The sequence below is a fragment of the Nyctereutes procyonoides genome, unplaced genomic scaffold, assembly GCF_905146905.1.
Source record: "Nyctereutes procyonoides isolate TBG_1078 unplaced genomic scaffold, NYPRO_anot_genome, whole genome shotgun sequence".
In the NCBI taxonomy this organism is placed as follows: domain Eukaryota; kingdom Metazoa; phylum Chordata; class Mammalia; order Carnivora; family Canidae; genus Nyctereutes; species Nyctereutes procyonoides.
Window position 1 is genome coordinate 13,097,386 of NW_026575120.1, and position 144,179 is coordinate 13,241,564.

A 144,179-nucleotide genomic window follows, 5' to 3' on the forward strand; every position below is an offset into this window, starting at 1 on the left:
GGTAGCCTCTGGTCTTCTTGGTTTGATTCTCTCACTGTAGAAACTCTGCCTTAGATGTGAGTTGGGATGAGGGTAACCTGAAATATCTATTGTGCATAAGATTGCCACTGAATGCTTAAGTCTGAAGATTGTTAATTAAATGGGCTTTAAGACCTTATTTGGAATTCAGAAGCTAAACATTGACTCTTTTTGTGTTCTTTAATCTATAAATCTTCCCTGAGGCAAGGGATGAGACTGAATATATAGGAGAAATATTTCATTTAAAAAAAAGAAGAAAGAAAAATCAATACTTTAAAGAAGTGTCATCTCACTACATGTATCTTTATAATAAATGAAAATTTAACATGGTTTCACACAGTAGATGTGTTCCTGTAAACACAATGTAAATCAAACTTTTGCAAGTTCAGTATACACTCTTATATGCATATAATTCTGTTAGAATTATATACTCTTATATGCATATAATTCTGTTATAATTCATTTTGCAAAACAAAAATGTTTTATAAAAATTAATAATCCCCCTCTAGCAAGCTTTTAAGTGTATTTTTACTATTTTATTTTACTTATTTTATCTTATTTATTTTTATTTTTATTTTTCGAGAGTGAGAGAGAGCACACAAGTGGGGAGGGCGGATGGGAGAAGGGGCAGAGGGAGAGGGCTCCCTCCTGGACAGAGCTTGATTTCACAACCCTGAGCTGAAATCAAGTCAGACATTTAATCAACTGAGCCACCCAGGCACCCTTACTATATATATTTTAAAGTAGAAAGTGGCTCTAGCATAAAGAGGGAAAGATTCTTTGCATTAATAGAAAGGCTCTGCCATCATATGTATAGATATGCCAAATTTACCCACCTCTGTAATATGAATTTAATAGTATCTAGAGAATAAATTAGTAAAACTTTCAACTTATAATGTTTGAGCTTCTCTGTATTTATCACAATTCTCAGAATCTTTGATTCTTCTCATAATAGAATCATTTCTTCTTCTTGCTGGGCCCTGATCCTCAGTCACCACTCCTGCCATGCCTATCCCTTAAGTCAGGGAGAACTCTTATCAAATAATTTGGTATGCAGACGCTGAAATAGTGGGCAATGTCAGCTGTTCTTGACTTCATTTCGCCAGACGATGGCAGCAGAGTACCATGAAATGCTTATGGGTCTGGCATGCTTGTGCGGGAATTTGAATCTGGAGAGAGCTCTAGTCAAAATGTGCTGGAGAGCACATCACTCTAGAAGGGGGCTGTTTGGCCTTATAGATTTAAAAGTCGTGATAATATCTGGAAGTTCTCCCAATGAATTAACCTTCAAAGAGAACTTAAGAACCTAGCAATAGGTAGCAAAATAGAAAATTTTTCTGACTTTGGATTAGTACAAATTTCAGGCTGAAGATTTCATGTTTCAGAGCCTGATGTGGGGTATCCCTAGTCCACTCTTCTTTAATAGCCTTTTCTTTCTTGAGCTAATTGAGTTTGCTCATTCCCACCAATTTTTTCCTCCTACTATGCTAATTGAGAGTTCAGAAGACTTGAATGCTATGGATAACTGTGCCACTGATTCACTATGGTTAAGTGAAGACATGCTACTCTTTGGGGTCTCAATGTTGTTATTTCCAAACTGGGCAGTTCTTATCATCTTGATGGCCATTTTCAATTCTGATGTTCGAAGATTTATAACCCCTCTTGCCTTTTATTACTTCTACTTTTCTTAACTGAAACCATACCAGAGGTTCTCTACTTATATTCATAATCTTAGCATCTGAAGAGGCAGCATAGTGCAGTGGTGGAGTATGTGAATTCTGCATTGGTCACCTCTTAGCTGTGTGACTTTAAGCAAATTATTCAAACTCTCACTGTGCTTCAGATTACTATAAAATGCTCATAATAATATCACATATATCAAAAGATTAAATGAAAATATTAGTACATAAGGAGTATACAAATTGAGTATATTAATATAAAAAGCATTAGGATCAGTAGCTGGAAAATAGTAAGTATATGTGTGTTAATTATCATATTACCCGTGGGACCATAAGTTCAAAATGTATGTCATTATTTCTTTTCTCATCAATGAAATGCAGATGAAATAAGAATTGCCAGAGAAGTCCGAGTGGATTATACTCATTTTAACCCATTTCCTGATGTTTTGGGGGCTCAGAGCAGGAAGACTAGTTGGGCTAACCTTGAGATGAGGAGGAGTAGTTGTCTGTTTTTTTGTTTACTATAGTTAGATAAATTATTGGACAGAAAGTTCCTCAGCCCTAACTATACAGTTCACTGCCTGCTATTTCACTCTGAAACCTCTGACGCCTCAGGTGGCAGAGTAGTAGTCCTTAACCAGGGCGTGGAGGAGCTTACACAAATCTTGTGAGCAGTGGGATGGAGCAAGCAGGCAATAAGAATGACTAAAGACTATGTGGTGTAGATATACAATGGAATATTACTCAGCCATCAGAAAGGATGAATATCCACCATTTGCTTCGACGTGGATGGAACTGGAGGATATTATGCTGAGTGTAGTAAGTCAATTGGAGAAGGACAATCATTATATGGTTTCACTCATATGGGGAATATAAGAAATAGTGAAAAGGACTGTAAGGAAAAGAAGGGGAACTGAGTGGGAAAAATTAGAGAGGGAGGCAAACCACAAGAGACTCTTAACTCTGGGAAACAAAGGGTTGCAAAAGGGGAGGTGGACAGGGTTGGGGTAACTGGGTGAAGGGCACTGAGGAGGGCACTTGATGGGGAACACCAGATGTTATACTATATGTTGGCAAATCAAACTTCAATAAAAACAAAGCAAAACAAAACAAAACAAAAAAAGAAAAAGCCCCCAAGGAAAGTTGTGTCTAGATTTCCCTAATCTCCACCCCCCTGAGCACTGTTTTAGAGTCGTCATTAAAATGTTAGTTTTTGCAGTGGAGTCACACATAAAGGAGGATAATTTTGAAAAGGAAGATGGAGAGAGGATGTGAAATGAATCAAGTCCAGGGGGCAAGATATGAAATGGTTTGGATCGATGATTCAAACTTAAATTTACCCCATTTCATGGTTCTCTTTAAGTTTGAACCCTGGGTCACTTTTTTCATAAATACCCAAGAATAATTGACCCCTTTAAGATAAGAGTCACCCCAGCCACTACTTTTCAGGGAGGAGAATTCCAAACCCAGAAAGCTGAGATAGAATTTCCCTGATCAATCTACCAGCTGGTCTCTCTGGGTTGGCTTACCCAAGCTGCTCTGAAGCCCAGTCAGAGCTCTCCTCCTGTACTGGCCTTCAGTAAGAGAGAGAATAGAAAGGGTTCTTATGTGACTCTTCTTATCTAGAGCAGAGTCAGGGACTACATGTCCACAAAATTTCAGTAAAAAGGAAAGCAACTTGATAACTACAAAGACCATACACAACTATCTTGTATTCCTATATTCATGAAAGTTGTTATTCTAATCCTATAGTTGACAGTGGGCCCCATTTTCTCCTGTCCTTGGTGTCCATCTCCACCTCAGCTGTGGTCCTCTGTATATCTCATCCCAGTGATTACAATAGCTTCTAAGCTGGTTTCTTTGGATCTAGCTGCCACTTGTGCCAATCCATGCCATCCTTCATGGCTATAATAACTTCTTGAAAAAAATTTCTGACCATTAATGGATATATAAATGAAAATAAGAAGATAGATGAATGCTATCCTTCATTTTTGTAAGACTAAGGCATTGACTTGATCTGTTGTCCTGCTTCTTCTTCATCTCCTAGAGTAGTGGTAATGGTTCTTATACAGAATACATACTGTCACCTTTTAGATGTGTCACAATGGTTGCCAAATATTAAATTTTGTAAATAATTGTAATGATTTGCATTTTTAGTAAATTGGAGCAAATTCAGAATTACCCAAACAATATAGGAATCATGTTGGCTTATTTGGAAAATGATAAGAGTTCTTGATGAAGCAAGAAAGGGTTAGAATTACTGCTATCTGTATGGAAATCATATATGAGGCATGTCTTCACATGCAGTCCTATCACATATGCCAAAGAAGAAAATGCTTACCTGTACCTTTCAAGGATATCACTTCTTGAAGAAGAGAGAAACATAATCAAATGTTGGCCTTTTATAGGAGCTTTTTTCTTTCAGTCATTCACAAATCTTAGATGTCCTTTTTGGTGTCTAATGGTTTATCCAGAAACCTTCAGAATATCTATAGGGAGGTCATAGAAAGCCATGACAAGATGTTAACAGTGTTGCTAGAGTGTAAGGCAAAATTCCATTTCATTCTTTTCTTGCCTAAAGCATGAAGAAGTACATGGATGCTGTTGGCTGCAGATAGATAAAAATATAACTAAATAAAATGATCAAAGTGTCTTAGAACATAATCAGAGAAATTTAGTTGCTTTTCGACTGCTTTGAGGACTTCTGATTTTTATGGTATTCTTTACATTTTCTTCAATTGCTTGAAGTAGCATAGAAGCTGGGGGCAAAAGCAATGAGATTGTTGGATGCTCTTAACTGCCCTGTCTGCAACCTGCTGGAAGGAACACTTTTAGACCCTTTGCGAAGGTCATTCAGATAATAGAATTAGTTAGAAGGGATCAAGAGTGGTCCAGGACCAGTTAACCTTTCACCTTTAGGCAGTCAGCCCATGGCCAGAGGAGTCCCCAGCCCCTACAGGCTCCTCTTTCTGATCCCCACATGTACATACTTCCATAACTATGAAAGCTTCCAAAATTATACAGATCTTTAATGTGTTTTCAGAAGAGATTTTCTTAAGAATAGTACAAGGGAAGATTCAAAGCTTTAGCAAAAATTTTGAGAGATTCATACATAGCATTCACCTACCCACTTATCCCCTCCCACCCATTTTTTAATACCGTGCAAATGTTGGCTGCTGGGTTAGGCTTTGAGAAAGCAAAGACTTCCCGAAAGTTCCATTGTTCCTAAGCCAGTTTGGGCATGTTGCCTTTTGCATTCCATAGCTCAGCTTCTATCAAATGTATTCAGAGGCTAGCCTTTAAAGACTGACAGTTGATACACCAGTTCTCACTCAGAATTTTCTTCAGATGTTCTGTCCCTGAGCCATTTTCCCCAGGGCCAAAGGTAACCAGGAAATAAGGAAACACCAGTCAACCTGAAAACCCTCATCAAGCCTCCAAATGTAAGTGAAGGCTTCTGAGGATTACAGGTAGGGAGCAGTCTTATTCCAAACCTGGCTCTTAGAACACCTGTGTGATGCAGTTACTGCTGATTTAAGTTGACAAATCACATATCCAAAGGAGGTCTCTCTTCTTCCAGAAGTGTGTTTTTACTCAATTGATATTTTCCACAGATTAGAATAGGTCAGAAAGCATTAAATCAAAAGAAGAGGGAAACCAAGATGTTTGTGTGGCTCTTCTTGCTGGCCATTGTCTAAAACCTTTAAACCCACATATCACTTACATATCTGGGTTTAAAGATTTATTCCACATGAACAAAGAGTAGTCCACAGATGATCCTTAAATTGAGACAGGAGGAAAAGGCCATGTTTCTTTTCTCCATTTGGATGGGCAAGGAAGAAGAATAATAGTAATGACTTCTCTTTGACTTTGTCCATCTCCTTGATAACTTCTCTGACAGTTCCACATCTCTGATCACCCAGGAATCTGGTTCAGGGAAATCCATAGTGCAGGGTCCTTGAAGAGTGAAAGAGAAGTATTTACCTTCCCAGCATCTTTTAGAATGATAATTTCTTAACACAGTACTAAGTGCCAATCCTTATCATCCAATAATGACATCCTAGCCCAGTGGGTTGAAAGGATTCCTAGGTTGAATCTGGGTTCTGGAATAACAATGGCATGATTTAATACCAACATATGGGTGCAGGATGAAGTAATGGCTCCTATGTCATTTTTTTCATCTCAGCTTTATTTTGCTCATTTAATTATTAAATTTCAAACAGTCTTCCATTTATCTTGACAGTTACCCTTTGAAGTCCCAATATTATCCCTATTTTGTAGATGAGAAGATTATTTGCCTTTGTGTTATTTCCAGGCTTGGAAATTCACAAATGTTTTGAGACCCAGCCCGTGTAAGATCAAGATTCTTCAAGAGTTAAAATTAATAATAAAGAAATATTTTGAAAGAAAAAATAAAGTAAAAGGCAGTATCCACAGAGAATAAGTTGCAGCCTGAGTAGTATCTGCAGAAGGGAGAAGAAGACTTGTATAGTGATCTTTTCTTAGAGTCCAAAAGTGGCTATGGACTCTTCCCATGGCAGGAAGGCTCTGTGGATGCTACACTTGGGTAAGAGAGAGGAGTAATGACTTAGAAAGGTACAGTAGTAACTCAGTAGGTGTTTATTTTAAGCATCCATACGGTATTGAAATCCTCACAATCACTTTCCACCCACTCTCTAACTCTGCAGATGGAAATGTAAGAGATTTCTATAATCCATCCTCTTATTTTAGTCTGTGGCTAAGGATCTCTACCCTCTCCCTAGCTAAGGGCCTAGAAATGTCTCAGTCAGTAGGAATGGTTCAAAAATACCTTCTAAAAAGATATGCTGACTCATTAAGATTGCTGTGTTCTTGCAGGAGCAACAGTGATGGTAAAGAAAAGTAGCACGAGGGTGTTCTCTGATTCTACTGTGCCTGATCGTATGCTCTGGGGACACCTGCGACCGATAAGCAATTTGAGCTTCAGCACCAGGTAAAAGCGTCAGAGAACCCTGGTTCCCTGAGGGTTTCTAAGGATCATTGGGCAATAAAAATGTGATGTAAACAAGAATATTGGCTTTATCAGCCCTTATAGTGACCAGTGGAATTGTTCCTTACCAATGTGAATTCATCTTTGCTTTTCCCAATGTCATTAAACTAAACTAATATACCTCCCTGCAACATGGCTCAAAATAACTTTATACCTGTGATAACCAATAGTCATGTACCCAGTTTTTCTCTCAGATCACCTTTCAGGCACTCTAGATATGTGGATTGGAGTAAAATTTCAATTATTCCCAATTTCTATTATTAATCCATCCCTTTATTTCCAAATAACTGATGATGAGATTGCTTTTGTTTTTGAATATGCAGAACAAGGTCAACCATTGCTTCCTCCCTCATTCTCTTTCCCTACAGTACATTAAAATCTGGATTAACCCGAATGCAGAGTTGGAGGTAGAGGGTGATCTGTTCAGTTGATTTTAAATAGAGGGTCGATCTAAGAGTTCTATCACTTCAAAGTTCATTGTAAATAGCTTTATAATATGTTGGTAACATTTCAGCTTAGTACATATACACTACCAGGAAAATTTTTAATGATTGTGATTATCTACAGGTAAATATTGTATTACCAGCAAAGCATGGTCACTGTGTGTTGACATTATATAATGTGGTGTGGTTTAGGGTTAGGGTTAAGTTCAAATGCTGTCTTTGAGCTGTATGACCTTGGGCAAGTTGCTTTACTTCTAGTGTCTCTGTTTTGCTATATTAAGAGTCATGAATACTTTGTAGGTTTTTTGTAATGATTGAATGAGATTAGGTATTTAAAATACTTTGCTTAATTGTTACCCAGCAATAAGTCCTCACAGGTGTTCCTTATTAAAATTATCGATTGTTATATCTGGGAAGGTGTGCAAAATTGATCTGAATATATAGCAAGTACAGAGACTTGCAAGGAGGTAAATTTTGAAATAAGTCATTGATCCTGTTTGGTTGTTTGGTTGTTTTAATAACTGATCTCTTTCTTTTAATATATAAGGATCATGCTTCTGTTTAACTGGAGATTCTGGATAGATGGGTCTGGTTAACAGAAGTTTTATTGTACCACTCCCACAGCTGAGGCTGACCACCTCTTCATGTGTATACTTTCTAAGAGGAATATAAAAGTTCTAGGAATTATAGCTTCTGCCCTTCTGTGCCTTCTTTTCAACATTTTATCAAACAGATAATCTGTGGGAAAGGGTTAAGAACTGTGTAGGGGAAGTGCTTTGGTATTTCAGGAATTCACATTTTTTCTCACTCTTAGTGATAAAAAAAAACAGCTACTCGCTATAATTGGGATTTTGCATTTTTTTCCTCTTCAAATGATTGATAAAAGGTATTTATTGTGTATCTCCATGTGTTCCATGTGTGTAGGCACTCTGCTTGATGTGTTTATAGATATAGAAATGATGTTTCCACCCCCATGCAGTCTAGTTTGGTAAACAAGATGAATTCATATAAAATAAATCAGAGGTCAAATAAAACAACAAACCTTCAGTACTACATCAGTGATTCTGGCAGGAGGTCAAAGGAAGAAGAGGTCAATGAGGGATGGATGGGTTGTTCCTGAAAGTTTCCTGTGGTAGATAGGATTTGGAAAGGTAAGATAGAGTGTGCATCTCAACTTCTGTCAAGGCTGTGGCATGACCAAGGCATAGCCTTCCATGTACTGGCTGGTCTGACTGGAGGTGAGAATATGTGTTCAAGTGTTGTGAGAAATAACATCTCAAATTTCTTAAGAATACATTCTTGGCTATTGATATTGTGCCTGTGTGTATTTGTGAATATGCTAGGTTTATTTTAGTGTGAAATTGTTACAAAAGCATAGTTCACATTTAAAAATTGTTTTTGAAAATATAAAGACAGCATATGGGGTAGCACATGAAGTGCTCCAACCATGCTTGTGTTTTCATTTATTCTTTCCCATGTCTTCTCTGTGATAATAGAGGATTGACAAGTAATGGATACCAAAAGCCATGGAAAATCCTTAAATGTACATGTAGCTGTTCAGTATAAACTTAATCTCACTATTCTTTAGCACAGCTATAAAAATGCAATAACTTACTGGTATGCTTCCCATTGTCTTCAATCCCCCCCATGTCTATGATAAATAAGGAAATGGTCCAACACAGGCATCTAAAAGGAGGATTGATTTAGATGGCATGGTCCATCCATAAACTAGGCCTGTCAGCTCTGTATATGGCTGTGGAATTCCTGAATATGTTTTAAAAGCCCCTAAAGAAGGTCACAGGTCATGAAAGTTAGCCATCCAGAACATCTCTAAACATGATGCTGAAGTCATCTGTAGTTCTTAATTGAAAAGCAAGGTGTGTTTACATGAGCTACAGGTTTTTAAAAAATGAATTAGTCATACTAGTGATTAGTGATCATGTTATACACTTCTGTATGTATGAATGCCACTTGTGGGCTCATTTCTGTGGTATTTCATCAACGGAGTTGGTTAGCTTAGTTGATTTAAGTACAGTGTTAATAGGATCAATGACAGATCCTGCTCCCACTTAGTATTAGAATAGGGTGTGTTTTTGTTTTTGCTTTTCATTTTTTTTTTCATAAAAAAAAGTTTTCTTAGCAATAGGCCTAAGATAACTCCAGGTAGCAAATAGACAAACATATATCCTGAGTAATAACAATGAGTGGTAAAATAAACTTGATGGCTTAATAGAGTTAATAAGTAAGCACTATCAAGGGAAAAATGTAGAATGTGTGGTATGCGCTATTTGTGATCCATTTTTGGTGTGTTAAGAGTATTACATTCACATACCCAACACAGCATATTATTTATAGTTTTGCTGACAAGGGTTTGGTGCTTTTAAAGATGTAATCTTCAGGCCACCAGTGGGTTTTCCAGTAAGTTCAGAAATGACTATCTTCTATTCTTAGTACTTGAAGCAATACAGACAGCCCTAACTTATACAAAAGTTATAGTCCAATATTTCATTGCATCCCTGGGTTCTTTCTCCTCACATAGAATAAGCAATGTTATAAATAGCAGTGAAATTCTCAGACCAGCACATGAAAGTCTATTTAATAGATGGTAGTTAAACGCGTATTTATTAAATAAATAAACAAACACTAGCTCTATTCACTTGAGTTCTGTGTCCTTAAATCAAGATATCATGTAACATAAGAGAAAGAAGATGAATATTTTCTTTCCACGATGATCCAGTTAGACATATGCAAAATTTTATGATAAATAAAAAATTCATTTCAACTGCTCCTGGAGCCCCTCTGCCCTCACTTCCAATTTCTTTATTATGGCCACTTGACTTTGGGTGAGCTTGAGAGAATTCTGCCCACTGTTATTTATTTCTTCAGTAAAACTGAGTTTTAATTAGATATTACAAAGAAAAGATTTAGACACAACTAGTTCATTTTATGTTGCGACTGGCCAGTAACACAATAATCACACTAAGCCATTCAGTGTTTTTTAAAAGTAGGTGTTTATAAACTCGAGTACATATTGACAGATGTTTAATCAAGTGAACCAGAGGAGGCAGAAATTTCCAAGAAGTTTATGATAGATCTGGGCCAGCAGAGGAAACCATTTCCAACAGAAAGATTTGTCTTCTTGGGGCATATGAGCCCTTCCCTGGAATACCTCCCTCTGGGTCTGCTTAATTCAACTGTTACAGACTATATTGAAATCTAAATACTGTACTTTCCTGCATAATTGCCCTTCCCACTATATATCTTTGTAAAACCTATGTAAATATATCAACTTCATCTTCATACTCGCCATGTTCTTTTAGAGACACCAGACACCATAAATGTCATTACTTCTCTCATTCTTAAAGTCCAACCCAAGCATAGCTCTTTGAAGGTCAAGCATCCCACAGATATCTGTCTGAGCATTGTTCCTATAGCAGGTATGAACCCTGGATCACCATCCTCTTTAGCCCTTATGCTTCAGTTTCCTTTTCTGCAAAATATAGATAATATTAGAACCTAAATAATTGAAATGTTGTAAGTTGTGACATAATATGAGAACCCAAATGGTTGAGATAAAGCAGATTAAGTTCTTATGTATAGCCTATCTCACAGTCAAAATTGAGCAAGTGCGAAATGGTTCCTTGCTATTGTTCTGCTCCCCCATCCTCCTCTGCCACTATTTTCCTGGCTCTTAGACTTTCATGCTTTTGCAACCAATTTCTTTCAGATTAAGAGGGAGAGGGTGTGAAATTTCAGACCTTCCAAAATTTCTTTTGCTGTCTGCCACCCACACCATCCATCCATAGACCACTGGCTCAACAGAGCATACCATCAGGGTTTTCAGTGAAAATCTGTAAATCAGAACCTCCCACTGGTGCAGTCGCTTCTCCATGCCCACATCTGCCTATAGTTTGCTATTTCCCCTCAGGAACACTCTTTTCCATGGTAATTGCAGCTCCTCTTTGGATATTTCCCAGGGTCTTCCAGCACAGCTCATTTCATGGCAGTCTTCAGTTTCTGAGCAAATTATAGTTCATCCAGAAGGACTACTCTTATATCTTCTTCCAGATCAGAAGCTTGTTAGTATCAGAGGTATGCCATCCATAAGGACATGGGGAAATCCATCTAACTGGGAGGAATTGGTTCTTTTCTGACTCACCCACTCCCAGCCCTATATAATTTATTCTCAAGGAGGACTCCTGAGACAACTGCCCCAAGGACCACCCATTTTCAGAGGTTATGCACCCTCACACCTCCCCCTACTCACACAGCTGAGAAAGAAAGCCAGACCACCCTTTCTTTTTATTCTCAGTTGTACATACATTACTGAACTCTGTGCCCCCAGATGATCCAAGCAAGAGAAACACCATCTTTTAGCCTCAGTAATGTCTGAACTCCTACTGAGGACCAGTTTTCAGTACCATCCCAGGTTCAGAATATCGGGTATAAATCACCACACGTGATTCTTCTCTTTCCACATCGTATCTGAGCTTCCTACAGAAGCTGAGCATACAATATTTTCTGAGTGGGTACTTTTCCTTTTTTTTCATATTAAGTTTTTAAAATGACTTTCCCTCTGGACATGCATAGACTTTTTTATTTGAATAAAATATAGTCCATAACTATTAAATCAAACTTTGATTCTTTCATTCATACATGCATACTGAGTTTGCCCTTACTGCAGGATTTCAAATCATGTTCTAGAAACCCATATGTACTTAATACAGTATAGACAGCATTTGATCTTCCAGAGTTACCTTTTTCTAAGAGTCCAGACAGCACTTATGTTTGTAGTCTTGGAGATTCCAGACCTCTAAAGATGTCCTCCTTGTTGAAATTAATGGTATTTGGATAAGTAGGAATCCCTACCGAGGGTGTAGGTTGGCCATGAAGTGTGATAAGCATCCTTATCAAGTCTCAATAGGAAGTCCAAAGAAAACAGTAATACAAATGTATCATGTATAGTTACAGGTACAGATAGGTATGGGGGTAGGGATCAAGATAGACATGCATGTACACAGGTAGAAATGATATTTTTAAGCAAAATGAGCCTGAGTTCCAAAAACAGGTGAAAGGGTTAGGGTTCTAGCAGCAGAAGAATACAAATTTGGAAAGAACTAGTTCCTGTCTTGTACCTAGTGGCAGAAATTGGATTTCTGAAAAGCAAAGTACCACAATGCTAGCAAAGTACTACATAGAGAAAAATAATTTATCATATATTTATTAAATAAATGGATTACTCAGATTAATTAATAATATTTTATTATTACTAATTTAAAAATAAGACAAAATAGCTTCAGGCTTCAGAAAAATGTCAGAGGAATTCCATGGAACATTCAACATATTCCTTCCATCCTTCCTTCTTTGCCCTGTTTGGCTAGCTTGAAAGGCTATATTAAAGAGGAACAAAGACCTTTTTTAAACCTCTTTGTTAATCTGTGGACAGTTCTTAAGAAAAATGAAGTCAAATTCTAGGACTTGCGGGTATGGAAATTTCCATTGATTTAGCTGGATGGGAAGATGAGGAAGCAGCTCTCCTAATATGGAAATAAAAATTATACTGGGACAACTGATCATTTACTGAGTGCATATATTTATTTGCATTAAGTAGTTCATTTTTGCGTGTTTTCATTCTTGTCATTTATAGTGTCTTAAAAGGCAGGGATAAGGCCTTGTTTGTTTAAGGTCATATATAAAAGACTAACTCAACAAGACAAGGTGAAGATTATGGGAAGCTTAGTCACTGTTTCTGTGTAAAATTCTATTCAAGGACTAGGATGTGGCTCATAATGTTTCTAGGGAAAATTGTCAGAGACTTCATTCTGTGTCCTCTGCTCTGTTTGAGACCCATCATCACCCTCCTCCAGGACTCATACTTCCCAGCTACTTACTATCCCCATTGACATCTACTATTTGAACCATTATTTACCAAAACAGAGGTTTAAAATATTATCCTTTCCAGGGGTAGCCTTTCTCTTATTGGGGATCAAGGGTTTCAGCTGATGGAATCCCCCTAACTACAGGATTTCAGGCATCAAATAGAAGGGGAGATATTTTTAGGAGATATTTGATGAGGGCCTTTTGGGTACATCTAAAATCACAAATCAAAGCCTATTGTGTGCTATGGCATTCTGGTTTTTAAGTTGCAGCAAGAGTGATAAGGCAGGAAGCTGTCCAGTCCCATGGGCAAGATGGACATGCCAGAAGTGGACTGTTGAGAAGACCTCAGCTCTGTGACTTCATTTTATGTGATCATGAGCAAGGCACTTCCTGAACGGTGGTTCAGATCCCTCTTCTGTAAAACAAGTGGCACCGATCTCAGGAGGCTGCTGAGAAGACCAAGTGTGGGACTCTTGGCCAGCTTCCTAGTGAAGAGTAAGCTCGCAATAAATGTTAGCAAATTATCATGACACAGGAAGTATGACATAATTGAGTCTCTGGTCTGGAGATTCACTCAATGCAACTTTCTGCTAAAATTGTATTAGCACTCAACATCTGCGTTGCCACCAATAGTTTGAGTAGGAAAGACAGAGGAAATATCATCTCAGTTTAAATCTGAGGGACAGCAAAGCTGCCACAGTACTCACCTTTAGTAATAGGAGAGGGAGACCCAGTTTCTGAATCCCCATGAGGCTATATGATTTCTGCCTGGTAGGAATGATTGCTTTTTTAGCTCTTTCCCCAAAGACGTAAAAATATTAGAATTTAGCCAATATTAGTCAGCCCCATGCTGGGCTCCTAAAGACCATGATGGCTTTGACAGTGAAAGCCAAGGACAGGACCATAATTGTCCTCAACTTAGCATCAAATATCAAGGATGTTCACCCAATGCCTTGTTGGCTTTTATGCAATTATTTATGATTTTTCATCCAAACTTACCAAGAACAACTTCATTCTGAGTCTATAACAGTCCCCAAATAATTGAGATAATCTTTCTTGTCAGGAGAGGATTGAGAAAAAGCATTTTTAACAAACTCCTCTCCTCTCCACTCTAGGACCTTCTTCCCTTTCCCTCCCTGCATCCTGTTCTGTTCAGCTGGTGGACCGAGGCAAACACAGGTCAAGCAAAACTCAGGGTCTCCACACCTCTGCAGCTGTCTTCAGCACATGCGCAACTATGAGGACAATAAAATATTGTTCATTGCTTCTACCCCACAACCAATTAGGTCAGCTGTAAATATTGGAATTGCTTGGTAAACATGCTGGAAGATTGTGCTGACTTGTTAATATAAGTGAAAATGTAATTAGATTTATAACACATTTTTCCAAACTATAATTTACAACAACAACAGAAGAAAAAAATTCCCTTGCAACCTGCTGAAATACCATTATTAAAATGCATATGAAAAGTCAATTATGCCAGAGGGAGGTATTTAAGAGAAGTGAGTTTCCATACCCTGGGATTACACCATGGGGATTACATATTTCTTATTTATTTTTTTTTCCCTGAGATCTTTGCTGCTGCCAAATGAACAGATATTTTACTTATTTCACTCTGAAATATTGCTGTAGATAGTGCTAAAAAGTAAACTAAATAACCTGGCTCCTTGAAAACCTGCTCTAATCTCCCCAAAGCCCCAAGACAAGCTGATTCGTCACTGTTTTATTTATTTATTTATTTATTTATTTATTTATTTATTTATTTATTTATTTATTTATTTATTTATTTAAAGTCTGACTGTCTTTAAGCAATAGTCATGTTCCTTAAAATATGTAGAAATCAGATTTCGTTTTCTAAATGCTATTCTATTTTATGCTCTAAGTGAGTGGGTCATTATATGTGCTTCTATGGAGAACCCTTATGTAAAGGCAAGAAGCAACCCTTTATTTTTGTTTTAAAAGTCAGAGTTTCCTGTACTCCCAGGGTCATATTGGGAAGATAGGTCTTCCCCCAGACAAGATGGCATCAGCCCACTACTTTCCTTTGCTAGGATGGGCTTTCTCTGCTGCAGGAGCCTCTCTGTCCATCAGGCAAGGCTGACCCCTCTTCAGGAGGCTGCAATTCTAATCCCAGTTCCAGTTTTAACCCAGACAGGTTACTGCCTCTCTGCTTTCTGGTTTCCTTATAATGAAATGTAGGTATTATTATATCTCATCTGTGTTTAAAGTGCCAGTGGGGAAAAGCTAGTTAAAAAAATCATAAAACAATTTATAATTGTGAAAGAAGCTGCCATTTTCAGACTTAAACTTCCAGTAAAATGTTCAGTTTAGATAATGGAAGAAAATTTTAATACATATTTTTTAGAATCACTAGTGCATATATTGTGGATAAATTACTCTTTGGGGAAAAATTCTGGTGTTGCTATATAAGAATCAATCAATAAAGTAAATCACATATATCTAGGCATATATATATATATACATATATTTGATTTATTTATCCATTTATTTTTGCACAGACCTATATATACATACATGTATATACATACATTACATATATACATATTTACAGAAAGATGTAGAGGAGCTTGAAATGGGGAGTAGCAAACTTTATAGGCTTTGATTCCAAGTAGTATCTTCATCCATTGGTATGACTTAGTAACTGAGAACAATGTGAATAATCTTCCGACATGAAAATGTTCACAATCTTTATTTCCTGACTCGTGATTATTAGGATTAAGAACCTTATATTTGCATTTTAGCACAAGTAATCACTAATATTTCTAGCTCTTAAAATAACATTTTATGGAAAGCATTTTCATACTGATTAGCTAGATTTTCTTCCCCTGAAATATTGTTAGATTTTGCAGTCAGTCAAACCTTGTGTCTGGCTTGGCACTCTTTGGAGATTGATCTGAATATTCTTGAGCCTTTCTAAATGTCCCTGGTTTCAATTTTTGCTCACCACACAGGTATTCAACTATCAGGACCATGGTAATGTTTCCTTTTTTCTTGCTTTATTTCTGTTTTAATCCTTGAGAAACCCTTTTTGTGGATCAACACCAGAAACCAGTTTTAAGAGACTTAGAGATGGCTTAGGGGAGAAGATAACTGGGAAGGATTTGTTTGGCCAGGTCAAGTATCTGCTTGGCCTGAGCTCAGTATTCCAGGAATAGTTCTCAGCACCCACACCCCACCCCAAATAATTGATTTCCATCTGCATCCCTTAAGCTCACCCAGGAACAAGGTGAAAAAAAAAATCAATGAACCCATTGGCATAAGGCTCTGACCTCTTTATATGGATTCTATGTGTCTTTTTTTTTTTTAACAGCTTAGTTGTAGGAGGGGAAAGGTGAACATATTAAAGAATAAAATAGCCAGAAACCATCCTGGGTGAGTTTACATTCATCTGTTTTTCAAAGTCACTGGCCTATGTCAAGTGACTGACTCTAAATCTTAAGGGTTATTTGGGACCAGGAAGAAGAGCACAGGAGAGACATGGTTTTGCAATCTGCATAAGCAGATTATCTCTGCCAACTCTGATTATATTCCTCCATCCAGAGAGACTTTTCCTGGTCTCCCTGCCCACTTGGAACCTTTTTCCTTCTTTAGGGCAGTGGGAGTAATGGGAAGTCATTCCTAACCCATCACTCTCTCACTCTTTAGGCAGATACTCTCAGCTCCACCTCCAAAGCTGTGCAGCTGCCTCCCATTCTCTCTTCTTCCCATACTCCTTATTTATTCTCCCTCATTTTACTGTTTCAGCCACCAGATCTCATCATATTATTTTTCTAAGCCAGGAACTAACAGAAAAATAGAGAAGGAATAAAACAGTAATTCCTAGGAGTATGGGTATGTGTGTGTGGGCCTAGAATAAAATTTTCAGGGAATGAGAGGCCTCTTCAAACTATATCCTAATATCACCCTTGGCTAGCTTGTTTTCACACCGAGAATCACAGGGTATAAGGTGAGACATCATTGATGGGAGCACTGAAGTTGAAGTGAGAAGAAATGGAGAAGTAGGAAAAATAACCATTCTAGAACCAATTTCACTATACCAAATGGGCAAAAAAATCCCCAAATTAATACTTTCCCCAAGTGCCTGATTTTTAATCTGCCTGTTTATTGTATTTAGAAACAAACTCTAAGGTAGGCAGAAACAAAGGCAGCATGAACAATAAAGCCAATGGTGAACCTAGCCAGGTCTATCAGCAGCCAATGCCTGGGCTAGTAGTCCTGGTGAGAGGTAAGAGTAGCAAGTGAGGAAGTTGTGAGATAGGTTTCTCTCAGATTCAATCAGTTGTCCTATTCTCTCTATTTTACTCCTAAAAAATAGTATGAATCTCTCTACCCTTTCCTTCTCCCAAGTCTATTTCCAGTCCAGGCCACCATCTTCTTTCTTCCTGGACCACTGGTGAAATGGTGGTTTACCTGGTCTCCTCACATCTCCTCTTGTCCCTTATTACCTATTTGTCTATTACACTTAGGATAAGTATCAAAAATGAAGATCTGACAGTATTGTTTCCCTTCAGTTGTTTTCAGTACATGTAGGAATGAGATCAGAATCCTTAACGATGCCCTTCATCATGTGGCCCCTGCCTTTCAGAAAAGTCCTCTGGGTGTATTTTCTTACTTGTCCAAATATGTACCATATTCCTTTTCCTGGTGTGGGTCTGTGCATATTCCAAGAATGTGCTTCCTTTCTCATACTTGCCTAATATAATCTCACTCTCTTCCAAGGGTACTCCAAAACCCAACTCAAAATATCCTGGATTACCAAGACGCAAAGGGCTTTGTATTTGATTCACATCCGATAAAAATCTGGCTTCTCATTATAAGTAATGAACTCCTTTCAAACAAAATTGTGTCTCATGTGGTCTTGTATAAAGCTGATTTATCAATGAAATATAAACATTGTAATTAGTGTCCAATCACTTGTGAGTAACAGAAACTCTTTTAAACTAAAGAAAAATAACAGAACTCCTGATAAGGAATCACAGAACAGTACAACCACAAGGGAGAAGGTGTTATATGTTTTCTGGTGAGACAGGAGCCAAGAAGTGGAAATCTGTGAGCCTTGAAGCAGTGCTCACCAGTTGCACCCCCACTGGGTCATGGGCTTCATCCTTTTTCACAGAAGTTTCTGTAACTCTGCTTTGCAGAATCTGGCTACTCCTGTCCTCAAGCCACATCCCAGCTTTGGCACCATAAACCAGGGGACAAGATTCCCAATATCCCAGTTTCTCATTATAGAAAAAGAGTGTCTGATTGTCTCAGCTCTAATTAGGTTCCCTGACTTGTCCTATCATATCCAGGAAGTGGAGTCATCAGGAACAGACTTGGCCAATAGTGGGGGATGAGGCAGTTCCCAAAGAAGTAAAGAAGTGCAGATAATGGGCTTGGTAGACACTCCAAAGGATCTACTCCAAATAAACACAGGAACTATAATCATAATAAATAAACACATTTAAATAATATCTCGATCAGAGGACATATATTTAATGTGTGTAATAATATACAATATATGTAATTAATATATAAATATATATATATATATATATATATATATATATATATATAAATACATATAATTTCATGCCCCTGCAGGGTACACATTGGCATAGTGAGCATTTGTGGTGCCCATCAAACAGTAAATCTATCTTCAAGGAACATATGAGTGATATGCAAGAAAAAAGCAGGCATCCATTCATTGTAGAATGGATCAAATAAATCTTTGTGTTTCCATCTAATATTTGGTGAGTGCCTTTGAGGTGCATTTTTTATGGATTCATTAATTAGAAGTTACTGTGCTAGAGATCAGAAAATTAGTGAAATTAATAAGGAAGGCTTCCTGCAGGAGGCAGATCTTGAGCTGCATGTGAAATGCCAAATGCTTTAACAGCTGGGATTGTGTGAGCTACATGAATAAAAAATAATTGATGCAAAGCAAAGCAAACCTGATTGAAGGAAAATGCAGTTGGTTTTCCCTCCTGTGAAATTTACCTGGCAACTAGTGAACCATCAGGACTTTGCTCAAGTTGCTTTCTCAGATATTCTGGAAGGCCTGCCTAGAATGGGTACTGCAAAGATTGGTTTATGGCTCAGATATTTGTTACATTTTAATAAGGCTTGGAAACTTAGATGTTATTCACTGCAGCTGCCAATCAAGTACCTGGGTAAAAAGCAAGACAAACATAACAATAAATGCTAAGCACTCCAGTGTTCAGCAACTCTGGCAGGATGCACTGCAGGCTTTATGAATGTGTGAGAGTGAATATACAGAAGCTTGGGGAAAAGGTCATTGGTATTTTTGGAGCAATAAATCAAGTATAGAAAGATTTGCATTTTGGCTGTATAACATACAGGACTGGATTACAGGGAGAGAATACTTTGAAGTAATATTTCTCTGCTGACTTGTTTTATTAGCTTCCTTTAAACATGTTACATTATTGCTTATAGAATTTCATTTACTCGGATTGGCAGCTTGATAAATACGTCTATTGGCGATGATTTGGATTGCTCTGGGCATTAATATTATTAAAACCTGTCACAAGGAAATGTCTGAAAGATGACTTACTGTAAAGATTACAGCATGAAATAAATCATCCACTGGTATTTGTTACCATTTATGGCCTCTTGGAGCTGAGTCAATCCCTTTTTATGTTGCATTATTTTTCAAGTTTTTATAGCCTTACATTATATATTGCCGTCAGAAATGAACAGATGGGGTGTCGAACATGAGCTTTCTGAATAATTCCCACCCTCCAGTTATTTGTATGAAGGACAAGTGCAAAACTGTGCATTCTCAAGCAAAAAAGGAGAGAGAAAGAGGTGTAGAAGCTGCTGTTAAGGAAAAGGGATCCCTTTTGTGAAATTCTGTAGGCCAATTCCACCAGCTGGTTGGAATCTCTGACTGGCAGCCACCCTGTTTGGGTTTCAAGCAAGAGATGAGGTGGCTCTATTTGGCTCCAGGGAGCCAACAAATGCCATTTTCAAATGCATTTTCTCCTAGTGCCTCTTGCTGAGACACTTCCACGTTCGGAGGTGAATGTGTCATACTCTTATCCTAAAAAAGCTGAGAAATTTGAAACACACACACACACAAACACACAGAATAAGAAGAAAGACACATTGGAAGGATTTACTACTCTTTGAGTGAGTGACAAATATAAGAGCATCCTGTAGGGGTGCACAAAGGAGTCTGTGCAATCTGAATTGTTCAGCAGAGCCCTTAAAATCAATATAAAAGAAATGAAAGTCACCCCAGGGAGGTTTTCTGCCCTTTTTGGAAGATCCAGGGATAGGGGTCTGCAAGGCCTTGTACACTGAGGGCAAGGTGTGACTTTGGTGGTCTTTAGCTGTCCTTCTCTGATGGGACTGGACAGCTGCCTCATTGTCACATGAACCCCTCTTAGGCCCTGCCACCATTGGAGAGGAGAGAAAACAAACCCACTACAGAGAGAGAGAGAGAGAGAGAGAGAGAGAGAGAGAGAGAGGCAGAGACACAGGCAGAGGGAGAAGCAGGCTCCATGCAGGGAGCCCGGCGTGGGACTCGATCCCGGGTCTCCAGGATCATGCCCTGGGCCAAAGTCAGGAGCTAAACTGCTGAGCCACCCAGGGATCCCCAAGTCAACCAACTTTTTAAAAGGTAGGGGGAAGCACACATGAATTTTTCTCACTTACCTTCACTATTTACTACTACATCCATTCAGAGCAGTTCTATAAAGTGCCAGCATATTGTACAGGAATACATAGTAGACATAGAGTCTAAGTGATGGGAATCCAAAGTCGTTGCTTAGGACTTAGAGTGAGTCACCCAATTTCTCATCATCATAAAAAGCGTAGTAGTATTTTTCCTGTTTACCTCATGGTGTTGCTATGAAAAGTCAAATCATACAATGTGCATGTACAGACACAGACACACACACAGACACACACACAAACACCACCATTAAAAGTGACTGGGTCCTGCAGCTGTTAACGGATCCTTGCCTTCTCTCCAATAAAGCTCTGCATTATCTAGAATTTATCAGTGTCTCTCACTCATCTCCTTATCCCAAGACACCTTAATGTCAGACCCTCCTTCCACTATCTCCTAAAACTGTTACCTTACTAGGAGTGACTTGTAGACCCATAATGTGAGCTTTAGCAGCCCCCCCCCAAGACCAGACCCATTCTCTCATTCAATACCTCTGACTCTCTTGTCCCTCATCTCTCCCTCCATGTCATCTTCCCAAGGCCCTTTCACGTTTGCTTATTTGTCACATTTGCATGAGGATGCCAACTGGATACATCTGTGTAATTGGGTACATCTGTGTAATTGTTGACATTCACCTTGCATACCTGAAACCCATAGGGCTGAGGGAAGAACCTCTTCATTCTGGGCAAAGTTCACAGCTTTCCTGCCTTTTATCTGAGATCTCAGAAAGTTTTCTGCCCCTAACCCAAGGAGAGAGCTCCAAAGGATAAATTTCAAATATCTATTGAGTTTATAAAGGCAGTTAGTTAGTTATGCAGAGTTAAATATCTGTACCCCTGTTAGAAATGTACCCCTCTCCCTCCCTCCCACTACCCCTCTTTCTTCCTCACCCACACTCTGTCTTCCTCCTTGTCCCCCACAAAGGAATATTCACACAAACCCCACCCCAGCCTCGCTGAATTGGCAATGCTGAAGCCAGTTACAATCTAACTGATAAATATGTAACTCTTATATCTTCCACCTGTGTATAAGGTGTGCTCTTCTTTTTTCTCTTCTTCCTCCTCCTCTTCTTTCCTTTTCTTATTCCTCCCTCCTTTTCTTTTTCTGTTGCCTCTTAAACTTTATTTACTTTTGCTTCCCTGTTGATTCAGTCATCAAAGTACTCAGGCTCTTCTGAGTAAGCATCTTGATGGCTCTGTTCCCATATAGTAACTTTCTTGTTTCAGATGAGAATATTATTCACAAAACTAAAGCACCAATGGATTACCTTTTCCATACTCTGATGTGGACCTGCTCTCAGTATACTCTTACTCAGTCCCATTATGAGAAAACTTTGATATTCACCAATTTCCCCATCAGTCCACATCCTCCCGCATGTTAGGGAAGAGAAGCATGGCACCAAGCTCGAAGCCTGACTCTCTTATTCACTGGCAGCCACATATTTTCTCTAGGCTAAATCGCCCATCTGTAAGTTAGACATGGTCATCTAAAGTTCCTTTAAGCTTTAATTTATCATTTGCTCCTGGTTCAGCTTCCATATCTTGAAACATCCTCATAGTAATTGATCTCTCCTTGTGATAGTTTGACTTTTGTAGAAAGGATTTCTCTGATAATAATTACCAAATCTCTTTCTCTGACCAGTTCCAAGATAATACCTCATGCAGAGTAAAACAATCCTTCTTTTGTTTTAGCTCTCGTTTAAAAAGTTTTTATAAATCCACTAAAACCATTAAGCCCTTTAATAATTTTATAAATCCACTAAAACCATTAAACTATCTTAAAAGTGTGTGTGTGTGTGTCTGTGTCTGTGTTGTGTTGGATGTTAGATCAGGAAGAGAAGCAGTATGACCTAGAATGACCTGACAATAAAGTTTCATAGTAATGTCTAATTATGGCTACTCACCTCTTTATTATTAATTCCACAATTCCAGCACATAAAATAACTTAATCATTTTCAGAATTTGCATGACTAATGGAGTGAGTTCTGATAGAATAAGGATAAGTTTCATAATTAGGTTTTGCCGGGAACTTGTACAAACCAGTCTATTTATAATTTGGTCAGCTCCTGATTTTTAATGAGGGCACTGAGAGTGACTGAAGCCTCTGGCAGCATTCACTTCATATTTTAATTACCGACAGTAATTCTGACAATTACACACATGTCATAAATCACATCATAATGACCCATAAAGAAAGTATATTTAATTACTGATAGGGGAGTTCTCAGATTAAACAGGTAGCTGGGATGAACCATATTTGAGAACTGAGCTGCCTGATTCTGTGACATGGAAGAACTAGCCTCTGAAACTTCCATTATAGAGAATAAGGAAATCCATTGCCAAATTTCCAATTTTAGCTCCAATATGTAAAGAACTTTAAAGTCATCACTCCTATTCTCACAAAAGGAAAAACAAACAAACGAACCTGAAAAAAAAACTGAAAATTAAAGATTTGTCTTCAACCATAAGAGAACTGAGGTTTGCAGAGCAAACCATCATCCTGAAATCTGGAAAGTCACAGCAGAGATCACCCATTTGGGGAGAGTGCCAATGGAACTGTAAACTGGTATGAACACTTAAATGCTAAATTTAATTAATTCCTGGAGATCAAATGTGGATTGAGTGAAGAGTGAGAAACTCCTTGAGGCTGCAGCCTTTCAGGGACCTCCATACTTTTGGAGGTTTTACCTCTAGAAACTCTACCAAATTCTCACAGTAAAGAGCCAGAAAAATACTCTCAGTAACTCTGGAAGCAAAATGGGAACAATGGTGAAATACAACTGTGGATTCACCATAACACAGGCCTATTCCATAGGGAAAAAGATTTTACCAGTGCTTATCTCAAGTGAGGGAATGGCATTTCTCCCACTTTAGCCCCTTGAGCCTTCTTTCTCACCTGAGGGGAGCAGGATGGAGCTAAGATACACTTGTGAAGATCACAGTTCCAATGTACAGGGCCACTGAAAACAGATTTAATCACAAAATTAAGTAATCTTCCCCTTTTCCATATATTACTATCACATCAACAGTGTTCTAATATAATGACAGTGAAATTATATTTGAAATTGCTACAAGGTGAAGAGAATGCAAGAAGCAGTTTTTAAAAAAAATCCAGACAGATGAGACAAAAGCAAGCACATTAGAGGAATCTGAAGCCTCTGGGAACTTCAGCAACACTGAACATTAAACACAGTGCAACCGCAAGCCAGATTAACTTAAAACTTCAGCCTTGCATCTATTTTAGTTCCTATTATTTAGTACTTCATATCTCATTGTAAAACAAAACAAAGCAAAATGGCATGATAAAAAGGCAAGAAAGAAGACTATTTGAAAAGACAAAGTATTAGAACAAGACTCAGATATCTCACCAAATTAGAATTATCAGACAGTGGATTTAAAATGAGTATTAGCAATATGTTAAGGGCTCTGAAATAAGAGCTATGAAATAAGTAGGCAGCATGGAAGAACAAATGAGTAATGTAAACAGAGGAATGGAAACTCTAAGAATTAAAAGGATTTGCTAGAAATAAAAAAATAACATAATGGAATTAAAAAAATGCCTTGATAGGCTCTCCAGTAGATAGGTTGAAGCAGAAGAGAAAATGAGAGAGCTTGAAGATATATCATCAGAAATTTCCCAAACTGATATGAAATTTAAAAAAATGAAAAATTAGAAAAGTACTGAAGAAATGTGGGACAATTTCAAATTGTGTAGCACATGCATTATTGGAATATGAAGACAAGAGAGAATGGATCAGAAGAAATATTTGAAGTAACACTGGCTGAGAACTTTCCAAAACTAATGACACCAAATCACAGATCCAGAAAGTTCAGAGAATACAAAGTATGATGTATATGAAAATATTTACAACTATATGTACCATATCAAACTGCTAAAAACAAAAACAGAGAAATTTGTGAAGGAGACCAGAGGAGAAAAGCTAGCTTACCTATGGAGGAACAAGAATAATAATCACAGTGTTCCTATTTTCAGAGACTGTATTATAGAAGAGAATGAAGTGCTTTGTGTATGATGTAAGAAAATGGTCCAGTTTCATTCTTCTATATGTGGCTGTCCAATTTTCCCAACTCCATTTATTGAAGAGATTGTCATTTTTTTTTGGTTAGTTGACCATAAAGATGAGGGTATCAGCCATCAAAAAGAAGAAGAACCAGAAGAAGAACAAGAAGAAGAACAAGAAGAAGAACAAGAAGAAGAAGAAGAAGAAAGAAAGAAAGAGAAAGAAAGAAAGAAAGAAAGAAAGAAAGAAAGAAAGAAGAAAGAAAGAAAGAAAGAAAGAAAGAAAGAAAGAAAGAAAGAAAGAAAGAAAGAAAAAAGAAATCTTACCATTTGCAATGATGTGGCCAGAACTAGATGTGGCTGAGCAAAATAAGTCAATCAGAGAAAGATAATTATATGATTTCATTCATATGGGGAATTTAAGAAATAAAACAGAGGATCATAGGGGAAGAAGAAAAAATAAAACAAGATGAAATCAGAGAAGGAGACAAACCATAAAAGATTCTTAAATATAGGAATCAAAGTGTCGCTGGAGGGGTGGGTATTGGGATAATTGGGTGATAGACATTAAAGAAGGTGTGTGATGTAATGAACACTGGTATTATATGAAACTGATGAATAACAACTCTACCTCTGAAATTAATGATACATTATATGTTAATTAATTGAATTTAAATAAATTTTTAAAAATAAGAGAGTGAAATGAAAAATTTAAACTATTGATAGAAAAAGAACCCATCAACCTAAAATTTTATATGCAGTGAAATTTTCCTTCAGAAGTGAAGGAAAGAGGCACCTCAGTGGCATCAGGCTTTATACCCAATGGGGAATTTTCCTCTTGCACTGTTGGTGGGAATGTGAACTGTTACAGCCACTCTGGAAAACTGTGGAGGTTCCTCAAAGAGTTAAAAATAGAGCTACCATATGACCCAGAAATTGCACTACTGGGGATTTACCCCAAAGATACAGATGCAGTGAAAAGCTGAGACACCTGCACCTCAATGTTTATAGCAGCAATGCCCACAATAGCCAAACTGTGGAAGGAGCCTCGGTGTCCATCGACAGATGAATGGATAAAGATGTGTTCTTCTTTATACAATGGAATATTACTCAGCCATTAGAAATGACGAATACCTACCATTTGCTTCAACGTGGATGGAACTGGAGGGTATTATGCTTGGTGAAGTAAGTTAATCAGAGAAGGACAATCATCATATGGTTTCACTCATACGAAGAATATAAAAAATAATGAAGTGGATTAAATGGGAAAGGAGAGAAAATGAGTGGGAAATATCAGAGAGGATGACAGAACCTGAGAGACTCCTAACTCTGGAAACGAATAAGGGGTAGTGGAAGGGGAGGTGGGCAGAGGATTGGGGTGACTGGGTGACAGGCACTGAGGGGGGCACTTGACGGGATGAGCACAGGGTGTTACACTATATGTTGGCAAATCAAACTCCAATAAAAATACATATATATGTTAAAAAAAGAATTACAGAAGTAATAAGTGAAGGTAAAATATTTTTCCTACTCTTCGTTGATCTAAAATATACTCATTTAAAGCAATGATAGTAAAATTGTGTTGGTGATGATAACATATATATACATGAAGTGAATAATAGCAGTGTCATGAGAGAGGAGATGGAGATATTGGGAATACTCTGTCATAAACTACCAGCACTACACATGAAGCATTAGAGTATTTTTGAAAATGCACTTAGATTAGTCAAAAATGTATGTTGCAAATTAAAAGACAACTCCTAATTAAAAAACAAAAAAGAAGAACAAGCAATATGCTAAGAGAGGAGATAAAATGGAATACTATAAAATACTGAATTAAAACCAGAAAAGCCATGAAGAAAAGTGTGGAAGAAGGACAAATGCAACAAATAGCAATTATAAATATGATAGATAATCCAACTCTACCAATAATAGCAAATTATAAACATAATAGATAATCCAACTCTACCAATAATTGCTTTTAATAAAAATGGTATACATAAAAGAAGCCAAAAGACATTGTCAGAGTGAATAAGGAAACAGAACCTAATATGAAACCCATTTTAAATATAAATATTTATATAAAGTATAAAAATAATTATCTTAAGAAACCCAGTTTAAATAAATATAAGTATTCAGATAGATTAAAAATAAGGGATGCCTGGGTGGCTCAGTGGTTGAGCATCTGCCCTTGGCTCAGATGTGATACTGCAGTCCCAGGATCGAGTCCCACATTGGGCTTCCTGCATGAAGCCTGCTTCTCCCTCTGCCTCGCGCCCCCCCCCCCCCGTTTCTCTCATGAATAAATAAATAAAATATTTTTAAAAATAAAAAAACAAAAAGAACAGATATATTAAAAATGAAAAGGTGGAGAAAAATAAACTGTGCTAATACTAATGAAAAAGAAAGCTTGAATTTTAGTCAAAGAATATTCAGAACAAGAACAATGGATAAAGAGGGACATAACATAAAGAGGTTAAGCCTTCAAGAAGATATAATGATCCTAAATGTATATGTACTTAAAAACAGAGCATCAAAATACATGGAATAAAAAATTGATAGAACTGAAAGAGGAAATAAACAAATCCACTCTTAAAGTTGGAGATTTAATGACCCTTTTTCGGTAATTGATCAAGTTAGCAGAAAATCAGTAAGGATATATAGTTGCTCTAAACAGGATTATCAATCAACTTGATCTAATTGACATTTGTAGAATACTTCAACAATAGCAAAATGCACATTCTTAAATACACAAAATAGACTGTATTCTGGGCCGATACAGTAACAAATTTAAAAGAATCAAAATCATACAAAATCTGTTCTTGGGAACTTAATGGGAATTAAGATAGAAATCAACTACAGAAAGAGCTGGAAAATCTCCTAAATACGTGGAAATAAACAAATTCTAAATATCACATAGGTGAAAGATGAAGTCTAAAGGAAATTTAAAATGTTTTGAGCTAAAAAAAAGTGAAAATACAAATTATCAAAATTAGTGGGATAAAAAAGCAGTGCCTATGCTAAATGAATATAATTAGAAAGGAAAGAAGAACTTAACAATCCAACCTTCTATCTTAAAAAAAATTTAAGCCTAATTAGACTAATCAGAAGAAAAGTAATAAGGAAATTAGAGAATAAATCAATTACAGTGAAAACAAACAAAAGAGAAAATCAAAACCCAAAAGTAGTTCTTTGGAAATATCAATACGATTTTTAAACTTCTAGCCAGACCAAATGAAAGAGGAGTCATGACCACTGATTCCATGGACATTGAAATGATAATTCAGGAATGCTATTAACTCTATGCAAAGAATTTGATAATAAATGATATGGAACAATTCCTTGAAAGCCACAAAGTACCAAAACTTACACAAAACTCTTTGAATAGGCCTATATGTATTAAATAAATATATCCAATGATTAATACCCACCCTCTGCACCCCCCCCCCACCCCGAAAGTTTTTTTACTGGTTGAATTCTACCAAGCCTGTAAAAAATGACACCAATTCTCCACAATCTCTTTCACAGAATAGGAGTGTTTACTACCTAACTCAAGGCTAGCATCATCCTAATACCAAAACCAAACAGATATTTTGATAAAACTATAGGCCAGTATCTCACATAAACATAAAGCAAAAATTCTCAGCAAAATAAAGGCAATTCAAATGCAATAATATATAAAAATAATTTTTATTATGACCATGCAAGATTTATTACAACTATATGAGGCTGGTTGAACATTGAAAAATCAATCAATGACCTACTGATTAGAGAAGACTAAAGAAGAAAAATCATATGACCGTTTCAATCAATGCATTAAAAGCATTTGACAAAATACAGCATTCATTCATGATTTAAAAAGAAAACAAAACAAAACACTTCAGCCAACTAGGTAAAGAGAGGCTAACTTCAACTTGGTAAAGAATACCTATGAAAAACATACAGGTAATATCATACTTAATCATCAGAAACTGGATGCTTTCCCCTTAACATCAGATACAAGGCAAGGATATGCCCTCTCATCACTCCTACTTAACAATATATTGGATGCTCTAGTAGGTGAAATAAGGTAAGAAAGGGAAAATAAAACACAAATTGGAAAGGAAGAAGTAAATGTATCTTTCTTTACAGATGACATGACTGTGTCTGTAAACATCCCAGAGATTCCACAAAAATATACTTGCAACTATTATGTGAGAATAGCAATCTTATAAGGTTAATATACAAAAATCAACTGTTTTCTGGTATCCCAGCCACAAACAATTAGAATTTGAAATTTTAAAAATGCTATTTACAATGGTAAATTACATATACCTCACAAAATATGTATAGGATTTATATACAAAAAAACAAAATCGATAAAGAAATTAAAGATCTAAAAATGCAAAATGATTCCATATTCATAAATTGGAAGACTTAGTATTCTTAAGATATCAGTTCTTCCCAACTTGATCTATAGCTGCAACACAATCCCAATCAAAATTCCTGTGAGTTATTTTGTAGATATTTATAAACTGATTGCAGAGTTTATTTGGAAAGGAAAAGGTCTGGAATAGACAATACAATATTGAAGAAGAACAAAGTTCTTCTTCCCATGCTTCCTCATGCTTCCCAATTGCAAGGCTTACTAGGAAGCTACATTAATTGGGACATCATAATGTTGATAAAAGAATATACACATAATCAATATAAAACATAATAAACTAAAACCCAGGACCATGTAAATGTGATAAATTGATGTTTGACAAAGGAGCAAAGGCAATTCAATGGAAAAAGGATAGTATTCTCAACAATGGTAATGGAACCACTCAATGTCCATATGCAAAAACCAAAACCAAACAAAACCTAGATGCATACTATTATACCTATAACAAAAATTGGATCAAAATGGATTGTATATCTAAATGTAAAATGCAAAACTATAAAACATAGGAGAATTTCCAGGTGGAATTGGATTTGTGGATGAGTTTTTAGATAAAGCACCAAAAGTACAATCTAGGAAGGTAAATATTGTAGGATCAATAAATTAGAATTGATTAAACTCAAAAGCTTCTGTTCTTTGAAAGACACTGTTAAAAAAATGAAAAAATAAGCCAAAGCAAATATTTGCAAAGCACATATCCCATAAAGGACTTATATCCAAAATAAAGAAAGAACACCTAAAATTCAATAAGAAAAACAATCTAATTGAAAATGGGCAAATAGCTAAAAGGACACCTCAACAACAACAACAGATACAAAGATGGAAAATAAACATATGAAAAGATCCTCAACTCATTTGTCATTACAGAATAAAGCATCAATGAAGTACCATTACCTAACTTTTCATTTGGCTAAAATTCAACAAAACTGAAAATTCCAGTTGCTCCCAACAGGGCATAGCAACAGAAATTCTCATTCATTTATTGTGGGAATGAAAGATGGCAGTCACTTTGGAAGGCAGTTTGGCGGTTTCTTACAGAACTAAACACAGTCTTACTATTCATTCCAGCAATTGTGCTTTTAGGTATTTACCCAACTTCCTTGAAAACTTACATCCACACAAAAACCTATGCATATGTGAATGTTATAGCCTCTTATTCATAAACACCAAAAAGGGCAAGCAATGAAGATGTCTTTCACTAGGCGAGTAGATAACAAACTGTGCTGTTCAAAGAATGGAATTTTATTCTGTAATTTAAAAAAAATAAAATATCAAGTCACAAAAAGATGTGGATGAATCTTAAATGCTTATTGCTAAGAAAAAAGGAGTCAGTCTGAAAAGACTACATGTTATGATTCAAATTACATGAAATTCGGGAAGAAAAGGCAAAACTATAATGATAATAAAAACAAAAGCCATTACCTACCTGGTTAAACTCAGGCTAATGTTGCCTATAAACAAGATAAAATTTGTGTATGTTTTGAAACATAGCATATTGTACTATTTGTTCTCCCAAGAATTCATTACACTGCAGAAATGCATTTTTCTCCCAAAGAATTTCCAGTACTTTTTGCCTTTGTAAATGCTGTTGAAGTGGGAGAGGCTAGCAATACTTGCTTGCTTTCAAGCCCTCTCATAGGTTGATATTTTATCATATTGGTTATTTGCCACTCATTGGAGTCTGCTTTTCAGTTTGATCAGCTTTGATGTGGCCTTCCAGGAAAGGATATACCAAGCAAATGGTCATATGTTACTTTATGATAAAACTATGTAAATACTCAAGCTGGTTTGGCTGGTAGATCTCTCTTTATTCACTGAACAACAGTGGGATCTCAATCAAGTTATCTAACTTTCTAAAATTCCTCCTTTGGAAATAGGCCATTGCAGGATTAGCAATAATAAACGTGAAGTGCCTCACACAGTGCCTTCCAAATGTGTGTGCTCACTCAATACATGGTACCTATTATAAAACAGATTATAATCTGAAATTTGTTTGAAGAAAATGAAATTAGAGCAGAATTAATTAATTGAACTATTCTTATGCTAATCACAGCCTGTTGCACCTACATGTCAGAAGTAGAGCTTCCTCTCCAACATGTTGCCAAATGAGTTTGAGTCCATGAGTGATGGAAATTTCCTATGGGAAGAGTTTAGATCAGTGATGTTGGTTCCAGCAGCTCTTCATTTCCTTGGTTGAAGGGAGTTTATTCAGAGAATATTTCTTTTAAAATGGTGTTTATTAGATCCATTTCCTAAATCACTATCATATTCAACCTGCTATCCTGAACATTTTCCTTTTGAATCTGGGGGTATTAGATAATCTCTTGGTTTGTTCTCTAATACATCCAATACTATTCATCATGTAGATTTTATTACTTAAAGTTTCCCTGTCATTTTACAGTTTTTGGGGGGCACATCTCACTGTAATCACCATGAATCTACAAATAGATATGAATTTCTCTAACATCATGGAACGCGATGGAAAGGAAAACTATAAGGAAGTTGAGTTTTATTTTTGAGTTTGACTTTCTTAGTAGTAGGAGGGATGCTGGACTTATAACTCTTAAACCAATAAAATATGGCAACACAACTGGTGAAGTTTGGAGATATAGTCAATGGCTTTCATTAGTTATTCAGTCTCCAGACACTAAGCCAACCAATACTTATTGGAAATTTAATAAATGCCCCCAATAATTTAATTGTAGAAGACACTGCTAGATCCCAGGTCACACATGTGAACTCTGTTCTCATGGAACTTAATAGCACATTAAAAGGTTCTCTGTAAGACTTAGAGAGGAAATTTGAATAGTACCTCATCTTCTATAAATCTCAATGTTATGAAATATTCATTACAAGATTTTTCAACCTCAATGAATCAGAACTCTTGGAATGAATCATTCTGGATAGCTTTGCCTAGAACTTACTTATCTAAGTATTATCATTTAACAACTTTAGTTGGAAATAGAAACATAGGCATTTTCCTGATTCTTTATGAAAGAACGCATTTACTATAATTGAACTTCTAGACTATTCAATTATCATTATGGCTGTCACTGATCATATGTATTATGGTACACAGCACAGTTACAGTTCATTGAATTGGAGGAGAATTTGACTCTACTAGAAAATAAATAGAATACTATAGTAGTGCTGGAATATATTTAAAAAATAATGAATAGGGACACCTGGGTGACTCAGTGGTTGAGCATCTGCCTGTGGCTCAGGTCGTGATCCCAGGATCCTGGGATCAAGTCCCATATCAGGCTCCTCAGAGGGAGAACCTCTGCCTATGTCTCTGCCTCTCTGTGTGTCTCTCATGAATAAATAAATAAAATCTTAAAAAAACAATGAATAGTACAAAATAAATTGTAGAATGTTATACTTTGTCTCTTCTTGTGGCTACTTTGTGTTTTTATTGAAAACTTAATTGATATATAATTCACATTCTTAATCTTCACCCTTTAAAGTGGTTTTTTAGTATAGTCACAGAGTTGTCAACTATCATTAGTATCTAAGTTCAGAATGGAGGCATCACTCCCAAAGGAAACTTCACAGCCATTAGCAATCACTTCCCATTCACCCCTCCTCATACCCTCTGGTAATCACTAATGTATTTTCTACATTTATAGATTTTCCTATTATAAACATTTCATGAAAATTGAATGATACAATATATAGCCTTTTGTATCTGGCTTCTTTTACTGCATAATGGTTTCAAGGTTTATAGCACATCAACCCTTCATTCTTTTTTAGCACTGAACAATATTCCAGTATATCAACACATTATATTGCATTTATCCATTTGTCAGTTGATAATTATTTGGTTGTTTCTTTCCTTGGCTATTATGAGTAGTGCTGCAATGAACCTTTGTGTCTGGGTTTTGTATAAACATGTTTTCAGTTCTATTGGGTATTATACACTTAAAAGTATAGGTTATAGCAGCGTATGAAAGTTCCAATTTCTCCCCATCCTAACACTTGTTATTATGTGTCTTTTTAATTATAGCCATTCTGGTACATGTGAAGCATCTCATTGTGATTTTGAATATCCTTGATGGCTAATAATTTTGAGAATCTTTTCATCTGCTTGATGGTCATTTGTAGGTTTTCTTTGGAGACATGGCTGTTCAAGCCCTTTAATCCATTTTTTAACTGGGTTGGTTTTTTGTTGTTGAATTGTAAAAGTTATTTATATGTTCCTGATAAAGTCCTTTGTCAGATCTATTATTTGCATATATTATCTCACAGTTCATGGGTTGTCTTTTCACTTTCTCCATGGAGTCCTTTGAACGAACAAATATTTCTAATTTAATTCATCCAAATTGTCTATATATTTTTTTATTACCTGTGCGCTTTGGTGTTATGTCTAAGAAACTATTGCCTAATCCAAGGCTTTGAAGATTTACACCTTTGTTCTTCTAAGAGTTTATGGTTTTAGCTCTTATATTTAAGTCTTTGATCCAGTTTGAGTTAATTTTTGTCTAAAGTATAAGGGAAGGGCCCACCTTCATTCTTCTGCCTGTGGATATCCAGTAGTCCCAGCAGTATTTCTTGAAAATGCTATTCTTTCCCCCATTGAATTATGCTGGTTTCCTTATTGGAAGTAAATTGGCCACTAGTGAAAAGGTCCATATCTGGATTGCTAATTCTATTCTTATGGCAGTAACATAATATCTTTTTTAATGTAATTTTTAATTCAGGAACTGCAGTTCTTCAACTTTCTTCTTTGTCTAGATTTGGTTATTCGAGGTTCCTTCAATTTCCATATAAATTTTAGGACCAATTTGTCAGGTTATCCTAAAAAAATACAGCTAGAATTTTGATAAAGAGCAAGTTAAAACTTCAGATGAATTTGGAAAGTATTGTTATTTTAACAGTACTTAGTTTTTCAATCCATGAACATGGCATGTCTTTCCATTTGTTTGGATCTTCTTTAATTTCTTTTACAAAATTCTGCAGTGATCACTGTAAAACTCCTGCTGGTCTTTTGTTAAATTTATTCCTGAGTATTTTAATTTTTTTATGCTGTTGTAAATGGAATTGTTTTTTTCCCAATTTACTATCAGATTGTTCATTGCTAGTATATAAACATACAATATATTTTGTTCATCAATCTGTATCCTGCAAACTTGCTAACATTGTTTATTAGTTTTAATAGATTTTATGTATTCATTCATTAGGATTTTGCATGTATATATAAGATTGTGTCATATGCAGACAGTGTTGTTACTTTTTACTTCTGTTTGTCTTAACTGGATGCCTTTTTATTTCTTCCTTCCTTTCTTCCCTTCTCTCTTTCTTTCTTTACTTCTTTCCCTGATTGCCCTGACTAGAACCTCCAGTACAATGCTGAATAAAAACAGTGAGAGTTGACATCTTTTGTCTTGTGTCTAATCATAGTATTTTTTTTTCTGGCATTCAAGATTGTTTCTTTGTCTTTGACCTTCAGAGTTGATTATAATGTACCTAGGTTTGAATCTCCTTGCGATTATCCTCCTTGGAGTATGTGAGCATTTTAGACACATAGATTAAGGTTTTCACCAAATTTGGCAAGTTATTTGGTCATTATTCCACCAAATATTCTTCCTGCTCTATTCTCTTTCTGAGATTCTCATTACAGGTAAGATGATACACTTGATATCTTAATTTTCTGAAGCTCTGTTCATATTTATTCATTTCCCCCTATTCTTTATATTAGATAAACTCCATTGACCTACAGTCAAGTTTATTGATTTTTTTCTTCCAATTCAAATCCCTAGTAAAAATATTTTCCACTCCAAGAAAACAAATAATTCAATTAAAAATGGGCAAAAGACATGAATAGACATTTCTCCAATGAAGACATGCAGATGGCCAACAGACACGTTAAAAGATGCTCTATATTACTCATCATCATGGAAATGCAAATCAAAACCATAATGAGATATCACCTAACACCTGTCAGAACCATGAAAATTAAAAACACAAGGAACAACAAGTGTTGGTGAAGATGTGGAGAAAAAAGAATCCTCATACATTGTTGGTAGGAATGCAAACTGGTGCAGCCACTGTGGAAAACAGTATGGAAGCTCCTCAAAAAATTAAAACTAGAACTATCCTATGATCTGGTGATCACACTATGGGGTACTTACCCAAATAATATGAAAACGTTGATTTAAAAGGAAATATGCACCCCTGTTTATTGCAGTATTATTTACAGTAGCCAAACTATGGAAGAAGCCCAAGCATCCATCAATAGATGAATGGAGGAAGAAGATGTGGGGTGTTTGGCTACTGTAAATATTACTGCAATATATATATGAAGGAATATTATTCAGCCATAAAAATGATAAAAATCTTGCCATTTGCAACAGCATGGTTGGACCTAGAAAGTATAATGTTAAGAGAAACCAGTCAGAGAAAGACAAATACCATAGAATTTCATTCATGTGTGGAATTTAAGAAACAAAACAAATGAACAAGGGAAAAACAGAGATAGAGACAAAACCGAGAAACAGACTCTTAACTATAGAACAAACTATAGAACAAACTACCAGAGGGGAGATTTTTGAAAGGATGGGTGAAATATGTGATGGGGATTAAGGAGTGTGCTTGTCGTGATGAGCACCAGGTGATATATAGAAGTGTTAGATTACTATATTGTATGCTTGAAACTAATATAACACTATTAACTAACTGGAATTTAAAAACTTAAAAAATGTATTTTCAATCATTATACTTTTCAACTCCAGAATGTCCATTTGGTTCTTATTTTCTCTCTTCATTGATATACTGTATGTGATGATACATTGTTCTCATAATTTTCTTTAGTTCTTTAGACATGATTTCCTTGTTTTTGACTGTATTTGTAATAGCTGCTTTAAAAATCTTTGCCTAGTAAGTCCAGGGCCTGGGCTTCCTCAGGGAGTTTCTCTTGACTACTTTTGTGCTATGTATGAGCCATACTTCCTTGATATTTGTGTCTCATATTTTCTTGTTTAAACCACCTGTTTTTAACAATACGAAATGGCAACTAGAAATCATTTCCCTCGCTAACCCCGGAGTTTACTGTTGATGGTGTTCCTGTTGTTTCTTTCATAACTGTCCTGAAATCAATCTTTAAAGTCCATTTTCTTCATAGTGTTTTGATACAAGTCTCTACACACTCAGTTTTGTGGTTAGCTAATGATTACACTGAGATTTCCTTAAATGCCTTGAATCAGTACATCTCTTCGCCTTTGCCAGCAGCTCTGTGTGCATGTTGGAGAATGCCTTCAACACCCTAGCAGCTTACATCTCTGTGTTAACCTTCACTTCTTGCTAGTGCAGATTCTCAAGGGCAGCCAGAAGTAAGAAATTAGGGATGTCTCTGGTCTCTTGGATATTGTGTGCACAGCCCTGTACCCACATGTGGTTCCCTTTAGATTTCTAGAATGAATAAAAAAGCTTTCAAAGCTCCCATGGACTTCCCATTCTCAAGGACTTTTGGCTCCCCAATTTTACCATTAACAAATGCCATAGGGACTTTGTGATATCTTTGGTCTGTGAAGATGTTATTTTTAAAATTATGTCAGGGTGTTTTTTAGATCCAGGGTCAGAAAATTATGACCTAAAGGCCAAATCCAACCCACCACTTTTTTTTGTATGCCATTTCAATGGTAAAACATTGTACTTAATTCTCAGTGGCAGTATAGCTGTGCTAAAAGAATGCGATATAGGTTGATATTATCAAATTAGGCACTTATAGCAGTAGTCCTTCTTATGCTAAAGCACTGATTTAAAAAAACTAGAAAATTTTAAAAAGACAATTTAATCCCAGCAGAATTTGCAACCAAAGTTTATGAATAACCAAGCAAGGAAAGTCATTTACTGATGGTAAGTCAATTAAATTGTTTTCACAGCAGCCCACAAGGGTGTCCAGAGAAAATAAAATTATTTAATACTACTAGTCTTTCAGCAAAAACAGTTGCTTGAAGAGTTGACATTGGGGGAAATATCAATAGTTAGTTAAAAATGAAGGCAAATGATTTTGAGTCATTTTCCTGGGTTTCTTGTGAGCCAACAAATTTTACTGATAGTGTCTAGTTGTTGTTCATTAAGGGAGCCAACGCTGAATTTGAAGTAACTGAAAAAATTAGCCTCTGTGAATAGTCTGTGTGGCACAACTACCTGAATATATCTTCAAATAAGTTGAGAAAACACTAATCCAGTACAATCTGAAGTGGAACCTGCTAAGATGTATTACAACTGATAGAGATAAAAAAATACATGTAGCAGACAAAAAAAAAAAATCTTACTTAGACACATTTACAAAGTTTGTGAAATTCAAGGTGTGTAAATACTATAGCTATTCATTGTATTATTCATCAGCAGGTTTGTGGTGGAAAATATTTGAATTTATCATATTTATTTGGCCAATATTGTCAATGGTAAATTTCATTTTTTCTCAAGGATTTTAATCTTGTTAGTTCTGTGAATTTTTTTTCAGAAATATAAACTGAGTTTTTTACTTACCCTACCACAAGAGCCTAGCAGTGGTTTGGGTTTTTTTTGTTTTGTTTTGTTTTGTTTTATCTTGTTTTGTTTTGATTTATTTGTTTGTTTGTTTATTTATTTATTTATTTATTTATTGAGCTCTAGGTCAAGACTGAAAACTTTCTGGAAAACTGCAATTGATCACTATTATAGAACATTAAGTAGCTTCAAAACTTAGCATTTACTGTAGGTTTTAAAATGCTTCTTAATGAAATCAGCATAAAATTAAAAAACAAAACAGAGCTTGTATGTGAAACTTATTCTATGATAAAGTCATTACAATGTCAACTATCATTCTTTGGATCACAAATAATGCCATACTTTATATACTTCCTATAATGTCAGAAGTTAAAACAAGAAGTAAGATCACTAACTCCACACAAATTTGCAGTTGACAGATTTTCTGATCTCAGTTCCAGAAATGTTGTTTATTTGTTTATTTTTTGGACCTCGATACAAGTGCAAAGGTAATTTATATTTTTAAGTTCATTTAACTGCAATTGAGGAATTCCCACCTAATCTTCCATTGCAAGTGGTTAATCTGCTGTATGATGACCTACTAAAAGACAAATATTGAGAGAAAAGTTTAACATAATTCTATAAATGCCTTCTAAGTGATATGCTCAATTAGAATCATATGCCCTTGGAGTACTATCAGTATTTGGTAGTACCTATATGTGTAAACAGACATTTTCAAAGATTATATATGTTAAAACTGATTAGGGTCAGCATTAATATATGAACATTTGCAATTAATTTTGAATACAGAGAACACTTACTCTGCATGCCAATTAAGGAAAATCCTTTAAAAAATATCTTTCTTTTGGGGATCCCTGGGTGGCGCAGCAGTTTAGCGCCTGCCTTTGGCCCAGGGCGCGATCCTGGAGACCCGGGATCAAATCCCATGTCAGGCTCCCGGTGCATGGAGCCTGCTTCTCCCTCTGCCTGTGTCTCTGCCTCTCTCTCTCTCTCTCTCTCTCTCTCTCTGTGTGACTATCATAAATAAAAAAAAATAAAAAAAAATAAAAAAATATCTTTCTTTTTATTAGTATATCCTATAATAAAAGAAAATCTCCCCCTTCCTTCTCTCTTCCTCCTTCTTCTCCTTCTCCTCTTCCTCCTTCTTCTTTTCCTCCCCCTTCCTTCTTCCTTTTCCCTTCTGCCTTCACCCTCCCCCCTCCTCCTCTTCTCTCCTCCCCTTCTCCTCCTTCTTCTATTTCTTCTTCTTCTTCCTCACTATTATTATTGTATTTTGAATATCATCAATGAGAGATTGTGAAAATTCAATTTCTCTTTTTATACAACTACTGCATAAAATCACTTTTGCCTCTTGGCCTGCAAAATTTAACATACTTACTATCTGTTCAGTCCCTTCACAGAAAATAACTTGTTGATCCTGTTCTAGAGAGAGAAGTTTTCTAGTATCTCATCAGATGTCTGGAATAGATAAAGATTAATTTTAGGATAATTTCACAAAGGGGTTAATTTTCATCCCAAACTATTACCAAAAGTTTTGAGTTTAAATTAAGAGTGTTGAAGAACTTAGAAAAGTAGAGGTGAATAAAGAGTGCCCACAAAAAAAGTGACTCTTCAATTATATAATCTAAACTTTCCACTGAGACAAACAAAAAATAATGTAGATGATGAAAGAATCAAAAGGTGGAATCAAATAACCATTAAGATATCTGAAATCTAGTGTGGCTATTGTACTTTTGCCCTAACATCCTGAAACAAGATGGATTTCTTTCAAATGCTCTAATGGAAGAGGTTGGAAGATTTTGCAGAGCATGTAATTTGTTTATTCTTTCATAGAGTGATGAGAGCTTAAACATAACTTGGAATCTATTCCCATGGAGATCTTGATATGGAGAAGAAAGAGATGATAGGAAAGCATTTGCATTCCTGCAAAATAGTCAAGAAACTATTCATCAGGAAGATAGATACCATTTTTATTTGTATTAAGTGTCTGTATAATTATATACAAATGCCAATTTATTCTAATGTACAAACGGCAGAGTGTTTAGCTGAAACCTTTGACAATGCACTATCTTTGGTCTTCCATTTAGTCTACATGGGCAGCTAAGAGGGATATGCATGCACTTCTCTGCCTGCTGGGTGACTCATGATGGACCATGAGATTATCTTGTCCTTGCTGTGAAATAGGGCAAGAAAGATTCAAGTCAAAACTCACTTATCAGCCTGCACAGTGGTTCCATGGCACAGTAGACATTTAAGGGAGATATACAAAGGAATTTTATTTGGTGGTGATTTTTATACTATAACAAAGTTCTTAGAAAATTTGTAGAACCATTCTCTTTTTTCCCACCCGCCCTCTTCCCCTCCTTCCCTCCTGCCTCTATGTGGCTGCAACTAAGTAAACAGCACTGGAAAGTTCCTTCAGGAGCTTAAGTAGTAGTTACCACTTAAGGTAACTGGAGGTAGAGCATCCAGATGGTTTCTTGATACAACAGGCTCAGCTTCAGGAAATCCCGATGTGAATGTCATCTTCATAATCACACTAAGAGTGAAAGACTTGATGTGCTGCAGAAACTTAATTTCAAGTTAGAGGTGAATAGAACAAGATGAACATTCTACTTCTTTCCTCCTTCGTTCTTATTCATCCTTCACTTAAAAAGCTAAAACACAGGGAACCTCTAAGTTAGAGTGCCTATGAACTTCCTGCCTGTGACCTTAACCTCATCCTGCAGATCCTCTTCTATGTCCTCCACACATGAAAAAAATCCTGACTCTTACCTTTCATCCCTAATAACAGCCTGGCTTTAATCTCTTCTTCTTCTCATTAAAGAACACTAGCCACAACCTTTTCCTTCCCACCAGAGGCTCCTACTTCTAATTTTTCACCTTTAATCAAGGCATTCTTCTTTTAAAAAAGAGCCATTATGTGGCCATTGAGCAGAAGGAGGGCCCCATGTCATGAATGATCCCAAGTGGCCTCCCCCTCCATTATGCCCATTGCTTCTTGACGGGTCACTGGTGCTAAGTAAAATGTTATAACACTCAGGGTGCCTTTATTCAACAGCCTACCCCCTGGTGATGGTTTCCAGATGGGAGGAAATTTTTAAAAGTCTGTGGTCCTCAACACACCATTACGTCCTTTCAGTGCTTCCAAAAATCTGTAATCCCCAGCACACTGATAATCTCTCTCCATGTTGACATCTAGCAACAGGAATGTCAGAGAAACTAAGGAATACAGATAAGGAAGCTTCACGAAGAACCTCCTATTTAAAAAGAAAACCTAGTAGTATTCATGTACCCTGGAATTATTTGTTTCCTCTGCACAACGTGTACTCTTCAATCTAATACCCATTCCCTCTCTCTCTCACACAAACACACACACACACACGTACACAAGCACATACAACACTCAAACCAGTAACAGTGTGGCAGATGCTACTTTTTTCTTGTCCTAATTTCTTCTGAGGGGTTATGATTATTGATAATTTCCCAGATCAGGCTTCTCACCCAGTGCCTAAGGATATCGTTTCTGTCATACTAATCTCTGACTCAGGCTCAATCCCATAATACTTTAGAAAGGGTATCAGTACAATGAAAAATTAGCTAGTTTTCAGATATTTCAAATTCCTATTTCTCAACTCCATATCCCACCAAAAAAATAAGTCTTTGGCCTGAAATTCACATTTGTTTTAGTAATATGTGTTAGGATCAGAAGTATCAGTAACTTCTTAGTTACTTAGTTACTTAGTCCAGTAACTGGACTTGATTGTTCAGTTCCTAGTCCACTGAACAAAGAAAACTATATCCCAAACTCCGTGGAAAATATTTTTCATTTAGGTCAACCTCTCTGTCTAGTATGTCACTTGATATGTAGAAAGTGTTAGGTGGTATGGGAAAGAACACCTAAAAAATATAGCCTCATGCTGAAAAGATTGCCTATGAGGTTTATTCTGAGATGCGTACCTTGCCCCAAGCCCCAGGCCCTTCTACCCAGGCACAAACTCTAGCCCTTATTAGAGGTACCTGCTGCTTCAGGTAATGCCTCATTTGTCCTCACATTGTAGGAAATCCCAAATGCAATATCCATAAAATATAAAGGAATTTAAATGAGGATCTGTCTGGGGAATGGTCGAGGAAGAGGGAAACTATCTTTTTTATCTTTCTCCTTGATCTCCTGTCTGGTAACCATTTAAATTCTTAGATGCCTACATGTATGTTTTGATAGAAAATGCTGTTCAGAAAGCTGTCAGTTTATAGTCATCAGAAATAAAGCAAAGCTTAACAGAGAGATGCTTAAATGTGCCTTCAGATGTGGGTTTATCTGAAAGGAACACCATCCTATTCTTGCTTTCACCTGGTCTGGGACCACTCTGACCTTGTTTCTCACTTCTAAGCAAAAGGTTGGAAAAAATGTCTCTTTTGAGATTTTAAATTGTAAACATTGAAAACAGAGGCCATGGATTTGATGGACTCCATCTGTAAAGCAGCATTTAAAGGCAAACAGAACACTCTATTCACAGCTGATTTGGTTTACATTAGCACACAGTTTATATATTTTCCTATGTAGATTGAAATAAGATTATACTGAATACAGTGATATCCTGAATTTTAATATGTCTCCTTTTTAAAATACCATTTACAGATTTTTTTAAAAATCAAGCCCACAAACTACACTATTAAAGTTTGTAATATTACAATCATTTCTTATTCAAAGAATCAAGAGACAGGAACCAGAGGGGTGTTGGAAGATCTAATTCCCTATATGTCTTAAAACATACAGGCTTTTGAGCACCCATCTGTCTTTTCTTCCACTGAACATCAACCAAACCCACCTACAGACATAAAGGTGTGGAAGGTTGTCTGGGCATAGGGTTTCAAGTGTTTTATTCTTTCTTCCTGTTTCTTTCCTCCCAAGGAGCTTTTCCCCATTCTGGTAGTGCAGTGCCCAGTTTTAGGGCTGAAAGTCTTTGATCTTAGGAAACCCTCAGTCTGAGCACAGAGTGGCAGCCATTCCCCTCCCTTCAAAAGGCTTCCCACATGTAACCAAGAGGGCATGATGCTTTAGAGATAACCAGCCTGCTGTTAACATGTGGAATATCCCATAAGATTTCATGGCAAGTTTTCTTGCATTTTACCTGGTGGTAAAGGAGTCTCAGCAATGATATCTGGTCAGGGCACAAAGCCTGGTGCACACTTTCCCTTTCTCATGGAGAAGGAAGTGATCACAGAGATCCTTCTAATGGGTAAGGTGGACTGTGCTTTTCTCCTTCCAGAGATTCTTACATGGTTTCTTAATCCTGAAAACCTCTCAGACCTCACAGGAATCCTTTCCCATTTGTTCATACTCAAGTTCCCAGGGGAATGGACTATAAAAAATTATCCATATTTTTAAAACTTAAGTTTTTCTCCCAGCAAAAATAATGCCTTGTTATGAATATGTGGCAACTAGGTAAAATTCCCAAAAATGGAATCATAATGTGGCCATAAAGACTCATATTCTGAAATTTGACTATAGCACACATTTAGTATGTAAGGGTGTGTGTGAATGTATGCAAGACAGAAAGAGAAAGAGACAAGCACAGGATAAAGTGGGAAGCTCTGATTATGCAATTTGCTCTCACATTCACAGATTTTAGGTGATTGCCTTTTTCCCAGAACACAAAAAGTGGTAGACAGAATTGACAATCAATTAGTATTTTCAGATTAAGTATAAACTGAATAATCCCATCATTATATATGAAGTCATTAGAGAGAGGGCAGTTGTAGCCTGCAAGATACAAAATCTTTATTTAGCAGCACCAAAGGCATCATGGAACAGAGGATTTTCCCCTCCATTTTCGGTGGGAATTTGATCACTACCTTCAAGATACAGTTTCACTGGATTTTTCCAAAAACTGAACAAAGAAGGGCAATGAAACTCCTGGACACACTGACACATGCCTCCCCCTCCTTTTCAACACTTGGTCAAGGGACTTGTCTTTTCTATGCTAAGACTTTGAAACTTGTTATTTTTAGTTAACTCAGGTCTTTTCTATGCTAAGACTTTGAAACTTGTTATTTTTAGTTAACTCAGGTGTAGAGCAAATATATTGTTCTACATCCAGGCCAGAAACCTCTGTCCTAAGAATTTATAAGCCACCTATGGAGTTTTAAAAAGGCTTCAAATAGAATAGTTACATGCCAGAGTTTCCAAAAATGAGGCCTGCAAAAGAGAGGGGGGAAAAGGAACTGTCAATTGCTTTTAAGCTTTATAATAGATATTGTGAATAGTGGAGAATCTCATCCATTGGTAGATCATCTTCGAGAATAATCTGAGTCAAGTTCGTAAACTGAAGGAAGTAGTGTCAGCAAACTTATACTCTTGGATACTGTGCTTCCTGACCTGACACTAAAACCCACCCCACCTTAACAGAGGGTTTCCTACATGGTCTGAGCCTCTCTTTCATCAGACACCACCATTGGAAACTAAAGGCACATAGTCCTTCGCTTACATTTTCCTTTAAGGTACTAGGATTCATACAGGATAAGTTGCTATGGACAAGGAAGAGTCATTGCTAAAGTACTCTTTAGCAGAGTTCCAGAAATCAGTGAGAAAAGAGTCTGCCTTCCTTAGTGGGGACACATTTGAGCTTGTGCTCACAAGATCACAAGACAGTTGGCTTCATGTGTATGAAAGTGGCACAGAGAAAGGCAGTCATCAACAAAGAAAGCTGGAACCTTCATTCGCATGCTGCTCTGCACATCTGCAAGTGGACTGGCTACAAAAGCTATTCTCACCCAGCACACTAGGCCTGTCAGCCTCTAAATATGGCAATCAGAGACCTGACTCTGAGGACATTTCAGGGTTTGATGCCTCTTGGATGCTCCCAGATGGAAGTATCCTGTTTTGCTTGGGCAAGGAGAAGCCAATCTTGTGACTAGTGAACTCCCCCACCCTCATCCCAAGCATGTCCTTCTGAGGGCCTTCTCAGCTAACTCCCACCATATTTCTTGTCAGCCTCTCTTACACAGAAAGACCCCTCACTCAAGAAAGAGGCTTCTGCCTGTGGCTGGGATGTAGCTTTTCTTTTTTTGCCTTGAATGACACGGATGGTGTTCTATGACTCCTTTTTCCTCCAATAGCATCAGCCTTTATGTTTGAATCCTCATTTCCTAGTTAATAAGACTGCTAGTGCTGCACATTCCCATAGATGATTTATTATTCTCTTTAGGAAGGTATATTTCTGCAAGAATCATGTCATTTGCAAGGCATATGGCAGAAAGGAGCTATAGTTAAGGGATGGTGAAATAAGTTGCATCAGGTTTTGCTTGGCAAGGACACCAGATGGATGCCTTTATGATGAAGTGGGGCTCCTCCAGCCTTTTCTTTTATGCAGGTCTCCAACAGGTGTTTCCTCTAAGGCATATCTGTTTTCCATAACATCAGAATGAAGACAGACATTGTCTGTGACAGCTTGTGTACATAGATCATGCTTTTATTATGATAGAAAAGTGTAGTGATGGATTTGGTATTCCAAGTCAAGCTAAAATGTGCTTGGGAGAAGATTGTTTTCCATTTGCCAAAAGGGCATTTAATTTCCAGACCAAGAGTCTTCATACATTATGAGGATGAGGAAGGGGCAAAAGAGGGAGAAGGAGAGGAAAAGTGAAAAGTCTGAAGAAAGTGACCAGAAGAAAAGTAGTAGCAGTTGTCGTGTAGACTTGGGTGCTGAGGGCAGAGAGCAGGAAGCTTCCTCTCTGAAGGTAACTTGGGTGTATTAAATCAACATCTAAGCGATGGTGTCTAGGGAGCTACACATGGAGGAAAAAATAGGTTCTATGAATGAGTAACATAGCCAGTTCTCCAGATCCTGATAAAAATAAAAAACAGACTTGGGTCTCAGGTGTGTTCCCTGGTGAGTTTCTTTAACCAGGTTGGCAAAAAGCCATCCCCACGGTCCTATGTAGTACCATTAAGAGAGCCTCTGTGGCTCTTAGAATTTGGGGTGGGAGCTCATGAGTTAAGGATATTTAAACCACCAAAAGGCATGTTAATTTGAAAGAATAACGTAACCCATTTTGGTCAAACTGACCTTAAGGCTTACATTACAACATCTTCTGGCCAGGTAAATGACTAGAATCCACTACTGTTATACAGAGGTCTTCAATGGGGAGGAAGATGAAGGACTATACTTCAGCATTAGCCAATCTCATTAGCAATAAGCTCTTAACTTTCCAAACCCTTCTCCCATGTCAGCTTCTCTGGGTCCTCTCTCTATCCCATTACTTTGAGTCTGATACTTCTAAGCTAACAATCTGAAATTCCTTTGTCTGAAAAATTATGACTTAAGATAGCAATTTAGAAACTGACTTGGTTTAAAGAGATCAAAATTGCTTGATACTATATTAGAGTCCAAGTCTTTGGGCCAGGTGTTGAATAACAAGCGGTATTAATTTAAAAAAATATAAAATTAAAAAAAAAAACTCACCCTGCAGCACAGAGCACAATATGTTGTATTTTTCCCAGAATATATAGCAAAATTTCACAAGAGAGTGCTGTCAGAATGTACTGATCAGCAGGGCTGAACCTACAGTGTGATACTGTATAGAATGTTTCAAGAGATAGTAACAGATATTTTTAAGTGAGTAAATGAATAAGTAAATTGGTAAACTTGTGTGGTGAAGTAAATGTGTGAAATACTGCATTATACAAACTTTAAAGGATTTCTTTTTTGTAAGACTTTCCTGAACCTTTCAAACACTGAAGTGCAGTGTGAATCTCAAAGAGGGGACATTTTTCTCAAACTTCATTTGACTGCAGAAAGCATCTCCTCACGACTTCTACAGTTACTAATATTCCATGTGTTCCATTTCTTTCAGAACAGGATGGATTTATGCTATAGTAACAACCATGAAATCTCAGTGGCTTAGCACAACAAAGGTGTATTTCTTTTTCATATTACATGTCTGACACAGGTCAATGAGATCAGGGCACTCTGTGACACAAAGGTACTCATGTTCTTAGGCTGGTCATCACTACAGAAGGTCAGGAGAGTGTTTGAAGAATCACACAGGAGCTTGTCCCTTCATCAGCTATCCCTTCTCACATTTCATTGGTCAGAACTAGTCTTGGGCCCCATCTGACCTGCCCATTTGCCAAAGAAGGAAAGGAAAATTGGATCCTCTGAGCATCAATATTCTCAAACTTAGCATTCTATTCAAATGCCAGCTTTACCATTTGTTAGCTCTTTGACTTTTACCCACAAAATAAGGAGTGGTCTTTAAAGTCTGGCAGAGACTGAAATGGTCATTAAGTATTTCAATTGCTTCCCATGTTCCTCAAACCCATAGATTAAGAGGACCCATGTGACTAGATCTGGCCAATGAAATATGAGCAAAAATGATGTGTGTCACTTTTGGCCATGGCAGCTAAAAGCCCAGGCTTTGCTCTTCCCTTGCTTTAATGACTAAGGAGGATGTGTGTTCTAGGTGTGTGACTCTAAGATGGTACAGACTCTGCACCCCTAAGGCTCTGTTTATCTGATGAAAATATGTAGTGTGAGTGAGAGAACCTGTGTTCTGTTCAGCCCCTGGAATTTTGAGGTTGTTTCTATAGAGTAAGCTTTAATTCTCCCGACCCAAATAGGTTCAGACTATAAACTTTCTGCACTTCTAGAAGGGTTTCTTCTCTTCTCTATCTTGCAAATTTGCATTCCTTCAGGTGTGATGGGATTTTTTCCAAAGATCATCTAATCCTTTGGGTGATTGAATATACTTTGAATATAGTATGTGACAAGCATTGTGCCCAACCGCAGTGTTCACATCAAGGGCTTTACCAAGACCTAAACTAAGATTATAGTAAAGTCAAATGCAGGCCAGTGATAGAAATTGCAAAGAATACAAAATGCGTGTAATAAGTAAGATTGTTACAACAGGGACTCATACAAAAAGATATGGAAATGAGAGGGGTGGAAAACAACCCAAGGAGAGAGATACATTCACGACTCAATCTCATAGACTTTTAAATTCTATGTTCAGGGGCCCAAAACACCTTTGTGATTTCTCCCAAGCAATAGTAGCATCGCCAAAGTAGCAAAATTAAGAACAAAAATAAATACATTGAAGGCACATATAATGTAAGGTAAAAGGAGAGATTGATAGGTCTGTTAAATGCTCACACACAAGCACATGTACATGTGCAGGTGCACACACACACACGCACACACACAAAGTGTTCAGTATATCTTCAATTGTGATACATTCTGGACATTCAGCTCTTGGTGTCCCTCAGACATGAATCTTTATTCTGTAGGCCCAAGGTTATTCTCCTTTGTTATTCTGAGCTTTGAGCTCAAGGTTCTAAGTTTGACATCTTGGTTTTGTTACACCAGTGCCACAAATGTTCTCAGCTAACTCTCCGTTCTCCCTACTTAGGGTTTTTCTGTATGAAACAGAACAAGATTCTGACCAGCTTGATAGCAGTGGCATGTTTCACTGGTGCAGAGCAACCCCTTTGGACAATGTGATTCTGGTAGGTGATGTTGCACCAAATCTCAAATAAAATAAAGCTATAGCTATGGTAAATAACATCCTTACACTAGTTATAAGCATCTGCCATTTCTCTTTGTAAACTGTGAGTTTCAAAGGAAAAACACATTTCCTCACCAGCCATATGAATGGTATGCAGGGTAACAGATGTGGCATTTGACAAAGATTATGTAGATAATATGCTGAGATTTGAAACAAGTAGATCAGATTGTTCAACTACTTCTCGCCCCCCCACCTTAACAGTTTAGCTGAGTCAGTTATTTAGAATAATGTTCTCTTGACACTTTGCCGTTTTTCTAGTAAACCTAATTAATTTAAATGCACTAGGGAAGCCACTTACAAGAACTCTGAAACCTTTCCTCTCTCTCTTTTTTTTCTTGAGTAAATAAATATTTTCCTAATTATTGGTTTTGTTTGGATTTTCTATAGTGGTTTCTCTTAAAGTTGGCTATATTTATACTTAAAACATTAGTCAAGAATGTGTCTCCTAGATGCACCACATGGATGAATCCTAATAAATATTAGGAGAATCCTGCCTCTGTCTCTGTTATCTCAAGGAAATGAACTAACTCAGTTTCCTGAAATGTCAGCAACTAAGATGTAAAAATTCTGTATCCTCATCCAGACTCTGATACCTGTTTCTGGGCCCCCATCTATTCTCATTTTCCAGAGTTAGCAACTCAAGCATAATCTCAGGATTTACCTTGCAAACAGTAGTTGGTAATATAATAAAAGTGATAATTTGTTGTATGAACCCTACATAATTTTTTCAACTATAACTAATTGATAATTATGTCTTTTCTTGCTTTCCAAAAGTAATTCAGCTCACTTTTTCTGCTAAACACGCACATACACACACACACTCACTCACTCTTTGTGGCTTGGTACCTGTGTCCTGACAATATATAAGTTTGTATAAAAGCATGATCAATCATTTGATCAGAAGCATAAAATTGTCAGAGCTGTCATAATAACTAGAAAACTACTAGGGTTGCTGCTGAAATTCACCATTTTAGCAATTATGTCTTCTTCTAAGCAAAATAAACTCCATTGAGCAGGAAGCTAAACATTTCAGTGGGAGGGAAGTCGTTAGAAAGGTTGAGAAGTTGGTTGCAGATGGAGGCATCCAAAAGACCAAGAAATAGACATAGCAGATGTTTTATTATACCCTATTTCTTAAGCACACAGACAGGTTACTATGATAGATATCTCCTTTATGATACTTGATATGGAATATAGTTCAGAACACCAAGTGAGTCTTTTGATAAGTTTAGAAGGGCTTTTAGTTTGAAATTCTAAGGCTTTTGAAAGTTGTGACCCTAGAGGAGAAATGTCCATATTGTGGAATTCAGGGAGGCTTTGAATTTGGTTTAGTTTGCAGAAGGGTCAAGTGAAAGTGGTCGATTTAAGTTACTTTGAACAAATAGTGCATCCTCCCCTTCCTCCAAAAGCCTCCATCTTTCTCAATTGGGAGACAGTTTTGTGCCACAGTTTCTTGGAGAAATTGCCTCTCTAGCTGTGCCCATTAATGCACTTTGCCATGTATCTTGTTTCTAATTGTTTAGTTCTACTCAGAAGAGCAATCGTTGGACTTCAGGCATGTTACATTAAATACCGTTAGAGGCTTCATTATTCAAGTTAAAACTAATCGGATTAGCTAGAGACAATTATTTAATAGATTTGGTTACGATTCACATCACTCTTAGGAAGCCTCTTCAGACAAGTAGCTTTATCTCCCCTCACAGGGCAATTCCCTTTGAAAAGAGAGTATTTCCTAGTATATGCTAATTTGACAAACTAATTTTGGAGAAGTCAGATGTTACTTATTTATCTTATTAGATTTTATCACCCCCTGTTTCACAGAAGCTTGTCATTTAACCCAGCTAAAGATGGGCATAAGAGAGGATGATACATCCATTTGAAGTATTCTGACTCTTCATATGCCTAGGAATGTAGAACACACTTATACATGAGGTGCTTTTAAATGCATTTAACTTGTTCTCTACCAGCTTCCAAGAGTTCCTCCTCTGAAACTCTAGGAATTCAATAAGATTCAGAGTTGGTTAATAGGTATTGAACAACAGCTAATGAGTTGAACACTGTACTTTCAATATATTATTTCATTTCCACCACAGAATTAACTTTTATTTTTTAAACCATTTAAACTTAAAGAAACTGAGTGTCACAGAGTAAGCTAGCTTGTTCACAGTCATACAAAACAATCCAGAATCAGGTCTTCCTCCAGATCCAGTGCTTTTTCTAGCCCATCCCAGAGCCATCCCAGAAGACACTGACTCATTCCCTGGAAAAAAATCAGACCAAGGCTTGAAATGAGTTTCCTATAGGATTATCACCTCTTTTTTTTAAAAAAGATTTTATTTATTAATTCATGAGAGACACCAGAGAGAAGCAGAGACATAGGCAGAGAGAGAAGCAGGCTCCATGCAGGGAACCTGATGTGGGACTCGATCCTGGGACTCCAGGATCACACTCTGGGCCAAAGGAAGACGCTAAACCACTGAGCCACCCAGGAATCCCATCACCTCTTTTTTTAAGTTACATTCATCATTCTTAAGAGTCTCTGTGAATGTGGGGGAAAGCTAAACTAAATATTTTTCATGTATATGATTATTTTCAACTTGGAGATATAAAGGAAATGTTAATAGTCGGTGATGCTGATAGTAGTACGCAACATGTTTGAATGTTTGGGTTCAAATGGAATTTTTGTGACCCTTTCATTTCTTTTCTGTACTTTGTATAACAAATTTCCTTAACTCTGGAAAGCATCTATTGAATGAGTTTCGTATGTCAGCTTGAACCATATGAAATTGCCAATATTCAACCATTTGGGGCCAATAAAAAGAAAACTTCATATGTTCCAAACTAATAGATATCTTCATATGTTTGAAAATCCACCAAAAACTACAACATATTGTACAACTTGATGTGATTTTCAGGGCTCACTAGAATACATAAATTTAGCAATGGAATTTGTAATGTTTAATTTTTCATTGAATCTTAACTATAGCACATATAAGGTCAAAACAACATGATAAAATAAAAGATGTGCTCCCCATTTGGTTGTATGGTTTCACACCTTGAGAAATGACATTGATCTGAGTTTCAATTGATGCACTCCAGGCTGATAAAAGACTTTAAAAAGTGGAATAAGGAGGAACTCCACTGAAGGATAAAAAGTATAATTGCCCTGTGGTAGATAAATTCCACTTTATGAGCAGTGTGCAGAATTTCCTTATCCTTATGAAAGTCCTCCTATCGATGTACCTGGAAGAGAGTTGGGATGAGGGGAAGGATGAATCCTGTTTGAGACACTCTCAGCTTGTTTCTAAAACTGACCAGATTCTGCATGTTTATGCTTAGAAACGAATGGACAAGTCAAAACATGAGTTTCGGAACCACGTCATAGCATGCATCTTTGGAGATGCCCATTCAACACTGATAGGGCTTCGGAATTTTGTAATGCCCTTGAGAGCTAGCAGCTATATGCGGCAGGAGCTGAAGGATATTGTGTTCATTGGGTCCCTCGAATACCTGAAGAGAGAATGGCTATTTCTCCGAAATTTTCCCCAAATATACATTCTATCTGTAAGTATCACATACAAGATAGTGATTATTTATTATGATGATAAAACTAATGGCACTAGCATTAATAATAATAAAACAATGGCTTGTAGCTATATAGTGCTTACTAGTATCAAAAACGTTTCTATGCATTTTATATATATTAACTTTAACTCATTTAATCCTCACAAGAATCTGATGGGGTAGATTTTAAAGGTGTTGACCTTTGGACATGGAGAGAGTAGGTAACCTGTCCAAATGAACATGAAGATAAATAGCAGAACGAATATCTAACCCTAGCCATTGCGGGTCCTGAGTTCATGCCCAGGAGCTTATACATTTTATGTTTATAATCATATTTTATGGTCTTTATATAAATAAATATATAAATAAGAGTTTCTCCACCTTTCTGAGTCTTATTCTAACTTAATGTCTGTAGTTAAACTAGCAAGTCTTTGTGCTCTATCTTGTCTTTTCTGAAAATACATCATTTATGGAAAACATAATGTCATATGGTCCTCGATAGATGTATAAGAAGGAGGAATTAGGTTTCCACTTCTGAGAAATGGATCCATTATGAATATGTGGCATTTTGGTTGTAATTGTATTTGCTCTGAACCTTTATAAGCCCGTGTGCCATTGTGTGCCACTCTTTCCCTGTATTAAAAAAAGAAGTATGTGCAGTATGAAATGCCCCCAAAGCATGTAATTTCTTTCATGAAATAATGGCTAGCAATATGTAACATAGCTCAAATTTCAAAAATGGTTCTCTGAAGGAACAAATTTCATTTGCTTTTTAAAAAGCCATCATAAAGTACTCTGCACTAGACCCTTACTTTAGACCATAGAAAGGAAGCTGGGAAAAGGACCAGAAATCTCTAGATCAAGCTAGTGTTAGGAATTACCAGTATTCAAGTCTAAACTACCTGAAGGCAGGACCAGATCTAATCCTATTTCTCCACCAAATTGGAAAAGAAGAAACCACCACTATGTTAGCTAATTCAGAGAGTATAGGGAAGACCAGCTGCAAGCGAAATTATGAGGATGCGAAATTTGCCTTTAGATCCATAACTTCCTCATTCTCTGAATGTTTTTTATTACCCCTACTATTATCCCTATTTTGCTTCCTCCACTTAAATCATCTGAATGGATGTACGCTTCTCCCTCTTTACACTCATTTGGCTCATCCAGACTTGCTGTTAGGAAAGAGTCTATGAAATTTATCCACAGTAAGATATTAATGATTAATGATCAATGATCAATGAAGCTAAGTATGTTCAGATATCAGGTACTTAGTCTTAAAACCAAGTCAGTGGGGGCTGGAGAGGCTTTGACTCAAAAATCCCTCCATCTGAGAAGTCCCTCCTCTACTGGGTTTTCTCTCATTAGGGATCTGCACTCTTTCCTGAAGACCTCCATGCAGCCAACATAGAGGAATGTTCCATGTGTGCTGTTTTATCCTCCTCATCCAAGGCATCAAGCAACCCAGCTTTGGTAGACACAGAGACCATCATGGCTACCCTCAACATTGGATCACTGAGGATTAGCTGCTCTTCCCAGATACCTGAAGAATCACGTAAGAACAATTCCCTGATAGGAGGAGGCTAGAGAGAAAGGAATAAGGAAAGAGAATTAACTCCTCTCTGAAGTAGTCTGATCATGAGGAGAAGGAAAATTGGGTCAGATATCCTTGAAGGCCCCTCCCAACTCTGAGAATTCTGTAATAGAAGTAACAGACAGTTAAGTCCTTGGGAATCCTAAGTCAAATGAAAGCTATTTCTACCTTCTAAGTGGAATGCATGTAACACTGTTTACCCATCTTAAGAAAAATCACTGAATTTTAAGGATGTTTTTGTTATTGATTATTAGTTAAGAGAGAAATTGGCATATTATTATAATTAATAATATTTAGTAGTAGTACTATCAGTCTTCATTAGATCTTAGAGATGTCCCATTACTATTCATAGTTTTATGTTTGAGAGAATGAGGTATAATTCTCTTTTATTCTGTTACAATGTTTTCAAATTATGAATTTTAGAAGATTATCTCTAAGCTCTCTTCCAACTTCTATATTCTAAAAATGTCATATTGAAGCTTCAGATTGGAAAGAGATTATGAGAAGCAGGAGCTACTCAGGATGGAAATCAAGTCTTTTCCTCCTTTGTAGTCCTCTTAGTGCCTAGGGCAGTTATGGTAACTTAGATGTTTACCACATACTTAATAATTGAAGCAAATGAGCCAGTACCTGGGCTTCCCATACATTTCACCATATCCAAGTTCATTTCATTATACCAAGTGTTTGAGGTAAATTCCCATACATTTGAAGAGTTCCCATATATTTCACCATATCCAAGTATTTGAGGTAAATGATCAATAAAAACTGTAGTTTCCTTTCTCCCCCAAATAGGGAAAGGCTTATCTATTAATCTGTTTCTAAAATTGACTACTAGACACCCAACCTAACATGAAAGTACTATTACTGAAGAATTTTCTGTATCTAAAACAGATTTTCAAGTCAAAAAATAAAAGTAGATCATGGTTGGGGTCCCCTTGACCCAGCCATTTCCCTCAAGGATGTTAATTCTTGCATCAGTATCAAGAACTCCGTCTTCTGGCCATGCATCTGCTGAGCACAGCTATTCTACTGTGCATGGAACTTGGAGCAGTCAGACATTACAGGCATGGCAAGGCTTTTGTGATTATGGTTGTGGATAAAAATGTTCAGAATCAAATTAGGAAACTAAAAGAATGCTCTCTGACTCCTAGAGCACTATTGCTAGGTGGAAAAATAGAAGATTCTTATGCCAAAGGACTAAATGAATAATCTAACCTAATCTTTGGTAGGTGAACTGAACCGCCTATTTGAGACACCATCACTAAGCATCAAAAGCTGACTCGGCATTCAGAGTTTCAGGATGTTTTGCAAAGCAGACTAGTAACCAAGCACTTTATGAATATCAAAGTATTCCAGACTAAGAAGGTGTAAGCCATATCACTGCTAAGCAAATCTAAAAATGCTGTTGTATTGTGCACATAAATCTTCAGCTTTGCAATTAGAATCACTCAAATTTACACAAGATCTGTGTGTGGTACATGTGAGAGTAATTGTGTGTGTGTGTGTGTGTGTGTGTGTGTGTGTGTGTACACCATGCTTACAACTCTCTGTGACTAGACAGAGAGGAAGTATTCACTTCATAGGCAATATCATCAATATACAAGTGAAATAAGTCAATCGGAAAAGGACAATCACCATATGGTTTCACTCATATGTGGAATATAAGAAATAGTGAAGGGTCAGACACCTAGGTGGCTCAGTGGTTGAGCATCTGCCTTCAGTTCAGGGCATGATCCCGGGGTCCAGGATCAAATCCCACACCGAGCTCCCTGCAAGGAACCTGCTTCTCCCTCTGCCTATGCCTCTGCCTCTTCTCTCTGTGTCTCTCATGAATAGATAAATAAAATCTTAAAAAAAAAAAGAAATAGTGAAAGGGATAATAAGGGAAAGGAGGGGAACTGAGTAAGAAAAAATTAGAGAGGGAGACAAACCATGAGAGATTCCTAACTCTGGGAAACAAAGTGTTGCAGAAGGGGAGGTGGGTGGGAGGATGGGGTAACTGGGTGACAGGCAATGAGGAGGGCACTTGATGGGATAAGCACTGGATATTATACTATATGTTGGCAAATTGAATTTAAATAAAAAATGTAATAAAAATTCTATATGATACATAGCACCAGGCATTGTACTAGCAACAAGTAGGTGTTCAATAATTATATGTTAGTATTAAAAAATGAAAATGCCCATGTAACCTAAGTCTGGGATGAACTGACACTGACTGACCATCTAGTTAATCATCTGGGTGACTTGTCCTTCCTATTATTAGCTTTATTTAAGTCTCACATATTATATAGGCTAGAAAGATAGAAACCTGTGAATATAATTCTGATTTTCTTTATATCTAGTGATATTCATCCTTTCACTTATTCATTAATTCAACAAAATGATATTGATTTTGTATGATGCACCATGTACTCTGTTACAGGCTGGAAGGTTGCCCTCAAAGGAGAAAGACGAATTGGTAGAAGGAGGTAAAGGAGAGGGGGAGAAAGGTTTTGAAAGGAGGCAGAAGAAAATGAAGGACTATCAAAGTATTTCAATCATTATGAAGTATGAGTAGGTGCTTTCCCCAAAGATAAAAGGGAAAGTTTAAAGAAAAATGTAATGTGCAGGTTTGGTACCATTTCTTTTATGGATGTCATCATACCCATTTGTGTAACTAGGAAATGTAGATCCAGTCAAGCTCTACTGTGCCACCTAATGAAGGTCATTGAGTCTACTTATGTGGTGCCATAGCCTCAGTAAAGTTACAAGATGAGCACTTATGAAGAGCAAAGTATCATTACTCAGAAATTTTATCAATCACTCTGGCATTATAGGAATCTACCTGGAGTTTTATACAGAAATTCCAAATCCTCAGAGAGGCCTGTTTGGTTCTCTTAACCATTCTTCCCATTTCATGTTAATACTCCTCTTGCACCATCCTTAAAATGTGGAAATGGGAATACACATATCCGAGAATTGTCAGTATAAGGGACTGGGAAATTCTGCTAGGAGCCAGAGAACATCTTGCATGCTGGGCACCGACATCAGACTAGCCAATGGACAGTTCACTTTCCCTTCCCCTAGGACACTGGTTATCAACCAGGGGCAGTTTTGCCCCCAGAGGCCATCTGACAAAGTCTGGAGACAGTTTTGGTTGTCACAACTTGAGGACATACAATTGGCAGCTAATGAGTAGAGGCCAGAGATGCTGGTAGGCATCCTACAATGCACAGGACAGTCCCACAGGTTTAAAACAAACAAACAAACAAACAACAAACAAACAAACAAATCTTTTGGCCAAAAATGTCAATAGTATCAAGATCAGAGACATTGCCCTAGAATATCTGGTGAGACTTTTGTGGGATCAGTGGGCTTTCCCACATTTCGCAGTCATGATAAACTTACATACAAAGGCCATCATGGACCACCAAGGCATCAAGGGATGTTAGGGGTTGGGGACAGCAGAGTGAGGACTCTCTGAAAGATCAGTAAGAATGCCATCCCTCTGGACATTTCCATGGGAAACTTTAGGGTTTCCAGTGACACTCTAATTGCTGCCCTGTCGCATCACAAGGAGAACAGGTTGGCAAACCTAGGTACTGAACTAAATAATCTGTGGCATAATCTAAACATATAACGGTAATTAAGTCTGACAACTTAATATGCTACTGAAATTTAAATGTACAGTAGTAATCTACAATTAAGCAATCTTTTGTAATAGCACCCTGCCAGACTGGAATATTTCAGGTATAATACTGTGTACTATTAGGCAGCAAAAATATTGACACTAGTAAAATATACCCAGGCTATGATCTGACATATATTCAAATTAACTATTGCTCTACAATACAAGATAGAATTAAGGCAGAAATTCCATTGTTGTCCTTCAGCTGGCGTCCAAAGCATTTATTTCAACTGATATGCATATTTTTGCACCCAAGAAGAACATGTGATATCAAAGTATCTGCCTCTATATACTGAATTCACAGATTTGATATGACTGTGGTAAAATTATGATATCTCTATAGTTTCTACTGTCACAGCAGCCAGAGGGATCTTTTAAAAATGTTTTTTAATGTCATTTCCCTACTTTAAATTCTATGTGACCTGTGATAGTTATAGGAACATCACATAGCATCTTTCAGGCCAGTAGGGTGTTTGAATTTTCTCCTACTTAGCCCTGTTTATACTGGCTTTTTCCTTCTTTGGATTTCTTATCCCATCCCCTCTGCCTGGGTGGCTTTTCAACCCTCAGGACTCCATTCCAACATCAGAGAGGCCTCTTTTCAGACTCTATCTAAAGTCACCTTTCCTCACCAATCACTGGTCCCTAAAAGTTAGTTTTCCACACTACTCATCACTATCTGGAAATATTTTATATTTGTAGCACATATAATGTCACTGGAGCAGGGACTCTTCACAGTCCTAGCATGGAATAGACTCTCTTTAAAATATTGGCAGAGGAAGAAGGAAGGAAAGGTACAGAGAGCAGAGAAAGCATCTTACACAGTTCTGAGAATAAAGGGAATCTTAGTTCCGCCAATCTTTCTGCATTATGGAAATCCCAGAGACTTTTTTTAAGGGAAAAAGTTTGAATGTATTCAGATCTCATTACAAATAAGATTTACCAATGAGTTAGAATATCTGATCTCTAACCATGATGTAAGCCTTCCTCTTAAATAGCTGTGTGAGCAAAGTTATCCCTCTGATCTTCCACTTTCCCACCTGAAGCTGGAGGGTTTGCTAAATTCCTAAGGCCCTTGCCAGTTCTAGCTATAAACCAGATAGGTTGGGAACTTCCTGTGGAGTTTCACCCTCAATCTACCTTGGAGCATGACTCAGAATTTTAGCAGTTCTCAGAAATATATTCAGCTCTACTCTGCATTAACAAGAAGTGCCTCTTTTACTGAAAGTCTCAGGGAGATGGAGGAGCTGGTAAATATTGTAGTATGCAGTATTCCCTCTGAAAAAAATTTCCCTCTGGGTTGTTTCTCTTCTCCTGTCCCTGTCTCAGTGGCCTTCCTATTGCCTATCAGCCTGTCTTACCACCATGCTCATCTCCATTCACTCCCCATCTCATTCCCATCCCTCCTGTGTGCCTGGCGCCGTAAACAGCAGACCCTCTTCAAAGGCAGCAGGGAATTTTAATTATAAATAGAATTTTTACCTTTCACAGTAGTGTGTCCCTGTTATATAGCCTTCTCAGGAAGGTTCAAGAAAGGCAACCAACAGTTCTAAAGCATCACATCTGATGAGAACATTGTATGTGTGTTTCTTTTTTAAGTAGATGCCAGTTCCCCATTTCTCTCTTCCCTTTTCATTCTTTACATTTTTTGGCTTAGAGACCAAAACTCTGGTGTTTCGCCCAGTTTTGAATTTGTCCATAATTCCCTACATGGTAAAACTGTGTGTCAGGCTGGAGCTGTGCATCATTGTCTGGTGGAGTCGAGACTCACAGAGGAAAGTGAAGGGCCTCACATTCTTAAGCAGGAGGGAAATCTGTCTGTAGACTGAAAGCAAAGCTCAGAGGTTCCAAGTGACACCCTGCCCATCTTTAAGGAACTCCCAAAGCATTGGGGATTGAGGCAAGCCAACTAGGGATGGGAGGCAGCCAGGTCTAATGAAGAAGAAAGAAGACGTGAACAGTACCCAGAGAGCATCTCAAAGAACCCTAAAACACTAGGGGCCAGAAACCAGCTGCGGTGTCTCCAAAAGCACTGGTTGAGGAGCACCACCTATTTATTCATGATTTCCTGAAAGTTCTACAAGCAAATGGATGTGGATTTAGGCACAGCTTGCCTGAGCCATCACCCAACACTACCACTCCACAGAGAAGAATCATATTTTACTTATGTGGTCAATAAGCAACCACTGGGTGAGCTTTGCCTTTTTTAATTCACTTGAAGTGCCATTTAAAACACACAAATCACTTCGCAAAAGGAGATGCTAAGGAGGCCCCAATTGTTTCCCCTAAATATAGGGAAAGAAACGGGTTTGGACATAAGAGTAAGTTTGTTAAGATAAAGCTCCAGGTTACACGATGTGCTTCTTTTTTTTTTTTTTTTTAATTTTTTTATTTATTTATGATAGTCACAGAGAGAGAGAGAGAGGCAGAGACACAGGCAGAGGGAGAAGCAGGCTCCATGCACCGGGAGCCCGATGTGGGATTCGATCCCGGGTCTCCAGGATCGCGCCCTGGGCCAAAGGCAGGCGCCAAACCGCTGCGCCACCCAGGGATCCCACACGATGTGCTTCTATGTCATTGCCAAGTTTTTTAAGATACTTTGTTTGCATTTATCAATCTCTTTTCATCTCTGTTGTCTGTGTCCACAGAAGGGACTTCAGAGACCTTCAGATTTCCTGGGAAATCCAAATACCGAAGAATCCCCATCCTCACTGAACTGAGTAAGTTGTGTTTCAAGGACAAAATGCAAAGGAGAAATTGTTGTTATCCATAATCTATGTCCCAGATTTCCTTTTAGAATCTACAGTCAAAGAACTGAGGAACTAGAGAGGGAACCAGAGAAGCATTAAGTATTTGACTGGACATCACATTGGGCTTTTATCTAACTGGTGACATCATCAAGCAGAGCCTGTTATATCTGGGTGTCAGGGTGCAGGAATAGTATCTGCCTTCTCCTCCTGTTCAGTTATCAGGAGAGGGAGACCAGCAACTGGCTCAGCCTTGTCTGGAGGAAATCTTCTATGGGATGGGCCCTGGGTTTGAGGACTGCTAGGAAGGATCTCCCTATACTCATTTACCTACCAGTCATGGGTCTCTAAACCAAGCAGGTCCTTTCCTGTACTGATACCAAGACTGGGATTAGGGAGACACAAATGAGGCACTCAGGATGCAGATGTTAAGGAGGCACCCACCTTAAACTTTATGCCCAGATATCTCCCTTGTGTCATCTTAATCCTGGCTCTGAGTGGTGCTCTTCTAAAATGGAAATACTCCATGCAGAAATACCAGAATAAGCTGTTATCTCTCACCAACACCGTATGGAAAATGCACATGTATGAGACTTTCTTAGATGTGAGGAGCTCTGGGAGTAGAAGAAAGGCTGCGGAAGGCAGAGAAGGTGTCTGTGTGCATTTGGAGATATGTTTGGGAGGCAATAGGGGACACCAGGATTTAATACTAACAATAATTGTTAAGAAAAGGGGAAGATAGGAAAAAGGGGAATCTTTAACACAGATTAGAACCCGAGACAGCCATTTTTACTTGTATCTTTTTTTTTTCTGTCCTTTTAATCATCTTTAAGCCAAGGTGTATATACACTAAGGACATTGATTAGAAGACTATGATGTAAGTTGGAGTGCTTAGGAGGGGAACGGCCAGCTTCTCACTAGCTCCAAAGTACATCTGGTCACTCTCCAGGGACTTAGAGCTTTGTTCAAGTAATGACTTGCTGGCACCAGGCAACCCTTGTCAAATTAGTCTAACAAATCACCTGCCAGCTCATGCAGCTTTTGTTCTTTGGCTGACTGGAAAGGGTCACAATGACATGAGAGCTGCAAGTCTGAACTCTAGCACTTTAGTACAGAATGTACAATGGCCTGCAGGAAAATGTCTAGGAAAGTGGAGGCCAATATTTTAAGATGACACAGTAAGATTTGGACAAGGGCTCTTGGGGTATGTGTGCGTGCTGAGGGTTGGCAGTGCAAGGAGAAAAAATATATATGTGCATAAAAAATGTGGGTTGATATGGTCATGTATTATTGCTCATCTTTTATAAAAACATGGAGTGACTTAAAGAATTAGGAAAAATCCAGTCTTAGTTAGGAATGTATTCTGCATCACACTCAGTAGATTTGTTTGATCTGTAATAGGACTGTCAAGAACTGTGAAGGATGTAAGTAAGATCTTATGCTACTTGTAAGCCAGTAAGTTAACCTGCCACAGTTTCGTGGATGTTGGCAGAAGACACAAGACCACTCCATCAGAGATTAAAAAAGCAGTTTATTACTCAAAGCAATGGCCATAGCCAGAGTATCATCAATTTTGTGCTGCTTGCTCAAGGCCAGTTCCCACAGGATGACATGAAAAAGGCCAAATGATACCTGTACCCACCATGGATTGCTTTATAGGAAAGGAACCCCAGGCTTCAGGAACCAGAAGCTTTTATAATGGGCAGTAAGCATGATTCCCTTTGCTCTGGTGAGAGATATTATCTCTATCTTCCAATACTATTTTCAATTTAAACATTTTTGAAACAATAATCTTGGAACAAAGGCAATCAGTGCTTCTATTTGTATTTGCAACAATGACCAATTCCATTCCCTTCAGAGGCTTCTTCCAGGGTTCTGAGTTGCAATCTGGGATAAGTAAAGATGTGCTAATGGTTAATTTGACTACTGCTACATGGGCCCCAGTTCAGAAGATTCTCTAAGCCCTGCTACTTAAAGTGTAGTCGAAGAGTCAGCAGCATCAATAGCATCTGGAAGCTTCTTGGGTACCTAGAATCCCATTCTTACCCCTAGACCCAGTTAATCAAAATCTGTGTTATAACAAGATCCCTGGGCGATTCGTATACACATTAAGCTTTTGAGAGGTACTGCTTTAACTCATTCTGGACCCAGACAACTCTAAAAACCCAAGTAAATACCGAGGTATCTATGGCATGGTATTATGAAAAATGTCTGTAACCGGGGTGATCATACGTTCCTATTTATGCCTGTTTCCCCAGTGTAGTTTTTTTTTAAGATTTTATCTATTTTTTCATAGGAGACACAGAGAGAGGCAGAGACATAGGCAGAGGGAGAAGCAGGCTCCCTGCAGGGAGCCCGATGCAGGACTCGATCCCCGGACCGGGATCACACCCTGAGCCGAAGGCAGACGCTCAACTACTGAGCCACCCAGGCCTCCCTGTCAGTGCAGTTATTGAGAGTACACCCTTTTACTTCCAAAAGTGCCCTGGTCTGGGAGATAAATTATACAAAGGTGACATTGGGGACACTTATTTGGAGGAGCTGGGCTTGAAGTACCAAGGTATACCCTTGATTATGAAGGTACCCAAGAAGGATACATGTCTTTAGGGGAGGAAGATACTTGGAAATAAAAAAGATAGATGATAGATAGATAGATAGATAGATAGATAGATAGATAGATAGACAGACTAAAGTAAGGGCAGTTCCCACATTGACCCCAGAATAGACATCAAATTCTTTGATCAGTGATCACCCCTTGGCCTGCCTTGTATGGCACTCCTGTATTAAGCTTGTCTGCCTGCCTTTCTTTTTTTTTCCCATTTTTGCCTTACAGAAAATCCTTCAAATATCCACTATATTGAACAGCTGAGTGGACTGGATGAATCCTTCGCAGGAACAAGCCTGCATCTTAGCACGTCCTTTTCCACAGGCACTGTCTTTTCTGGCAGCTTCTTGGATTCCCTCCTGGCCACAGTAAGTGCAGCTAAGTGCAGCTTGCAGAAGGGAGAAAGGATGGTTCAGTCTTAGGAAAATGATGAGAATGCCTCACAATTTGGAGTTCTCTTTGATTTTTCTGAAAAAGCTTATTCACATACATTATTCCATCTCTCTCTCTCTCTCTCTTCTTTTTTTTATACAACTACTTGGCAAGGGAAGCCAAATTTTTACATTTTCAAGATTAAAAACATGTCTGGCCCTTAGGACCAGAACACTTGGTACCAGGAGGAATGAGTGCATAAAAAGCAGGTTGCCTACCTTTCAGCTTCAAGTGCATCTTGGCAGATCAAGCTCTGGTTCAGAGCTTAGGAGACACTGCTTTCTCTTCTCTCTAAAATATCCCCATCAGCTTATGCAGAAATCAGACATAAGGGGACACAGGGACCAAGGAGAAGCCTTGGTAGTATGAGCTTTATTCAGATCTAGGTCAGCTCTCCCTCCAAGTTGCCCCGCTCCTGGGATGTGTTTTCGACTTCGTGGTTGCATTTCAGCTCTCAGCTCCTCTTTAGCCTCTCAGTGGATCCCTTGCTTCGACTACAGTATTTCTGTAAGTGGAATTAATTCACCGTGTGATCACATACTCCGTGCAGGGCACACTGTTCTAACTGCTGGGAGCACAGCAGTGATGAAACAGACCAAAGTCTGTGCCCATGTGGAGCTCGGGCTCATGGAGGAGATAAACAGAAACACGATAAATAAGGAACACATGTGGTGTGTCAGATAGCTATAAGGCTAAGGCAATATGAGATGAGAAATATAGGAGTTAGGAAAGGAGCTGGAAGTTTCAATAGCGTGGCTGGAGAAGGAAGGCAGCACTGATGTGGTGACATGTGAGTCCAGCTTTGGAGGAAAAGAAAGCACACACCATTTTGATCTCTTTCTTTCTTTTTTTTTTTATAAAGATTTTATTTATGAGAGAGAGAGGAGAGAGAGAGAGAGAGGCAGAGACATAGGCAGAGGGAGAAGCAGGCTCCATCCAGGGAGCCAGACATGGGACTCGATCCCGGGTCTCCAGGATCACACCCCGGCTGAAGGTGGTGCTAAATCACTGGGCCACCGGGGCTGCCCACCATTTTGATCTTTGAGGAGGAAACACTCCAGGCACAGGGAAGAAGGGAAAAGGCAGTGAGGTGCAAGAGCCCTTGGTATGTTCAAGGAGTTGAATCAAAACACAAAATCTGTATGTAGCCATTTGTACGTGGGTGCAAGAACTCCTCCAAAGGAAATCCTTGTTACCTACCACCTCCCAGACTCCTTTTCCCCAGATTTTCCAAGGGAAGGGCTGCAGAGGGGCTGAATATCAGCCTACAGATGCACAGGGCTCTGAACACAGTTTGATTACCTTGCAGTCTTCTGTAATTCTATGGGGAAGGGGCATCATTCCTGAACTGTGTGGTCACCTCAAAGGCACAGTTTGCACTTTTAGGGGAGCATGGCTGGGGCACATGCACTGCCCTCATGGCATCAGTGCCACTGATCCTGAGGGGATTATGTCACCTTGGGTTCTGTTTTCCTAAGCTTTGGGGGGCAGGGGGAGATCTCATAAATCCTATCAAGCTCTCAGAGAGATAAAACTGTCAGTGATAGTTCAACATTAAACAAGTTGGTAGATGATGAATTTCCTAAAGGGTGAGGCAGCATTTGGCCTTGACTGAGCTGGGAGTCAAGTCAGGTGGCTTTTCTGGTAAGGTGGCTCTAACAAGGAAAGGGTTTTATCACTGTCTGTCATTGATATGTCAGTTACTTTCCGATAATTAATGACTAAAGCATCAGGCAGGAGGTGATTTTGGATGAACTGGACCTGTCTGCAGGATACATTTTAAATGGGGTTAAGGTCCCAGTTCTCTTCAGAGATCCCTAGATGGCAGGCAGCTTTGTGCCTTAAATTGAACTGGAGCCTTAATTAAACTCCACTGGTCCACAGAGGTAGAACAAAGCCATGAACTCCATTTATAACTAGTGGGAAGAGCTAGATGGGCAGAGAACGGCAAAGAGAGTAGAAATAAAAACAGATGAACACATAACATCAGCCCGCATAGGAAGCTCAAACTTGAGATCCAGCAGCCTCCCTCCACTTGCCGTCAGTCCTGTGACCACACTGAGGAGTACCTCTGCCTTCCAGGCTGCCTTCAGATATTGTGATGGTGGGCTTCTCAGTGGGAGAGGACAGTCTAGTCCTCCTGGAGAAGGAAATAAGCTGGGTAAAAAACTCAGGAGTCTTTTCTGAGGCCCCACAGTGAAGACTGTGTGAGAGAGAAAATCCACACACTTTGTCTGACACAAGGGAGAGTCACATGAGGTCACAAGCCACACTGGACCACCAGTTTGCCTATAAGGGCTCCTGGTAAATGCCAAGTTTAGGACTAGCACTTGGTGAACAGAACACAGGGAGAGAAGAGCAATGGAGCTTCAGGGCAAGCCTTTCTGTCAAGGGGGCTGGCTTGGGTCTTACCCCTCTGCATATCTACCTAGTGGCCTTCTGCCTAAGCTCTTGAATCCTTAATGATGCATGGCACAGCAAAATGAACACACTTTTCTACTATTTAGAGCTCCAGCCCCAAATCTCTAGCCATGATGAGCTGAACTAGACCTTTGCAAATAATCAGGTCATACTACTCACTGTTGTTTCCCTTGCATCTATGTCTGCTGCTACTGGGTCCACTTGGCTTTCTAAGGGTGGGGGTGACTTCCCATTGTCCAGCCACATAGAAAGAAGGAGCCCACGGGTCAAGTCTGGGCTTCCAATTCTATCCTCTACAGTCTTCTAGTACCATTTGATCTTGGCTGGCCTCATGATCTTGTGCGTGGTCTCATGGAAATGATAGCAGTAGCCTCAGAGAAGAAGAGACCATTTATCCTCTGGCACTAAAAACATCTGGGAGCCAACACTGTGGTGGTGGCTGCAAATATGTTCATTAACACTCCAGGTTATTCTCCATACATGTGGGAGCATCTTCTTGCTGAGAAGTGGGGGAGAAAGGCAAAGAACTCAGTCTCCCCTTAAAGTTAGGATGGCCGTTCTGGCCTCCATGGTTATCACTCCCTCTAACACATTCCCAAGACAGAGGCCACTAATGATCACAGTTTTCTGCCTCCAGATCACACCTATGGATCTTTCCCAACACAGACCTCAAGGTAACTTCTTCCAATAAGTTTTGCTGTTGGAATAATAATAATCAGAACAATAGCTGGGCAGGAATAGTAATAAGATCTCTGAAGCACTTACTCTGGGCCAAGATCTTTGCTACAAAACCTTGTTTAATTCTTCTTCCAGCCCAATTAGGAGAATACAATTATAAGCCTCATTTTACAGATCAAGAATCTGAAGCTAAGGGGGACAAATCAAGTGTCAATGTCACAGCACTTACAGATGATGAGCTAGTTTTTGAACCCCACTTTCTATGATTACAGAGTCAGACCTCGTTGTTATAGTCCTTTGTCCTTCCAGACATCTCTTTCTGTGATTATGTGTGTCCTTCCAGTGCACTGATTTTCAAGTTTTGCTTAAAGGAATCTGCCTCCCAGGGTGTTCAGGAGCTGCTGAGCAGACAAGCAGGGAGGAGGGACTCACCCACCCCATCATGCCCCCACCACCACCTGCACTCTTCCCCCCAGTCAGAACTATGTGTGGCTTCTGCCTAGGATTCGATGTAAAGGAAGATTCCTGTTAAGGAGATTTGGAAAACCACTCCCTGTAAGTTAGAATATGTGGCCAACAGAGAGGGAGGCATAAAATAAGAAGACCAGAATCCTGTCCTCTCTTTTGAGACAGATTTCCAGTTCCCAGTCAAGAGTCCTATATGACAGGAGTCCACCATCCCTCCCCATTTTGCATGTGCCTTTTGTCCTATAATTATCCTCTCCAAAGAACACCTTCTAGATGGTTCTTCCAATCTGCTGCCAAGCTCAATGCACCAAGAGATCTGTTCCCCATTGCTGCATGGTCAGAGGTTAGAATTCTAGTTATTTTTCCCTGATGACCATACTACACAGAAGTGCAAGGAGGAATATAGATGCATTCGGAACAGACCCCCTTCAGAAAAAAAGGAGGCTAACACCTCAGCTGAGTCAGAAACAAGATTAGATCACCAGTCTTGACTCCGACTTCTCCACCTTTTTCTCCATTCCCCCTTAATAAATATCAGAAAGGGAGACAGAACATGAGAGACTCCTAACTCTGGGAAACAAACTAGGGATGGTGGAAGGGGGGATGGGTGGGGGTGGGGGTGACTGGGTGACAGGCACTGAGGGGGGCACTTGATGGAATGAGCACTGGGTGTTACTCTATATGTTGGCAAATTGAACAACAATAAAAAATAAATTTATATTAAAAAATATAAAGGATTGAATGTGCAAGTCCCAAGGAGAGAACAAAGCCTGAATATTACGCTATTAACCCATCACTGCTTTTACTGAAATTTTGCTTTGGATTTCATGTAGTTTTTCATTCTATGCCCTGATACACCTGTAATTTTTTTTCAAGATAAAATAATACTGTTTCCCTCCAAATCTGATACAGCTGACACCAGGGCTCCAAATAGCCTCTGGTACACTGCTGTGAACTCCTGCCCCAGATGGGAAAACATACCTATAAAGTATAATTCAGATTCACTTTTAATCCTCTATCAGCTTAATGTCATAAAAAAATAGGGAGAGACACTCAGGTCCATAAGCAGGATTCCTGTACCGCTTTATAACAATAGAACTTCAGAACCAGACATGAACTTAGGGACGTTTCCTTACTTGTAGGGAAATTGAGGCTCGCAGAAGTTACATGACTCCCTTAAGGTCACTCAGCTGGTTAGTTGCAGTTTTCCTATCATGTAGCCTCATTCTCAGAAGCATTTCTCAATGAATGTTTGATCTTAGGGTCTTTTGAGATTAGATTTCAGAATAAAGAGTAGCAAGTAGCTAGGATGTTAGTATCTACATTATTAAGTAATATTTTAAGTTGTAAGAGAGACCTCGGTCTTCATTGTAGCTAAAAGTTATAACACCATGGGCTGCAACATTTTCTAACACTGGAAGTCCAAATTCCAGTAAATATGATTATATTAGAAACACTATCCAAGGGGATCCTGGGTGGCTCAGCGGTTTAGTGCCTGCCTTTGGCCCAGGGCATGATCTTGGATTCCTGGGATCGAGTCCCACATTCGGCTCCCTGCATGGAGCCTGCTTCTCCCTCTGCCTGTGTCTCTGCCTCTCTCTCTCACTCTGTCTCTCATGAATAAATAAATAAAATATTAAAAAAAGAAACACTATCCAAGTTTAAAGGTCTTAAACTATTTGAAGCACATTTCAACTTTTGTATTTTCATGAGAAAGAGAAAAGAAAGAAGGAAAGGAGGAAAGATAGGAGGAGGAAGGGAAGGAAAGAGAGAAGGAGGTATGAAAAAAAGAAAGATACCAATACCATAGAACCATGAATTATAAGAATACTAGATGAGATCATGGAATAAGGGTAACATAAATCCCTTTATTTTTCCCAATATAGAATTGCAATCCTTTTGATGTCAAAACTGAAAAAATAATATATTCGAAGATTAAGCTTCTCTCAGTTAAATATGTAAAGTACATGTTTCCCTAGAGCCCTTGACACCAGGATAACCTGAAAATTTGTACCTTTCCTTTAATCAGTGGAAAATTATTCTAACAGCATTATGTTTGATCACTCTACACGATGGCCACTTGTTCTTAAACGGATTGTGGCTCAACCTGGATTTATATCCCCTGTTCATGCCTGGATTTCAGGGAGCTGATTCTGTAAGCACCCTTCTGGGTGGTAGCAAAATGGAACAAAGAAGAAATGTGAGAAGGAGACCATCAGTAAGGGGAACCCTTCAGTCAGGACATTAGGGAGGAGAAGGCATTTGAAATCATTCTTTTAATCTAAAAACTATTTTAAAACATTTTACTTTTATTCTCTCTTAATTCATATAGTTTATATTTAATTTCCTACACCCTCTTATCCCAGTGGCTTTTACATTTTACTAACATTATTTATTTCTTAAAAATCAACTGTCAGGGCAGTCCCGGTGGCGCAGCGGTTTAGCGCCGCCTGCAGCCCAGGGTGTGATCCTGTAGACCCTGGATGGAGTCCCACGTTGGGCTCTCTGCATGGAGCCTGCTTCTGTCTCTGCCTGTGTCTCTACTTCTCTCTCTGTCTCTATGAATAAATAAATAAAATCTTTAAAAAAAAATCCACTGTCAGTTGCTGTCAATATTCTTACAGCTTTTGAATACCTGTCTTGTTTCATGCACTTTGAGGACATGAATGCTAAGTAGATAAAGTGTGTCCTCCAAAAGACCATATCATTTACAGAAGTGTTGTTTCCCAGATGGTGATCTGAGCACCAACCAGTGACAGAACCACCAGAGATGGCCTTTAAATTTCTGATTCCCACTCCTGTCCATACATTCTGATCCCGTAGATCTTGGATCCCAGAAATCTACACTCACAAATATCCTTTCAGGTGATCCTGATACATAAGAACCACTGTTGAAGGGAACAGAGTTCAGTAATGTATGTGGTATATCTCATCTCCTCCTACAAACAAGGCTCAAAGATGGTATTATCACATCAATGTTAAAAGTTAGACAACTGTTTCTGAGAAAGAACACATGAATTGTCCAAAGGCGTTCAGCTAAGACATGCCAGTCCAAGATTCAAAGTCAGGTGTGTTTCAGACAAACTACTAACTATAAAATATAGAAGGATGAAATGGAACAAAAGCCAGTGGCTTTTGTGGGATCACAAAGACAGGGAAACTTCTTTCTGATGAGGAGACCAGCTTAAAGTTTGCCACCCAGAGAGTTTGATGAATGATCAGTCAGATGTTCCAAAGCAAGGCATAAAGGAATAAATATGTAGCTTGAGCAATAGATAGACTATAGTGTGCACTGGAGGGCACCATTCATGGAGGAGATGAGCCTGGGGTACATCAGGGTATGACATTGCAGGTTTGAGGAGCTGGATGGCATGATTTGATTTGTGTCCTAGAGAATCTCTATGGAAACATTTTGAACAAGGATTGTTAGTAAGAAGAAAAATAAGACAGGAAGACTAGTAAACAGGACCCTATCATAATTCGGTCTGCATAAGACAAGTCCCAGAATTTTAGAGAAAGTAAATAGCAAAATTTCTATGACAGTAACAATTAAGGTCCTTCCTATTATTTTTAATAAAAACAAAAGTATTGATTTTTGTATAGGTAATATATAAACATATAAATTTTCATGTCAACTAGAGTAAAAATCTAATTTAGATTAAAAAAGGTAGAACATTTAAAACACTGTGTATTCAATAGTTTTGGGAAAATCTAATGGGTAACATATTACAGTGCTATTTACATGTATGCCAATATCTATTTTACTCTATATGTGGTAGGAATCCTTTAGGAAAGTAGTTCAAGAACATAGCTAGGGTTATTCAGACTCCAAGTAGTTTCAAAATAAGAAATTGTTTCACATGTCTTCCTTTGGTTTCACTTTGATGCCAGAGATTCCAAAATTCCATTAATTTATTCAACATCTACCATTTGTGTAGTATACAAGAGCTATGGGAGATCTAAATAATAATAAGACCCAAGTAAATTCCTGTCCCCAAGTAAGTCACAATTAAAAAGAATATAAGTAGATTTGCATTCAGAAGATTCAGTTATTGATGACAGTAATAATGTCAAAGCGCCCTAAGGAGACGTCAATAGAAGTCTCATTAAATACACAGTTTTAAATATATGGTGATGATTATTAAGGTATCTGTGGCCAAACATACTCCTTTGGTTATTTTTGGAAGAGAAGACATCCTTGGTGTTAGCATCATTACCCATTTTCTTCTTCTGCCACAGTGTAAGCTCTGAGGGAGCAAGAAACGAGTAAGTGTTATTTTCTCTGTACTTTGCCTAACCCAGTGCCCTACCTGAATGGAGACATTTTAGTTGATTTTAATAATAATGAGAGACCCTGTTATGCCTCACTGGATCCATTTCAAAGAGCAATGCTCCCCAAGTGTCTAAGACAATATACCTCCACAGTTTCTGTGCTGGCTCCTCTGACTTTTCACATGTTTGCCCTTGCTTTCCAGGCCTTCTACAATTATCATGTCCTGGAATTACTTCAGATGCTGGTGACAGGAGGGATAAGTTCTCAGCTGGAACAACATTTGGATAAGAGTATCTGTGGGATGGTCCAGAGCTACAGTTCAGTTTTGTCTGGAAGAATGCGGTGTAAGCTGGGACTTCTGTCCTTGGACCAAACAATTTTGTCAGACATTAAAGTGAGTCTACTCCTGTCGTAATAGGGGTTCCCACTTCCTTACCACTTTGGGTTTCTGAAAATGATTCAGGCTGTTTGGTTTCCAAATGGTCCATAGCATGGAAATAATAGCAAAAACTAATACAATCTTGTATTCACAGAGTATTTTATAATTTAAAGTGCATTTTCACATGTTCTATTTATTTTTTACAATAATTCCAGGAGGTAGATAAGGCAGCTATTATTATCCTTACCTTCTAAATAAAAAAAAATCGAAGTCTGCAGGAAGCATCTGAGAGGTCTAACAACTTTGCACCTTAGCGAGGATATTAATAATAATTGTAATAGCTAATATTTACTGGAGCACTTTCCCTGTGCCTGTCTGCTTAGTTGTTGTTTAGTTAATCTGTCTAAAGATTTACTTGGTAGGGCATTGTTTATTAATTGCACTGAACAGATCAAGAAACCAAGACTCAGAGAAACAAGGATTTACCTGAAACCACATTGTGTCCCACTGGAAAAGCAGAGGACCCTACAAGGCAGTCTGACCCAAGCTCGGCTCACTCTTCCTATACACCTGAGCTGATAAAGAAATCTGATTATGTCAGCTGAAATCAGGCAGAAGAGTTCTGTGTTTGGGTCTAAGATTCTGATTGGGCTGGCCAGTGGAAAATGCGTGAATTTTCTTAGCCCACTGAGCTGGTGAGCAGTAGATTATGGCAAGGGGAAAAGATGTGCTATAATTATGGCATAACCAATGGGGCATCTGAGTGTTTGGGAATCACAGTGAAGTCCAGCCTGGGAATGAGTAATGTACTGATTGGTGTCTTTTAGTTTAGCTTTGATTAAAATTACATTTAGCGCTCCACCAGTTGTCAGGGACAGGGCATTGTAAGGAAATATTTTTTGTTTGTTGAGAGGACATCAGCAGAGCTCCCTTCACATGGAGCAGCCCCTTCCAGGTCTTGCACCTGGTATGTCTTAATAGATACTGCCAAAAAGGGAGAACCCCTGTACATCTGAATTCCAGGCGCAAAGTTCCCGTAGCATAGTCTGGTCCTTTGCATATCTGTGGTCCTGGGCTCTTCACCCACGATTACCTTATGAGTGATTATAAGTCCAGGACAACTGTCACTGGCAGCTTCTTGTCAGTATCAGAAGTGACAGTGGACTGGTCAATACTCTTCTCTTTCCTTTCTCCACTTATTTTCTGTCCCCACGTTATTCTTTACCCTAAGGAATCATAATGAAACAAACTGTTCTCATGTGACTTCATTTGCTGCTGCTTTGACCCTGTTGTCTGCTACTCATGCTGCTTTTGTTGACTATAGCCAGAGAGCAGCGTCAAGAGGAATGTTTGGGATTGTAAGCTGTTGTAGAGTAGGATAAAAAGATTACTCTCTGGAGGTCATTTAACATCTCAACCCACTGTATAGCTGGAAAACTGAATTTCCCAACCTGTTACTCATCATTACTTCTTTAATGGTTACCAAATAGCAGTAGTAATAAAAACTAGCACAACAACATCCTATACCATGCCCACAAGATACTCTTGAAAGACCACAGTGATAAAAACAATCACTGGGATTAGATGCTCAAAACGTATCGTAAACCTAATTTCCTACTTGACACTGCCACTATAAAAGATAACAGGAAACGGCTTTTGGGTCTTCCAAATTTTTGCTGCAAGGAACGACAATAACTTTCCAGTAAATACTTGTTATTGCTTAAATTGAAGTACCAACAGACACATGTTTTTCTCTTTCCTCCCCAGCCAAGAAAGACATTTGGGCAAGTGTTCTGTGGCTCATTAGATAATTTTGGAATCCTGTGCCTTGGCTTATACCGCATGATAGATGAAGAGGAGAACAAGCCAGAACAAAAAAGGGGAGTATGCTAGCTTGGAAAGTGCTACCCATCTATCCAAGCATAAAAGCCAAAGCTGCTTTATTCAGTGTGAAAGAGAAGTACAGAGCTCAAGGTCCGTAGTTACAAAAAAGGGTCCGGGGGAAGTAGACAGTTATGTAGGAAGAAGGAAGCATGTGTGTAACTTAACATAAATGAACTGGTGATCCAATTAATATTGACCATATAAGGAGAATGACGTCCATGTACCCAGTGAAAAATGAAATTTTCAGATTACCCCTCATCCATGTCTATGTAACTTTTTAAAGTTGAAAGCCACTGTCCACATTGGAAAGATTTACTTATTTCTGCTAGAGTCATTGGGTAAATGTTTATTGACTGCCTCATCTCTAGTCCACTGTGATCTCTATATATAAGTTATGGGTGCGACATGTTCAGATTTCAGTTGAAAGAGCAATCTGACCACAATGTAGGAGAACATAAAGAAAATGTATGGGGGGGTACGAGGGGGAAGAAAAGGGTGCAGTCTACAGACAACACAATAATGTAGTTCCAAAGTAAGATCCTCACAATGGGAATGGACAGGATTCAGTATAAGAAGGAGAAATTAAAAACAATAGAGAAGAAGAAGATTGAAGGAAACGTGTTCTCCTTTCTAAGGGGAAAGAAACCAAGTTACTCAAAGTGGGGTAGTCTTAAATGGAAAAACTTTTCTACTCATCAGAAGGAAAAGAATGGGTGCCAAGGCAAACATAGCCATAGGTGAGGGCTGTGCTAATAGGAATTTGTATGTACCACCAGGATTTCTCTGTGAAGTATAGGCATAGCCATTGCTGGGAGAAAAGATGGAGGAAGTATCACAGGGAATTGAAAAAGAAATCAAAGTGTATTAGCTCCTGAGAGGAAATGGAAGAAGGATTTATTGTGGGTTTATGGAAGCAACACCAGACTTTAAAGGAAAAAGTGTTGAAAATCCTGATGCAGTTAAAGAGGAGATGTACTCAGAGTTCAGGAATCAAAGGGGAAAGAATGATGGGAAGTTGCAGCCAGAGAATGATTTATGGAAGCATAGAATTTTAGTGGCAGGGCATATCAAGAAATGATAACACCTAGTATATGACTAGGAAAGTGGTTTGGAGGTAAGATCAATGGGAAGTGGAAAATGTGCTAGCTGTTGGAATTGTAACCCACATAAACACTGCATGCACATAAGCTGATAGTGGCACTGGAATTTGAAAGAAAAAGTGTCCCAAATGCCAGAAGCAAATAAGCTTGGAGATCTGTAGATGACACCGGTGAATCGAGAGGGAGGGTGATGCAGCTATAGAGCATTAAACACAAAGACGTTGGGGGAGCAGTGATATTCTGGAAGCAGTACTAGGAAGCATAAATGATGCTCGTTTCTCTGTCTCTCTCTCTTCCTGAACTCCATGCCTTTGCTCCAACACCTCTGGAAAACCCATTGAGCTCAGTATTTGGGACAACGTGCATCCCATATTTGAGAGGACCTCCAGGAAGGAAATGATATTTCTCTTTCAAAGAGAATGTGTGACTATAGTAGGTTTTGCTTAAACAATTATAGACATTGTAGGGGACTCAGTAGGAAAGATAAAAGGGGGAAAATTCAGTAAAAGGAGGTCTGAGGTGCCCTGAGACGGATGTTCAGGAAAGAAGAGGTGACCACTTGGGGTAGCGATGAAGAAATACAGGTTGAAAGACATGAAAGGTTATTCTGCCTCAGTGTGCTGACATGAATGCTGGTGGTTAATTAATTAACTCACATTTACTGAGGATTTGCTATATGCCTGATGCAGTACTAAGGTATCCTGCTTCCCTGCAAAGACTTTTTATGCAAGTCCAGGCTCTGGGAGTTCTTTAAGACTCATTGACATTTGCTATTTGCTTACTAGTCAAAATTTCAAATAAAATTTTGGTTTAATATTTTTCCCCCACTGGCCACACTACATTTTTTTGTGATAGTTGGTGGCATAAGTATTAGAGTAGGCCTAAGCTAGAATAGAAATAGCTGAATATATGTGATCTTCTGATTTTGATAACGCTTGGCCAAGTGTTCAATATTGTGCTGACTAAATGCATTAGTGTAGTGGATATTAAAAAGACTGTTAGAGATCAATCAGTCAATACCTCCACCCTAACCCTCTCCCATTAAAATGATGACTAAAGGAAGGCCCAGGGAAGGGAGATGCCTTGCCTAACTAGGGTTGAGGCAGAAGCGCATGTTAGTCTTCTGATTCCTAGCCAAGGACTTCCGTTGCTAGAGATATTTACTCTTAATCAGAAACCAATGAAGCAAAGTACAACAAAAAAACATTTCCCCCTCTGGCCCAGCAGAAAGACTTCCTTGTTTGGGCCATTGTTTGTAGCCACACTGTCCTGCCTGCAAAAGCTTGGGAGTCATCTTTGGCTTTTCTTACAGGTTTGTGATTACCCGGCCAGCCAATGACTTTAAGCTACTGCCCTCGGATCTTGTGTTTTGTGCCATCCCTTTCAGCACTTCTTGTTACAAAATGGATACTTCATCTAAAGGTTTATATGAAATGACAAATACAGTGCCAACATCAGAGAAACTTACAAAAATACATAATTCTCCTACAACTGACCCAGTCGAGCAGACTACAACACAACCTTTGACTACAACCGTTCATTGTTTGCAGCCAGCAACTATCTCTGTTAGTGATTCTAAGCAAGCTGTATTGACTCAGAGGAGTAAAATATCATCCCAGACACACTTAGGTAAAACTGAAACTGTGAAAGAAAATGGGAGAGGAAAAAAGAAGGAAAGCCCAGAGGAGAATGCCCCTGCTTCTTCAAAACCAAACTAGACCCGTGGATGTTCTCCACAAGCCCCTCGCTTGCTACTTGTAAAGCAAATCCAGAGATGGTGACTTTGAACAGGAAAATAAAAACAGAAGCATGCCACTTTTGTGCTCAATGCCTAGTGGTGGATCAGCAAGCCCATACTGGGGAGAGACCAAAGTCTGATCCAATCCCACTGGATCTGGAGTGATAAATAAAGAAATGGATGATGAATGTTCTTTAAGGAAAGTTCATTGCTCTGTGTCCCTTGAGCAGAAAACATGTTAGATTGAGTTATGTAAAAGAGATTCTTCAGTACTTCTTGGGTTCATCCAGTCAGGGCATATAAGCCATCAAGATAAAATGAGAAGGACTTAGACAAAGGAGACGAGACGTAAAGAGCCCTCAAATGAAGAATCTTACATTCTTTATCCTTAAGCAGGCAAATAGTAAACTAGTATATTATCTCCTTCTCATTATTCCTCATGCTCTTTCTTTCTTCATCTTCTTCTATAGGAGGTAAGAAAGATCAGATGAGGAGATGTTGATTTGCATTGGAAACCAGTTTGTGTGTAAGTAAGACTTAGCTATATGGCTCGCACAAGAATGAATTATTACAGTATCCTGGGATGGGGTGCCTAGGTGAAGTCAGGTAGACAGAAATATATGACAGATCCCAAATTCTCTAATCTGAGGATAAAGACCTCATTGCATAAAAGATCTAAAACTTTTCCCTAAAAAAAAATAAATAAAAAAAATAAAACTTTTCCCTATGTTCCAAAATAAACCATTTACTCCCAATGAGTTATCTTATAATGATGAGGTTTGTAAGCAACATCTTGTGTTTTAGATACAACACAGGTAAAGGGAAGAGGAAAGAAAATAATAAACCATATTTCTAATACATTATTTTAAATAATGCTTATGATATCCTTGACATTTTTAACATCTTTGCTGATTTAGCATTATTAGCTCTATTATACAAAGGAAAAAACTATGTCACAAATAGGGTTGCTAGATAAAAGAAAGGATACCCAGTTAAATTTGAATTTCAGATAACAAGTAAATTTTTAGTATGAGTGCACCCAAATTATTTTTTTAAAGATTTTATTTATTCATGAGAGACACAGAGAGATAGGCAGAGACGCAGGCAGAGGGAGAAGCAGGCTCCCTGCAGGGAGCCCGATGTGGGACTCAATTCCAGGACCCCAGGATCATGCCCTGGGCTGAAGGCAAAGGCTCAACTGCTGAGCCACCCTCGTGTCCCTGCATTCAAATTATTATACTTTATTAGCAAGTGATCAAATCAACATTTAAACATGGTTGTGTTGACTCTAGCACTTACAAACATTCTGTATCTAAGCACACAAAAGAAAAACAAAACACTAATCCACAGGAAATAAAATTTTATATTAGTTAAACTTTGTTGGTAATAAAATCCACTCAGCCTATATGGGAAAAAAAGGAGTAATTGTAAGGAAAGCTGTCAGAGATCAAGGAATTTTTTTTTCTTTTTTAAGCTTACCTGAGTCTTCTTCATCCTTCACTTTCTACAGACTGACTTTTTTTGTTTGTTTTTCATTACATATGCAACATTTATTTTCTTGCAGTTCCACATTTATAGGTAGTTATAGATGCATCAAAGATTTCACTAGCTTGTCTCTGAATCTCAAATCCTAATTTCTGAAAGAAAGTATGTAGTAGGTTCAGCTTTAGCCACTCCACTCCAGCTATCAATGGCTGAGGTGGAGAGTGCCCCCAGTGAAGGAAGGGAAATTGATTCATGGTCTGGGAAGACATTTTACCAAACATCTACTGCAAAGGCAGTATCATTCCACCAGGTCATTTTATATACATAGCAAATTTGGTGGAAACAAAATATTCCTGAGAAAGAAAAGTAAAGATTATTCCTATGCTTATTTAAAATCCACATCTCTGCTGTACACATATCAATCAAGCTGTTTAGCATCTCAAACTCAGTTCTCCAGAGTGAAAGCTTATCCCACAAATGATCTCATTTTCAACACAGCAGAGAAATCAGAATGAGTAATTTTTTATTTTTCAGTATTTTAGGGGATTGGGACCAGAAATATGGCTAAAGAAATATTGAGGTATATGCACTATAGCCAACTTTTGAGTATTTATATTGCCAGTCTTCATAAATAAAATTGTCAAAATACCCTTAGACTCATGTGCAAAGTGATTCCATAACTCCAGAAGCAAATCCTTTGCTCATAAAAGGCAACATTTTAATACAAATCATAACACTAAATCCTTTGGCAGTATAGTGGATATTGTCATAATTCATAAAGGAATCCATAATGATTATTCAGTCCTTTATTTTAGTGAAGTATGGTTGACACACAGTATTACATTAATTGTAGGTGTACCTACCACACAGTAATCCAGCAACTCTATATGGTATTCTATGTTCACCCACAAATGCAGCTACTGTCTGTTCCCATACAGTGCTATTACAATACCATTGTCTATATTCCCTATGCTTACCTCTTATCCTCATGACTTACTCGTTTCATAACTGGAAGCCTGTACTTCCCACTCCCTTCACTCCTTTTCTCCATCTCTCTATGTTCTGGCAAACACCAGTTTATTCTCTGTATTTATGGGTGTGTTTCTATTTTCTTCATTTGTTTTGTTCTTCAGGTTCCAATATAAGTGAAATCCTATGGTATTTGTCTTTGCCTGACTTATTTCACATAGCATGATATCCTCTAGGTCTGTCCATCTTCTCACAAATGACAAGATCTCATATTTTTTTGTGACTGAGTATAATCCAGTGTGTGTGTGTGTGTGTGTGTGTGTGTGTGTGTGTGTACACATACACCACATCTTTATTTATTCAACTATTGACGGACACCTACTTTTAAAAAATATTTTGGCTATTTAAATAAAGCTGCAATAAGCATAGAGATACATGTATCTTTTTGAATTAGTGTCTTTGTTTTCGTTGGGTAGATATCCAGTAGTGGAATTACTGGATTATGGGATTTAAAACAAATTTATTTATTTATTTGACAGAAAGAGAGGGCGAGCACAAGCAGGGGGGAGGGGCAGAGGAAGAGGGAGAAGGAGGCTCCACAGTGAGCAGGGAGCCCCATGTGGGCTCAAGCCCAGGACCTTGGGATCATGACTTGAGCCAAAGGCAGATGCTTAACTGACTGAGCCACCCAGGCATCCCTGGATTATATACTATTTCTATTTTTAATTTTTTGAGGAAACTCCACACTGTTTTCCACTGTAGCTACACTGATTTACTAAATTTACTAAATCTTACCAAAAGTGCAAGAGGGCTCCTTTTTCTCCATATCTTCACTAACACTTGTTATTTCTTGTCTTTTTGATAATGAGAATTCTGACAGGTGTGAGGATATATCATTGTGGTTTTGATTTGCATTTCCCCGATGATTAGTGATGTTGAGCATCTTTTCTTGTGTGTTGGCCATCTGTATGTCTTCTTTGGAAAAAAATGTCTATTCGGGTCCTCTGCCCATTTTTTAGTTGGATTATTTGGGATTTTTGATATCGAATTATATACTTTATGTAATTCGAATATTAACTCCTTATCAGATATGTCATTTGCAAAGATCTTCTATTCAGTAGGTTGCCTTTTCATTTTGTTGATGATTTCCTTCACTGTGCCCAAGATTTTTATTTTGATCTAGTCCCAATAGTTTATTTTTGTTTTTGTTTCCCTTACCTGAAGAGACATATCTAGAAAGTTATTGCTATGACCAATGTCAGAGACATTACTACCTATGTTTTCTTCTAGGGGTTTTATGGCCCCAGACCTCACATTTAGGTCTTTAATTCATTTTGAGTTTATTTTTGTGTATGTCATAATAAGGTGTTTCAGTTTCATTGTTTTGCATGTAAGTGTCCAGTTTTACCAGCACCATTTATGGAAGAGACTCCACTGTATATTCTTGCCTCTTTTATCATAGATTGACCATATAAGTGTAGGCTCATTTCTGGGCTCTTTTGTTCCTTTGATCTAACTTTATTTTTCTGCCAGTACCATGTTGTTTTGATTATTATAGCTTTCAAATCTGGAATTGTGTACCTTGAAATCCTGGATTGTGATACCACCAGCTTTGTTCTTCTTTCTCAAGATTGCTTTGGCTATTCAGGGTCTATTGTGGTTCCAAACAAATGTTAGTGTTATTTGTTCTAATTCTGAGAAAAATGCTATTGGTATTTTGATAGGGATTGCATTAAAATTGTAGATTGTTTTGGGTAGTATGGACATTTTAACAATATTAATTCTTTGAATCCATGAGCATGGAATATCTTTCCATTTGTTTGTATTATCTTCAGTTTCCTTCATCAAGGTTTTATAGTTTTGGGGATATAGGTCTTTCACCTCTGTAATGATTGTTCAGTTCCTATTTATAGGAAAACTGATATGAAGACAAGAGAAAATATGCAAGGAACATAATAGTTTATAAACAATGTGTAGACCAGTAGTTTCTAAGAATTTTTTGAGGCTTTGATCCTTTTTCTTCTATATTTTTTTTATTGGAGTTCGAGTTGCCAACATATAGCATAACACCCATGCTCATCCCATCAAGTGCCCCCCTCAGTGTCCATCACCCAGTCACCTCACCCCTCTCCCCACCTCCCTTTCCACTACCCCTTGTTCGTTTCCCAGAGTTAGGAGTCTCTCATGTTCCGTCACCCTCTCTGATATTTCCCACTCATTTTCTCTCCTTTCCCCCTTATTCCCTTTCACTATTTTTTATATTCCCCAAATGAATGAGACCATATGATGATTGTCCTTCTCCGATTTACTTACTTCACTCAGCATAATACCCTCCAGTTCTATCCACATTGAAGTAAACGGTGGGTATTCACCGTTTCTAATGGCTGAGTAATATTACATTGTATATATAGAGCACATCTTTTTTATCCATTCATCTTTCGATGGACACTGAGCCTCCTTCCACAGTTTGGCTATTGTGGACATTGCTGCTATAAACATTGGAGTGCAGGTGTCCTGCTCTTTCACTGCATGCATATCTTTGGGGTAAATCCCAGCAGTGCATTGCTGAGTCTTAGGGCAGATCTATTTTTAACTCTTTGAGGAACCTCCACATAGTTTTCCAGAGTGGCTGCACCAGTTCACATTCCCACCAACAGTGCAAGAGGGTCCCCTTTCTCCACATCCTCTCCAACATTTGTTGTTTCCTGTCTTGTTAATTTTCCCCATTCTCACTGGTGTGAGGTGGTATCTCATTGTGGTTTTTATTTGTATTTCCCTGATGGCAAGTAATGCGGAGCATTTTCTTATGTGTTTGTTGGCCATGTCTATGCCCTCAACTCTATGGTCAACTAATATTTGACAAAGTAGGAAAGACTATCCACTGGAAAAAGGACAGTCTCTTTAATAAATGGTGCTGGGAACATTGGACAGCCACATGCAGAAGAATGAAACTAGACCATTCTCTTACACCAGACACAAAGAGAAACTCAAAATGGATGAAAGATCTAAATGTGAGACAAGAATCCATCAAAATCCTAGAAAAGAACACAGGCAATGCCCTTCTTGAACTTGGCCACAGCAACTTCTTGCAAGACACATATGAAGGCAAGGGAAACAAAAGCAAAAATGAATTATTGGGACTTAATCAAGATAAAAAGCTTCTGCACAGCAAAAGAAACAGTCAACAAAACTAAAAGATAACCTACAGAATGGGAGAAGATATTTGCAAATGACATATCAGATAAAGGGCTAGTATCTAAGATCTATAAAGAACTTATTAAACTCAACAGCAAAGAAACAAGCAATCCAATCATGAAATGGGCGAAAGACATGAGGTTTTGACCCTTTTGAAAATTGGATAAAAGGTACAATCTTCCTCCCCAGAAAATTAACGTGTCTATATATTCCACAAAATTCATCATGTAAGTGGATGGAGGTCATGGATCACCTTGCAGTCTATCTGCTATCTTCCCAAATCCTTGATTTGGGCCTTCTATAATCATTGGAGTAGTCAGCAGAAAGACATAGGGCGGGGGAATCAGAAGACATAAGTACTTGTTTAAGATGTCTCATTAAACACAGGATTTGGGGCAAGTTCTTAAAACTTTCTCAGCTCCTTTCCCAACTCATTTTACTATTCTATAAAAGCAAAAAGTTGAACTAAAAGATTTTGAACATTAATTATGTGCTCATTCATAATAGAAAAGAATTAAACATATTGATGTGGTAGAGAATGTGTTACTCAGGAACCACTGAAGGATTGGAAGGATCCTGTGAAACACTGTCTTAGGAAAGGGAAGTTGGCATGTTAAAGAAAAGAAAACAAACCAGTATGGTTAGAGAATAGTGAATACACCACAGGAAGAGTTGCATGAGATGATATTAAACGATAGGCAGGACCTGATTAAGAAAGAGTTTTAGACCAGGAGAAAGAGATTATATTTTATTCTAAGTACAGTGAGAAGCTGTTTAACAATTTTAAATAATGGAATGATGCTTTCTTATTTATATTTTGAAAGATCACTCTGACTCTTATGTTTTCAACAGTATAACTAATTGAATTCAAATAGATTTTCTTCCTGCTCCAAATACTCAGAAATGTTCAGTAAGTTATAACAACAGAATTTTTAAATATATAGCCGTTTTTGAAAGAAGTGGAAACTTTCAGCCAGAAGCAAGAGGTCATAGAGAGAATGCCTGTGAGAGATATAAGACTCATATGTAGGACTGTTTAGTTAGTGGCTGGGATTGTAATGCCACCTGGAGCTAGGAAATACAGATAAGAACTGAGATCCAAGGTAACCATCACCCGTGAAAGATCAGCTTATCTGTGTTAAGAGGCAATAAACAGGTTCTTCATTCTGGCCCAAAAAAGGCACAAGAAAGCTCATCTCTGCTTAGGGATATTGGTATGAAAAACACCTATCATGAGAAATTGAAGCATCAAGTTCATATTATATGTAAGGGTAGTATCCAAATTTATACACTGTGTGGCAGGAATTTAAAACTGGGAAAGTTAATGGGAAAAATAAAATCTGGTTCCAAACAAGCAATATTCTTGAGATAACTGTAGAAAGAAATTAATAATGCTTTGCAGGAAAGAATTTTACAACTCAGAACAAACAGGACTCCACTGGTATGGGTGGGGTGGTAATGAATTCAATTTTTTCTAAAAACTGACAATAAAAAAATTAGAATTGAAATGAGGAAATTGTCTTCATAAATCATTGTCAGCAAACAAATCAAACAAGAGGGTTAGCATGACCCCAGACTTTGGAGATTAGAACAATCTGAAAAAAGACCATAGAATTGATACATTTAAAATGATGAAGAAGGTTAAAAAGATATAATTATAAATCATAAGGAAAGAAAAGGAACTGTGAAAAAATGAGCAGCGAGAGTTAAAAAAAGAATTAGAACTTCTAGAAATAGCCAATTACATAAAATTCAATGTCGATGGAAGCAATGTCAGATAGAGATAAATATGAATAATTTACATAAAATGTAAAACAAAAAGATAAACATGGAAAATATGAAAGAGAAGTGAGGAGACATGGAGGAGAGAAAAAAGAAGTCTAATATAGAAATAACTCAATTTCTGGATAGATAGATAACATGGATGATACCAAAAAAAAAAAAAGAAAAGAAAAAGAAGAAAGAAAGAAAGAAGAAAAAGAGAAAGAAAAAAATCTTTTAGAATTGATAAAATATAGGAATCCTGAGATATAAGAAGTCCAGTGAGTCATGAAAGGGAAAATTAAAATGATTCTACATATAGACATATCTATACTTGGACAGGAAAGCAAGTTCCCTACAAAGCGATTACCCATAAGGAATTGAGGAAAGAAAAGGTAATCGACCAATAACATCAAAATGCTGAGGGCTAAAATAACAAAAGTGGTAAAAAATGTACATGCTTATACTATCTAGATTACCATTCAAAGGGGGAGGGCAAACATAAAGGCAATTGTAGATAAACAAAGACAGACAACATAACACCTAGAAATCTTTATTGAAAGAGCTAGTAAACGATATACTTCAGAAAGAAGAGAATAAACTCCAAATGATGGAGAAATATATAAGGACCAATGATAAGAAAATAAACAAACTTTTAAGGTAAATATAAATACATGTCAATTGTAGTACTACTAATGATAGTTTTAGAAGGGGTAAAACAAGTTGAAACTAAAATAACTAAATAGAAATAATAGGGGATATGAAAGAGGTGTGATTAAGCAAAATTATTGTAACATCATATCATTGTTCAGGAGGAGGGCAAAGATAATTATTAACATTAGCACTTGTTAAATCTTTAGCATGTCAAAACTTTGGAGAATTAACTTTAAAGACAAAGGGAAGAATACATGACTTCCAAATCAATTGTGACTCAATTCATGTGAAACCAGCATTTTTTTTAGAAAAGCAAATTAAAAGAATAGCGTGTAGGAAAAAAAAAAAAGAAAGGTTAGTAATAAATACAAATATCTGATAATAAATAAATGAAATTGGACTAATATTGTTATGTAAAGGATAAAGCTTTTCAGATTAGATTTTTAAGTTACATGTTGTTTATAGTATAAAATGTAGGGATCCCTGGGTGGCGCAGCGGTTTGGCGCCTGTCTTTGGCCCGGGGCCGATCCTGGGGACCCGGGATCGAGTCCCACATCGGGCTCCCGGTGCATGGAGGCTGCTTCTCCCTCTGCCTGTGTCTCTGCCTCTCTCTCTCTCTCTCTCTCTCTCTCTGTGACTATCATAAGTAAATAAAATAAATAAATAAATAAATAAATAATATGTAATGATTCAGAAAATATGAAACTGAAAAAAAATAAAGGGATATACTAGAAAAATATGGACCAAACAAGTACTATTAGTACCAGATAATGTATACCTTAAGTAAAAATCATTACTGAAGAAAAAAATTTCATTTTGTAACCATAATACTAATCTTCAACTACCAAATAATATAACAATTCTGAAATTCATGCATAAATATGACCTTAAAATATATAAAACTAAAACTGACAAAATTATAAAGAAAATTGAGAAATCAATAATCATAGGGAAGAATTTTAACACACTTTTCTTAAATGATAGATCAAGCAGAAAAACAATTACTACTCACATAGAATAATGTAAACTAGTTAACTAGCTTGATTGAATGGGAGGTAGATAGATGATAGATAGATGATAGATAATCTAATGAGTAACAAATGGACATTCTTTTCCAACACACATATTATATGTTTTAATTTCCTATGGATTCATCCACAAGGCTAGTCTTTCTGAACCAGTGATAATAACAACCACATTGCAATAAAATTCAAAATTCGTAACAAATACCCAGACCTCAACAAATAAAATTTACCAACATATTTGGAAATAAGACAACAACAAAAAAATCTAAATCAACCATGGGTCAAATTTAAAATTTCATAATGGATATTACAAACTTTTGATATCTAAATGATCATTGAAAGAGTATATTTTAGAATTTGTGATATGCTCCTCCAACAAATGGTGATAGGAAAACAGGATTATACATACAACTACAAAGAATGAAGTGGGATCATTACCTTTATCTTACACCATATATCAAAACTAACTCAGGGACACCTGAGTGGCTAGGCAGTTGACCATCTGCCTTCAGCTCAGGGCATGCATGATCCCAGAGTCTCACATCAGGCTCCCTGCATGGAACCTGCTTCTCCCTCTGCCTATGTCTCTCTCTGTGTGTGTCTCTCATGAATAAATAAATAGAAACAAACAATCCAATCATGAAATGGGCAAAGGACATGAACAGAAATCTCACAGAGGAAGACATAGACATGGCCAACACGCACATGAGAAAATTCTCTGCATCACTTGCCATCAGGGAAATACAAATCAAAACCACAATGAGATACCACCTCACACCAGTGAGAATGGGGAAAATTAACAAGGCGGGAAACAACAAATGTTGGAGAGGATGCGGAGAAAAGGGAACCCTCTTACACTGTTGGCGGGACTGTGAACGGGTACAGCCACTCTGGAAAACTGTGTGGAGGTTCCTCAAAGAATTAAAAATAGACCTGCCCTACGACCCAGCAATTGCACTGTTAGGGATTTACCCCAAAGATTCAGATGCAATGAAACGCCGGGACACCTGCACCCCGATGTTTGTAGCAGCAATGTCCACAATAGCCAAACTGTGGAAGGAGGCTCAGTGTCCATCGAAAGATGAATGGATAAAGAAGATGTGGTTTATGTATACAATGGAATATTACTCAGCCATTAGAAATGACAAATACCCACCATTTGTTTCGACGTGGATGGAACTGGAGGGTATTGTGCTGAGTGAAGTAAGTCAATCGGAGAAGGACAAACATTATATGTTCTCATTCATTTGGGGAATAGAAATAATAGTGGAAGGGAATATAAGGGAAGGGAAAATAAGTGTGTGGGAAATATCAGAAAGGGAGACAGAACATAAAGACTCTTAACTCTGGGAAATGAACTAGGGGTGGTGGAAGGGGAGGAGGGCGGGGGGTGGGGGTGAATGGGTGATGGGCACTGAGGGGGGCACTTGACAGGATGAGCACTGGGTGTTATTCTGTATGTTGGCAAATTGAACACCAATAAAAAATAAATTTATTATAAAAAAAAGAAATGACAAATACCCACCATTTGCTTCAACGTGGATGGAACTGGAGGGTATTATGCTGAGTGAAGTAAGTCAATCGGAGAAGGACAAACATTATATGGTCTCATTCATTTGGGGGATATAAAAAATAGTGAAAGGGAATAGAAGGGAAGGGAGAAGGAATGGGTAGGAAATATCAGAAAGGGAGACAGAACATGAGGACTCCTAACTCTGGGAAACGAACTAGGGGTGGTGGAAGGGGAGGAGGGCAGGGGGTGGGGGTGAATGGGTGACGGGCACTGAGGGGGGCACTTGACAGGATGAGCACTGGATGTTATTCTATATGTTGGCAAATTGAACACCAATAAAAAATAAATTTATTATTAAAAAAATAGATTAAAGACCTAAACATAAATCCTGAAACTATAAAACTTCTAGAATAAAAAATAAGAGAAAAGCTTCATGATATTGGATTTGGCAATGTTTTCATGGAAATGACACCAAAAGCACAGACAACAAAAACAAAAATTGAGAAGGGTACTACATCAAACCTAAAAACTTTTGCACAGCAATGGAAAAAATCAGCAGAATGAAAAGGCAACCTATGGAATGGGATATAATATTTGCAAACCATACAGCTTACCATAAGGGGTTAATATCCAAAATATTTAAAGAACTTCTGCAGCTCAGCAGCAAGAAACCTAAACAATCCAATTTAACAATGAGCAAGGACCTCAATAGACACTTTTCTAAAGAAGACATTACAGATAGCCAATAGGCACATGAAGAGATGCTCAGTATCACTAATCATCAGGAAAAGGCAAATCAAAACCATAATGAGATACCAACTTACAATCACTAGGATGGCCACTATCAAAAAAGAAAAAAAATACACATTAGTGAGGATCTAGAGGAGTTGGAAATTTGCACATTGTTGTTAGTAATATCAAATGGTGCAGCTGCTATGGGAAAGTAGGTTCTTTAAAAATTAAAAACAGAATTACCATAAGATCCAACAGTACCATTTTTGAGTGTATATCCCCCCTCAAATTGAAAACAGGAACTTGAAGAGATATTTGCACACCCATGTTCACTGCAGCATTACTCACAAGAGACAAGAGGTGGAAGCAAACCAAATGCCCACCAGTGAATGAATGGATAAAGAACATGTGGCATATACATATAATGAAATATTATTTAGCCTTAAAAAAGAAGGAAATTCTGTCATATGTTACAACGTGGATGAACCTTGAGAACATTATGGTAAGTGAAACAGGCCAGTCACAAAAAGACCGATACTGAATATTCCATTTACATAGGTTATCTATAGTAGTCCTATTCTTAGAAACAAAAAGGAGAACAATAATTGCCAGGAGCTGGAGGAGAGAAAAAGGGAGTTGCTGATCAATGGACAAAGTTTCAGTTGTGCGAGATGAAAAAGTTCCAGAAATCAGTTGTACAACAATGTGCTTATAGTTAACACTATATGTACTCTATTGTACACTTAAAAATGGTTATGATGGTAAATTTTGTTTTTGACCACAATTTTAAAAAATGTGGTATACATCTAGATAAGAACAAAATGTGAATTTATAACCTTGTACGCATATGTGGAAACGGATAAGATTAATTGGAAATTCGTTAGGTAATTGCTCAACTTAGCAAATTAAAGGAATAATAGTAAACTCATAAAAATCTTAAAAGATTTCACATTATCTTTGGTATTTCCCAGTATACTTTCTGGAATAGGAAACCAGAACACCAGGAAACCGGAGTCTGCTTTCCTCAGTAGCTAAGTATTTGTTATTTTGAGAAATGATAAAAAAGCCCTCTGTCAAGTGGATAATTGAGGAGTAGGGCAGTTAGGTTAGGAGGAAGAAGCTTGGGGGGAATAAGCAAAGACCTCTTTAAGATTTGCTGTTCAAAAAAAAAAAAAAGATATGCTGTTCAAAACATGGTCCCCAAAAGCAACATCTATGTTACCTGAGAGTGGGCTTCTTCCCAGACCTAGATGAGATTCTGCATTTTAACAAGGTCTGTAAGTGATCTGTGCATTAAACTTTGTTTTAATATGTATGTATATGTGATATATTACAGATACATATACATATGCATACATACACACACATACTGTATAAATACACATAGATTGCATGTATTATATACGTATATGTTACATGTATGTAATATCTATTAAATATCCTCATATTCCCACACATACATACATACGCAGACATATGTAACTACACCCACATACACGGTGGCTTCTGGAAAATTAAAAGACTGGAGATTTGGTTTTAATGAAAACTGCCTCCTTCACCATTTAGCTATTTGGCATATTAACTTCTCTTTAAGACCCATGGTACATTCCAAACACCTCTAATGAACTATAAAATCCTCGAGCTGAGTACCTTCGAACTGTAAAGGAGTTAATAGAGGTTGGAGTTCAGTGAAGTTGGTGTGTAGTTTCCTGGAGGGATAATAACCCGCAGCTCAAAGCCATGAGGTGGTTGTTTCTTCCATGCCAGAAGACAAAAGAACCCAACCTCTGCAAGGAATCTGACTTCAGTTTCTCGACTGGCATGCTTTGGGAGTCCTGGAAATTGAGAAGGAGGAGGGGGACAGTGAGAGGCAGGAGGCTGCTGGGGTTGGGAGGGAGAGGGAGAGAAGGCTGGAACACTAATGAGGCTTGAAAGAATACAGGATGAGTCCAGCCACTGCGCGCTGGGAAGCAAGGTACCTGAGCAGCTGATGCTAGGTTCAGACTAAACTAACTGCAAGTCCCCTGGGGACATCACAAGGTAAACCTGATCGTCTCTGTCATTTACAATCATTATCAGGCAGGCTGCTTCTGTAATTTTACTGGGGAGCCAATTAACAGATCCCTGAAGCTAGGGGGGAAGTGTCTCAGCGCTCCTCTTGCTTTTCCAAAGGAAAAAAGGCAGCTTTTGTGCTGCTGTCTCTCGACTATTTCTGGTAAAGGCAGGAAAGCGGGGTAACTTCTGACAACCCAGTGGCTCCTCAGGTCAGGGGAATGGTTGAAGTCAGCCTCTCACTGCCTTAATTTACTTTTTTCGGTTGTAACCTAAATCAGGCTCCAGATGGCCTGGCGAGCCTTGTTTCTTTCTTGTTTGAGAGATGAAAATGCTGACCACCTTTCACTGTCTCTCGCCTTCAAGAAAATATCTTAGCAGCGTTTCATCTTGCAAGGAAGCAAGAAAAAGCTGGCTGATGGCACTGGGAAGAAGACAGTAAAGAAAGGCCACTCTTGTCTGAAATTTATTACTCAACCCCATCTTTCCCCTGAAACATCTTTTCTCTTGCCCTCCTATCACAGACAGACTCTTTTTCACTAGCCCTCTACATTCACTACTTTGTTTCCACATATCTTATTGACTACTTAAGCCACCCCAACCTGGCTGTCATCTCCATTATTCTACTAAAAATACTCTTTCAAAATCACTAATTACACTTCAGTCACTCAATATAGAATTAGAACAGTTAATCGGCACAGTCTTCTTGCCTTCCATCCTGAAACATTGTCTTCCCTTGACTTCCATGATACAACAGTCTTCTAATTTTCCTTTTCTTTTTTTTGAATATGCATTCTCATGTCGCCTTCAGCTCTCCTTTTACACAACACAATTAGGTATTAGCATTATTCAAAGCTTGATTATGGCTCTCCTTCTTTTTTTACTCTCGAGGATCACTGGGTAATCCAGATAATTAAAACTGGAAAGCGTATACCTGAAATTAAAAGAACAGGAGCTACTTACCTCAAGCCATTATTTCCATACAAGAATGTGGGCCTCATTTTTCCAAATATTTTTTTGAGAAATTGAGAATTTTAATTTTTACATAAAAATATTATGCTTTGGGATCCCTGGGTGGCGCAGCGGTTTAGCGCCTGCCTTTGGCCCAGGGCGTGATCCTGGAGACCCAGGATCGAATCCCACATCTGGCTCCCGGTGCATGGAGCCAGCTTCTCCCTCTGCCTATGTCTCTGCCTCTCTCCCTCTCTCTCTCTGTGACTATCATAAATAAATAAAAATTTTAAAAAATATTATGCTTTGGGGGTGCCTGGGTGGCTCAGTTGGCTAAGCATCTGCCTTTGGCTCCAGTCATGATCCTGGGGTCCTGGGATTGAGCCCCGCATCAGGGTCTCTGTTCATGGGGGAGTCTGCTTCTCCCTCTGCCCCTTGCCCCACTCATGCTTTCTCTTTGGCTCACTCTCTCTCAAATAAATAAAATCTTTATTAAAAATTCTATAAGGGCAGCAAGGGTGGCTCAGCGGTATAGCGCCACCTTCAGCCCAGGGCCTGATCTGGAGACCCAGGATTGAGTCCCACATCGGGCTCCCTGCATGGAGCCTGCTTCTCCCTCTGCCTGTGTCTCTATCTCTTATGAATAAATAAATAAAATCTTTTTAAAAATACCATATATTTTTATAGTTATGATGATATAGTTATGGTAGTTGTAGCAGACCAGCACTCTAAGGGAAAAAATTTAAAAGTGGATAAAAATGTTTTGAGGGGCATTGGGTGGCTCAGTGGTTGAGCTTCTGCCTTTGGCTCAAGCCATGATCCCAGAGTCCTGGGATCAAGTCCTGCATCGGGTTCCCTGCAGGGAGGCTGCTTCTCCCTCTGCGTATGTCTCTGCCTCTCTCTGTGTGTCTCTCATGAGTAAATAAATAAAATCTTTAAAAAAAAAGTTTTGAAATTATCTGTTTGAAATAATCATACAGCAACATAGTCAGTAAGAACTTGAAAGGCTAAGATCCAAGAGAAAAGAACATTGACGTAAGCTCAGCAGGCTCTGCTGTTTCTCCCCTAGTAATTGGCACCAACCAGGAGGTCAAGTTGAATTTTAAAGCTAAGAGCTCTGTTAGGGCTAGGAGAAGGAAAAAAAATGGAATTGAGGGTTATCTAGGCTGCTAGGAATTGAGGGGTTTAGGTTTGGGAGAAAAGAGAATGGGAAAACTGTGAGCATGACTTTCTGTGCTTCTTTTTTCCCTGAGGATATTATTTATTCCTAACATTTTCAGTGTAAGAGGCTGAGAAGCCAGGAAGAAAGGATTTACTAAGAAGCTGGAAAGCTAAGCAGAGCCTTTGCCAGTCTCCAAGCACTGGGGAAGGGAAAATTGGCCAAAGCCTAGCAAGGGAATGGGTCAGGTAAACAACCTTTGCTTTCAGTTAATATTCATGAAAGGTCCTACTTTAGGATTACTTCAAACTAGAAATAGAATAGTTCTCACAAAGCCTGGAATCAGCTTGCATGCTTCCCATTCTCTGATTGTATCAAGGTGATCAATTCCCTACTGTAACTACCTATAAGTAAAAAATAAATAAGCACTCTCTTCTGGAAGTTAGCACTATTCAGAGTTTTTACACAGTATACAGCACTGTATAAAAATTATTGGAGTCAGTTTTATCTTCGCCTTAATTTATGTTTTTCTGTAGCAACCTAAATTAGCTTCCAGATGGGCCCCCAAACCTTACTTCCTTCTAGTTGCTGAGATATGGCAACATTGATAGTCTCTTTTATTCCTTTTTTTCCTTCAAGGAATAAATAAGTAAATAATTACCATGAATGACAATAGAGTGACTCAAATGACTAAAAGCCAAGAGAAAAGAAATGGATAATGGAGACAACCTACAAATGATCTATATGTCATACAAAAGACAGACTCTAAAGTAACTGTGATTAACATGTTCGAGAAACTGGGTGGAATGCCTGCAGGGCGCCCAGTAGCAGTGAAGAAGGGTAACTCTAGTGTTACAGGTGCAGGGATTTTACCCAATGTTTAGGCACCAAGAAAACAGATTGCAAGGGTGTTCCAAAGGGAAGTGGGGCTGCTTCAGTGCCAAGGCTAGTTGGACAGAGGAGAGCATCAGGCTGGAAAAAGCACTCCACAGAGGCCAGATGGATGGCCACTATCCATTTGTGATTGGACAGGTTAGCCACATGGGCCTGAGCCAGCTCCACACATTACTGAATGGCATCAGACACATCTAGAAGTCCCTTGCCGATATCAGCAAAGACTGGAAACAGAGCATCAGTGCCATCTAGAGAGTCAAGGATATGAAGTATGCTGTGATGTGGCATAGCCAGTTCACTGCAGCTTCAGAGACCCTCAAGGACAATTCAGGACCCCAGATTATGAGGGGGACCCAGGACTTCATTAAACAAGGGGCATTCCTGCAGGTTGACTGGAAGCCGATGGAGTTGGAGTGCTCATTCCCAAGATGGGCTTATCTATAAGTAGTCCTATGTAGACAGAGGGAACGTGAACAACATGATCCTCATCCATGGCTACTTTGGGAGCATGCAGGGGTTCTCAGATGAGCTAGCCAAGCAGATGTGGATAGTGCTGCAGAGTTTTCTGGTCATCTCCTGTGACCCCACTTACTGGTCTCAGTTGTCAGAATCATCAAAAAGGAAGACAAATTGGCCAATGTGTATCTGGCCGAAGAAGAAGAAGAAGAAGAAGAAGAAGAAGAAGAAGAAGAGAAGAAGAAGAAGAAGGAGAAGGAGAAGGAGAAGGAGAAGGAGAAGGAGAAGGAAGGAGAAGGAGAAGGAGAAGGAGAAGGAAGGAGAAAGAAGAGAAGAAGAAGAAGAAGAGAAGAAGAAGAAGAAGAAGAAGAAGAAGAAGAAGAAGAAGAAGTAAACTAGCTTGTTTTCTTCCAAGAGGCCCAAGAATTGCAAGGAGAAAATGTTTGCCATCTTGGACAGAGCCATGAGTACTAGAACTGAGGCCACACAGGCAGACCCCAAGGAGTCCAACAAGATATGATTTATCTGCCACCTGGAAATCATAAGTAAGTATGTCCTGGATGACCTGTCATTGCCAAAAACCTGATGGTTAAGTGTTTTCCTCCCTATTATGAGATTTTCAGAAACCTCCTGAACATGTACCACCAGGCTCTGAGAACATGGATGCAGGAGCTTGAGTTAGAAGACCTAGAAGCAAATGAAATCATGAGCCTGTGGACATGGGTGTCAAACACCTACACAAGCACAGAGATGACAGAGGATGTGGAGCTGGCCCAGAAGTGGATATCAACCTTTACTTTCTCTAAAGAAGTCTCTGATCTGCTCCACAGGTACCTTTCAACTCTCACTTCAGACATTATCATCTGGCTGCAGAAAGCACTAGAAACAGACAAGAAAGACTGGATAAAAGATGCTGAGCCTAAAGCTGAACAAAGTGGGTATCAAGTAACACTCTCTTCTAGACGTTAAACAAATTCTTGAAGTTGCTCCTCAGATAAGCAAAAACAAAGGTTTGTGACACAAACTAGTCTCTGTCTTTAGCAAATGAATTCTTATTAAGTAGATGCAAAGATGAAGTTCAGTTGTATAAAGAACAGCTGAGAAGTCAATGATACCTACACTATATTCAATATATGATAGCAATCAACAACTGTCAAAGCTTTGAAGAATTTATCGTTGGTTTAAAAAGGAATTTTTTTTTTTGAATGAAATGGAAGAGGGCATATCCCTGAGCCAACCAAAAACGGATGGGATTTCAGACACTATTGCAAAAGAGGGCTGTCGCAGCCTGCTGGGGGAGGTTTTCCTGGATCTGGAGCAACATCTCAATGAGCTGATGACAAAGAAGTGGCTGTTAGGCTCAAACACTGTAAACATCATCTGTCTCACTGTGGAAGAATATTTTAATGATTTTGCCAAAATCCAAAAGCCATATAAAAAAAGGAGGATGGCAAGTGGAGTACCTATGGGCCAGCATGCAGAAGCATATCTCATTCTGGAGCACAGGGATGTGCTGAAAGGGTGGTCAGGGAAGCTGAGCAACTCCACTTCTCATTCCAGAAGCTGGCTTCTGGATTTGGTGAAGATATAGGTGGACATGGTAATGCTATCATTGCCACTACAGAAGTTATTAAGCTCACGGACCCTCCTCTGCTCTAACTGGACATCTCAACTCTGATCAGTCAACACCAAGACTTCAGGGATGACCACATCGGCGTGCTCCTGGCTGGGACACTGGCCTAGAAGAATACAAAGCAGACTCTAGAACAGACCCCAATGCAGGTGAATCTGAAATACATGCCCATCTTCAAGGAAATCATAGTTCCTAGTATGAACATGGCAAAGCTTTTCAAGTAACCTGTCAGTTTTCAACTTTATGTACATTATTTGCACTCATCATCCCCAGTCTCAGGAATATATTAAAGCAAAAGTGACGCTCAAGGGGTCACAGTAGATGTTTCAGTACCTCATGTCTATCTCTTGAAGGGCTAAGCATGTTTGTGAGGTGTCCAGGCTCACACCTTCTTGAAGAACAAGAACCCTGCTGGCTGTGATTCTTCAGACTCTCTGGTTTTTGTTGTAAACACCTTTCTGAGGCAGGATTCTCATGTAAAATTCCTCATGGTAGATTGTTTATCACAGGAGTGAGAAGTTGTGTGGAGGGGGAAGAGCCCATCTTCATTCACCTCTTGGTCTTCGGTCATTTCCACAGTAAGATTTCTAAAACTCTTACTAAACAAGGCTGCTTGCTAAACAAGGCTGCTTAATTAACAAGGCTGAAGTCCTGCAGAGAAATAAAAATGAAAAGAAAAAGAAAAATTGACAAAATGGAGAAAGTTATCAGAAAATGACGAACCATTAAAAAATGTTTAAAGAATAATAGCTTTCAGCTTTTCCAGCTTTATTGGGATATATTTGATATATAGCATTGTGTAACTTTAAAGTGTATATACATTTACTTATGTATTACAAAATGATTACCATAATGGGACGCCTGGGTGGCTCAGTGGTTGAGCGTCTGCCTTAGGCTCAGAGCATGATCCCAGTCAAGGGATCAAGTCCTGCATGGAGCTCCCTGCAGGGAGCCTGCTTCTCCCTCTGTCTATATATCTCTGCACAGAGTCTCTCTGTGTCTGCCATGAATAAATAAATAAAATCTTTAAAAAATGATTACCATGATAAGGTTAACATACAATTTTCACGTGTACAATATTTTTAAGTATAGTCACCGTGCTATATTTTTAAGTATAGTCACCGTGCTATACGTTAGATGCCCAGAAGTTACTTATACTTCGTATCCTTTCACCACAATCATCCATTTCCCTCCACCTCCCAGCCCTTGGCAATCACCAGTTTACTCCTTGTCTTATGCATAAGAGTGAGAGTATAGAGTATTTGTCTTTGTCTGACTTATTTCATTAAGGATAATGCCCTCAAGTGTCATATACATTGTTACAAATGACAGAATTTCCTTTCTTTTTTATAGCCAAATAATATTCCATTGTCTATATGTACATTTTCTTTATTCACTTATCTGTTGATAGGCACTTAAGTTGTTTCCATGTCTTGGCTCTCATAAATAATGCTGCAACAAACAGGGAGGAGGTAGAGATATCTCTCTACTAATCACTAATCACTATTAGTATAGTGATTTTATTTCCTTTGGTTATATATCCAGAATTGGTATTGCTGAATCATATAGTATTCTATTTTGAAATAGAATTTATCTATTTTTGGGAACCTCCATACTGTTTTCCATAGTGGCTGCACCAATTTACATCCTTTTATGGTTCCATATAAATGTTAGTATTGTTTGTCATACTTCTGTGAAAAATACCACTGGAAATATGATAGGGATTGCATTGAACCTTTGGATGGTTTTGGATAGTATGGAAATTTTAACAATATTCTTTCTATCCATGAAAACAGGTTATCTCTTCATTCATTCATGTCTTCTACAATTTCTTTCATCAGTGTCTCAGAGTTTTTAGTCCACTTTTGGATGATATTGTTTATGAGATTGTTTTCTTCATTTCTCTTTCAGATATTAAATTGTTCATATACAGAAATGCAACCAATTTTTTTCCATGTTGATTTTATAATCTGCAATTTTACTGAATTTATTAGCTCTAAAAGTTTTTAAGTGGAGTCTCTAGGGATTTTTTACATATCAGGTCATGTTGTCTGCATAAAGAGACACTTTTACTTCTTTTTCCTACTTGAATGCCTTTCTTTTATTTCTTTTATTTGCCTAGCTGATATGGCTAGGACTTCCCGTACTATGTTGAATAGAAATGGTGAGAGTGTGCATCCTTGCCTTTATCTGATCTTAGAGGAAAAAACTTTTAGTTTTTCACCATTAGCTATGATGTATGTTGTGGGCCTTTCATACATAGTTTTTGTTACAGTGAGGTAATTTTCTTCTATTCTTAGGGATTTTTTGATAATTTTTATCATGAAAGGATATTGACTTTTGTCAGATGCTTTTTCTGCATCTATTGAGATGATCATGTGGTTTTAATCCTTTATTATGTTAATGTAGTATATCATATTAATTGATTTGTATGTGCTAAACCATCCTTGTATCCCAAGATAAATCCACTTAGTCATGGTGTATGATTCTTTTAATGTGTTGTTGAATTTGGCTCGCTAGTATTTTGGTGAGGATTTTGTAACCTTTTTGTTCATCAGAGATATTGGCCTGTAGTTTTCTTTTCTTATAGTGTCTTTTAAGTCTAACTTTGACATCAAGGTAATACTGGCCCCAAAAAACAAGTTGGAAAGAGTTCTGTCCTCTTCAGTTCTTTAGAAGAGATTGAGAAGGATTGGCATTAATTTTGTTTTGTTTTGTTTTGTTTTTTGTTTGCTTCTTTTTTGTTGTTGTTTGGGAGGTTTTGGATTGTTTTCTTTTGTTTTGTTTTTTCTTTCTTTGTTTTTGTTTTTGTTGTTGGCATTCATTCTTTAAGTGTTTGAGAGAATTCACCAGTGAAGCCATCTGGCCCTGGGCTTTTCTTTGTTGGGAGCATTTTGATTACTGATTCAATCTTCCTGCCAGTTTTAGGTCTGTTCAGATTTTCTATTTCTTTATGACTTGGTCTTGGTAAGTTGTATATTTCTAGGAATTTATCCATTTCTTCTAGGTTATCTGTACCTCATTATCTTGCATATCAAAATGTTCTGCAATAATTTTCCTTGTTCTAGATATACATCTTGAATTCTTTAAGCACATGTATGGTGATAAACTTTCAGTTTTTATGTCTCTGTAGATATAGCTCATCATAATGGAAAAAAAGTTTCTTAGGTATAAAATTATTTGTTGAAAGTTATTTTCTAGGACACCTGGATGGCTCAGTCTGCCTTCAGCTCAGGTCGTGATCCTGGGGTTCTGGGATCATGTGTCACATTGGGTTTCCTGTGGGGAGCCTGCTTCTCCCTCAGCCTATGTCTCTGACCCTCTGTCTGTGTCTCTCATGGATAAATAAGTAAAATCATTTTTTAAAAAAAAGTTATTTTCTCTGAACACCTTGAAGTTATTATTCCTTTGTCTTCTGGCTTACACTATTATTTTTAAGGAGTATGATGTAATTCCAAATGTCTACTCTTAATGTCTCTTAAAACCTTTTATTCTTCTTTGTTTATCCTATTATGGCCCCAGATATGAATTGCCTCGAATACATTGTACTAATGGGATTTTTGTTTGTAATAGGAAATTTATAGCCATTATTTCTTCAGATATTATCCCTCTTCATGTTTACTTACTTCTGCTACTCTGCTATACTTAGACATATCTTCTATATATTATAATGTATGTTTTATAATATCCATTTTTATCATTCTGTGCAGACTGCAATTCTTTGACTGTATTGTTCACTTTACTGATTGTCTCTTCAGCTATTAATAATCTCCATTTAATTCTTCTACTTAGATTTTTAAAAATCCAGCTATTAAATGTTTAATTTCTAAACACTTTATTTGTATTATTTTTCAATTCTGTGCATTTAATTTTGACAGTATCTTTTTTATGTGTGTATGTGTGGTTGTATCCTTTAATTTTTGGTTAACATTTTATATATGACATGCCTAACAACTCCCAACATTTCAGTCCTTCGAAATCTAATTTTTGTTTTTTTGTTGTTTCTGCTGACTTTTGTCATTATCTGATGTCTCTGGGTTTGCTGATATTTCATTCAAGCTTATTGACCTTAGTCCATGGAATTATTTGGATCTAATTGTGAAACTCTTCCAGAAAGGATTTGCTTCTACTATTGCCACTATTCAGATGGCACCACTGACTGGAATCACTTCAATACTACCACTGCCTTTCTCCCAACACACACACACACACACACACACACACACACACACACACACACACCCTACATTCAGTGGGTGATTCCAAGCTCAACCTTCTACCTCCTGATAGTAACCTTATATCTACCATATGCCTATGTCACATGCTTGGGCCCAATAAACTGCTGCATCCCTGAACATAGCATGTAGATTTTTGTTTATTTGTATGTTTTAAGGTGTGGTCTATAGAAAATTCCTCTACCCCTTATGCAGCTAGCAGTGCCTCAAAGCACATTTCCTATGCAAAGTGTATTTATTTTGCAATGAAGGGGCCCTTCTAGAATGACTATCAACTATAAAGACAAAAGAAAAAGTTCTAGTTTATTTTGGCTAGAAAGCAAATGGAATGTTTTAATGAATAACTCTGATAAACTCTGGCCAAAAGCAGAGCTGTGTAGGGGCCAGGTGAAAGCATGACATAGGGATGGTATAGGTAGAGGCCAATGAATTCAATTATTCTTGAATTTCAAACATTTATGGCATTATGAGGAGTGACAGTTTGGGAAAGCACCCTTGCCATCTACATGAACATTCTTATGGAAGGCCTTTGCAGAAAAGATAGTGGCATAGTGACTTAACAAATCAGATTAGATGTTGACTGTATAGAGGGAACACATACAGCTTATATCATAAAATTGTTTATTTGCATCTATAGCTCTCTCTATATATAACTCTCACATTGTTGTGCCCTTCTTTTGTCTTTCTTAAAAGGTAATCTATTACAAAACAAAAGAAACCAGACTTCCTATTCCTACTACATGGATCTCCTCTGGGACCTTCCACATTGTTGGTCTCTCTACCATGATTTGAGTGGGTTTGGTATTGGAAGAGCAAACTAGTACCTTCGCAATCAGGATGAGGCTAAGCTCATGTGTCACCCTATCTACCCTATCTACCACCACAGGAACTGTTCCATTATTTTGAATTTTTGTTGTCTTGGCTACTGGACTTGAAATAACTTTTACTTAGATAGAAAAGCTAGAAAACATATGCCCGATGATCCTGGACTTTCCTGAAGGAACCAGACACTTGCTCAGGGGAAGAGGAAAATCTCTGACTCTTATGAAGCTTGTGAAGCTGTGTAGTTAGAGATTTGATTTAAAACTCTCCACTGAGAGCATCCACAAGTAACCTACACTGAAACAGACTTGTCCTTTTACAAAATTAGCAATTCTTAGTTAACTGCTACTGGCATTTAAAATCATGGTTCTTACATGGATTATCATTGTCTCTTTCTGAAAACCCCTTCTTCACTTCACTTTCATGACACTTTAGTCTCTGGGCTTTCTTCCTTTTTCACTGATCATTCCTTCCAGGCATTTTGAATAGATCCCGTTATCCACTCCTTAATGTTGGAAAGTTCCAGAACTCAGACCTAAGTGGCTTCACCTCCTTTGTTTATTGCCTTACTAACTGACCTCATTCAAATCCATAACTTTAAAGATCTTCTATGTACTGATCACTTTAAAATTCATATTTTCAGCCCTTATATAATCCCTGAGTTCTGGGCATCTATTAGTTTCAACACCAGTATATTTGATAGCATGTGAAATTTAATATGGCCAAGAGGAAACCACCATTCCCTTGGCCCCAAATCCTTTCCTCCTCCATGGAACTGTACCTCAGTTATCTCCACCCACATATATCCAGTTGTTCAGACCAAAGGAGGAATGCCCTATCCTCTCCCTTCTTCCAGTCTACATCCAATACATTAGCAATTTATGTCACTTCTACTTCTAAAACATATCTTGGTTTCATATACTCATTTCCCCTCTATTGCTACCACCTAGTTCCCCTCTAGTTCACCACTTTGCAATGGGACTGTTTCCTGGCCTCCTAAGAGATCTTATTTTAAATCAGTTTGCTTTAAGTGAGATTTTTTAAAAAAAACTCATTGCCCCATCCACTACTATATTCTCAACACTTAGAATAGTGCTTCCTACACATTAGGTGCTGAATGGATATTAGATGAATAAATTAAGAATTAACATGAGATTTTATAACAAAGGAATAACTTTTAGAGTTTTACAAAATCTTACCTAATTCACAAATAATTTACAGTTTGTTGTCAGAACATGCATCTTGAAGTTTGAACCACTAAAGACATTAACAAAAGCAGTTCAGAAGAATGTCAGCTCATTATTTTATTGCTATCAAAGATACCCTGTGTCAGGGCACCTGAGTGACTCAGTTAAGAATCCAACTCTTGATTTCAGCTCAGGTCATGATCTCAGGGTTGTGAGATTGAGCCCTGTGTTGGGCTCTGTGCTCAATGGGGAGTCTGCTTTAGCTTCTCTCTCTCTCTCTCCCTCTGTTCTCCCACCCTCTGCTCTCATGCTCTCTCTCTCTCTCTCTCTCTCTCACTCGCTCTCTCTCAAATAAATAAATAAATCTTAAAAAAAGATACTCTGTGTCTGGACATCTGGACATAACACACTTGGGGTTATGATCTGAGACTCAGGAAATCTTCCTATCTTGCTGTACAGAGTTAGTACTCAAAAAAGTCTAGAAAGAATTATTTTTTGAAAATAATTCTTCAGGAAGTATGTACTTTCTTAATCCATGCATTTAGAATAGATTATTAAAAGTTCCACAGTTAATAGAACCTGCCTCTTTTTTAAGTCACTCCAACATCTCCCAAATGCCATTCTCACTGCAATCTCATTCTATTCTTGCCTCTTAATAACCCACCTAACAAAATAACCTAATAAACCCTCATTAGGCAAACACTGTCTTTCTACTGAGGTGAAAGAAAGTCTGAGCACCAGTCATGTGTAAAATGGAAGATGGAGAAAAGAATCTAGTTTTAAAGGTAGAGAGACCACATTCCAGTTCAGGATCTGCTGATTTGTCAGGCATGAATTTGGAGAAGTGGCCTAACCTCTCCAAATATCATTTTTTTGACCCATGAATGATTGCTAATAATACTTCCTTATAGGGTGTTTGTGAAGAATAGGCATATTCTTTCTGGGACCATGAGTAAAGTGTAGGCCCCCTGCTGGAGCTAGTTGGTTTTTGAAAGCTGCTTTGTTCTGGATCTTCCTTCCAAGGGCTCCATTTAGCCATCTATCAGTCAACTGTTACTAGTACCCCTGGCAGGGCCCACTTCCTCCCAAGATTCAGACAACTCGAAGATGATAATAACTAGGGGGAATCGTGAGAAAGTTGTAAAAAAGTCTCCCTTCTTACATGTAGCTGAGCTAACTGCAGTCACACTGGAGATAATTAACATTTCAGAATAAACTAATAGATGAAGATGGATGTCTCTTCTTCATCATTTACATACTAAATAAATCTGGCCATACTTTTCATTAGCTTGCTGTACTTAACAAAAGACACACTCTTAGATTTATAAGATGGAGCACAAACATGGGCTGCAATGCCAAAAGAAAGCAAGAGGGATGGGGGTTAATGGGAGGAGTGATGAGTTTGGGGAAAGCAGAGATTTAATTATTAAGAGCAAATCCTTACTGGGTCAAGATGGCTCTTGCATAATTCTATTATCACCAGGAAAAGGAGAAATAATCATATTACATGTGTGCTATACTACTCAACGTGGCTTGTCTTACCTTACGTTTGAAGTCAGATAGGTTTAAATGCTTTATGTGAATGAATTGTTCAGAAGGCACCCAATCAATAAGGCAGGTGCTGCCAGAGCAAAGCAGGGAAGTTTTTGATGTTGACAATGACATATATTCTTGTACCAAAAGGAGTAATCCATTTGGTCACAGTTATGAAAAAGTTATATGTGTGCTGCTTTGGGGAACAGGGGCAGTGCCATCTGGAGGGTGACTTTCAGGCAGTCCAGCTGTAGGGCATCAGCATGGTGGTGGGCCAGTCCATGAGCAATGGCAGCCCTTTATTAAGCTTTCCTGTCCTCTGGGTTGAAAAGTGGGCATTCTCACGAGCAGCTGCATAGCATTGCTGTTGGCATCAGCTCTACCTCACCTTCTGTTTACAGAGCCCAGACATCTCATCCATTTGCATTCAGCTCCTACATGCCATTGCTTCTCCCTGATTCCAGAACAGTCTGCAGGAAAGCCCAGGCCCATCTAGGACTGTGCTGACTCCAGGTGATGCTTGTCAGAAGCCCCCGACAACGGGCCAGACATGGGCAATGCCTTTCAGACATTGACTGAAAGATTTTAGCCTGCCTCCCATGATAGAAATACCTACTATACAAAAGCTATGGTCTTGTAAGAGTCAGTTATGAACATTTCTTCCAAACTCCAGTGATATTCGTAACATGAAATTGGCGATAGTGGAACTATCTGTACCATGGAAACCACCAAACTTTATAAGGGTTTTTGCAGCTTTTGTTTTAAGGGGTTGGCTGGTAAACATTTGTCAGCACAACATGGAGTGAGGTGCAGGGAGCAGAAAGAAGGAGCCTGGATTTCAAAGTCCTTAATTATCCTCTTTATCCCCTCTCATAGAGGGTGCTCAAATTTCACAGCTGAACCTCTCCTGTATAGTTTGACAACCACTGTAGGCAATGGCCAGCCAAAAAGGTTTTGTGTGTGCTTTTATTTTTTAATCAGATTTGTATTTTAGGAAGGTAACCCTGGCCACAATTTGGGCTAGGTAGACTCAAAGGGTATAAAATCAGAGATAATATCAGAGGCAAAAAAATCAGGTGGTAACCTAATTGCCTTTTGTCCATGTAAAGGATGATGAGCCCTGAACTAAGGGAAGAGCAGTGAAAATGGAGATGAGAACAGATGAAATAAATAAATGGTAGAGAAATGGAGTTAATAGGGCTTATCATTTGATCAAGTGTCAGGGTGAGAAAAAGAAAAGTATAGATGACAACATCCAAGTTCCACATGATCTCACCATTCACCAAAGCAGAAAGAATAGCAGATTTTGGTGGAAAGTTGACGACTTATGTTTAGAACCAGCAGAGATGGCTGAGAGGCAGGTGTTGGGGGCCGAAGCTCAGAGGAACAGAGTTGCCAGAATGCATTTTGACAGTCAACAGATGGTGGCAGGTGACAGCAGGTGATCAGGGATTGCATGAGATGAGATAACATCCAAGAATGAAACATGCATGGCAGACACAATATTTAAGGTACACCCAGAGAAATAAGAGCCAGCAGAGGACAGGAGAAGGATTGGTCAGTGAAGTAGTAGAGAACCAGGACATAGGCAAAGAGGGAAAAGAGAGAACTAGATAGTCATTAACGTAAAATTTGGGGTCAAAGATAAAGATGAAGGAAAATGAAAAATGCATTATGTTTAGCTGGAGATGATTATTTAGGCCTTTTGCCCAAGCAGTGTCTGGGCATGCAGGGCCAGAGGAAGCCAGACGGCATGTGTTTGAAAGACAAGTGAGCAGAAGGTGGAAATAACAGAAAACAAGTGAAGAAGCAAGACTTCTAGGGTTGGAAGGCAAGAAAAGGCAAGGAGATGCAGGATCAAGGGAGGACTTTATTTTTAAGATAGACAACAGACTTGATCATAATTTCACACTATGCAGAAGGGACCAATTGAGATGAAGTTGCCAATTTGGGAAGAAGAAAGGAAGTCACAGCTGCAGGAAGGTCCTGGTCAAGAGCATAGGTGGAGGGAAGGACCTTAAGAGAAATAATATCTCTTCCCACAAGACCGGAAGGATAAGTTTGAGAATAAATGCAAACATAGCTTTCCAATGGCTGGAAATTGAGGGGGCTTACATCTGATATTCTGCTTTCAAAAGAAACTTAAAAAATTAAGTTCCAAGGAGAGTGGTAGAAGTTTGAAGTAAGAGCTGTGGGTAATGGAGAATTTTAAGCATACATTCCATGTTAATGCTTTAATATAGAGGTATAATTATATTCTGAGAGGTTTTTTTTGTACAGTTTTTAGCATGTATGGCAGACATAATAGCACATCTCACATCACTTTACTTTTGCTCATTTGATTATCTGCCTATGTAACAATAAACCTAGATAGAGTAGGACTAGTGCTTCTAGCCTAACAGAGTGCCTGAAATATAATGGGTGACTGACAAATATTTGTTCAATGGATGAATTATTTAGTAAATGAGTAGTTTTCAGAATTTGTCCAATCTTCCCAACTAAACTGTAAACTCCATTGAGTCATAGATTTGGTTGGATTATTCAGCATTTTCAATATATGAAAGTTGCACAATCAAGACAAATGAAAAGGAATTGTGCTGCCTCAAGACCAAAGTGTGGATGTAAAAATAAAGAAGCTCATTCCAAGGGAGAAGCTCACAATGAAATGATGCAGGGATGGAATTCAAAACTAGCTAAATCTGTAGAAGAAAATAGACCTTCCTCCTCCTAACAGCTTCTAGTTGCTGATTTTTCTCCAGCTTTAGGAAAAGTACCGTAGGAGTATCCCCGTGCTTAACATCTTCCATTTCTTAATGGAATCAGTAGGTCATGCAGGATTAGCATCATGTCTCAGGCATCTTGGGCCTGAACCCCCATGGTCTAGACACTGGGGCCCAGAGAAGGTAACCAATTAATGTCAGATATGTCCCTGAGGTGTGGTTTTTCTAGTTCTGAAACTGAGCTCCCAATCACCAGCCCTCCACGGCTGAGAGAGAGATATGCTTCAGGCAAGCAGGGAGAGGCAGCTCCTCTCTGCCCTGCTTTGAGGTGTCCCACTGCAAATGATAGTGGCAGGGAAATGTCTTAATATAGCGTGGTGTTTAGCATAATTGATGTTCAGATGCAATGTTGGTAGAAACAAGCCCAGTTAATTGGTCTCTCAACCTACATTAGCTCTTGCATTGCAGCCAATTAGGCAGGGGCCAGAGGGCCCTTTTCTCGGCCATTAGAGCCCTCCACGCCGAGGCCGGGAAGGTGCTGGCAGTTAGGCAGCAGAGACGGCATAAATGACTGTGATGAGCTGTGTGTGCAGCTGCACCACAGCCGGAGCCATCTGTCCGTTTGGGAACTCGAGACCTTAACGACCAATCTTAAAGGTGAAAAAAGGAAGGCAACATTCAGGAGAGGGAAATCTGGTCCCTCCAAGGGGAGGAATGCTGGAAGAATCTTTGAAGAGCATAGGCTTGAAGGGTATAAATCTAATACTAGTCCTACGGCAGTATTCCTAATGAGCTAAATGCCCATCCCTGTTCCCTGCGGCTCAGTGTTATTGGAAATACCCTGGATATAGTTCAAGGAGACTCTGTGGGACGCTGCTCAAAGTGAGGTCCAGACCAGCAGCATCATCGCCATTCGGTAGGGTGTTACGGATGCAGATCACAGGCCCACTCCTGACCACCGAACTAAAATCTGCATCGTAATAAGATCCCCATGTGTCCTGTACACCCATTAAAGTCTGAGAAGCCGTGCCGTAGGCCAGGGGTCAGCAAACACATTTTATTAGAACACAGTGTGTCCATTCATTTGCCTCTCGATCATGCCACTTTCACACAACAATAGGCTTGAGTGGTTGCAACGGAGACCTCACGTCCCGCAAGCCTACAGCATTTACCCTCTGGCTCTTTACAGGGAGACTTGGAGGACCCCAGCTCTAGGCAGAAGTCTCTGTACTCAGCTCACCTGACTAACATTTCTGTCAGCCTTGGGGGGGCAGGTTAGCAACAGATATTTAATTTGCAGTTTAAATATTGCCATGGACATTAGGGTCAGATGGAGCGATATATGTTAGATGACAATGATCTCAATGCCAGGAGCTTAGGAGTTTCTGAGTGTATAAGGACACGTCAGCAAAAGTTGGCAAAAACTGTAGAGGTTCTGCTACCTTGACTGAGGCCTATGGTTTGAAGGTTCCTTTCACCCTCTCATTCACACAGGGAATAAAGAAAAAAAAAAACGATAATCCGGGGCTTGTAATAAAACAGTCACCAAATGTCTCCATTGCATTGTTGGTAGCATATTCATTCTGACTGGAAGTATTAACTTTCCTCCAAATACACCAAGATGTCACTTTGACTTTATGCCAGTGTTTGGGGATAATTTTATACCTAATGAATTACCCAAAGAGACTGTGTTCTCCCCGTCTTGATTTTCACCAGGGTGAAATGTTAAAACAGGTGTGACTGCTCTGCTTTATATATAGCAAAAGGATTGTCGAAAATGTGCATTCCTTAGCGCATGCCATAAAGAGCTTACGCAAAGAGCCACAGAGGACCGAAGTGGCTAATGGTGAGGAAGAGCGCTGCTAAACCAACATTTCTGAAATTGCCAAAGCATGTTGACAGGAGATCCTGGCCAGGAGCTTGTAGATTTGCATTTGCAAGAATATTAAAGAAGCATCTCATTGTGTTTTTTAAACCCTTGGAGTTTTTCCAAGCCTGTGCTTTCCAAGTCTGTCTCTGTCTCTGCCTCTGTCTCTGTCTCTGTCTCTCACATACATACCAACGAGTGCCGGGCTGCAGCTCCAGACTCCAGACGCACGCATCCATCATAATCGCAGCACTGCCAGCAGTCATGTAACTGCTTAAAGACCTCAACAGCCTTCTGGCACTTAAAGGAAAAAAAAAAATCCATCTAATTAATCACAGGTGAAACAGCTTGGACTGTCTCCAAAAGCCCCAGAATTTACTGCCAAGCTTTGATGCTAATTTTCTTTCTAAGTAACCCCCTAAAGAAATTTACGATTAGGTAATTAAAGTAATGAATAAAGAGATACTTAGGTGGAGAGAAAGGAGGAGAGGGAAAAGTCTATTATTTCCACCCTGCAATAAACGAATCTGGGCATGCGTCATTTGTGAACCCCAGCGCAAAGGTCCCCAAAGGGCTTTCTCTTGAAGAATACTTTAAAAATCAATATTTAAAAGGCCAATATGAGGCATATAAATGAAACCGGGAGCAGGTCACCCTGCTAGGGCCTGTAAGACGGGGAGAAAATCTGCCTTCTGTCAGATACTCTTGGCTATTTTTTGTGCCCAATGGGGAGGGGTTGGTGCCTTCTCCCTATGAGCTGATTGGCTGGCATCCCTGGGTTGGATTTAGGGCTATCACTTTCCTCAGATCCCCCATGTCCCTGCTGGGATAGATCCCGGATTGCTGGATTTAAGTGGTCAGAAAGACATTGCTTCAATCTTTTACTCAGTAGTTATTCGGGAGAGGTCTTTGAGTTTTATCATCGCAGCTCTGATCCTTCCATCTGTCTCTGACACTCAATATCAGAACACCCCAGAAAATAGGGGTCTTAGTTAATTGCCTACTTATGTTTCTGAATTAAATAGAAACACTCCTCATTGAAACGATGGATTAAGCAAGTTTCTGCTCAACTCCAAAGTGCCTAGAGCTTCCATCCTTGCTGAAAAATCTTGCTATCAACTATTTTCCTGTGTTAATAAATATAGTGTAATAAGCATAATGCTTTTTTAAATAATTCAGAATCTTGAATTTTTGAGTGAAAAGCTCTTTGCTCTGATTTATACCTGCCTTCAAGATAGTTTTACAAGCTTCTTGCAAGCAAAGATCAGAGCAGGCCCCTTATACTATCTCTTCACCAAGCTTAGGAAAGGCTGAGTACTAATTGTCTCATAGGTTTATAGAAAGAAGGGATAGGAGGTTGCACTCTTTAGTACCTAGTGCATTGATTCGATATACCCTGGAGATTTAATTCTTGTTTTTTTTTTGTTTGTTTGTTTTAACTAAGTTACCACATGAACTTCTTTAACTTTTTTCCCCTCCTAAAAGGGGAAGGCTGAAAAGAATAGAATCAGAATTTTGCTTTGGAAGTGAGGTTAGAGATTTTCTTGTCTTAAGCTTCATTTTGGAGCGAGAAGACTGAGGCTCACAGAGGTGACTTGATTTGGCAAAGATGCACAACCACCCCTGGGTGGTTTCAATTATAGACTCTGAAGCAAGCTATATTTGCTTTTGTAAACTGCTTTGCTACTTACCAGCTGTGGGCCATGAGAAACTACTTGCCTTCTGAGCTTCTTTTTCTGACCTACAAAATGAAAAGAGTTATATTCTTGAGTTACAGTAAAGATTAAATGAGCTAATATAGGTAAGATGCTCAGTATTATGCAAACACTAGAAACTACTTACCTTTTATCTGCCTGACTTATTTATTTTTAATTGTCATATAATTAATTGTAATTTTATTTTTACCAAATGGATTCTTTTTCATTATTCACAATTCCTCGCTGCCTTCCAAGGAAGGTAGAGTCCTAGTCAAAGGTGTTTATTCAAGGTCAGATGGGTGTGGATGTTCCTCTTTTGGGGAACTGGACCACAGTTCAATTGTTCTGTGTAAAAAAGAGACACATGTTTGAGAGGCCTTCGATTCAGAGCTTCATCTACTTCTGAGCCAACACAGAATGATGGAAGTTCTGAAACTTGTTCCTAACTGAGGAGTGAGAGATCTTTTCCCCCCAGAAAAAGCAATTTCAGGGCATGGGTGAATCTGAGAAGAGAGGTGAAGGGCATGACGGGGGGCCATTCTGAGATTTAGGTTCCTTTCTGGTCCTCCTGATTCAGCCGAGGTTGAAGGTCACCATCTACTCAGACCCTCATCTCCCTACATATTCTCCAGTCCCAAGAGCTGCTGGGCCCAGTTCTCCTCTGAGCCTCTATCTAAAAGGCTAGGTAAGTTGGGAGAATCCTGCCAAATGGGAATTAAAAATGACAAAATAGCTGATTAGATCTGAGGTGACAAGAATGAGAAATAAAAGCTATTAGAGCCCATTTGCAACGTGCCCTCAGAGAGTCAGGTTTCAAGGTGTTCCTCAGAAGATTATTAATGGCATGACAGTGTTTTCCGTGCAGGAATCTGATATGTGAAATAACACCAGTGTACACACACTGCATTCTAGATGGTAAGAGGGGCCTGCCCTCATTTATTTAGTTTCACAGATTTGAAGAGACACCCTAATTTGGCTGTCAGGATGAGGCTAGTGTAAGCACCCAGTGCTTGGAGAAACAGATTTCCACAGTAAATGGTTTTCTTCTATAGCAGGGCTGGGCAAACTAAGGCCCATGGGCTAAACCTGGTCTGCGGCCTAATTTCTGTACAGGCAATGAGCAAGGAATGGTTTTTGTATTTTAAAATGGTTTAAAAATATCCAAAGAAGAAAATGTTATGACATATGGAAATTTTACAAAGTTCAACTGCTAGTGTCCATGAATAAAGGATTTTCTGGAATATAGTCACACTCATTTGTCTACATATAATCTGTGCTTACTTTTGTGCTACAACAGCAGAGTTGAGTAGTTGTGACAGAGACTGTGTGGCCCACAAGCCTAAATTATTTCCTGTCTAGGCCTTTCCAGAAAGTTTGCCAACCCCTGTTCTGTAGGACTTCTCAGCCAAATGACTGTACTTTGCAAAAAGAAAAGGAGTCGTGAGTTAGCAAAATACTATCAAGGTTTTCTATAGAAGAATATAGACTCATATTTGAGTCACAACATGGAAATCTGTTTATCCACTGATCCGAGTGACAATCACCCAACTCTGAGAGCAGCAAGTTTCAGGTTTTTCTAAAGGTTGCTGGAGTTGCAGTCTACCAGGCCCTTGGTGGCCATTCAGACACAGAGGAAGGCAGCAGTCCCAGAAGGCAAATCTTCTCCAGGCTGTTGACTATGAATTCCTTGTAGCTGGAGCCCTCTCATTTTTACCTTCATCCATAAAAGATAAGTGGGACCCCAGAGAAGACATAAATCCTAAAAAGTTTTGTATCCAGCTTGGAGTCATCATGCATTCCTATCTCATCCCTATGCCTGGACTTATACACAAGGGTGTTTCTCTCCCCTCTCAAAAACGGCTGTGGCCCTCAATAAGTGCTACCAAGATACTTGTTATCCTAGAATCTCAGAGAGCTTACAAAGCCCTTTTCCAGTCCATTTTTATTAGTGAGAGCAAACATGGTGATCTTGAGACAGAGAAAGACGTTGCTGTTGTTTGGAGGATAGAACGGATGAAGATTGACAGTGAAGAGTATCAGTAACACTCACCCCAGAGCCTCTGACACCATGTCTCCACAGGGTCAGTCATGAAGTCCTTCAGTCAAAGATGTGTTCAGCAGAGCTGTCAGCTGTCAGTGGCTGGTGGGCTGATGATCCAGTAGGACAGATGCACCTACACATTCATAAATACTACAGGGACATGTCAAAAAGGAAGGACAAACAAAACAAAGGGGACTTGTGGAGGCACACCCCCAGGACAACCTAATGGAAGAGGTGGAAGTGGACATGAGTGAAAAATGGTGTTGGATTGCCATGACCAGAGAGGGGAATTGATGGAATTTTTGTGGTGAGAAAATTTTAAAAATTATTTAGTACCTTCATGATCATGAGTTGGTGGCAGAGCCAGTCTCCAGACTTCTTAATTGAATACTCTTTCAAGAACATTAAGAGTAGACAAAGAATCTTCACACAGTGTCTCCATTGCTTGAGGTGGGAAGTTTTATAGTTTATGATTTTTAAAACATAAAATGTTTCTGAGGTAGACCTGTCTTTGGAGAGATGAAGAGAGGAAAGGGAGAGGGAGATTGAACCCCCTCCTTCTATCAGAAGAGAGAAATTTTGGATAATTGCACGCCTGGAATAATGGAATCATGGCAGCTTCAGTTGTTAAGGCTCCTTGTGGGATAAATAATCTCTAGATTGAATTGTGGGATGCAGGTCAAGTGCCACCCAAGAGAACCCTGAGCCTAATGCAGGAGTTAGATCATTGAAATTACTTTTCTTTCTCTTCAGCTTTTAGGAGTTCTTGCTTATAGATCATCACGGTGTTTTTGTTTTGTTTTGTTTGTTTTGTTTTGTTTTTGCCTTTCCAGATTGCAGAATCTCTTCTTTATGGGTGTTGAGGTTTCTTTCCATCAAATTTAGAAGGAGAAAAAAAAAACTTATTTTGACCTCATAAAGATAGATGTAAGAGAAAGTGTAGGGTTAGTTCATATAACATTAGAGGGTCTTTTCTGTTTTCTCTAAATTTCCATCTTTTTTAAATGCATCCCTCAGTTATAAGCAAGTGTTGTCACATTCAACTGGATAGAATTGTGAGACACTCAAGTTAATGGTTTGCAGAAAAGTGGGTCATATAGGAAGCTGGCAGAAATGGGGTCTGAAAGCAGGGACCGACTGTGACTTAATACCCAACTAATGAATAATACCAGTCACCTCAGAGCATCCCAGGGAAACAGAGACCCTATGAGCAGAGCCTCTCATGCCTTCCCTCTGGGGTTGCCAATAGATAAACCAGCAGAGGTTGAAATGTTACCTGCATAGGTTCCTGCCTCAGGAGCTCTGTACAGCTCTGCATATGCTGTCAAGTTCCCATTTGTCCTTTGACAAATGCCAAAGATTGTTCACGTCAATGGGTTATGTCCAGTACTTCAGGGGAAATTTCCTAATAATTGAGACCCCTGCTGGCCCTTCCACCTGGTCATCCAGCTAATAGAAGGGCAGCTTCACCAGAGGCTTGACAGTAGGCATGTTGTTCTGCTTATTGCCTTCCAAATAGCCAGACTGAATCTTCCAAGAGGCACAAGACCACCTCCATCCCAGAAAAGATCAACAGATGCATGAAGGTGAGAACAATTGCTTTATTTAGGCATAAATGTATACTTCTATATATAGAAGGCAGCTACCCTTCCTCCATCACGTAGCCATGAATCTATAAATGTTGTATACGTAACTACCCTTCAGGAAAAATAAAAACACTAATTGGCAGTGTGAAATTGTTATAATTAAAAGCCTCTTTGACTAGAACAAAGTTTATTCCTGTTGAAACTCAGAAGAGGAAAAGGTGGCTGCAAGTTTCACCCGAGAAATGTCAGCAGGTTCCAACTTGCCTTTCTCCTCTGCTCTGTTCTGACAGTCACAGGAAGCCTGAAACCCCTTTGACACTCACCACAATGATGACAGATCCTCCCTGAAGACTCAACAGCCGCAAACAAACGCATTGTTCTCCGTGTCAACCCACTATTGAAAGGTGATGCACAGCCGAGCTGCCATTGGCCTCATTTGTTAGTGTTAGCAAGTGCGAGGCTGAAGCTCATTACCCTGAGAACAGTGAAAGCCAAGAACAAGTTCCTGGAATCAGGCTATAGGATCAGGGGCCTGTCAGCAAGCTCCGAGTATGAATGTGCCACCCCAGCTGGTGACTGAGGCCTGTTTGTCCCTCTCTGCCCTCTTGTCCATTTCCACTTTTAGCAACCTACATCGAGAAAGTGCCATTGTAGGTTTTTTTTTTTAATCCAGAACATGGATATTCAGTTTTTCAGTCCAATTCTCCTTCCATCACACATGCTGCCTTCCCATGGAGCAAGGTGACCCAGTGCCTATGACTTTTAGGAGCACTTTGGACCTGTGACCTTCTTAGGTAGAAGTGGTCCCTGTATAGCAAGGCCTTACCCATTTCAACATCACACACAAGATCACATCTGCAGTGTGCCCTGGTAGTTCATCTATGTGTCAACTGTTCTTTATTAGACTTTGACCTCCTTAAAGACAGGGGCTTTGAGGATAAGTGGGGGCCAGTAAGAAACATGGGCTTTGTCCTGGGTTCTACCATATGCTCAAGGTCAATGCTTGAACCTTCCCAAGATTCAGTGTCCCCACCTACACAATGAGGGAAAGAACTAGGTAATGTTATGGTCTAAATCGCGTTCCCCCAAAATTCATATGTTGAAGTTCTAACCCCTAGAACTTCAGAATGTGACTGTATGTAGAAGTTGGATCTTCAAAAATTAATTAAGATTAAATGAACTCATTTAATTATAAAGTTAAATGTAATGTTCTTATAAGAGGAGATTAAGACACTGACATGCACAGAAGGAAGCTTATGTGAAGATACAGGGAGAAGAAGAGGGCCATCTACAAGCCACGGACAGAGGCTTCAGAGGAATCCAACCCTGCCACTACCTTGTCTTACTCTGTACATGCTACTATAAACAAAAAGTCATAAACCAGGTGGGTTATAAACAATGGGAATATATTTTGCATAGTACTGGAGGGTGGAAACCTAAGATCAGAGTGCCAACATAGTCGGGTGAGAGACTTCTTCTGGGTAGCAGACTTCTTGTGTCTTCACTTGGTAGAAAGGATAGGAATCTCTCTGGAACCTTTTATGAGGGCATTAACCCTAATCATGAGAACTCTACCTTCCTGACCTAATGCCTTCCAAAGGCCCCACTTCCTAACAAAATCACATTAGGGGTTAGATTTTCAACACATGAATTTGGGGGGCACAAACATTCAGACCATACCACATCTTGATCTTGGAATTCTAGCCTCCAGAATTAAACAAAACAAAACTTTCTAATGCATAAGCCACCCAAACTGTGGCTTATGATGTATGGCTACAGAGATACTGTGATTTATAAGAAATATACATTTGGTCAGATGACCAAAATGTCTTTCTCATATATATTTGTTGTTCTTCTACAGTTCCTGGCTCACAGCTCCCAAACCCTTGGAATTTCCTACTCAATAAGAGCGATGGGAGTGTCTTTTGTTATAATATTTGGTTTCTTGTCCTCAGTTCTGAACTCTTCAGAGACATAAAAGTGAAATTGGAATCTTGGTATTCATAACAAGCCCCTTTCTACCACAACTGGGTTTATGTTAATGAGGTGACTTTGGGAAAGCCCTCTAGGATGGGGGCTGATTGCCAGAGGAACCAACCATGTATGTCAATCCCATCTCCTAATTTCAATGAATAGTAGAAGGGCTGGATGTTGAGTTCCTTCACCAATGGCCAATGATTTAATCAAGAATGTCTATGAAATGAAGCTTCCATAAAAACCCAAAAGGAGGTGGTTTGGAGACCTTCCTGGTTGGGAAGCCACCATGCCAGGCCCCAAGCTCCACAGGAACAGAGGCTCCTTTGTTCAGGGCATCACTCTATGTGTCTGTCTCTTCATCTGGCTGTTGATTTGTATCCTTTAGTATCCTTTGTAATAAACCAGTAATGTAGTGAGGGAATGGGTTTCCTGAGTTTTGTGAACTGCTCTAGCAAATTAATTGAACCAAAGGAGGGGGTCATGAGAACTTCTGATTTATAGCCAGTTGGTCAAAAGCACAAATTACAACCTGGGCTTACCACTGGCATCTGAAGTAGGGGCAGTCTTGTGGGCATCTGATGCTGTCTCTGGGTAGATAGCACCAGAACTGAGCTAGTTGTAGGACACACAGCTGGTGTCCTAAGCATGGCTTGGTTGCATGTGTGGAGAGACCCCTCTTCCACGCATTGGAATTGGATCCAGAATCCAAAATAGTAGCCCCTAGCAAACTAATACAAGGAGGTCTGAGCTAGAGTTCTTTTAGCCCCTTTGAGAAGATGCTGGAAGCTAATTGAATCTCTGGGAAAATGTGTGAACACATAGAAGTTTACAAATCACTTAGGGCCTCAAAATGACCTACCTATAGATTCTTACTGTTCTGAAGCCTTATGGAAACTTGGTTGATGACTTGATTTTTCATGAGGCAGAAAGAGAAAGAGAATAAAATCTTCAGATGGTAATGAGACATTTCTGTGGAGATAAGTTTTTGGAAGAGTTAAAATCTGGGAAGAAAGGAAACTACTCTGACTTTAACTAACATTCCCTGAAATAACTTCAGTCCCTTGTTTTAGCAGAAAAAAAATTAATTCTTGGATTTTTAAAAATAACTTTGCAGACATCAGAATACCCCCTCAGAGAATCCTCCTTATTTTTCCAGCTTTGCTTAAAAACACAAATAAATGAGCCAAACAATATGCTATGATATTCAGGAAAAATTCCCTTTTCTACCCATATCTAAGGGATGAAAGCATTTGACTATCTTACTTTATCTAAATGGAAGTAAGGTGTGGCGGGCAAGGACCAGAGTGACCCAGCCTCTAGGTCTAAAATGTTGAGCACGTTCCATCACAAAACTTTCAGGAACAACTATGGGCTCAGATTTAGCTAGACAATTGCTACACTTGGCATGTTTACCTTTATCCTTCCCACACTGGTCACCCACTCATGGCCCATAACTTAACATCATCACTAGGCCTGAACATTTCTGGTTCTAAGATTCCCTGCACAATCTCTTTCTTGTAAGCCTTCCATTTCCCCATTCTGTAAAATCAGCAGGTTGAAAAGATCTCTGTAGTCCCTTCCAACCAGAAAAATTGTATGATTTTATGAATCTCTGAATCCCAGTGCTGTGGTAGCTCTAATTTCAGGCTTGTCTTTAATTCTTTGCTTTGCTTCACAGAGCAGGAGAATAGCTTATGTTGCAAAATGCATCTCAGAGAGTAGCGCCCCAGAGACCAGGAACAGGGTGAAGGCAGGCGCAGCTAATGTGGAGCACAGCAGCCTGACTGGGTGGGGGAACTGTGGAGGGCTTGGGTGTGTGTTGTGTTGTAGAAAGTGTTGCTTGGCAATTTGGCTATGTTGATAATTACAGGGCAGGGGAAGTTGGGAGTGAAGAGATGATGATGGACATTTTGGTTAAGAGAACTGTTCCAGGGGTAACTTGGCTCTGTTGGAGAAGTGGGAAAGCTGGCAGAGAGCCAAGGGTAAACTTCGAAGTAAGTTTTAGGAGATAATCTATATGTCATGTGCGTGTTGTTTTGTTTTTTATTGTTTTGGGGGGTTTTGTTTTGTTTTGTTTTATAATGCAGGAAGGGAGCTTTCCTTGACATGAAATGGAAGGGCACTGACTAACCCTTAGATTTAGTGTAGCAGGTCTGCTCAGACAATCCTATCAGACAGAAGCCAGGATAAGTAGTGCATAATTTAGAGAACTTCTATATGAATTAAATTAGACAAAATGGACAAATGCAATTTGAAAGTTGTCATATGTTAATCCAGTGAGGCAGATGTATAGCAGAAGAAGCACTGGCTCTATAAACAAAACAAAACAAAGCAAAACAAAAAAACAAAGAGAACTGTCTTAGATTTAGCTTTGCACTTGGCTCTTACTGAGACTTTATAACTAACCATCATGCTTTCCCTCACTTTAAAGCAGAATAGAAGTTATAATTGTGATAACAATTACAGAATGATTTGGTAATAATAATAAATTTCCTTTCAAAAGGAGAAGGAACTACATTCTCCAGCACCTTCAGCTTTATTCTTGACCTGAAGGATTTTCTCCTTGAAGTTCCCTCTCCATGGAGTTAGTTGGGTCAATAAGGTGCTGGTCACAAGAGCTACAAATGGCACCCTCAGAAGTCAAAGTTCTGAACCCAACTCCATCACAGCCTTTAAAATTGTCCAGTGAGGGATCACTCACCCTGGACCACCAAGGGATTCATTTACCATTCTTTAATGTCTCCAAAGGTCATTGGAAATAAGGTGAAACAAATAGATCAGTCTTTTATTAGGCCATGACAAAAATGATTTCAATTGTAGCATAGGTATAAGTATGATATTTGCAAGTGTTATGGTCATATATAAATACATGTTGTAGAAACATAATGGGAATCCTAGGTAATGGGATTTTGGAAGAATTTTGGCCTTATACATATTTTTTTTCTAAGTTTTCTTCAATGAGCATGTATTTTTCTTTTGAATTACAAAAGCAAGATCAAAATTGTCTGTAGTTCTTGAGTTAGGCCAGTGTCTCGGCCAAGAATAGGCTCTTCTCTCAATTACATCTCTTGTTTAACTGATAGGTTTTGTTGCTCCTTTAATCCAAAGGAGAGTCTTTCCCTGAGACTTCCATTTCCTTAAAGGTATCTGGGAGATGGCAGTTGAGAGGGCCACTCACTTCTTCCAGAACCCATAATAGTTTTGTATTTCCCCTTTACAGATCCTGAACCAAAAGGTAGGAGGTTCATTTTATGTCAAAGTAAAATCAGCTACAAAATTAGGTAGAGTGGAATTGGCTCAGGATTGGAGTTTTGCTGGGTTAATATTATAAACGGAGAGAAGGCAAGGGTGTTGAGGGTGTATACAAGACTGTAACTATAGTCATAGACCACAGAATTTAAGCTGATAAGAATAAGATGAGGTTATTGTGGGTGGTGGGGTTATAAAGAATAGAGAAAAAAAGCACTAGGGTCAATAAATTGGCAATCCTCATTAACCCAAAGATTTGTTGGAGCTTTGAAGAAATGAGGGAAAATGGTAGGAAGTGGTGATCAAAGGGTGGGATGCTGAAAGTCATTGATAATGATAAAGACTAAGCCATGACCAAGGGAGTGGTGTGTGGCTAAAATGGAGTAGAGATGTATCCATATTGAGAAGAATGTTAGGGAAGTGAAAGGACAGGGTTTTAGATGGATTTTCATACTTTAATGTTGAAGCCACCAAGAATGAAAATGAGAGTAGTGGGGGAGGGGACCCCGTAGTGCAAGTGGGGGAGGGGCATGCTAAGATTTCAGGTATGAAAGTGGAAACCCCAGGAGCACAGTTTATAACTGAATGGAGGATGGTGTGTGCTTCAAAGGGCAGGTTAAAAACAAAAGCCTTGGAAACTGCAAAGGTGGGAAAGGTGGGCAGTAGTCCACCCTAAGACTCTGCTGAGAGAGGAAAAAAGAGCCCCCACTTAGGAGCATAGTAGGGGTCAGTGTCCTGTGGGCAGCCAGTCTTCAGCTAGAACAGGAAATTGAAGAAATCAGAGAAGAGTCTAAACATATACCAGTTTCCTTATGACAAACACACTAGGAAAGGATTTAAAGGGATTGAGAAGGGTAAAAGCTGGAGGTGTGTTAGGGTATAAACTGAGGCATATTAAACATTTTAATTGTTTATTTGAGCAAAAATCAATTTGAATTGGGCAATGCCAAAGTGCAAATGGTCAGGCATATTCCACTGACAGGAACTAGGGGAAAGATTTTATAATGAAGATGTGGAAACAAAGCAAGGAAATTATTTGATTCCTTATAGCTTAAGCATTCGCCTTATTTTGGAAAGTCTGGTTGGCTATTTGTGATTGGTTGTCTTTAGGTTTCAATTTCTTAACCTTGAGGCATTTCAGGCTTAGGGTTTGGTTTTCTCATGTGGGCTCCTGAGGCATGAGAGCCACCTCAGTCTAATGGCCTCCTTGTTTAATTAAACAGGTGGATTAGTTAACATACAGGGCCCAGACTTTGAAACAATCCACAGAAGTGATAGAGAGTGCCGCATGTATTTTTCTCCTACTCATCCTCTCATCCCTTGACATAGCCCCATCTCTTCCCTTCAGTGTGTGTGAGGGTCATGAGGAAGACTGGTGTTCTTTGGAAGGGACGTGTGATGATTTAAAGGCAAAGTATTTTTGTCTTCCCCATTAAGAAAAAAATTAAGAAGACTCAAGAACAAGATGCTCACACGCATGTGTGCTTGCACATGCAAACAAATTGAAAAACATAAAGCCGATTGAGGAAGCTTGTCTAATGCCTAATTTCTTAGCCTTCCCACAGCAGGCAGGGGAAAACTAAAAGCCCCACATCCCAGGCAGCTAATGGCTTTTTCTTTTGTTCCACACTTTTCTGCTGATTTTATGTATTCTTTAGGTTAAGAAAAGTGTAAGAAATAGAAAAAGGGAAAGGTCCACAACAATGCCCAGGCCAGCTTCAAGGGGAAATGGGACCCCTCACTGTTAGCAGAGAAGGTGCATGCATGTCCAATTCTTCCTGAAAGCCAGCCCTGTTTTCTGTTGCCTCATGGCAGACACATGAGTGATTTATTGCTTCTAACGTCTCTTAGTTTGTAATAAAGTTTTCAGCAGCTCTTTCTAGCTGCTTCAACCTCTGCCCCTGCACACACACACACACATACACACACAGACTTCACTTTGTTCTTTTTTCACATAATGTCAACTCATAAAGCTTTCATCAAGTCAACCAGGTGGAAAAATCCCCTTGCTGAAAGAAGCATTCAGTCAGGGTAATGGAGGTGAGCCATTGGGCAGAGGAGGGGAGTGGTTGACAAGGTAGAGAAGAGAAGAAAGTGTTACTGCTGGGAAGGTTTAGGTGAGGGGAAGTGAGTATAAGCTTCCCAGGGGTGTGCCCTCATGATGAAGGTTCTCCTCACCTTTACATGCCCCGCCTGCTAACATTCACAGAAGCTGACAAATCTGTCATTACAGGAATGAGGGATAGAATTCAAAATTTACATATTCAGAGAATTAGAGCTTTGGACCTAATACCAATGCTGATACGAAGGCTTAGGCAAAGTCAGATATTCCTCCTTGTGCTGCGAGCATCTGGTGAGGAGGTTGGTTTCTGTTTCTTTCTCACCCCCTGGTTTCCATCCCCAGCTATGCTACACCCCACCATGGTCCTCCCAACCACCGGACCCCATCCTGCCCCTTAGAGCCTTCTCAGCCCACTCATTATCGGCCATTATGTATCCTAGAGTCACATGGGAAGGAAAAGAGTTGCTAGAATTATAAAGCATTTGGAGAATGAAAGGCCTGGAATGATGAAGAATACAAGGTGAGGCAGAGCAAGATTTATGATGTCATTGTAGTTTAGGATTCGCAGAAAGGTTGAGCATGGCCAGAGCACATAGTTCCTGGTTCTTTTCACAAGAGGTTAATTTGACAGACACTCCCTGAATTCCTAGGGTCCAGATGAAAGCCTCATGATAAATTGAGGATTTCCAGGGATCCTGTGAAACACCTGGATATTAACCTTGTTCTTACCAAAGAGATCACAGACAGAGGAGACTTCAGTCTCTGAATTCTAATATTTTCGTCCCTTACTTTGTTATTTGATGAAGACATAGAATACCTACTGCTCTGTAGCAAATTAACTTTGTCTCAGAGCCATATTGTAAACTGGAGAACATAGAAGCAGCAACATAGAAGCAAGGGAGCACCAAGAAAGACACAGCTGCACCCATGTACTTAGCAACTGTGCTCACCTTCCCTCTCCTCAACTCCAATTCCCAAATTCTGAGTTTCCAAAAAGTAATGTGCTGATATAGACAAATAATGTCACTTCTTTAACAGAAGTTTCTCTTTTCCTTTAATTTTCAGCATTTTGACTATAATATGTGGCTATTTTTGCTTAGTTTGATTTGGTGTTTATCCAGCTTGGAGTTCACTGATCAATAAAGTTGTGTCTTTCATGAAACTCGGCAAATTTTTACCATTATTTCTTTCACCAAACTCGGCATATTTTTTTTTTCCTGCTCCATTATCTCTCTCCTCTTCTTATGGGATCTCACTTTTGTTAGACCTTTTGTTACTGTGTTTGTTCACAACACCAGGTTTCTGTTTGGGGGGAAGATTGTTTTGTTGCTGTTTTGTTAAGATTCTTTATTTATGTATTTTGAGAGAGAGAGCACGAGTGGAGACAGAGGCAGAGAGAGGGAATCTCAAGCAGACTACATGCTGAGCACAGAGCCTGATGCGGGGTTCAATCTCATGACCATGAGATCATGACCTGAGCCGAAATCAAGTCAGACACTTAACCAACTGAACCACCCACGCACTCCTGTTTTGGTTTGGTTTTTCTCATTTATTCAGGTGGATATTTCCTATTTCTCTATCTTTATTTTTTTTTATAAATTAATTTTTATTGGTGTTCAATTTACCAACATACAGAATAACACCCAGTGCTCATCCCGTCAAGTGTCCCCCTCCGTGCCCGTCACCCATTCACCCCCACCCCCCGCCCTCCTCCCCTTCCACCACCCCTAGTTCATTTCCCAGAGTTAGGAGTCTTTATGTTCTGTGTCACTTTCTGATATCTCCCACACATTTCTTCTCCCTTCCCTTATATTCCCCTTCACTATTATTCATATTCCCCAAATGAATGAGAACATACACTGTTTGTCCTTCTCCGATTGACTTACTTCACTCAGCATAATACCCTCCAGTTCCATCCACGTTGAAGCAAATGGTGGGTATTTGTCGTTTCTAATGGCTGAGTAATATTCCATTGTATACATAAACCAGATCTTCTTTATCCATTCATCTTTCGATGGGCACCGAGGCTCCTTCCACAGTTTGGCTATTGTGGACATGGCTGCTAGAAACATCGGGGTGCAGGTGCCCCGGCGTTTCATTGCATCTGAATCTTCGGGGTAAATCCCTAACAGTGCAATTGCTGGGTCGTAGGGCAGGTCTATTTTTAATTCTTTGAGGAACCTCCACACAGTTTTCCAGAGTGGCTGCACCAGTTCACATTCCCGCCAACAGTGTAAGAGTGTTCCCTTTTCTCCGCATCCTCTCCAACATTTGTTGTTTCCTGCCTTGTTAATTTTCCCCATTCTCACTGGTGTGAGGTGGTATCTCATTGTGGTTTTGATTTGTATTTCCCTGATGGCAAGTGATGCAGAGCATTTTCTCATGTGCATGTTGGCCATGTCTATGTCTTCCTCTGTGAGATTTCTCTTCATGTCTTTTGCCCATTTCATGATTGGATTGTTTGTTTCTTTGGTGTTGAGTTTAAGAAGTTCTTTATAGATTTTGGAAACTAGCCCTTTATCTGTTATGTTATTTGCAAATATCTTCTTCCATTCTGTAGGTTGTCTTTGAGTTTTGTTGACTGTATCCTTTGCTGTGCAAAAGCTTCTTATCTTGATGAAGTCCCAATAGTTCATTTTTGCTTTTGTTTCTTTTGTTTTCGTGGATGTATCTTGCAAGAAGTTACTGTGGCCAAGTTCAAAAAGGGTGTTGCCTGTGTTCTCCTCTAGGATTTTGATGGAGTCTTGTCCCACATTTAAATCTTTCATCCATTTTGAGTTTATCTTTGTGTATGGTGCAAGAGAGTGGTCTAGTTTCATTTTTCTGCATGTGGATGACCAATTTTCCCAGCACCATTTATTGAAGAGACTGTCTTTCTTCCAGTGGATCGTCTTTCCTCCTTTGTCGAATATTAGTTGACCATAAAGTTCAGGGTCCATTTCTGGGTTCTCTATTCTGTTCCATTGGTCTATGTGTCTGTTTTTGTGCCAATACCACACTGTCTTGATGACCACAGCTTTGTAGTACAACCTGAAATCTGGCATTGTGATGCCCCCAGCTATGGTTTTCTTTTTTAAAATTCCCCTGGCTATTCGGGGTCTTTTCTGATTCCACACAAATCTTAAAATAATTTGTTCTAAGTCTCTGAAGAAAGTCCATGGTATTTTGATAGGGATTGCATTGAACGTGTAAATTGCCCTGGGTAGCATTGACATTTTCACAATATTAATTCTGCCAATCCATGAGCATGGAATATTTTTCCATCTCTTTGTGTCTTCCTCAATTTCTTTCAGAAGTGTTCTATAGTTTTTAGGGTATAGATCCTTTACCTCTTTGGTTAGGTTTATTCCTAGGTATCTTATGCTTTTGGGTGCAATTGTAAATGGGATTGACTCCTTAATTTCTCTTTCTTCAGTCTCATTGTTAGTGTATAGGAATGCCATTGATTTCTGGGCATTGATTTTGTATCCTGCCACGCTACCAAATTGCTGTATGAGTTCTAGCAATCTTGGGGTGGAGGCTTTTGGGTTTTCTATGTAGAGTATCATGTCATCGGCGAAGAGGGAGAGTTTGACTTCTTCTTTGCCAATTTGAGTGCCTTTAATGTCTTTTTGTTGTCTGATTGCTGAGGCTAGGACTTCCAATACTATGTTGAATAGCAGTGGTGAGAGTGGACATCCCTGTCTGGTTCCTGATCTTAGGGGAAAGGCTCCCAGTGCTTCTTTAACTTTACTGACACCATCTCCAATTTGTTGTTAAGTCTCACCAGTGGATTTTTTTCTTCTAAAAATATGTATTATCTTTTGTTTTATATATTCAAAGAATATATGTCATAAATAACATTAACATACTAATGCACACGAACAAAATGAACATCATGAACTAATCACCCAAGTTAAGAACCTTACTAAGACTGTTGCCTAGACCTGTGTGCTCCTTTCTTTCCCATACTCCTAGTGCCCCTACCCTAGAAGCAACCATTGTCCTTAAAAGGTTATCTAACATTATTTTCAGTACATCTTTATTACATATATGTTCTCCAAACAGTATATTGTTGGCTTCCGCTTGTTTTTGAACTTCATAAAAATGGTTGCAAATTGTAGGTAACCTATGATTTTAATTTTTCATTCTAAGATTCATCCACTGTCTTGTGTGAAGTTCTAGTTTATTCATTTCTCTGGATATAATATCTATTGTAAGATAAGTCAATTAATTGTGATGGGCATTTGGACCATCTCTAGTTATGTCGTTTTTCTGGGGGGGGTAATTATAATTTTTTGAAGTATAATTGATATGTGTTAACATTAGTTTCAGGTGTACAACATGATTCTACAGCTCTATACACTATACTGTGCTCACCACAAGTGTAGCTACTATCTGTCATCATACAACACTCTAAGAATTTATTTTCAACATCTGTAAATTTCATTGAGAATATACTGCTCTTATAGGCCTATAACTTGTCATCTGCCTTCAGGAAGGACACAGTCCATTTATACAAAGAAGCTATAACCATAACAGATAAACATCAGCATGTAACAACTTGAATAAGTATTGACCAAGTGATATGAAAATAAATGCTGAGAAGGAAGAGGTCTTAACAGGTTACAGTTTAGGAAGTCTTCCTAGAGATAGTAAAAATTGAGCTGATCTTGAAGGAGAAAGAAAGAAATAGATTTCTAAAATGAGAGAATTGGGGGTAAGGAAATAAATATGTGAACAAAAATAACAGTTTGAGGGCACCTGGGTGGCTCAGTCAGTTAAGAATTTGCCTTCAGCTCAGGTCATGATCTCAAGGTCTTGGGATCCCCTGCTCAGTGGGGAACCTGCTTTTTACTCTCCCTCTGCTGCTTCCCCCACTCCTGTTGTCTCTCTCTGTCTCTCAAATAAATAAATAAAATCTTTAAAAAAATAAGTTTTATTTAGGAACAATAAGTAGACCAGTTTGGCTAACACAGAGAGTTCAAGTAGAGAAATAATGAGATATAATGTTGGACCAGATGGTAGAAGACAAGGACTCCAAAGCACAGTTATTTGGATTCCAATCTCTTATGAGAAATAGAACTAAAATCCATTATATGGGTTATGTGGTGAGTTCAGGACAAGACATAATGGAAGTAACCTGTGGTTCTACTTTTGGCTGTGTTCTGACATGACAACTATAAAATATAGGGAGTAGCCTTCGGTTGAGGGTGGGATCTCTACCTGAATCACATAGACTTCCTTAATGTCAAGTATCGGTGGAAGAGGTGGTTTTAGAAAGCAAACAGGAACCAGTGTGAAACTACCAAGAAAGCAACTTCCTTTCCCTGATACTCATTCTCTTAAGTCTACTTTTAACGTGTTTCTAGAAAGTAGGGAAAAGATGATTACTCCCACAAAAGACAGGTTGGAAATGAGGTAAGGAGAAAAATCAGAGTGTAAGCTCAATAAGATCAAAGTTTTACACTTCCATGAGGTTCAACAGCCAAGGGCTTACACAGTATCTGGCAACTAGTGGACACTTGAACAAGTATGGACATATGTATGAAGATAAATGAGCTAGACCATACAAGCTAATAGCACAATATTCTTTATGCTATCTTCTCCACTCCTCTTGTTTTATGTGGTTATTTAAAAATATTCTGGCCTGTTAGTTTATACTTAATCATTAATTAAAAGTGAGCAGTGGTGGTAGGAGTAGAAATTAGTAATGAATCCTCAAGAAGAGAATAAATCTCCAGAGTCAAAAATGTTGTCAAACATGGAGTCTCTGGGTTTGCTTGCATTAAGAAAGCTGAAAAAAATTCCTTAATGGGTAACTCAAATATGTTTTTAGTTTCTATTTACATCAACCCTGTGAATGTGTATCATCATTTGTACATTAAAGATGAGGACAGTGACTATTGTGGACATTGCTGCTATGAATATTGTTTCACCACATCTGTATCTTTGGGGTAAATACCCAGGAGTGCAATTGCTGGGTCATTGGATAGCTCTGTTTTTAACTTCTTGAGGAACCTCCACCCTGTTTTCCAGAGTGACTACACCAGCTTGCATTCCCACCAACAGTGTACAAGGATTTCCCTTTCTCCACATCCTCACCAACATCTGTTGTTTCCTGTCTTACTCATTTTAACCATTCCCACTGGTGTAAAGTGGTATCTCATCGTGGTTTTGATTTGTATTTCCCTGATGGCAAGTAATGTGGAGCATTTATTCATGTGCTTCTTGGCCATGTGTAGGTTTTCTTCGGAGAAATGTCTGTTCATGTCTTCTGCCCATTTCATGACTGGATTGTTTGTTTCTTGGGAGTTGAGTTTGATAAAACTGGAAGGAGCCAAGATGTCCCTCAATAAATGAATGGATAAAGAAGATGTGTTATTTATATACAATGGAATATTACTCAGTCATTAGAAAGGATGAATACCTACCATTTATTTTGATGTGGATGGAACTGGAGGGTATTATGCTGAGTGAAATAAGTCAATCAGAAAAAGGCAATTATCATATGGTTTCACTCATATGTGGAATATAAGAAATAGTGAAAAAAAGACTATTAAGGAAAAGGAGGGGAATGGAGTGGGGAAAAATTAGAGAGGAAGACAAACCATGGGAGACTCCTAACTCTGGGAAACAAACAAAAGTAGCAGAAGGGGAGGAGTGGTAGGGGGTAACTGGGTGACAGGCACTGAGGAAGACACATGATGAGATGAACACTGGGTATTATACGATGTGTTGGCAAATTGAATTTAAATAAAATATTTAAAAAATAAAAAAATAAATTAAAGTTTAAAAAAAGATGAGGAGAATGAGACCCAGGGAGGTTAAATATCTCACCCCAAAGCACACAGGTAGGGCTAAAAGCCAGCATTTAAAACCAGATACCTCTCAACTAGCCTACCAGTTAGAACTAAAGACTTGGGCTCCCAAGCTTGGCACAGAGTCCTGTCAATGATGGAGTCTTCAAATGAAAGCAAATTTACCCTAGAGAAGGATGGAGGGAGAAATGGGCTAATGACAGAGCTCCACAATAGGGCAGACTTGGGGTTAAGGATGAGAGTAATAATGTCAAAATTCTGCTTCTTCTTGAGACAATCCACAATTAAAATGATCAAAGAGTAGAATCTGGCTAAACAAATAAAATTTAGACCAACTATTTTAGAATCATCTCAATTACCAGAACTTACTGTAGGCATAACTAAGACTATAAAGAGATCCTCCACTGTCATGATAATAAAATTACCATGTCCGCCATCTTGGAAATTCTACACTTCCTGTTATTCTTTTCTCCCTTCCCCATTACTCTAACTTAAGATTAAGTTAAGGCTAAAACTCAGTTTAGAAAATGACTGGGGATGCCTGGGTGGCTCAGTGGTTCAACATCTGCCTTCAGCTCAGGGCATGATCCCAGAGTCCCGGGATCCAGTGCCACATTGGGCTTCTTGCACAGAGCCTGCTTCTCCCTCTGCCTGTGTCTCTGCCTCTCTCTCTCTCTCTCTTTCTCTCTCTCTCTCTCTCTCTGTGTGTGTGTGTGTCTCATGAATAGATAAATAAAATCCTTAAAAAAAAAAAAAAGAAAAAGAAAAAGAAAATGACTGAAGATCCACAACTCATCTCCCCTTGATTTATCTGACTGAAATAGATCCATTGAGGGACTAAGCAGCGGAATTTGGTCCTAGTTTTCTCTTAGTTAATGAATTTATTTAACAAAATTTATTGAAGACTTACTATGTCCCAAACATTTTTTTATAGGCATGCGGAAGACACAATTCTTCTCAAGGAGCTCATAGCACAATTATATGATCTAAAAAAAGTGACTTAAATGTCCTCACATTCAATTTGTCCATCTATTAATCAGACAGAACAATCCTCAACCTTTTTGAGAAACTAAATATTCCCATCAGTGTCAAGGCAACCTGTGCTGCATTGCAGAATGAAATGTAACCTATGAGGAAATTATTTTTACCTTCTATACACTGCTTCATTTAACAGTCAATAAGCTAAACCTAAACTATGGAGATGAATTAGGCAATTTTCTGCCAAATGCTCTGCATTCCTGTGAGAGGACTAGCAGAGTAATATGAAATCACTTCCTCTTTTTTAAGGATTGAGGAAGTAGAAGTACAAGAAGGGGTATTGTTGGGGCACCTGGGTGGCTCAGTGATGGAGTGTCTACCTTTGGGTCAGGTCATGATCCTGGGGTCCTGGGATCAGTCCTGCATCGGGCTCCCCACAGGGAGCCTGCTTCTCCCTCTCCTTATGTCTCTGCCTCTCTTTGTGTGTTTCTCATGAATAAATAAATAATCTAAAAAAGGGGGGGGAGTATTTTCTTGCAGATTAAGTAAGAAGGACATTGTTTAAAATTGGATTTGTCTGTCAGTAGCAGGGACCCAGAAAAGAGTAATTCAAATAAGATAGGAGTTTACTTCTCTGTCATGTAAGAGAAGTTGGAGGTAAAGAAGTCCAAGACTCATCCAGTAGTTCCAAAATTGCCTAAATGAAATCAACATCCCTCCTACTTATAATTCCTCCAAAACCCTGAATATAGTCTTTGTCCACTTGTCTAAGACAGTTGTCATGGTTCCAGCCATCACATTCATTTCCAAGTAGTAGGGTAGACAAAGAGAGTTGGAAAAGCATGCCCTTGTCCTCATGACCAATCCACTTGCCACCCACTGGTCAAAACTGAGATGGCCACTCTTTGCTACAAGGGAGGCCAGGAAATGTAGTCTTCAGTCAGGAGATAATGTCCCTAGCTAAAAGTCAAATTTTCTTTGAGAAATTAGGGAAATGAGCGGGGAAATTAAGACAAATATTTGGAAGGCAACTAGCAGTCTCTACCACAGGGAGCATCAAGAAGACCATTGATAAATATTCATTGACATCTCCTTCAGGCAGCCTTTCTTTTCTGACATCTTTTGCCTAGGATAACCCCAATTTCAAGCCAGTGGTTTTCAAACTTTAGCAGGCATCTGAGCCACCTGGAGGATTTATTAAGACACAGACTGCTGTGACCCAGCCCCAGAGTTTCTTATTCAGTAAGTCTGAAGTGGGGCCAGATAATTTGCATTTTAATGAGTTCCCAGGTGATGCTGATGCTGCTGGTCTGGAAACCATGCTTGAGAATTACCACTCTAGTCAAATGTACAAAGCAGAAACAAACGGAAAAAATGAGAAAGCAAGAAATAATGATTATTAATTATGGAGTGAGCAATAGAGAAGAGAAATGATAAATGATAAGAGCAGTGAGCCTTGAAGATGAGAATACTATGCGTCAGCACCTCTAACCCACCTACTGAGCCTCAAAAAGGTTCTAGTGTTCCAGGACCTTTGAGAATATAACATAACTTGCTGTTACACTGTTGCTCCAGAGATCCTGGATGTAAATGCCAGGACCTGTTTTATCTGCCTATTTTAGCAGAGGCCACAAATAAATCGCCCCCATTGTTGAAATCTGATTTCTTCCTTACTTCTGACATATCATCATCCCTGTTGGAATTGGGGACCTATGACCTTCCTGGGATGGTTGACTCAAGTCTCCCCTGGAAGGATAGAATGCTAACATTGAAACAGCCGTCATCAGCGTCATCAGCTTCCCCTCTCCCACAGAGGAAACCAGTCACCTGGAAGCTCCTTCTTTCCCTGTCATCTGTCCAGAGCCCCCCAGCTGTGACCATTTCCATTTGAGGGGCTGCCAGGGATATGAAGTCAGAAACTCCTAGCTACTCATCAGGAAGGACAACATTTTCTGGTTAGGTGGGGCATCTTACATCATCATTAGGGACTTGTTTTTCTATGCATCTTGTATATTTTCTTTCTCAGAACATAATTTTACTCATGACTACATACACTTACATTTGATGAGACCTTACTCTGCATGTGCTATTTGCATGCACCAATTATTTTTGTATATCCTCTCTCCTCCAGGCAGTGTGAGCACCTGAAGCTTCAGCATAGTGCCTGACATCTAGGCAATCTGGTAAATGTTAAATGGTCGACACTAAGCCTGGTTTTTCTGTGTGCCATTGGTCAATGGGGCTTTTAGATTCTCTGCTGGCTGCCCTGTTAGAAGCTCCAGGCTGTACTTCCACATGTGAACACCATCAGTTTGTGGTCTCATTCACTCTCTCCCTCATCTAAGAAAAGATTGTGCTCAAAACACTGGGCATAGGGGCACCTGGGTGACTCAGTCAGTTTAGCATCTGACTCTTGGTTTTGGCTAAGGTCATGATCTTAGGGTCATGAGATGGAGCCCCATGTTGGGCTTTGCACTCAGCAGAGTCTGCTTGAGATTCTCTCTCTCTTTCCCTCTGTCCCTCCTACTCATGCTCTCTCGATCTCTCTCTTTAATATAAATCAATCAATCTTTAAAAACAACAACAACAATACTAGACATGCAACTTCTGAAAGAGTGCCAGAGCCTAACGCAGGCTTTTGGCAGAGACAGACAGAGATAAGAGGGGCAGAATGTAAATTCCTAAAGATTTTCTGTGCAGGAGAAATAGCAAGTGCCTGCCTGCTACCAAAGGTACTCCAAAGGCAGCAGCAGCAATCCAATGATTGATCCTGATCCATTGGGTCAGTGAGGATTCTGTGAAAAGTTGGTTTACACTGTAATTCTGTGTGTATATGTGTGTGTTGCAAATAGAATTTAGAATTAGATTCACCAGCTTGATTCCCTCTGTGACTGATCTTACTATGAATCATCAGCTCCTTCACAGTGCCACCACATTGAAAAATCCCTAGAAATGATTTATTGAGAGGTCTTTGAGTGAGGTTTAAGAAATCAGGAAAGGATTAATCCTCTTAAAAAGTTGCTTCTTCCTTATTCTTCCCTGTTACTCTATTTGGCATAAGAAACCTGAAGCTCAGCCAGAAAGCAAAAACATATGAGGTTTTAAAGTCATCCATACATACCTCAGGTGCCAGGCTGTCTATGGAAAATAAAATTGATCTGTTGTAAAGACTTGATGAGGCCTAGGAAGACAGTTCCCTGAGCTCTGTTCATCTGCCCTAATCAGCTGCATTTTTTCAGTCTCATTTAATTTTTCTTGCCATAGGGACAAAATGAGTGAGAACAATAAAAAGCAAAGGAGTGATGAAGGGATAGAAGAAATTAAAGGGCTCCTAAGTGAATAGGTAATTTGATTCACTGTTTACATTGCTGGTGGAGATATTTAAACAGTTGACCTGTGGATAACCCTTTAAATTAAGATTTCAGAGAAAATTTTAAAACCAAATAAACTTTAGAGTAATGAAGACTATTTTGTAGACTCTAAACTAATCCAGGTGGTCAGACTAGGAAGGGTTGGGCAGGGGTCATTATTGGGGAGGGATCTGAAAAGATAATTTTTTTTCTTTTACCTGCTCAAAAGCTATTTGTCATGAGGCATCAAGAATTTATTGCTGCCTATGACATGCAAAGCATTATGTTGGGGAATTAAAATATAGCTAGGAGAAGGTATAGAACACCCAGAAAAATATTGTATCTTTGTATGTTCCAGGCACACACAACATTAATGTAAAATGTTGGAGGTGGAAATGAACACAAGATGTGGTGTTCAAGAAAGATTTCATATAGTGAGTGAGACTCTATTAGAGTCTTGTGTATTATGTGAAACTTGGAGAGACAGAAAGGAGGTGGTTGTTATTCCAGGAAAAGGAAAAGGCATGAGATTAGGTAAGAGAAGAGAGAAGGCACTAGAGAGGACCGTGTTAATAGCTGCTTAGCAAAGTCATGAGCAGAATGCCAAGAAGAATTTTTGGCAAAGACAATAATGTAAATGAATGTTCACAAAACCTCCTTATATACACTGTCCAAAAAACCCCAAAAGAAGCAAAATAGAGAAAAATACTTTATTAACTGCTGCACTGAGGAAATGATCCCTACTTTGTATTATAAAGCCCTGAGAAATCTGTTAGATACAATCTGGTCCAAATTGAAATGAGTCATCAGAGGCTGACAACCCACCCCCCTTCCCAAGAGATCTATTAAGTGTTGTGGGAAGATGAAGAAATTCTATATAATAATTTTTAAAGACTTAATCCTCAATTTATTAAAATGAAGATTGAACTAGCCATAGGCAAAAAAAAAAAAAAAGAAGAAAAAGAAAAAGAAAAAAAAGCAAACACCCTGCTCTCCTTTTCTTTTCCAACTGAGGTCAAATGTACTCCATAATCCAACAGTTAGGTTAGAAGATTGCACAGTCATGCCACATGTTTTTCTCTCTAACATGACTCCTAGGCTAACTTTGCAACATAGACAAACCTTACTAATATGGAGACACACAGTTTGAAGCAGAAACAGCCCTGAAACAGTTGTTTTGGCTGCTACAGACTAAATTTGCACACCAGCCTCTTTAGCTGCCCATGGTCTGATCTCCTCTCCCACAGATTATTGAATAGCTGAACCTAACATTTCAATCCATCATAGAAGACTTCAGATAAAAATTAAAGGGAAGATCAAAAGGGTGTACAAGTAAACTGAAAATGGAAACAAGAAAAACTCACATCAGTTGGGCAAATAGCAAGGCCAGAAAGAGTTTCTCATGTTAACAAATGACAACCAGGAAAACAAATCAAACAACCAAACACATGTAAGATCCATGTAAAAATCCTGCAATGATAAATGAGCATCCCAAAAGTGAAAACGAATATGTCATAAACTTTAAATGAAATATATCCTCCAGGATAAAATAATAAGATGTAAGAATAATATAGACAGCATCCATGTACAAGGAAATTAAAGAAAACAAACTATGTAACAAACTAAAAGAGAGGAATAATCAGTATCCTGAGTTTTTAAAGAGACCATTACTAGAAATAATAAAATGTAATATTATAATGCCATTGCAGTTAAATGGCATAAAGTCCAGGAAAGCTAAAAATTAATAAAACAGCAATGGAATCAGGGATATGGAGGGTAGGCCTGAAAACAAACAAACAAAAAAACAAAAAGCAAAAAGCAAGCACCTAAACTATAGAGGAAAATCATGAAACAATAAAAAACAGTAGTATATATGGAAAATAATCATGCAGGTGATAAATGGGCTTGAAGAAGAGATGAGACAAAGACATAGCAGAAGAAAACATTCCTAGAGTTCATGGAGATTTCAACCTACAGACTGAAAGAATTTATCATAATTTATTGAAATTATCAATAAGCTTCAAGACATAGTCTAAAGAATCTTTCATATTTCAAAAATAAATAAAGGAATGCTACAAAAATCCAGGCAAAAATAACTTACAAAGGAAAACAATCAGACTGACCACAAAGCAAAACCTCAAAAACAAAATATTCCAGAAGGAGATGGCAAAATATCAGTAGAGTTTTAAAGGAAACCAAGAATGTTTACACTTAGCCAAATTTCTATTCATGTGTGTTGACAACAGAAAGAAAAACTCAAAGACTGAAGCACAGCACATCCTGAAAAACCTTCTTGAGAATAGAGTCTAACCAACTAAGAGATTGATCAAAATCAAGAGGTCGTGAATAAAGAATATTTGGGAAAAGCTAATGTTGGACATCTAACATATGGAAACACAGAGTTGGGCCCAAGTCATTTTGTTAACTCTGTTGAAGGAAAATATCATGGGTAAATAATTCTCCAAAGACAAGATATGCAATAGAGAAAATAAGGACTGAAATAGAATTTAATAATTTAATGTAGTAATAATAATTTTGCTAAGAGAATCACACAGGGATATAACAACAAAACCCGGAGAGTGAAGTCTAAATCACCTAATTTCTATTTCTTTAATAGAAAAAAAATCAATGTTATCTACTTTTTCAATTTCATTAATTGATAACTATAAGTTTTGGCACATTAGTTAAATACAAAAATATCCCCAACCAGATGAAACAACATACAGTTCTCAAAAAACTGACCCAACAAGGATCATGAACATAGAGCAAAAGATATGCATGCAAATGCAAATCATGGGCAACAGGAAAAATATTTCTAAATAGAAAGGATGGAAGGAAAGAAGAAAGGACAGAAAGAAGGAAGGAAGAGCTATTCAAGGAAAAAAATCCCGGATTGGGGTTAAAAAAGACATAATTTCAGTCCACAAAAAATATGTCTAAAAAGCAGATATTCATTAAGGCCAAAACTAAAATGGTGTGCAAATGCATAGCAGGTAAGTGAAAAGTGAAATAAAAACATGTACAACTAAAACAGAAGGAGTCCGAAGTTTAAGAGTTATGTCTTGCAAAGTGGAATTCAAAATTCAAAGATTAAACAAGGCAAAGAGAATCCTGTTTTAATGATGAAGACATAACACACAATGAATGTATGTCAGGGAGAATAAATTTAAACTATATAAAACAAAAATCAGTTTAAAATGCAATGAAAATTTTACTGAAACTCACTAGGAGTAGGAAACTTTAATACTGTTTCATGTCAAATGCAAAAAGCCTTAAGTGTTTTCAATAGTAAATACCTATTCTGAATGATATAATCCATAAAGTTATGATGTACATCATTTCAAATTCTATATATCAAGCTTCATATCTGATAAATAAAAATATATCTATCTTTTATGTGCAAATGCTAGCAACTTTTTTTAAGTTGATCATATAAAATATGAAGAAATTTTAAATAGATACCAAAGAACTCCACACCCTCTTTGACCACAAGGCTCCAAGAAGAGAAATAAATAACAGAAGTACAGATAATTCACAAAGTGAAATATTTTAACTCTAAAAAAACCTCAGGTCAAAGAGAACATCAGCATCTTAATTAAAACATTAAGTAACAGTAAAGGAAACCTTCACATTCAAACTTACTGAACACACACAAAATTGTACTCAGAGAATGATTTATAGCCTGAACAACATCATTACTTAACAAAAACCAATATAAATAATCAGTATTTCTTCAAAAACTTAGAAGAATAAGTAAATAAATCTCAAGGAATTATATGAAATAAATTCACATGGATAAAACCAAAACTCAATGAATTAGGGTTTTGTAAAATCTATGTAGTTGAATCTACTAACTTGTCTATCAAGAAATAAAAACGAAAACACAAGTATACAATAGCAGACAAGATAAAGGGGGTATATTCACAGATTTCATGGAAATTAGAATATTAATTTTACTAGTTAATTTAATCTAATTTTACTAGTGTAAATAGTGTACTAGTGTACTAGTGTACAATTTTACTAGTAAAATTGAAAAATGAATAAAAATAAAGATTTTACTGAAAAATGTAAATTACACAAATTAGCTCCAAAAAGCAAGAACATTTAAATTGATTAATAACCACGGGGGAGAAAATCAAAAGTATTGCAAAAACAGAAATAACAACGCACATCCTTAAAAAAAAAAAAAAAGAAAAAAGAAAAAGAAAAAAGACTGAGCTCAGATGGTTCCAAATGTGATTCGTAGGAGCTCAGTAGTTTTTGAATGAAATAACTAATTCTGAAAAAAAAAAATGAGTATTCTCTCTAATGTGTTCCTGAGGCTGTAGCCCAGGGAATAGTCTGGACTCATGGCCAGCTAAATCAGAAATAAATTTTAAAACCTTTATTTTTCTAGGCAGCATCAGGAGCCAAGAGAAGGTGGACAGTTAAATAAAACATCAGTTCACACCTATTAAAAGCAGTAGAGGCAAGTTCTGTGCCAAATTGGCTTGGAGAAATAGTGTGGCAGGTATGCTTTTAATGAAGATCATTTCTCCACCTTCCTGTTTTAATTTGATTTCCCTGGCAGAGTTGTGCTTCTCTGGCTTGGAGGAAATCTGCTTAACTACCACCATCTCACTTGGGAGCCAAGACAGAACTGGATTCCTTCAACCCTGTTGCAGTTTGGCTTTTGACTTCCACTGGGATAACAGTGTTGCCTCCACCAAAGCCCTGGAGAGCATCCAGCAGGAAAGGAGAGGCTGCCTCATTTGGCCAGGACAGGCCACACGATGTCAGTGGCAGAGGCTTTGCCCACTTTGAGCTAAATTATGAACTATGTCCGCTTCCCAGTTCTGTGGCAGCGACATAGACTCTCTTTGTAAACTGTGAAGGGCCGCCGGAGCCAGGGGTAGAACTAAGGCCTGCAGCCTTTTTAGTGTAGAGCAGGCTAGGCCTCTAGGGCTTCCCATATATAACCACCCTTTCCTTATAGGTTACATGAAAATTTTACATCCTTTTCATTGCTTTCCAAGTAAGTTCAGAAGTATATCAGCCTGCAGTTATCCCATAAGGCTTTAATCCAGGCAGACAAGTGTTTGCGGAGAATGTATACATTTGTCTCCTATTGCTGCTGTAGTGAATTGCCACACACTTAATACTTAAAACAACACACATTTTTTATCTTATACTTCGGGAGGTCAGAAGTCCAAAATGGACCTGATGGATTGAAATTAAAGTATCAGCAGAGCAACATTCCTTCTGGAGGTCCAGAAAATCTGATTCTTTGCCTTTCCTACCTTCCAGAGGCACCTGTGTCCCTGGTTCCCCACCTTTTTCCTCCATCCTTACAGCTCTTCACTTCTCCTTCTTTGTCACATCATCTCTCCTGACTTCATGCCTTTGCTCCCTCTTAGAAAAAGTTCTGTGACTACATGCAACCCACACAGATAAGCCAGCCAGGATAATCTCACCATCTCTAGATCTTTAATATAATCATACCCACAAAGACCTTCTGCCATGTGAGGTAACAAACCCACCAGTTCCAGGGAAGAGGAGAAGGACATCAGAGGCAGCCACCCTCTGTCTACTGCAGAGTTCTCAGTGGATAGACTCCTTGGCCAATATAATTCAACTAGATAAATGCTGCCACAAGATTGTATGTGATGAAGATATAGTGAAAGGACAAGAGTCGGAGCAAATGCTAAGATGTCAGATGTCAGAGGAGAGAAAGGACAACCTTGTGTGGGGAAGTGCCGGGATGAGCAATCATGGAAGAAGACCCAGTGAACTGAACTGGATGGATCTCAAAGGATGATGGAGAATTTTGCTTCCTTGGGTCCCAGATGGAGCTTGATGGGCAGCAAGTCAGTTAAGAATATGAAAGCCAGCACTTCCATGGCACTCCTTGGAGACACATACCCAGATGTGTAGACACCAAAAAAATGACTCTTGAAGAAAGAAGTCAGAGTATATCTCTGGAGCCACCCCCTTAACTCCCACCTACACCCTTCCTCAACCTCCAGAGAAATCAGTCTTTATCCCTCAAAATACACTGGAGATAACTTGGTCAAGAAATGTCCAAATGCAGCCTCTACTCCTCCTGGAAGAAGCCTCCATCAATTCCTCTAATCCGCAGGAAGGGAATGTGCTCTAGTTTCCTCAGTTGAGACTCAGAATCCCTTTCTCACTGATGCAATGTTTATAATGACATTAAGATACAGTTAGAAAGGACTTGACTGGAAAAAAATTCAGAAAGCATCAATCCAAAACTTCCTCAAAAGCCAGCTGGTAGGGCAAGGTTAGATGCTCCCAGCTACATCAAATTGCATGAACCCCCTATTCTGTCTTTATTTTCTTGGGATATATATATATATATATATATATATATATATATATATATAATTTTATTTATTTTTAGTTTAGTTCAAAGCCATTTGAACTCTACCGTTCATTCAACAGATGTCTATTGGGCCAAGCACACTCTCATTCATAAGTTTAAAAGGACATGGACAAGAGGAATGTGTTTCTCCCACTAATAAATGCAGGCAAACCGAGCAGGTCCCTTAGCACATTGCTTCCCACACAGTCTCACTGATGTTCTATTACACTGCTCCTCCTAATTGCTAATTGAGATTGTGGATTCCCTCCTCAGTCATTATTTGAAGATCCATGAAATTCTATATCCCATGAAATCCTCTTTCTCCCAATTTGCCTACCAATGCCTACACCCACTCACTCCTCAATCTCAGCTCACCCCTTCTACCTTTTTTATATCTAAACTCAGAGTTCAGAATGAGAGTGGACAAAGAAGACCAATGTACACCTGGACCACAGCCTTCTCACTATCAAGGACTCACATGCCATTAGACCAAGGACAATGCTACTTTATATACAGAAGAGAAAAGGTCCAGCATGATCTCATGCTTGGAGCAGGTTTCTATGTTCCCATGGAGCTTATAGTCCAGTTTAATAAGAGATATAAATTATATAATCATGCAAATGAACACATGATAATTTGATATTTTTATAAGCATTATGAATAAGGCATGTGGTATGAGGTAGAATAGGCAGGTGGCATGGTTTTTATTGGAGTTTCTGTAGTGGTCACACTGATAGTTGAGAAATGAATGTCAAATAGGGTTTGGCCAAAAACCGATTGGGAGAGAGAGGAGCATTCCTGGCAGAAAGAGTCAGCGCATATGTGAGGATCATATGGTAGAAAAGAGCTTGGGTATTTAAAGATCTAAACAAGGACCATTGTGACCTCAGTAATGCATCTGTCAAACCTCTCATATTTCCTCCTATTGGGGAGTTCATTTATGTTTCTCAGTTCCATATGAAAGTTCTGTTTTCTGCAGAGTTCCAAATAAACAGACTGTTTGTATAAGCAAATAACTGTTTCTTTCTCATAATCTGCTTTCCTGATTCATAAGCTCCATGGTCCCACATGAATTTGCCTTCAGAAGTGAAAGGCTCTTACCTTTAGCATGAAAGACAAAAAACCACCATTGGTCCTAGTCCAGATCTGAGTTTCACCCCACTGCACGAAAGAATGAAACACAAGCCCTCACTTAGATAGGGTTTTGCATCACTCTACTTTTGGAGGGTCCCCTTTATTCTCTGAAGGTTATGGACTGGGGAACAGAGCACATGAGAAGAACTGGTTCAAGGGGAGAATCAGCCAAAGCCAGGATAGGTAAGCCTCTAGGAGAGGAAGTGGAAGAGAGGGGGAAAAGAAAGCTCCATCAGTTATGTGTAAGTCCCTTTCCACCTGTTTACCTCCTAAACAATTAAATCTTAGCTTGCATGTCCACTTTCATCCTTGCTTTGTAGATCAAAGAGCCTAACAGTGGGAGTAAATGGGTAACTTATTAGGAACTTCAATTCTTAAATGTTTACGATTTCGAACCCCGCCCTGTTTCCAAAGTTCTCACTCTTCCCATTACATCAAATACAGTGGATCTCATCCACACCAAGTCATCATGCCCCAATAAGACTCATTTCTGCTTCCTGGAAGTTCCTGGCATGGATATTCTCTTAAGGTGGGGAGAGAATATCAGGATAGATGCTTCTGGGCTTTGGTAGGTTTATGCATCAGGGAGCTGCCAGGATCACATGTTTAGGGAAAATTTTCTTTTATTTATTTATTTATTTATTTATTTATTTATTTATTTATTTATTTATTTATGATAGTCACAGAGAGAGAGAAAGAGAGGCAGAGACATAGGCAGAGGGAGAAGCAGGCTCCATGCACTGGGAGCCCGATGTGGGATTCGATCCCGGGTCTCCAGGATCACGCCCTGGGCCAAAGGCAGGCGCCAAACCGCTGCGCCACCCAGGGATCCCTGTTTAGGGAAAATTTTCCAAGATGATGTGGGGTTTGGCTGGTAAATATCCAGTGGTCTGATGCTTGAAGATGAGGGATGGTAGTCGTCAGATGGCAATCAAGGCCACTAGCTGAACAGGCAAGCTCCACTTCCCACAGGAACCAGGATTCAGTCATTGTATCAACACAGAGTGATAGTCCCATGTTCATCAGGCCTCCGGGGTGAGGTTCACCTGCAACCACTCCCTCAACCATGTCTCCAGTGGACAAGATGCTCCCAGGGAGACATGAGGTCTGGCTTTCCCTGGCTTCAAAGAAAGGGATTTATGATATTCAGCCTCAGGGGCAAGGCTGCACAATAGTGGCTCTAACTGGGACCAACATCCACATCAGGCATGTCCTTTTTGTTTCCTCATGCATAGGGTTCTATTTCCTGATCCAGGTACAGCTGCTTAGATATTGTGAGGGATACCACCCTCAGCAAAGAGCAGAAGAGTCATGGGTAGCAAAGGTACCTGCCCAGGGTAACAGGGTAAACTGAGAGTAGCAGAGCTGGATCCATGAGTGCCATTCTGAAATGGTTGAGAAACCCTGAAGTTTCCTTAGAGGATGAAGGTCATTTCATGTGAGTTCTTTTTCTCTTCATCCTCCAAATTTGAAGAACAGATGTCCATTATATCAGGGCACTTTATTTATACTTTGGAACATTCTGTGATGGTGGAGGTGTTCCATACCTCCACTGTCAGGTATGGCAGCCATTTAGCCACATATGGCAGTTGAACACTTGAAATGTGACTAGGAGTGACTGAGGGGATGGATTTTTAATTTTATTTCATTTTAATTAATTGAAATGTAAATACAAATATAACCACATATGGTGAGTGGCCACTGTCATACACAGCACACAGCACGCTTCTAGATATCCAAGCTGCATAAGAACAACAACCATGCTTTCTTCCTTCTTCCATTCCCAATGCTATCACAGTGTCTGGTGCATGTTTTGCACTAAATAAGTATTTCATGTTTGACCAAATGAAGAGAGGAGAAAAGGAAGAATTAAATGATCCCACTGTGCTAACATGGAAAGGGGACAACAATCCCTTGCTTGAATTTGGTCTTTACCTCTCACTAGTTGTGTGAATTTTTGCAAGCTATCATAAATATCACACAATAATAATAACAACAACAATTGCTGACATGTATTAAATGCTCACTTTGTGAAATCCTTTATGAGCATTAGTTTGTTTGATGCAACAAGCCCATTTTTCAATTGAGGAAACTGAGACTAATAAGAGGTTAAGTCAATGGTTTCAAATGAAGGTCATGACCCACCACTAGGTACGAAATCAATGAGGTTGATTCCCAGCCTAAATGTATACACACACACACACATACATACATATATATACACATATATACATATATATATAAGCTCCCCACCCTACTTCAGACTGTAAGACAAGAAATAGTCCAGTAAATAAATAAATAAATAAATAATAAAAATATACATATATATACACACATATACTCATATACATGCACATATACATGTGTATTAATTACATATACAGTATGTGCATATATGTATGTGTGTATGTATATTGAAAAGTGTTTGAGGGGCACCTGGGTAGCTCAGTCTGTTAAGCATATGACTCTTGGTTTCAGCTCAGGTCATGATCTCAGGTCATGATATTGAACTCTGCATTGGGCTCCATGCTCAGTGCAGAATCTGCTTAAGATTCTCTCTCCCTCTGTCCTTCCCTCCTCTCTAAAATAAATAAATCTTTTTTTAAAAAAGTGTTTGAAAGCCACTAGATTAAGTAACTTTATCAAAGGCTTTTCGGCTAGCTAATGGTGATTTGGGATTTGCATCCAGGCTATCAGACTCCAAGTCTTATACCTTAACTGATATACCCTACAATTTCCTTTGGTTTTATAAAAAAATGTGTTTAAGTTTTAAACAACTGACTTACTGTATAAATCTGAAGAACCTGACTCATCCATTAGGTATGGAATACACACATGTATGTGTACACACACATAAACTTGCTTTGAAAAATGCCTAATATCATGTAGATTTAGTCTATTGTCTCTGGCTATGTACCAAGGAAAATTGATCCATATTTAAATATCTCTAAATCATTCTAAAATATTCCACTTTGGCAGAGATTGCTAGGGTTTAGCAATATATGTATTTCTCTCTTTCCTACTGAGTACACCACTGGGCTACATTTCCCATTTGCCTTAAAGTTAGGTGAGGTCATGTGCTTGAGTTCTGGCCTGTGGAGTGTAGGTAGAAGTGATGTACACCACCTCTAGGACTGACCTCTAAACTCTCCCATATAGTCCTCTAGACTCTCTCCTTTCTCTCATCAACAGGTTGGATGCATTGAATGAAGTGGAAGATTCAGAGGCCTAAGGGGATGGCAGAGTCATAAGATGGAAGCAGTCACAGCCACCTGCCCTCGCTCCCCACCCTACTTCAGACTGTAACACAAGAAAGAAATAGTCCAATAAATAAATAAATAAATAAATAAATAAATAAATAAATAAATAATTTTAAAAAGAAAGAAATAGTCCTTTGTTCTATTATGCCAATAGAGATTTGTTGTTTGTTACAGCAGTTACCTTGTCCTAAAATACCCTTTAGTTGCTGCAACGCACAAAAGAAAGCAAATCTGAAATGTGTCCTTTGGCTCCCATGCCATCTCCACTGTCATTATGTATAAAGGAGGATGATGGAAACAACCATGAGTTCCTGGGGTCATAGGAGGTGAGAGATCTACATCCCATGGCTTATCCCGATTGTTTGGGCATGCAAAGAGAAGGGCAGTGGGCATTTGGTCATCTTAATAACATGAACTTCAATCTGTATAGTACTTTGTAGTTTCAAAAAGGCCTTTCTCACTATATGATTTTATGTGATTACACTTAATAGGGGTGAGAATCCCCATTCTACTGAAGAGGAAGCTGAGATTCAAATATAGTAATATTTACCTGCAACCTCACATACACATCAAATGCAAAGAAATGACTCCTATCCATTTCAGCAGACTCCAAATCCAATGACTTGCTGAGGAGAAGGTAGGTAAGAGACAGCAGGCATCCCAAAGCCAAGGTTGACTTTGGTCTATATGAAGCAAGCTCAATCTCCTTCTTGTCTGCTTGCTGGAAGAAAGACACACATTGTATGTGGTGTTTCCAAAGCTGTCATTTGAGCCTCACAATAACCCTGTGGGGCACACAAGGCTGACACTATTTTTTTTTTTTAAGATTTATTTATGTGTGAGAGAAAAGATGCGTGCAGTGGGTGAGGGGCAGAGGGAGAAAGGGAGAAAAAATCTCAGGCAGACTGCTTGCTGAGCATGAAGTGCTCAGGGGTTGAATCAGCCCAGATTCAGGGCTCAATCTCACAACTCTGAGATCATGACCTGAGCTGAAATCAAGAGGTAGGTGCTTAACCGACTGAGCCACCCAGGTGCCCCAAGGCTGACAGCATTAATCCCATTTTACAGATGAATAACCTAAGGTCCAGAGAGAGATGCAGTAACTTTCCCAGGTCTCTAACTTGTTGGTAAGAGAATTAAGATGAAAAAATCCACATTTCCTGACTCTGGGTCTAAATTAACTGTTGCTAGATTATGTTTCTTCTCAATCTCTGATCTTAGAAAACTTCTTGCTTAGAATAAGGATTCATCACCAGCCAGGGTTTTACTTTCTAGGACCTGACAGCTCTGCATAAACTGGACATTTTCCTCATGTTTTATCTAATGCATTTTAGTTCAGGGGAAATCAATAGTTTTATGGAAGGTAAAAATCATCTTTAATATACTAGTTGCTTCTTTTCTTAATCTTTCTTTATGTTTCTCATCCAGGACCAAGGAAATTTGAGTTGAGTACTGCAGTATTTGATATTGCCTAGATGGTGTTACTGTGGGAAGTAGTCATTGCTCTGGCAGGGCAAAGGATGGGTTGGATCAGTGAAGGGGAGATACATCACATCACAGTCCCTTGGGTGTGGGACCATAAGTTGAAATGCAACAGCTGATTGATGGGAAAGAAAAAACAAACAGACTATGAGAGCGAGGGTGGCCACCACTATCAGGCGCACGTGTGCTCCATTGCCCCTTGGAAGAAAAGACCATAAATCAATCAGCACTGTGGCTCAAGAAGGAGCAGACATGTCACACTACAAGGATTGATGGTGGGGATAATGCAAGAAGCAGAGAGGGTGTAGTGGGCTGAATGGTGGTTCCCACAGTCTCCTCATCCTTGGAACCTGAGAATATTTCCTTACAGGGCAAAAGATCCAATTACATTTAAGGATCTTTAGAAGAAAAGCTTTGGTTTCCTGTTTTGGAGGGAATAGGCCCTAAATATGATCACAAATATCCTCATAGGTGAGAGGTAGAAGAAGTTCTAAGACAGATGCAGAGAGAAGAGGGTGAAGATGGAGCAAAGAGAGATGCTGCACAATTCAAGGACTGCCAATGACCACCAGGAGCCAGAAGGGGCAAGGAATAGTTTCTCCCCTATAGCCTCTGGTGGAAGTATGGCCCTGCCTATACCTTGGTTTCAGACTTCAGGCCTCCAGAACTGCAAGAAAATAAATTTCTATTTAGGCTTTAAGTCACCAAGCTTGCACTAATTTTTTCAGTGGCTCTAGGGAAGTCATACGGATCAGTTCTATTAGTACGTGAGTCAAGTACCAGAGGTCTGCAGAGAGGGAAGCGGGGACTAACCCTTGCCTGCATCCAGAACGTGGATTTCATGAGAGCATCCAATATGTGAGGCCAAAATATGTTATACTTAAGCTAATTGGCTCTGAAAATAATTCCAAATTGACTTGTACTTTGATACTAGAATGAAAGCAGAGCATGGGAACTAGAATATGGGTACTTTGGAGGCTGGGGACGGTTCATAAACCAGTGAGTAACTGGTTATAAACATCATGTGATTATGATCTCTACACCCCACCTCGAAGGCACACCCACTTTGATATTCTTTCCTGCAGCCAGGGGAGAAATCCAGGGACAAGGGATGAGTGGGACAAGTCAGATGAGTGGCAAATGATTTTGAAGTGTAACTCAGGGTAGCCAAGGGTGGCTCAGTGGTTTAATGCCACCTTCAGGCCAGGGCCTGATCCTGGGGACCAGGGTTTGAGTCCCATGTCGGGATCCCTGCATGGAGCCTGCTTCTCCCTCTGCCTGTGTCTCTACCTCTCTCTGTCTCTGTGTCTCCCATTAATAGATAAATTTATTTTTTGAATCTTAAAAAAAAAGAAATGTAACTCAGAGTTGTGTGTATCTGTGTGTTTGTGCATGTGTACATCCATTCCCTTTGCAGAAAGGGGTGGCAAAGGCAGTATCTGGAACAGAGACAGGGTTAACTGCTCCAGAGCCTATGGGATAGAGTGGGGGGAGGGGCACCTACTCATAAAGGACAATCCAGTGGGACATTCCATATGGTTGGTCCTTCCAATTTCTC

The 144,179-nt window shown here is 38.6% G+C and overlaps 1 pseudogene; it reads left to right on the forward strand.

Moving 5' to 3' along the window:
* Positions 1–92,321: 92,321 nt before the first annotated feature.
* LOC129516120 (exocyst complex component 3-like) lies at positions 92,322–94,504 on the forward strand (annotated as a pseudogene).
* Positions 94,505–144,179: the final 49,675 nt, after the last annotated feature.